This window comes from Salmo trutta, chromosome 24, assembly GCF_901001165.1.
Source record: "Salmo trutta chromosome 24, fSalTru1.1, whole genome shotgun sequence".
In the NCBI taxonomy this organism is placed as follows: Eukaryota; Metazoa; Chordata; class Actinopteri; order Salmoniformes; family Salmonidae; genus Salmo; species Salmo trutta.
The window spans coordinates 40,419,810-40,563,988 of NC_042980.1; the positions used below are offsets into that span (position 1 = coordinate 40,419,810).

Sequence of the window (144,179 nt, forward strand, 5' to 3'; positions counted from 1 at the left end):
CACACCACCATAGCATCTGGAGGGAGGTCAGTCTGACCTGTGAAATGTGACCTGTGCTTTTTCTATGTCCTGGTAACTTTGTCTTTGGGCCAGTGACTGTGTTACATAGTCCGATGGGAGGGGGAGGAGGGAAGGATGTGAGGGTTATTGTCCCTCCTCACACTCTGTTTCGGGATGCATAAAAGGCCAAGTATGCACTCAAGCCTCCCCTTCCTCCCCCTTCCTCCAGATGACGTCAGAGTTTTTTTTTAGCTTGTTTAAGCGGGTGGTGGTGGAGGCAGCGGGCAGGAGTGTGTGTGACTCGGGAGGGTAATATTTGAGTAGGTGTGAAAGCAGACAGTGAAGACCCAATAATGCCCTAGAGGTGATGTCATACACTCTTTCTGAGCTCCGAGTTGGGGGGGGATTGTGTGTGTGTGTGCTGCGCACGTGTGTGTGAGTGTGTTTGTGTTGATGGATTGGGATCTCTCTGTTCCCTGTTTAAGAGGCGGGGGATTGGATGGTTGATTAGCAAATGTTTGAGTTATCCCCTGGACCAGAGAAACATATCAGTGACATGGATGGAGGCTCTGATTTCAACCAACCTGCCGATCAACCGGTTACTTTTTATACCCCGACACCACACACACACACACACACACACACACACACACACACACACACACCCCAAGAATTTCATGATCATCATGGTACATAGAGGGTAGTCCACTGAAACTGAGAAGAGGATGAGAGGAGAAGACGAGAGGAGAGTAGTGGAAAGGAGAGAAGGGGAGGACAGAGGAGAGGATGAAAGGAGGTAAAAGGAGAGAAGGGGAGGACAGAGGAGACAACGAGAGGAGGTGAAAGGAGAGAAGAAGAGAGAAGATGAGGACAGAAAAGAGGATGAGAGGAGAGGAAAGAAGAAGGGGAGGAGCGAAGAGGACAGAGGAGAGAAGAAGACAGAGAAGAGAAGGACAGAGAAAGAAGGAGGACAGAGGAGAGGAGGGGAGAGAAGAACAGATGAGAGAAAAGGAGAGAGGAGAGAAGAGGAGGACAGAGGAGAGAAAAGAAGAGGAAAGGAGATGAGAGAAGAGGACAGAGGAGAGGACAGAGGAGAGAAGTGGAGGACAGAGGAAAGGAAAGAAGAGGAAAGGAGATGAGAGGAGAGGACAGAGGAGAGAATACGACAGAAGAGAAGAGGACAGAGGAGAGAAGAGGAGGGGACATGAGAGAAAGCAGAGGAAAGGAGAAGAGAAAATAGGAGAGGAGAACAGAGGACTGTGGCGATTGTCATAATGTCATACGTCACATAATCAAGTCTTGCCTGATTATTCAGGTCCTGACATTAACACCTGTTAATTTTTAGAAGCACATTTATTGTTGTGTGGATGTAGTGGAAGAATGAGAGAAGGTGATATACTCGCAACTAGCTAGCGTGGGAGCACAGTGTGATGACTCAATCACGATTTATGACATTGTTTGGATAGCAGACCATCTGTGGGCTATCACCGGGGGTCAAACACACCTTATCTGTGGCAATCTCAAGGAAGAGACATTCTCACGGAAGTCCTGGGGTCACTGACGCTAGGAGAGGTGTGAAGACTGATGAAAATGTGAAATAACAATAGCGACACAGGAGATACACTCCTATCATTTAAATTGAGTTGATTAGATTACAATCTGGGTGTGTTGTCCTGTCTTTTGATTTCACTAGCATGGTGCTAAGAAATGTTCATTCATGTTGGGGGTGCGTTCCTGCTTGTATTTGGTTAAAAGGGCAGTGGATTTGTTCATATTTAGGGATCTTGCTATCAAGCTCCTGTGTGTATCAGACACACATTGTTTTTTTCCTCTGAAGAGATTATTCTCGAATAAAGACACGTGGAAACCATGTTAAGTCTTAACCTATTGGTCATTTAACCTATTAACCTATTGGTCATTTAACCTATTGGTCATTTAACCTATTAACCTATTGGTCATTTAACCTATTGGTCATTTAACCTATTAACCTATTGGTCATTTAACCTATTGGTCATTTAACCTATTGGTCATTTAACCTAATGGCCATTTAACCTATTGGTCATTTAACCTATTGGTCATTTAACCTATTGGTCATTTAACCTATTGGTCATTTACTCTGAGTAGTCTGGAATGTATCATGTATTTCATGTAGACTGGAATTGTTTGAGTGTTCATTATTTTTGACTAATAAATGATATTAGTTGAATTGAGTAAATGCAGCCCTGGTTTTACAAAATAATTATTTGATTGACCATAACGCCTATAATTTGGCAGGTGTATTGATAGTTGTTATTTACACTATACATAGCACATGCTTGGGTTCCACCTTGACGTCTCTGATCTGCTTGCCTCAATAAAGTAATGCTAGAACATTGGTCGTCAGGATTAGCTATTTGTATCTATTCTCTTAATAACTTCATAAAGGTGTAAGATAGACACATGTTCATTATAATCATACTTAGAGGTGATGTAAGGCTATTTTTTACACTGCTGCTACTTAGTATGTACAAATGACCTTGACTAACCTGTACCCCCGCACACTGACTCTGTACAGGTACCCCCTGTATATATAGCCTCGTTATTGTTATTTTTTACTTTTTATTTTATTTCATTTTTTACTTTAGTTTATTTAGTAAATATTTTCTTAACTATTTCTTGAACTGCATTGTTGGTTAAGGGCTTGTAAGTAAGCATTTCACCGTAAGGTCTACACCTGTTGTATTCGGCGCATGTGACAAATACAATTTGATTTGATTTGATTGGTTAGGAACTATAAAACAGCAGCCATCCCCTCCGGTGCCATTATCCACGGCAGACAGGCACGCTTCTGATTACACTGGATCCCCTGTATTCCCTCTGCTGTGCCGAGTAGATAACTGGGGAAACGGCCTGATAAGGGATAAGCTTCTGACAAGGCAGAGGCATCCAAACTTAGCTTACAATCCAGAGAGCTATAACTACTGTCAGGCACAGGCTGCAGTCCCATTCTCTACCCTTCTCCCCTATTTTGTGTGTTTTGTCACGTTGTTGGTAACTTATTTTGTACATAATGTTTCTGCCACCGTCTATTATGACCGAAAAGAGCTTCTGGATATCAGAACAGCAATTATTTACCTCGAACTGAACCAAGATTTTTTCTTTAATGAGTCTGAAGCGAAGGATATACCGTTGCTACCGGACCAGGCCCATCCCCGTCATGAAGAAAAGATGGAGATACTGGGAGCGCAGATCCGGGTGCTTTGTGAGAATTCCTCAGCGAGTAGGTAACCCGCCTCTACCATACGTTTTATTGGCCAACATGCAATCACTGGAGAATAAACTGGATGAGCTCCGTTCGAGACTATCCTACCAATGGGACATTAAAAACTGTAATATCTTATGTTTCACACAGATAATATACAGTTGGCTGGGTTTTCCGTGCATCGGCAAGACAGAACAGCTATGTTCGGTAAGACGAGGGGTGGTGGTGTGTGTCTATTTGTCAATAACAGCTGGTGCGCAATGTCTAATATTAAGGAAGTCTCGAGGTATTGCTCACGTGAGGTAGAATACCTCATGATAAGCTGTAGACCACACTATCTACCAAGATAATTTTCACCTATATTGTTTCGTAGCTGACTATTTACCACCACAAACCAATGCTGGCACTAAGACCGCACTCAACGAGCTGAATAAGGCCATAAGCGAACAAGAAAATGCTCATCCAGAAGCGGCGCTCCAAGAGGTCGGGGACATTAATACAGACAAACTTAAATCCGTTTTACCTCATTTATACCAGCATGTCACATGTGCAATCAGAGAAAAAAAAACTCTAGACCACATTTACTCCAAACACAGAGACACATACAAAGCTCCCCCTTGCCCTCCATTTGGCAAATTGGACGAAAATTCTATACTCCTGATTCCTGCTTACAAGCAAAAACTAAAGCAGTACCAATGACTTGCTCAATAGGGAAGTGGTTAGATGACACGGATGCTACGCTACAAGACTGTTTTGCTAGTACAGACTGGAATATGTTCCCGTGACTCATCCGATGGCATTAAGAAGTATAGCACCTCAGTCACCAGCTTCATCAATAAGTGCATCGACGACGTCATCCCCACAGTGACCGTACGTACATTTCCCAAACAGAAACCATGGATTACAGGCAACATCCGCAATGAGTTAAAGACTAGAGCAGCCGCTTTTAAGGAGCAGGACACTAATCCGGACACTTATAAGAAATCTCGATATGCCCTCAGACGAACCATCAAACAGGCAAAGCGTCAATACAGAACTAAGATTTAATGCTACCACACCGGCTCTGATGCTCGTCAGATGTGGCAGGGCTTGCAAACTATTACGGACTACAAAGGAAAACCCAGCCGCGAGCTGCCCAGCAAGCTACCAGACAGGTTAAATGCCTTTCATGACTAACTGGGAAGTGTATTCACTGACATTTTCAATCTCTCCCTGACCGAGTCTGTAATAACTACATGTTTCAAGCAGACCACCATAGTCCCTGTACCCAAGAAAGCGAAGGTAACCTTCCAAAATGACTACCGCCCCGTAGCACTCACGTCAGTAGCCATGAAGTGCTTTGAAAGGCTGGTCATGGCTCACATCAACACCATCTTCCCTAGACCCACTCTAATTCGCATACCACCCCAACAGATCCACAGAATATGCGATCTCAATTGCACTACACACTGCCCTTTCTCACATTCACAAAAGGAACACCTATGTGAGAATGCTTTTTATTGACGCATTCAACACCATAGTGCCCACAAAGCTCATCACTAAGCTAAGGACCCTGGGACTAAACACCTCCCTCTGCAACTGGATCTTGGACTTCCTGACGGGCCACCCCCAGGTGGTAAGGGTAGGCAACAACACATCTGTCACGCTGATCCTCAACACGGGTGCCCCTCAGGGGTGCGTGCTCAGTCCCCTCCTGTACTCCCTGTTCACCCACGACTGCGTGGCCAAGCACGACTCCAACACCATCATTAAGGCTGACGACACAACAGTGGCAGGCCTGATCACCGTCAACGATGTGACAGCCTATACGGAGGACGTCAGAGACCTGGCAGTGTGGTGCCAGGACAACAACATCTCCCTCAACATGAGCAAGACTAAGTAGCTGATTGTGGACTACAGGAAAAGGAGGGCCGAACAGGCCCCAATTAACATCGACATAGCTGTAGTGGAGCGGGTTGAGAGCTTCAAGTTCCTTGGTGTCCACATCACCAACAAACTATCATGATCCAAACATACCAAGACAGTCGTGAAGAGGGCATGACAATGCCTATTCCCCCTCCCCTAACCCGGACGACCCTGGGACAATTGTGTGCCACACTATGGGACTCCCGATCACAGCCAATTGTGATACAACCCAGGATCGAACCCAGGCCTGTAGTGACACCTCTAGCACTGCGATGCAGTGCTTTAGAGCGCTGCACAACTAGGGAGGCCATAATCCATGTCTTTTATTGAAAGAGGATAATATATACAGCGAGCAGTGAGGTGATTGATTTCATTGGCTGATGATCTATCTGGTGGTTTCTTCTCCATATCTTTGTCTCTGTGTTGCCTGTGTTGGGCCGGTTAGAGTGTTGGGTCGATGTTGGTCTGGACACTACCGAACATATCTTCCAGGAGGACAGAGTAGTTAATGCTCTTCACCTCCAGTCCATGTCAAACTGTGGACCATCAATTAAGTCGATTCAATTCAACAATAGCAGAATAATGGGCTCAAGGCAACACACAATATAAGACTGAACTAGTCCCTCATTGAGGATGACAGTTGACCTGTTTGGTTAAATAAAGGTTCCCACTGGGCACAGATGTCAATTCAACGTCTACTCCACGTTGGTTCAATGTAATTTCATTGAAATGGCGTGGAAACAACTTTGATTCAACTAGTGTGTGCCCAGTGGGTTAGAAGTCCTAAATTAAATAATTGTCATACTAGTAACATCCCTGAACTTAAATAGATGCAGATCAAATACATTCACAAAACATAACAGCTTTGGCTTTGAAAAAGTGCAATGTTAGTGGTAATAAAACTATATCAAAACTGAAAAAATATGTTCAAACAGGTGTCCCAGGAAGACATAGGTACTGTAGATGCCAGGCATCAGCAGAAGTGGACAATCAGGAAAATAACAGAGCCTGGATGATGGGGCAAACAACCCAAAGCAAGTCCACAAGCAGAATCAGGCAACTCTTCTGATGTCATCACTGTGAGACAGAGATGTGAGGACGTGATGATGCAAAGTCACGGCAGCCATTGTTACTCTCTGGTGGGTCCGTGTAGCTGGTTTAGAAAGGCAGAGTAGCCCAGCAGAGCGTAAAAAAATCGCCTGTCCTTGGTTGCAACACTCACTACCGAGTTCCAAACTGCCTCTGGAAGCAATGTCAGCACAAGAACTGTTAGTCGGGGGCTTCATGGGTTTCCATGGCCGAGCAGCCAAGCGTCGGCTGGAGTGGTGTAAAGCTCGCCGCCATTGGACTCTGGAGCAGTGGAAACGCGTTCTCTGGAGTGATGAATCACACTTCACCATCTGGCAGTCTGACGAACAAATCTGGATTTGGCAGATGCCAGGAGAACGCTACCTGCCCCAATGCATAATGTCAACTGTAAAGTTTGGCGGAGGAGGAATCATGGTCTGAGGCTGTTTTTCATGGTTCGGACTAGGCCCCTTAGTTCCAGTGAAGGGAAATCTTAACGCTACAGCATACAATGACATTCTAGACTATTCTGTGTTTCCAACTTTGTGGTAGTAGTTTGTGGAAGGCCCTTTCCTGTTTCAGCATGTTTGTCGAGATCGGTGGGGCAAACAACCTCATGCACATTCAACCCCATCGAACACCTTTGGAATTAATTGGAACACCGACTGCGAGTCAGGCCTAATCGCCCAACATCAGTGCCCGACCTCACTAATACTCTTGTGGCTGAATGGAAGCAAGTCCCCGCAGCAATGTTCCAACATCTAGTGGAAAGCCTTCCCAGGAGAGTGGAGGCTGTTAAAGCAGCAAAGGAGGGACCAACACCATATTAATGCCCATAATTTTGTAATGAGATGTTCGACCAGCAGGTGTCCACATACCTTTGGTCATGTAGTGTACGCGTCTCTAATATGGTCATACATTTGGCAGGAGGTTAGAAAGTGCAGCTTGGATTCCACCTCATTTTGTGAGGTTACATAGCCTGTCATCTCTTAAGAGTCAAGTCTTGTTCACTGAGTCTGTACATAGTCAAAGCTTTTCTTAGGTTTGGGTCAGTCACAGTGGTCAGGTATTCTGCCACTGTGTACTCTCTGTTTAGGTCCAGATAGCATTATAGTTTTTGTTGATGCTTTCCAATGCTTCTCATGATTTGGCTGGGTCTAATTGTGTTGCTGTCCTGGGGCTCTACGGGCTCTGTTTGTGAACAGAGTATCTCCCCCCCTGACTCCATCTCTCCCCCCACCCCCCTCTCCCTCCCTCTTTCTACTTTTCCCTCCCTCTCTCCGTTCCCTTCCCTATCTCTCTCCCCCCTCTCACTCCCTCTTTCCCCCCTTCCCACTTTCCCTATCCACCTGTCCCTCCTCCCTCTCTCTCCCCCTTTCTCTCCATCTCTCTCCTGACCAGATGAGCGCAGAGATTAGACAAGGGAGACCAGACGAGCACAGATGAGAAATCATCATTGATGCCAAGCTTGAAAGAGGAGATGCAAGACTTGCGTGCACGTTTTTGTGTGAGGACACAGCTGTTTTCCGTGTGTTGTTGAGGAGTCTGGAGCCAGTCCTTGACATTATGACATACCATCTTCATTACAGCAGCATTGGATAGGGAGGAGGAGGAGGACATTTAAGACAAATCTGAAACTAACCCAGGGTAACCACATGGCCGCATAAACAAGCTGATTGACCCTGTGGCGTGGCTAGACATCCATTTCCTACATGCTATGATCTACTGTGTGTGTGTGTGTGGCTCCTGACATGCTGATCTGTGGGGATCTTCTGGTTCCAATGCTTCACTCACACACTGCTGGAACTAATGGCTGCTACTCAAGCAGCTAGGGATCTGGGGCCATTGGTCAGCTGATTGTTGGCAGGCCGTGTCACTGCCTGTCTGTGTGGGTCTGTCTGTTTGGGTTTGGGGTATATATAGTTTTTGGGGTCAAGGTATGTGTGTGTGTGTATGTGTGTGTGTGTGTGTGTGCGTGCGTGCGTGCGTGTGTGTGTGTATGGCTCCCTACCTGTGTTGGTCCTTGTGTGTGAAGGATCGGGTCATGTCGGAGAATCTCTCAAAGTGTTTCTTGTGGAGGTGGTCCTGAGCCACAGCCAGCGTGAGGCCCACCTCCGCCTCGGGCAGCTGGCGCTCACAGAAACTACGACTCGACATCATCACCTCGTGTTCTGACAGACCACACTGCAGACCCCCCAGCAAGCACCTGGCAAACATACAATAACCAACCAGTAAGGCCCTGGCAGGAGCACAGAGAGTCCTACTCAGAGACAAAACCATTGTAAGAAGGTACAGGCCAGGAGGGCTCAGGGGCAGGGGAGCCTTGTACTTTACTTGACTGAAGTCCTCTGAGAGAGGGGCAGAGAGAGATATAACAGAAAGAAATAGAGAGAGATCGATAGAATAAAAGATAAGGAGAGAGAGAGACAAAACATTTGGAATGAAGAGAGAGGAGAAAGTAGTAGAGAGTGAGAGAGAAGGCAACAGTGGGTTAGGTGATCCATCTCTAACAGACCTGAGCCTCAGACAAAAACCTATACAACATTTGACCCCCTGATGTCCCCATCAGGCCTCTCCATCATTGGGGGGGCCCTGGGATAGTCTGTGACTAATACAGGGAGCCCCCCCATAGTCAGTTTAACCTTGCCAAGAAACCTAGGAGGGGAAGCAGAGTGGGGTGGAGTGACCGACAGACAAGAGTTAGATTACTGCAGACTGGTTGAACCCCCCCCCCCCCCCCCCCCCCCTAAACCCTCCCGTCTACAGATCGTGGGCCCCATTTGGATGGTGCAATACGGCGGACGTTACCGAATAAACAAGCGCATGAATCATGATGATAGCGGATTAATTTCAAAGCTTCTCGCTCACAGTGGCGAATCATCAGGTGGCGGTGGGGTATCTACTGTCAGTCTGGGACAGGAGACTGACAGACCTGTCAGTTGGCGGTGGGGTATCTACTGTCAGTCTGGGACAGGAGACTGACAGACCTGTCAGGTGGCGGTGGGGTATCTACTGTCAGTCTGGGACAGGAGACTGACAGACCTGTCAGGTGGCGGTGGGGTATCTACTGTCAGTCTGGGACAGGAGACTGACAGACCTGTCAGGTGGCGGTGGGGTATCTACTGTCAGTCTGGGACAGGAGACTGACAGACCTGTCAGGTGGCGGTGGGGTATCTACTGTCAGTCTGGGACAGGAGACTGACAGACCTGTCAGGTGGCGGTGGGGTATCTACTGTCAGTCTGGGACAGGAGACTGACAGATCTGGAGCTGCTGCTTTGGCATTGGAAAAAGTTCTAAATGACATCTGGAATTCCACAGCCTCCAGGACTCCAACTATGGTTAAGACCATGTTCACACAGTGGATTTGAACTGCTGATATCCCCATGAGAGTCAAAGCTTTGTTTACTATGACGTCAGGTGTCTGGTTAGAATGTAAACTCTCCTTCCAGACTCACATTAAACATCTCCAATCCAAAATTAAATCTAGAATCGGCTTCCTATTTCGCAACAAAGCATCCTTCACTCATGCTGCCAAACATACCCTCGTAAAACGGACTATCTTACCGATCCTCGACTTCATCGATGTCATTTACAAAATAGCCTCCAACACTCTACTCAGCAAATTGGATGCAGTCTATCACAGTGCCATCCGTTTTGTCATCAAAGCCCCATATACTACCCACCACTAGGACCTGTATGCTCTTGTTGGCTGGCCCTCGCTTCATATTCGTCGCCAAACCCACTGGCTCCAGGTAATCTATAAGTCTTTGCTAGGTAAAGCCCCGCCTCATCTCAGCTCACTGGTCACCATAGCAGCACCCACCCGTAGCGCGCGCTCCCAGCAGGTATATTTCACTGGTCACCCCCAAAGCCAATTCCTCCTTCGTCCGCCTTTCCTTCCAGTTCTCTGCTGCCAATGACTGGAACGAACTGCAAAAATCCCTGAAGCTGGAGACTCATATCTCCCTCACTAGCTTTAAGCACCAGCTGTCAGAGCAGCTCACAGATCACTGCACCTGTACTTAGCCCATCTGTAAATAGCCCATCCAACATCCCCATATTAATTGTATTTATTTTGCTCCTTTGCACCCCAGTATCTCTACTTGCACACTCATCTTCTGCACATCTATCACTCCAATGTTTAATTTCTATATTGTAATTATTTTGCCACTATGGCCTATTTATTGCCTTACCTCCCTTAGCCTACCTCATTTGCACACACTGTATATAGACTTTTTTTCTATTGTATTATTGACTGTGTGTTTGTTTATTCCATGTGTAACTCCGTGTTGTTGTTTGTGTCGCACTGCTTTGCTTTATCTTGGCCAGGTCGCAGTTGTAAATGAGAACTTGTTCTCAACTAGCCTACCTGGTTAAATAAAGGTGAAATAAAAAGTGCTGTAAACGCCGCTCTATCACCCAAGCATCCAGGCCTGGTTAATGTTAACGCTGCTCTATCACCCAAGGTTCCAGGCCTGGTTACTGTTAACGCTGCTCTATCACCCAAGGTTCCAGGCCTGGTTAATGTTAACGCTGCTCTATCACCCAAGGTTCCAGGCCTGGTTAATGTTAACGCTGCTCTATCACCCAAGGTTCCAGGCCTGGTTAATGTTAATGCTGCTCTATCACCCAAGGTTCCAGGCCTGGTTACTGTTAACGCTGCTCTATCACCCAAGGTTCCAGGCCTGGTTAATGTTAACGCTGCTCTATCACCCAAGGTTCCAGGCCAGGTTAATGTTAACGCTGCTCTATCACCCAAGGTTCCAGGCCCGGTTACTGTTAACGCTGCTCTATCACCCAAGGTTCCAGGCCTGGTTACTGTTAACGCTGCTCTATCACCCAAGGTTCCAGGCCTGGTTACTGTTAACGCTGCTCTATCACCCAAGGTTCCAGGCCTGGTTACTGTTAACGCCGCTCTATCACCCAAGGTTCCAGGCCTGGTTAATGTTAACGCTGCTCTATCACCCAAGGTTCCAGGCCTGGTTAATGTTAAGCACTTTGTGACATATTTTGTTGTTATATACAGTATATATACACATTTTGATTTATTGACAGTGATTATTCTAAGTGTTGCATGGTTTTGATGCAGTGGAGAGATTTCCATAAAATGTATTATCATATTGATGGTAAAAATTATTATAATTATGTTATTCTAATCTCCAGCCGGTCACAAATCGAACCTTCACTAAATATGAATGACAAAATCTAAATTCAGATATGGAAAGCATCTTGGGGTCAATCTAAAACATTTAAAGATTATGGAAATACTTGACATTGAAAACAGCAAACATGGGTGCACTTGAGTTTGCCAGAGCAATGCAGTGAAGTTTATATTATACTTATACTGACACCCAGTGGTTATACACCAGAACTGCAGGCGATGGGCTAAGGTATTGGATAAAACAGATTACCAAAGTTAGTGTGTGTGTGTATTATGTGACTCAACCAACGCCGTATTTGGAGCAGTAGAACGCTTTGCTGAAGTTGTCACAGTCACAGATGACCACCCTGCATCCCCACACATTGACCACATGTCCCAGTGTCCCCCCTTCTTATAGAACTTCTCATGGACCGCACCCATCTAACAGGAGGTGAGGAGAGGAGAGGAGAGGAGAGAAAGAGAGAGAAAGAGAGAGAAAGAGAGAGAGAGAGAAAGAGCAGCGAGAGAGAGAGAAAGAGAGAGAGGGAGAGAGAGAGAGAGAAAGAGAGAGAGAGAGAGAGAGAGAGAGAAAGAGGAATACAACAGTAAAATATGATGGATCAAACTGACCTTGTACACTAAAGAACAGAACTGTGTTTCTACAACATCCCTTACAGGTCACCAAATAATAGGCTTCTTTTCTATTTCACATTCGAAATGGCCAAATATGACCATTTGACTGTGTAAAATCTCCCTAGCAACACCTAACTTTGAGGGTGTCCAGGATGTAGCATCCTGCCTGGCCCATAGGACCAAACATGTTGAGTACCCTTCGGTCTGTGATCTCTCCGGGCTGACGCTTGGGAATGGGAGCATGCTGCAGGAGAGAACAGAGGAGAAAACCCACAGATGGAGAAGAGTCAGAATTAAAAACACACACAAGCACACACACACACACTTATACACACACACAGACACGTGCCAAGCTGAAACCCTAGTCCTTGGGAATGGAAGCAACATAACAGGGAGAAAGAGAAAGAAGACAAACAGATCAAATCATTATAATTTGTCTTGAGGGACAGGCTTACTTTTTTATCTGGGGAAAATCCTTATGTGCCACTGGCTAGGAGGTTCAGATGCAACCTTTCAGGATGACATTTAGAGAAAGGCAATCGAAACAAACAGCATGACAATCTCTTGAGAAAAAAATAAGAAAAACAACTGAATGAGCAGTGGCCATTTTTTATGTTGAGTTAGTGTCTGAACAGTGACAGCTAGATGTTGTTGTTTTTTTACTTAACTAGGCAAGTCAGTTAAGAACAAACTCTTATTTTCAATGACAGCCTAGGAACAGTGGGCCTTGTCCAGGGGTAGAACTACAGATTTTTACCTTGTCAGCTCGGGGATTTGATCCAGCAACTTTTCAGTTATTAGTCCAACACTCGAACCACTAGGCTACCTGCCACCCCCATTACTGCAGACCTGTCAGGTTGGATGAGAGCTATGTGAGGGAAGGGAGGGAGGGGAGGAGGGATTGAGAGAGGGAGGGAGAGAGAAAGAAAGAGAGAGAGAGAGACCTGTCAGAGTGGATGAGAGATCTGTGAGGGAAGGAGTGAGGGAGAAGCCATCCAAGCAAAGAGAAAGAGGCACTTTTCCTCTTGACTACACATCTGTCATGATATGACGAAATCAAATGAAAATGTTGTGCATTCTACCAGGAAATGGCTTGATCTTACTCTTTTTACGTGTGTATTGTATGATTTCACTTATGTTTTGGAGTGTCACTAAGTGGATTCACAGGAGCATTGCCTATATTCACTGGAGATTAACAACGGGAGGAACGCAGAGGAACTCATGGACCTGTTGGCACACCAATCCCCTTGCGAGAATGCAGGTACAATCATTCAGATGTATTCCCATTGGTTCACTGCATATTGTAGCCTGTATTTAAACCCTTGCAGAAGCAGCATGGAGGCAAAACGGCTCAGGGCGCCGATGAGGAAGGATCACAAATGAACATGGAGAAACTGGAAAGGGGGTGGAGCTCTGGCTGCATCATTGATGGAAAACATGGACTGGGAAGTCCACTGTTTTTTTTCTTTTTTCCACTGGACAGGACTCAAGTTATTTTAAAGAATGGATTTTGTTTTTTAAGGAATAGACTGTGGTTTATTGTAAATATATACTCAAAGACAATTGTGTGGCATTGTACTGCTCAACATTTCTTTGTTCCTCGGGCCTAACCCAGGGGAGGTGGAGAGGACAGAGCAGATTGAAAACCATGATCGGACTTCCCCACCACTTAAACTGGAGAAAGACCTTTTCTCTTTTTGTGGAACGAAATTCCACTTTAGCCCATTAGTAGGTGGCTTACATTTTTACCTATTTATTTGTGTTCAAAATAAATGTCCATACTTTTTGCTGAAATCACGCCTCTTTGTGTTTTATGATTAGTGTGGTTCCCAACTGCTCACGACAACCTTATACATTTAAGAGTCCTGGTCTCCAAACCTCCATCAGGTGGTGTAGTGGCAGGATTGTGACTACTGTATTTGGAACCCATGACCGTAACAATTAGTGAAATTGCAGAAGAAGCCCCAGGTAAGGTATGGCTGCACCATTTTCTATTGGAAAATTTTCTATTTTCTATTTCTATCAAAATTCCAAGGCTCAGATGTGCGCTATGAAGACTGGAAAGATCAAATTCAAGCCATGTTGCATGCCAAAAGTGGTCGGAAGCTCAGCGATGTGATTTCATCATGAGTGCATTGGAAGGAGAGGCCCGTAGAGAAATCTTCATTCTTAAAGAGGACGAACGAGCTACCCCTATACTAATTTTCCAATATTTGATATATCTACTGGTGCTTTACGTGCTCTGTTTTTTGATTGGAGACAGAAGCCTGAGGAGTCTGCACATTCATATGCCCTGCGCCTACGTGAGCTGGCGCAGTGCTTTCAAAACTGAGACCTACAGGACCACCGCCAAGCAGACAGACACACATAACCAGTATATCCTCGGCCTGCGAGAAAGGGCAGAAACTATGACCCCGACCATAACTTCCATCAGCTGCGCCGGGAGGCCCTGTACCTTGAGGAAGATGGGTGTGGCCAACATGAAGATGAACCAACCTGCGCAGTGGTTAGGGATCTTCCAAATAACCAAAACCTTATTCATGGGAAGAAGAGCTAAAAAGATAACCGCTGGCTGAGATGAAGGAGCAAATGGCAGACCTCAGCTGAAACATCTGGGAAAAGCTTTGAGGAACCAGGGTGAACTCCTTTCCAGTCATATTGCCACGCTACCACAATACATGGCCATACCACCCACCATGTACCAGGAGGTTGATAGTCTCTTAGGGACCATGCTGAAAACAGGACTAGTAAGGGAAGCACAAGCCCCAGGGACGCACCAAATGTCTTAGTCAGAAAGAAGAATGGAGAACTTCGATTTTGTGTTGATTATCAGAAAATGGAAAATGTAAACTCATAAAAGATGCCCAGCCGTTGCCCAGATTTGAGGAAGCACTGAGCACACTCACAAAAGCCAGTTACTATTCCACCCTAGATTTGGCCAGGTGGAAGTGACAGACCAATACCGTGAGAAAATGTATTTCTGAACCCTGCTTGGCCTTTAGGAGTTTGAACGCATGCCCTTTGGGTCGTGCAATGCCCCCGCAACCTTCCAAAGACTAAGGCAAAGCTGTTTGGGTAACTTCGTAGCAGAGTCCACTTTGGTCTACCTTGACGGTTTCATTGTGTATTTAGCAGACCTCGAAACACTTGACCTGGATATAGTGTTTGAAAGGCTGAAGAAATTTGGCTTGAAATTGCACTCTGACAAATGTACTTTGTTTCACAAACAGGTCAAGATCCTGGGACAAATTGTCAGTGGAGATTGAGTTGCCCCCGATCCAGAGAAGATTGCCATTGTCCAGAGCTGGCTGGGCTATCCCTCAGACAGTAAAAGAAGTGCAGTCTTTCCTCGGATTCGCTGGTTATTACAGTAGGCTCATACCTGGTTTTGCAAGCTTGGTCCGGCCACTCAATTGTCTCCTAGTCCCACTGTTCTTGAATTCTGAGTCTACCACCTTGATGGCGTTGTCCTCCAGATAGAAACAGATCTTACACGCAGTCGGTAGACCATAAGACTCTTAATCTCAGGGTCGTGGGTTCGCGCCCCACATTGAGCGCTCTGTTTTTTGGGGGCCAGTAACTGAAATGTTGATTGATCGAATCCCGAGCTGACAAGGTAAAAATATGTCTTTCTGCCCCTGAACAAGGCCGTCATTGTAAATAAGAATTTGTTCTTAACTGACTTGCCTAGTTAATTAAATAAAGGTTAAATAAAAAATGACGTGATACTTCTCCTCTCGCTTTCTGAGGCACAGCCTCCCAAAAGTACGCCTCGAAGCTCAGCGCCTGAGGGAGAGATGGTGAAAATATAGCAGTCTGTTTGTAGTCATCCTTCTTGACAACAATTAACCACAATGTGTATGCACTCCACAAAGATTCTTTGGAAAGCCCAAAACAGTTCCATGACAGACCTGCTTGTCAAAAGCCACCCATGACAGAGTGTCACTGCCCTCTCCTTTGGGGGAGACAAGAGTAGTTTGGTTGCGCCTTCTTGCCCAGCAGCAACTCCCCTTCAATGCCTGGCTTCCCTGAACCCACCATCATAGGGACTCCCTTTGGAACAGTCAAATTACTGGGACTTGTGGAATTTGTCTTTCCCCAACTGTAGGATAAGGAAGTCACAAGTGAGTCAAGAACAGACAACAGAGCCAATTGCAGGGGAATATTATGGCTTGTGGTAAGAGGATAAAGTCAGACAAGCAGGAATTCATAACATGCAAATTGCTGCCCTAATTTCCTCGCAACAAAAAGGAATGCACTATATAAGGCAATGCACTTGCACAATCTGTGGACGCAGCAAGTCGATATATAACGTTAGTTAGCGTAAGCTGTTTTTTCCGTTCGCTTCAATTCGCCAAGCATAGAGTATATATGGTCATTCAATAAACAAAATACAGTCAAATATAACCACTACAAAACGTACGTTTTTGATAAGAGAATTGCCAGGCAGCATCGGCAGCTCCATAGTGGCAGTATTTGGAATATAAATGTACTTTATACTTCGTCCAACTCGTGAGAACTCCTTCCGTCCTTCACCAGTTTCAGGTTGCCATGGAGCGTGCCGGTTATCCTCCGTTGCCCGGCAACGGTGCAGCGTCAGAATCTAGGGTTTCAGTTAAATTTTTTGCGACATTCTTCTCTGAAAATGGTAACACTGCACAGGAACATTTTGCAATATTGCAACAACATTTGGAAATAATATACAATTTCAATGACATAGTAACGATGACTTGAAAGATAAATACTTGCTCATTGAAGTAATTTAACTCAAATTGGAGGGCAGGAAAATATCTGCGCCCTAAACTCAAAGCACCGTAGGAAGTTTAGTTTATTAGGATCCCTATTAGCTACTGCACTCTGCACATGCAGCACCTACTCTTCCTGGAGTCCACATAACACATTCAAATACATGACAAAGTACATAACAGTAATAGACAAGAACAATATAAGATATTACACTAAATTAAATACATTAAGTAAAAAATAAGTGATATATAGGAAAGACACCAAGAGACAACAAAAATAGAATTTACACACTATACATACATATTCATATTCTTATATACAGTACAGGTAAATTAGATCTTTAGAAATAGTAGAGGCACTGTGATACAATGTTTTTTATCTGTTTTTTAAAGTTAAACTTGACACAGACATAGGCCTATTCTTTCATTTGAAAACAAGAAAGAAAGCCATGATTGTTGGTTGCATTTGGTCTTTTATATTAAGAATATATACACAAACTACAACAGCACTGTAATTCAATAACAAAGGTAAATTGCTTTCCTGTGAAAGAGAAAACACAAAAGAGGCTATATTACCTCCAAGCAAATATTGCACTGCTCGTAAAGGCAAAACAAAGATAGTCATGGTAATCCTAAATCAATAAATATAATGTGATTGAAGTATTAACTCAAACAATGAATGAAAATGGCATATGTTGTGCAAACATGTAGCACTGCATGACTTGGGTATACTTGCGGTGTAGGACTATATTGACCAGAAAACACTCCAAAGAACTAGACCCAAATGTAATCAATAAGTTCCCGCATTGCAGCCCAATTAGGTGTGTATGTGTACCAAGTGCAACAGTACACTGTGCATATACTGTACACATGCATGAAGTTCTGATAAAGACCACACAGTTGATCTCAATAAATACAGCATCAATCGCAGTGTTTTACATCTTCCTATCCTTTTTACATATGTACATACGTCAATCTCCAGCACCAGCTCAAAGCCACTGGAAGTGAGTATGTATCTATCTTTTCATATGATGAATATATGAATCAGAGTGAGCCAGGAACACTGGATCCCATCTACAGGGTTGCAACACCTGTGTGCTCTTATCGCATTTTGATTAATAACTGTTTTATTGACCAGCGTTTCCCACAGGACCCACTGGCTAGTTCCTTTTGGGTTGTACCCAATTGCCTTGAGTTGGGGGCTAAAGCCTAGCTAGAAACACGGTTTTGTTTATATGGTGGAGCAGCAGGATATCTTGATTCCAGTTTCTACCAGGTGGTGCTAAAACCATGCAATTACATGGTAGATAGACAGGTAGGTATTGTGAAACAGTACAGTAAGTACACATTATAGAGTATTTACAACTGAGCTACCTGTTTGCGGGTTGTGTAATTGGCTCATTTTGATATATTGTGCTGTGCATCTGTTCTTGTTGTTCCCACCACCTTTTTAAAAGGGCACTTTATTTCACAGCCACACCGCTCAAGTGATTCCTATATAAAACTGCAGGCCCCTGTTGTGTTCTTAGGATGCCAGCCCAAGCAAGAAGCCTCCGAAGAATCCACTGGTGACGATAATGTTTGTCTTCACAAACTCTGTGGACTGGGAGAGAGATAGAGATAAATAACGGTATTAAAATATAAGAAAAGTGCAATATCCTTTTAAGACAAATAACAAATCTGAATGCATATGGATAATTGATCCTTTGACTTAGTAGCCTAGTCTGTACAAGTAGGCAGAATTTGTATTATGTCAGTATGAATGTAGTTCAATTCACACTGCTTTGTCATGCACAAATCAAATCAAATCAAATGTTATTTGTCACATGCGCCGAATACAACAGGTGTAGGGTTACCTGGTCGATAAAAGAGTTGAGCTCTGGTACAGCCCTGTCGGCTTTCTTCTTCAGGTGCCTCTTGGCTTTGTTGACATCCTTCTCCACTCTCTTCCAGTCCACCTGCACATAGCCACTGTGGTTGGCTATCTGGAGAATAGAATAGAGATTTTTTATTTTCGGGACTATTAAAAAAACTAAGCAAAAATGCTATGTAAAATAATCTATGACAATAAGGATTTTAGCTAATAGTATTGTAGCTAAAGAGCAAGCTTCTCTTCGCAGTGGGTGACCAGCATGTGAAATAACTCATTTAGACTTGTATACTGTACATTAAAAACTTGTGTTGATTTCCTACCTGTAATAACAGGAATCCTCCACCCACAGCGGTGGCTGCAATCTTCCCCACCTTCTGGAAAAGATATCCTGCACACCTGGCAGCGAGAGACAATACAAAACTCAAATTAAACCCTATCCTGCATGTAGTACACTAAACAGGGCAATAGAATCCTCTCCAGAGGAAGCCTGTATTTCGATCATACCATGCATTAAAGTACAGTAGCATTGACCACCATGTGAGAGAGATATCAAATGATAAAGAACAGTCCTGAGGATGCTCCGTTGTATAACCAATATAGGCTACCTTGGCCTGCAGGACTTACCAGCCGCTCACACCACCCAGTGCTATTTGTGTGGCCACCGAATACTTCTCAGCCATAGGACCCGAATTGTTCCCACCAAATAGGCAGCCCCACCATTGTTGACGCCTGGCATATTGTGTCAGGTCGACCACCTCATATGTGTCCTCATTCTCTGGGTCTTGGGACGGGAGACACAAAGTAGAGCACTTTATGTACAAGAGGCGAACAATTGGCAGTAGCACAAGTATTAATATCTGTGCCATATTCCATTGGCAAGTCTGTTTCGTTTTCGTGAGAAACAGTATAAATGAAGTAACGTAAAACCATGGTGGAAGGAGAGGATTATGAGTCTAATTTCTTACAGGCACATCTTGGCATAATAATCCATTCGCGTATGTGGGGAAATAAAACGTCAAATTGCACAGTGTTATAACGTGGTAACAATGTTGCAACTTTAGCCATTCCTACTTATCTTGATATAATCTATGACGTTGATACATTGACACACACCGAGTGAGTGCGATCAGACCGAGAGAGTAGACCTAACAGTTTTTTTAGCGAGTAGGTCGCCACATATTTGACATATGTGGATATGATTTAATGCTATATAGCGTACATCTAAGATGGAAATATGGGTCCAAATATGAAAACATAAAGGTCGTTTTTGGTTTGAGAGCGACACTTACCCTCTTCACGATCCGCCATTTTGGAGTGTCTTGACTTGAATGTTGTTGACAAATGCTGTCACAGGCGTGATGGGATACATGGTTTGCATAGTTTGTCACACAGTCAAACAGAATTTCATGCATTTAAAAAATATCCCTCTAATTATTGATCTTATTAGAATGTATCAATACAGTTTAGAATTTAATGCAGCTTTCATAAATGTAGGTTGCCTCACAAATAAATAAAACTGACATATTAACAAATAAAATGTTTTACCCCCCCAAAAATGTATAGCTTACAAAATATACAACTGTACACAGTAAATGCAACAGCACAGAATAGGCTACTTCAGTCTGTTATTTTGGAGCAGGATTATAGCTATAATAGAGTCGGGTCTGTAGCCTTTGCAATAAATGACTTATTAATGTTTTAATGTTTAATGTTTTTTGTGTATTTCATATTAACATTCATCAGAGTGATTTATGGATAATATACCCTGTGGTACTATTGTATGGTATGTAATATGACAACTGTACAGTATGGCACTATGACAACTGGACTGGTATTCTGGGAGATTTTTTAGGATTACACATAATCTAACTCAATATCTCCAATATCTAAGAGCTCTTGAGCTTTATGTAACTAAGCCTATTCTATGACTTCATGGTCGGTTATTATTTCCTTTATATTGAAAAGACACAATCTGGAGTCTGTGTTTCATCCCTTTGGCAGCCCACCCATTTAATGGACAGATTTTAATTAGATAACTTTTGCACCTGGAGTTTATCTGTGTTTCTACAGTATATCTACAATGCTAAATGTTGTACTGTTGAATCTTGGGTAAAATAATTAGCAGATTTGGTAGGCCTATGCATATTGGGCTTGCTGCCTATGTGTTTGATAACCATTATGCTTCATTGAAACCAGGAGCTTAATTTGATCCCTTTCTTTTCCCCTCAAACTTCACTGCTTCCTGTTACAAGACGGCGACAGGTGGCCATCTATCTCTGCCACCATGACAGGGATGACAGATATACAGCCCAGCCAATTTGTGGCAGGAGGAGGGGGTGGGGGCATTCCAATCGAACTGGAAAGTGACCTCTGCTCTGAGTTATCAAGTCTGATGGACGAAGCCACATCGTCTGCAGGAGACAACAACAACAGCCAGCAGGATCAAGGCTCCCCATATACTTCATCCAATACCCAAATCTTCACCTTATGTCATTATGAGTTGAACATTGGTAACAACCCCAACTCTCCAAGGCCTGTTGTGTTGTGATGGGCATGTTTAGTCAGCTCCCATATGAGTACTCCAGCATCAGACCATTTAGAGAAGCTTCAAGTTTTACTGTTACGTGCACACGTACAGTGAAATGCCTTTCCTGCAAGTTCTAGTTTGGCATATGTCTGAAGATACAGCATCTTGCCTACAATGGCATTGGCATCTTGCAAAAATAAACACATTTGTCTATGCTAACACTTGTAACACTTAGCACTTATATACAGTACAAGTCAAAAGTTTTGACACACCTACTCATTCAAGGGTTTTTCTTTATTTGTACTATTTTCTACATTGTAGAATAATAGTGAAGACATCAAACTATGAAATAACACATGTGGAATCATGTAGTAACCAAAAAAGTGTTACACAAATCAAAATATATTTTATATTCTTCAAAGTAGCCACCCTTTGCCTTGATGACAGATTTTCAAACTCTTGGCATTCTCTGAAGCATTACATACTATACTTTTGTAAATCACAGACAGCATTGTTATAGCAAACAGTGATAACAAAGCAATCACATCAGATAAAATAGTAATAGCAACACTGTAGCATTCATGCATAATCCTTGGCAACCAACTGACCTGTACCCCTTCCCATCCGTTCTCTCCGGGATCCTTGCGACGTCCATACCCCCCATGTAGTTTCGATTTCAAATGGTCAAGGTAAGGGTTAACGTTAGGGTTAGGTAACTAGACTTTCCTAGTTAAAAAAATAAAAATAAAGGTAAGGGTTATGTTAAAAGTTTATAGTAAAGGTTAGGATTAGGGTTTAGTGTAGGGACGCCCCAAGGATCCCAAATTATCACTAACCATACTGGCAACATTTGAAAAGGACAGTTACCTTAACCAATAAGATACCTCAAAGTAGACCTACAAAAAAACGTAATACTAATCACAATACAACATGGGAAACCAATCGAAAGAAGCTGTGGAACTGCGTAAAGTTCAGGGTTTGTTATTCATGTGTGTGTGTGAGGAACGACACCCAAGAAAAAATGAAGTCACATGATAACACACGGATACATTCGTTGGTCACAGTGAAGCGAGGGCGTTTCTACGGTGGCGGCGTGCATTTGCCTATGTGACACAATTACAACAACTTTGAGCTGGTGTGGGGGGAAGTTTACTATATTACCAAATAACGTCCTATCGTAAAAAACCGGCATCAACTCTACTTCATCCATTATTTGGCAATTACATACATTTAGTATTTTGTGTACAATCATGCGATAAGGCTTTTTTTTTTTTTTGGACGGGTCTTGTTTTCCTTCAGGATTTGTCAATCACTCGGCTGAGCTAGCTACGTTTTCAGTCCTACAATACGGTGGTGTACTTTCGTTCTTGTTATATTTTTTGGTGTCGCCCGCTTCCCTGTTCCTTTTCTATGAAATCGTGCGGTGTGTCGCTCGACGCCGCTGCCGCTGGTGATGAGCAAAAGAAAATGGCGGCGGGAAAAGCGAATGAAATCGAATTGGACTTTCCGAAGCTAACAGCTCAGGAGAGAGACAGCTTGGTCGACATTGACAGGTTAGCGAATGAACAATGCATTTGCTTTCTTTGTCTACGTTTTTTTTTTTGTGTATTGAGTTTTCGTACATTAAAAGTCTTTTAAAACGACGTATATGTCCCAAGTAATACGGAACCGCCTGTGTTGTCCTCTGCTTGCAGTTCACTATTTGGATTTCAGAGGCTTCATGAAGATGGCGCCAGAACGAAGGCCTTGCTGTTAAAGGTATGTCACAGATAGGACCAGAGTCGCCCCTCCGCTGTCACTCCTGATTTGTGCATATCTGGAATAAGTGTCAGGGACCTGCTGGATATTTAACCACAATCCCTTTCCATTAACTAGAAGCCCAGGCGCACAAGTGGGTGGATATTACGTTAATGAATTCTCTTTCCAGTCAGTGTGAATTATAGTTGTATCTTGACAAAATGTGGAAAAGTGGCACCGGACATTTGTCCTGCAGCATTTAAACTTAACTAACGTTACAGGACAGTTGAGAAATGCATTGGGTGCGTAAACCTGATTACGGCGTCCACCCACGGTTCTCATAATGACACAAGTCACATTTAGATTATCGTAATTAATTTTAAGAGGATGCAACTGTAGGATGCAACTGCATGGGTCCTTTCCAAATTCTGATGCGCATTTAAACATGTTAGAATAACTGCCACATTTACTTTTCCTCAGCCAACAAGACCAGTAATGAACAGCAACATCACTAACCTATGTCAATCTACTATCCCCCATAGTAGAAAAGTTTACATTCTATTGGTCAGTTTTTCGTTATGTGCGAGAAAGAAATGGCCTATTCCAAACCGACTCAGGGACAGTTGTGGGAAGATGGATCTTAAATTCATACTACCAGTAGGCCTAGGCTACATCTGACAAAAATGTGACTGCAATGATGCTGATGCAACAGAACAGAATGTTGATAAAACTATTTTTCTTCTCATTATAAGCGAAGCAATGTGCACAAGGCAGTAGGCTACATACTAATGTTCGTTCCTTAAAGTGGAACTGATGGAGTTTTAAGTACTTTGCAGATATGAAACAGACAATCATCAGTCAAAAATATAAATTTCCCAGTTTATGCGACAAAACCAACTTTATAAGAGGTTTTAGTAATAGGTTCTGTTCTCCTCAACCTTCCATGACATTCACTAAGGTATTGTTGGCAGAATAGATGGATTTTATATATATATATATATATATATAAATAAATAAATAAATAAATAAATAAATAAATAAATAAATAAATAAAATAGATGGAAGCATTTCAATGCTTGATTAATATAATTCACCAATACATTTAATTCACCCACACTCTCACTCCAGTGTTTAATTGCTAAATTGTAATGACTTCGCCACTACGGCCTATTTATTGCCTTAACACCCTAAACTTACCTCATTTGCACACACTGTATATAGATTTTTTCTATTGTATTATTGACTGTGCGTTTGTTTATTCCATGTGTAACTGTGTTGTTGTTTGTGTCGCACTGCTTTGCTTTATCTTGGCCAGGTTGCAGTTGAAAATGAGAACTTGTTCTCAACTGGCCTACCTGGTTAAATAAAGGTGAAAAAATATATTTAAAAAAATAACATTTCTTGGTATTCCAAAAATATTGCTATCCGGTTGTAAATCACAGATGATCTGGTACATTGTTTGCTGCCTCCATTGGGATGCACTGTTTTAGTTTCAATGGCTCAATATAAAAAATACAAAAAAATTGAATAATGTAACTAAGGCTGGGATTGTCAATACAATCAAACTAGCAAAGATCACACGTCTGTCATAACGTGACTAATAGGCTAGCACATCTGTTTATGTAGCAAGCTAAAAACACAGAGTCTAACATTAGCTACATGTCATTGGAGGAGTGGGTGAGTGACACTTTTTCCCCTCATATTGTTTTTTGGTGGCTTTACTATACTCAGCTAGAGATGCAGATGTCATTTGGTTAGCTAGCAAGAACTTGAACAACTGTTATCCAGTTAGCATATCGCTTGCTTTCGGAAATTCACTCTCACTATCCACTCCTATTTCAAAGCACTCTCGTCTGAGTGTGCAAGAGCGCAGAATGACTGATGAATTTACGAAAGCGCAACACCCACTAAATATGACCGTCCGGGGTCAGTAAACGTAGGCAAAGAAAGTAATAGTTAGTCAAGAACGCTCAAGATAACATGTAAACAGCCTAACTAGCTCTGCTAGGGTGAGTAAAATGGTCAGAGTAAGGTGTTGTCTCATTTGTGTTTGGAAATACTGTAGCAAGTTAGCGTTGGGTGCTTGTTTGGGACAAGCATGTATTGTTGTCAGCCAAGCTGCAGAAGGACGAGTAGGCTACAATTCCCCATCGTTTCAGTGCAATTTTGAGGGTTTATGTAATGTTCCTTCGTTATATTTTAGCTCTTCTTTCTCTGTGTAGCATTAGTTGTTGATCTTTTTGTTGATATGCATGACTGAGGGAGAGAGAGCCTACCTTTTTCATGGTTGTTTGATCAATAGGACTGTGAAGTTCCCAAATGTAAGAGGACTCCCAAGTGGTATTTACATATTTGCAGAAATCCATTCATGTGTATTTTGTGGCTTTTGGCAAATGTGTTCTAATGATGTAAAGTCATGCTGTTGTTACTGCCTGTAAACACACAGTCTAGTTCAAAGTGAATGATGGCAGGCCTGTGTGGCAAATAAAGGTCTACTGTTGCTCTGATTGGCTATGGCTTCTAGTCCTGGATGAAACGGATGGTTTTATTTGCTTCAGTGTCTATTAATTGTCCAAACGCACGTCCACTTTCCCACTCTGTATTCTATAGCATTTTCACAAATTCCTTATTATATGTTAGGGGTGCACGATATATCGATGAACATATTGGAATCGGACAATATTTGCTAAAAATGCCAACATCGACCCGATGTCTAGTTTAACGGCGATGTGCAAAACCGATGTCAAAGCTGACGTGCATACCTATATAACGTAGGCACATGACGTAATGGCACCATATAAAATTTTGCGCTACACGTGCAACACAGCATTCCTAACCTAGCCCACAATGTCTGCTGTGTGGATCGAGCAGTCAACAAGTCGAGCAGTCATTTGAAAGAGTAAGAACATTTCAGTGAGACAACTCAAAGGCGAAATCCATTAACGCCAAGATAAAGGAATTCATTGCCCTTGACAATCAACCGTTCTCTGTCGTGGGTGATGTTGGCTTTTGCAAAATGTTAGAGTACCGGTACACACTACCAAGTGCGCTATTTTTCAAATGTTGCCCTACCGGAGTTACATAGTAATAGCATCACTGCTATTAGCTTCACGACTGATATTTGGACCAGCGATATCAGCCCCTATCACAGTGCGTGGTCAAGGATTTTGTACTGAGGAAAGTCGTATTGCATGCTCATGAATGTGCTGGTTGTCATACCGCTGCTGCAACTTGGAAACATCAACACACTAGCTAGCGCCATTCGAACAACTGACTCGAGAAATAAGCTCATCAACTGTGTCTGCAGCAGACGTGATACCCTCTGTCATGACATTGAAACGCCTGCTCAACAAGACTGCCGACACAGACTGTGAACAAGTTATTCGGTTGCTGCGGGGGGGGTGCAGAGCTGTTGGCCAGGGTAGCCAGGTGGAAAGCATGGCCAGCCATAGAAAAATGTTTATTGAAATTCTCGATTTTCGTGGATTTATCGATGGTGACAGTGTTTCCTAGCCTCAGTGCAGTGGGCAGCTGGGAGGAGGTGCTCTTTTTGTCCATGGACTTTACTGTGTCCCAAAACCTTTTATAATTTGTGCTATAGGATGCAAATCTATATTTTAATAAGCTAGCCTTTGCTTTCCTAACTGACTGTGTATATTGGTCCCTAACTTCCCTGAAAGGTTGCATATCGCGGGGGCTATTCGATGCTAATGCAGTACGCCACTGGATGTTTTTGTGCTGGTCAAGGGAAGGGAAGTCAAGTCTGGGGTGAACCAAGGGCTATATCTGTTCTTAGTTCTACATTTTTGGAATGGGGCATGCTTATTTAAGATCGTGAGGAAAGCACTTTTAAGGAATAACCAGGCATCCTCTACTGATGGGATGAGGTCAATATCCTTCCAGGATACCTGGGCCAGGTTGATTAGACAGGCCTGCTCGCTGACGTGTTTTAGGGAGCGTTTGACCGCAGATCCATTATTGACGCAGGCAATGAGGCAGTGATCGCTGAGATCCTGGTTGAAGACAGCAGAGGTGTATTTAGAGGGCAGGTTGGTCAGGATGATATCTATGAGGGTGGCCGTGTTTATGGATTTGGGGTTGTACCTGGTAGTTACCTTGATCATTTGTGTGAGATTGAGGGCATCTAGCTTAGATTGTAGAATGGCCGGGGTGTTAAGCATATCCCATATTTAGGTCACCTAAAAGTACGAACTCTGAAGATAAATGGGGGTCAATCAATTCGTATATGGAGTCCAGGGCACAACTGGGGCTGAGGGGGGTCTATAGCAAGCGGAAACAGTTAGAGACTTATTTCTGGAAAGGTGGATTTTTAGAAGTAGAAGCTCGAACTGTTTGGGCACAGACCTGGATATCATGACAGAACTCTGCAGACAATCTCTGCCGTAGATTGCGACCCGCCCCCTTTGGCAGTTCTATCTTGGTGGAAAATGTTGTAGTTGGATGGAAATTTCAGAATTTTTGGTGAGCTTCCTAAGCCAGGATTCAGACATGGCTAGGACATCAGGGTTGGCGGAGTGTGCTAAAGCAGTGAATAAAACAAACTTAGGGAGGAGGCTTCTGATGTTAACATGCATGAAACCATGGCTTTTATGGTTACAGAAGTCAACAAATGATAGTTCCTGGGGAATAGGTGTGGAACTGGGGGCTACAGGGCCTGGGTTAACCTCTACATCACCAGAGTAGGATAAGGGTATAGCTAAAGGCTATAAGGACTGGTTGTCTAGTGCGTTGGGAACAGAGAATACAAGGAGCAGATTTCTGGGCGTAGTAGAATAGATTCAGGGCATAATGTACAGACAAGGGTATGGTAGGATGTGAGTACAGTGGAGGTAAACCTAGGTTTTGAGTGATGAGAGGTTTAGTCTCCCCATACATGAGGTCTCCACATGTATGGGGAGTGGGACAAAAGAGCCATCTAAGGCAAGGTGAACGGGACTGAGGGCTCTACAGTAAAATATAACAATACGGACTAGCCGAGACAGCAGTAGACAAGGCATATTGACATTAGCGAGAAGCATAAAGCAGGCACAAGTGTTGATCGGGAGATCTAAGACGACAACGGTTAAATGATGACGAATGGGCAGAGCGGGTCTGTTAGGTACATACAGGACCTGAGTTCGAGGTTGGGGCCAACAGATAAACAAAATGAGGTACCATGTTATTGAAATAGTCCAGGGGGCATCAGCTGTGTAGCCGAGTGATCATAGTGTCCAATGAACAGCAATAGGTGAGTCAGGGAGCCGTTCAGTAGTCAGTACTACGCTAGGCGAGTGGGAGACACGGCGCTTAGAAAGCTAGTGGGCCGGGGCAAGAAGATAGGTCTTCGGCGGCATCGCGGAAAAAGCCTGTTGAGACCACGTCGGCAGACCAGTCGTGATGGATCGGCGGGACTCCGCGTCGACAACAAAGGGTCCAGGCCAATTGGGAAAAGAGCTATTGTAGCCCTAGAATTAGCTGGTATATGGCCCTAGCTCGTGGCTAGCTCAAGGATAACTGGTGCTTGCTTCGGGACAGAGGCGTTAGCTAACAGTAGCCACTCGGTAGCCACTCAGCTAGCTAGCTGCGATGATCCTGTGTAATGATCCAGAGCGGCAACAATCCGGTGATGTGGTAGGGAGAAGCAGTCCGATATGCTCTGGGTTGATATCGCGCTGTGCAGACTGGCATGTATTGTCTGAGTTAAAGCTGGCGGTGTCCTAGGTAAAACGTGAAGACCGCAAGCCGTGGCTAACAAAGACTAGTAGCTAGTTAGCTGGCTAGCTGCTGACGGAGGTTCCTGTTATATGGAATAAAAATAGCAGATCCGTACCACATTGGGTGAGGTGGGTTGCAGGATATTTAGTTCGTAGATAGAAAGTGAGATTAAAATGTATACAAGAAAAAATATCACATGGAATCTTGTAGTAACCAAAAAAGTGTTAAACAAATCACAATATATTTTTATATTTGAGGTTCTTCAAATAGCTACCCTTTGCCAAGAGTGGGCAAAGCAGTCATCAAGGCATTCTCTCAACCAGCTTCACCTGGAATGCTTTTCCAACAGTCTTGAAGGAGTTCCCACAAATGCTGAGCACTTCTTGGCTGCTTTTCAATCACTCTGCTGTCCGACTCATCCCAAACCATCTCAATTGGGTTGAGGTCGGGTGATTGTGGAGGCCAGGTCATCTGATGCAGCATTCCATCACTCTCCTTCTTTGTCAAATAGCCCTTTCACAGCCTGGAGGTGTGTTGGGTCATTGTCCTGTTGAGTGCCTCCCGAGTGCCTTAGACCAATGCACCACTAGGGAGGCCCCACAAATGATTTCATTTAGAATTGTTGCACAATGATTGGGCTTATGAATGCACGTTTTACTGCAGCAGCAACAGGAGCTGTAGCAGCAGCTCTCGCACTCTGACAGATTCTCTGCTTAAGCTAGGCTCTGTCTGTATGCCCTGCATGTGATAAATAATCATAGCGACTAACAAAAATACACGTCCCAATTTAATTCCACAAAATAATGTAAATTAACCCGGCCAAATGTATTTAAATTGACTGGTATTTTCACAAATGAATAGGCTAAAAATCATATTTCTTTGGGGCTTAAAGCTGGCTATTACCGGCTAACGGAAACCTCGGTTGACTATCATCAGTAGTGTTGTCACGATACCAGAATTTTGACTTCGATACCAGATTTAGTATCACGATACCGAAACGATACCGCGGCAGAAGCGTATTAGCTAATGTCACAGAATAATCACTGGGCATACTGATTTCCTATACTGTGTATTTTGTAGGCTATTTAAACATGTCATATTATAACGCTCACATGAGTGTAATGCGTGGAGGTATGTTTTCGTTAGAAACCATGCTCTTGGCATTTTCTGTCCTCTCGTTTGTTTCTCAAAAGTGGCTGTGTCAGCTGCAAGCGCAAGTAGCCTGGGTAGCTTACTGCTGCCCCATTGAGAAGACTCGGACAAATTACTAGACAGACTTGATCCTCTCAATCCGTGTATGACAGGAGACAGATTTGACAGAAGTCCCGAAAGTAACAAAAATGTCGGGTTCTAGTATCGAAAAAGTACTGATGTTTCAGTATACCGTGCAACACTAATCACCAGTCACCATGCACTTATACTATAACACAATTACATGGTAGCTAGCTACTTCATATTAAAGGGGCAATCATCAGTTACTATATCCCTTTTTGGACTTATAAAATAATTATATGATTCTTGAAGAATATAACTTAGAAACACCCCATGAGCTTAGTTCAACTGTCGTATCCCACCAGAACCCAAAATATAAGCTTGTTTTACTCTGTAAACAAAGAAAATGTAATCAAACACTACATAGTTAAAACTATAATTTTGATATCATGGATGGTCAGTCCTTGCATCCATAGCTCTCTCTATGAATTTGAGTGGTTAAGAGTTCTCCAGCCCCATCACTCAGCTTTCTACCAAACCAGGGGCGGGAGACAGCTTTGTTATTGTTTTTACGTAATTTACGTACAGGAATGCTTGCTAATAAGCAACAACACATTTTTTTGCAGTGTTGTTTTTCTGTGTTGGTGACAGACTTCATAGCTCAAATGTCCCATTCATATTGGAACTGTCCCATCATATAACCGTGTCAAGCTCAAATAAACTGCTGTTTGATCAGAGCTAGTCGTGGGGGAGGCGAGGCTGGTGGACTCCACACTTACTACTAGGTTACCTACAGACGCATGGCTGATGAAGGGCAGGCCTGGTACTTAATGGTCTACTGCTCCTGTTTGTCTGTTCTTTATATATTGAGTTTTTGTTCAGTAAAAGAGTGGCCCAATCACTGGCCACTTTAGTAAATGGATCACTAGTCACTTTAAACAATGCCACTTTAAATAATGCCACTTTAAATAATATTTACATATCTTACATCACTCATATCATATGTATATACTGCATTTTATACCATCTACTGCGCCTTGCCTATGCCGCTCGGCCATCGCTCATCCATATATTTATTTGTACATATTCTCATTCACCCGTTTAGATTTTTGTGTATAAGGTAGTTGTTTGGGAATTGTTAGATTACTTGTTAGATATTACTGCACTGTCGGAACTAGAAGCACAAGCATTTTGCTAAACTTGCATTAACATCTGCTAACCATGTGTATGTGACCAATGAAATTTGTTTTGACATTGAGGATACAGGGTTACTGAAAATTGAGAATCTGTTGAGCTGCCTAGAACTTGCCACGGTGTCCCTATCAGATTTTGCACTGGGAGCCAAATCAAGTAATCATCAATCAAAGTTGTTGGTTTCTCAGGCGCGTAAACTATCAGATTTTGAAATATGACAACACCATACATGGTGCTGATTTCCTGTGCCGTGTATTTTGTAGGTTAGTTCACTCACAGCCTAGTGTAGGTTTTTAGTGTTTATTTTTTTAGAGAGTGTTTGCATGGTAACATTGTTGGTTTATAAATGTTTTGCTTTTATATGTAGGCCTAGCTAGTTAGCTGGGAGTTAGTAGTAAGGCTACCACTTTCCTCATGGTTAATGGCAATTCAGTGTGTAATGATGACCAATCTGAAGCATTGTGACGTCTTGTAACACATCAAACAAAGAAACCACTCCATAGCATGACCCAAGACAAACCCACCGTGGGGTTCTGAGTCTGACCCACTATGTTGAAAACCATTGACCTAACTTCATCAACTTCAGAATGCAACACTGTAACACTACGTTAATATTAGCCCTTTAATATATATTTGATTGATTGAGTAATGACCCACCCTGTGAGGAGATGAAGGCGGGCCCGGCACCATGCAGGGCAGAGAGAGCTCTGCTGCTGGAGCTAAAGACATGTCACTTCATTTTTTATTTAACCTTTATTTAACTTGGCAAGTCAGTTAAGAACAAATTCTTATTTACAATGACGGCCTACCAAAAGGCAACAGGACTCCTGCGGGGACAGGGTCCTGGGATTAAAATAAATAAATACAATATAAATAGGATAAAACACACATCATAACGAGAGAGACAACACAACACTACAAAAAGAGAAACCGAAGGCAGCAACACAACATCATAACATGGTAGCAACATAACATGGTAGCAGCACAAAACATGGTACAAACATTATTGGGCAGGGACTTCGGACCACTTGGCATCCAGCCAGTACGCCACTACACTTTCCTTTTTTAAACCCTCCTCTCTTGGCACTTGGCAGGCTTTCAGCTGATAATTAAGGCATGAAAACAGAGTGTTAGCCAGCTCTGGACCTGCTCCAGAAAGGGGGAGAGAGTGGGGATGTAAAAGTGTTGCCCTGGATTGGAAGGCTTTGTTTGGTTACTGTACTGTGTGCACTAGTTCCTATTATAGAGGGAAACTGTCAACTGTTGTTTTTTCATATCAATGGATGGACAAACAGGATGGGAAAGCTTGATGTAGGCTACCCTTTTATTAGAGCATGTTTGGAGATACTATAGTAGCTTGCTTTGCTCGGACATTTCACAGACATTTGATTAGTTAACTTGGCGTTGTTAGTTTGGATTGTATCCAGATGTTGATACCGTTTCTGTACCATGTAGAGGTCGACCGATTTGTGATTTTTTTTTTCAACGCCGATACCGATTATTGGAGGCCCAAAAAAGCTGATGCCCGATTAATCGGCCGGTTATTATTTTTTTTATAATGACAATTACAACAATACTGAATGAACACTTATTTTAACTTAATATAGTACATCAATAAAATAAATTTAGCCTCAAATAAATAATGAAACATGTTCAATTTGGTTTAAATAATGCAAAACAAAGTGTTGGAGAAGAAAGTAAAAGTGCAATATGTGCCATGTAAGAAAGCTAATGTTTAAGTGCCTAGCTCAGAACATGGGAACATATGAAAGCTAGTGGTTCCTTTTAACATGAGTCTTCAATATTCCCAGGTAAGAAGTTTTAGGTTCTAGTTATTATATTATTCTAGGAATTATAGGACTATTTCTCTCTATACGATTTGTATTTCATATACGTTTGACTATTGGATGTTCTTATAGGCACTTTAGTATTGCCAGTGTAACAGTACAGCTTCCGTCCCTCTCCTCGCTCCTACCTGGGCTCAAACCAGGAACACATCGACAACAGCCACCCTCGAAGCAGCGTTACCTATGCAGAGGAAGGGAAAAAAACTACTCCAAGTCTCAGAGCGAGTGACGTTTGAAACGCTGTTAGCGTGCACCCGGCTAACTAGCTAGCCATTTCACATCGGTTACACAAGCCTAATCTCGGGAGTTGATAGGCTTGATGTCATAAACAGCACAATGCTTGAAGCATTGCGAAGAGCTGCTGGCAAACGCACGAAATTGCTGTTTGAATGAATGCTTACGAGCCTGCTGGTGCCTACCATCGCTCAGTCAGACTGCTCTATCAAATCATAGACTTAATTATAACATAACACACAGAAATATGAGCCTTTGGTCATTAAAATGGTCGAATCCGGAAACTATAATTTCCAAAATAAAACGTTTATTCTTTCAGGGAAATACGGAACCGTTCCGTATTTTATCTAACGGATGGCATCCCGAAGTCTAAATATTGCTGTTACGTTGTACAACCTTCAATGTTATGTTATAATTAATTTGTTAGGAATACATGGACTTCACACAGTTCGCAATGAGCCAGGCGGCCCAAACTGCTGCATATACCCTGACTGCTTGCATGGAACGCAAGAGAAGTGACACAATTTCTCTAGTTATAAGAAATTCATGTTAGCAGGCAATATTAACTAAATATGCAGGTTTAAAAGGCATTGACGTTTATGGTTAGGTACATTGGTGCAACGACAGTGCTTTTTTCGTAAATGCGCTTGTTAAATCATCACCCGTTTGTCGAAGTAGGCTGTGATTCGATGAGAAATTAACAGGCACCGCATCGATTATATGCAACGCAGGACACGTTAGATAACTACACATGGTTGATGATATTACTAGTTTAACTAGTGATTATGTTAAGATTGATAGTTTTTTATAAGATAAGTTTAATGCTAGCTAGCAACTTACCTTGGCTTCTTGCTGCCCTCGCGTAACAGGTCGTCAACCTGCCACGCAGGCTCGTCGTGGAGTGCAATGTAAGGCAGGTGGTTAGAGCATTGGACAAATAACCGGAAGGTTGCAAAAATGAATCCCCGAGCTGACAAGGTAAAAATCTGTCGTTCTGCCCCTGAACAAGGCAGTTAACCCACCGTTCCTAGGCCGTCATTGAAAATAAGAATGTGTTCTTAACTGACTTGCCTAGTTAAATAAAGGTGTAGAAATGTAACATTTTTTTTAAAATCGGCAAATCGGTGTTCATTAATGCCGATTGTTATGAAAACTTGAAATCGGCCCTAATTAATCGGCCATTCCGATTAATCGTTCGACCTGTAGGACCATGGTAGGACCATGGTAGGACCATGTATATGGTAGTACTGAATGTGCGCGTGAGGTGCGATTTATAAAAAATAAAAAAGGCACAAAAAAAAACTTGTGTGTATGTACAGTTGAAGTCGGAAGTTTACATACACTTAGGTTGGAGTCATTAAAGCTTAAACTGTTCCACAAATTTCTTGTTAACAAATTTCTTGTTTCTTGTTAACAAACTATACTTTGTGCATGACAGAACACATTTTTCTAACAATTTCACTTATAATTCACTGTATCACAATTCCAGTGGGTCAGAAGTTTACATACACTAAGTTGACTGTGCCTTTAAACAGCTTGGAAAATTCCAGATGTCGGGGCTTTAGAAGCTTCGGATAGGCTAATTGACATAATTTGAGTCAATTGGATGTGTACCTGTGGATGTATTTCAAGGCCTACCTTCAAACTCAGTGCCACTTTGCTTGACATCATGGGAAATTCAAAAGAAATCAGCCAAGACCTCAGAAAAACAATGGTAAACCTCCACATGTCTGGTTCATCCTTGGGAGCAATTTCCAAACGCCTGAAGGTACCACGTTCATCTGTACAAACAATAGTACGCAAGTATAAACATCATGAGACCACGCAGCCATCATACCGCTCAGGAAGTAGACGCGTTCTGTCTCCTAGAGATGAACGTACTTTGGTGCGAAAAGTGCGAATCAATCCCAGAACAACAGCAAATGACATTGTGAAGATGCTGGAGGAAACGGGTACAAAAGTATCTATATCCACAGTAAAACGAGTCCTATATGGATATAACCTGAAAGGCCACTCAGCAAGGAAGAAGCCACTGCTCCAAAACCACCATAAAAATCCAGACTACGGGTTGCAACTGCACATGGGGACAAAGATTGTACTTTTTTGATAAATGTCCTCTGGTCTGATGAAAAAAATAAATAATTGGAACTGTTTGGCCATAATGACCATCATTATGTTTGGAGGAGAAAGGGGAAGGAATGCAAGCCAAAAAACACCATCCCAAACGTGAGGACGGGGGTGGCAGCATCATGTTGTGGGGGTGCTTTGCTGCAGGAGGGACTGGTGCACTTCACAAAATAGATGGCATTAAGAGGGAGGAAAATTATGTGGATATATTGAAGCAACATCTCAAGACCTCAGTCAGGAAGTTAAAGCTTGGTCGCGAATGGGTCTTCCAAATGGACAATGACCCCAAGCATACTTCCAAAGTTGTGGCAAATTGGCTTAAGAACAAGAAAGTCAAGGTATTGGAGTGGCCATCACAAAGCCCTGACCTCAATCCCATAGAAAATTTGTAGGCAGAACTGAAAAGCGTGTGCGAGTAAGGAGGCCTACAAACCTGACTCAGTTACACCAGCTCTGTCTGGAGGAATGGGCCAAAATTCACCCAACTTATTGTGGGAAGCTTGTGGAAGGCTACCCAAAACGTTTGACCCAAATTAAACAATTTTGAGGCAATGCTACCAAATACTAATTGAGTGTGTGTAAACTTCTGACCCACTGGGAATGTGATGAAAGAAATAAAAGCTGAAATAAATCATTCTCTTTACTCTTATTCTGACATTTCACATTGTTAAAATATTGCCAAGAATCTGAAGGTCTCGTACAATGCTGTGGACTACTCCCTTCACAGAACAGCGCACACTGTCGTAACCAGAATAGAAAGATGAGTGGGAGGCCCCGGTGCACAACTGAGCAAGAGGACAACTACATTAGAGTCTAGTTTGAGAAACGGATGCCTCACAAGTCCTCAACTGGCAGCTTCATTAAATAGTACCCGCAGAACACCAGCCTCAACGTTAACAGTGAGGAGGCGACTCCGGGATGCTGACCTTCTAGGCAGAGTTCCTCTGTCCAGTGTCTGTGTTCTTTTGCCCATCTTAATCTTTTTATTTTTATTGACTGGTCTGATATATGGCTTTTTCTTTGCAACTCTGCCTAGAAGGCCAGCATCCCGGGGTCATCTCTTCACTGTTGACGTTGAGACTGGGTTTTTGCGGGTCAGAATCAGAATCTCCACAAAAGGGCTTTATTACAGACAGAACTACCCCCCCTCAGATGATCCCGCAGGTGAAAAAGCCAGATGTGACAGTCCTGGGCTGGCGTGGTTACACGTGGTCTGTAGGCCTGTTGGATGTACTGCCAAATTCTCTAAAACGATGTTAGAGGCGGCTTATGGTAGAGAAATTAATATTCAATTTGCTGGCAACAGCTCTGTTGGACATAACTGCAGTTGTGTGGCAAAACTGCACATTTTAGTGGCCTTCTATTGTCCCCAGCACAAGTTGCACCAGTGTAGTGATCATGCTGTTTAATCAGCTTCCTGATATGCCACACTTGACCTGTCAGGTAGAGGGATTATCTTTGCGAAATGCTCACTAACAGAGACGTAAACAAATTTGTGCAAAAAAATTTAGATTAAAAAGCTTTTTGTGCATATGGACATTTCTGGGATCTTTTATTTCAGCTCATGTGACATGGGACCAACACTCGACTTGTAATGTTTATATTTTCGTTTCCTGAGTCATGTTTGTGCCTGTGAGATTAGAGTCCGACAAGTAGAATCTTCTCTTCCCTTGCAGTTGAAACTCAAACAGAAAATCAACGAAGGTTGTGATCAAAACATTGTAAATAACCAAGAAACACAAGGACAAAGTTTCACTTTGGTAGACTTTTGCTTCAAGTCAATTAGACTAACTTTTATAAAAGGGCTTATAAAAATGAATCTTTCACTCAGCTCTTTGTGTGCACAGCCCCCATCCAGGAAGTGTTGCAGCGCCAGGTGGAATAGACTATTTAGGATTCGTAGTTTCACTTTCATTTACCAGCTATAAAATAAAATGTCGGAAATACTTAAAACCGCCACTGCAGCTTTTATTTGACTATAAATGGGATCATACTTGACTTTTTTTTCATTCAGGAAATGCTCAGTGTGGAGCCCTGAACACCCGCCAACGTGGCTGGTGAATAGATATCTCACCCGCCAATGCCAAAATCAACCCGCAGGCTGATTAATTTTAGACCCTGCACATCGACTCTGTACTGGTTCACCGTGTATATAACCAAGTTATCACACACTGTGCATTTTATAAATTTTTATTATAACAGTACGTGTTTCACTGTTCTATTAAATAAATATATTTTAAGTATCATTTTCTCTCTTTTCTTTCTCTCTGCATTGTTGGGAAGGGCCTGTAAGTAAGCATTTCACTGTTAGTCCACACCTGCTTTCCGAAGTATGTAAAATTAGATTTAAGGTACCTTCGCCTGCTTGCCTGAAAGTATTTTTTTACCCTGCAATAGAATTCAAGCATGTCGAGGAAGTTTGAACGTTTCTGTGGGACCATACTTCATCCCATTGTTTCCCATTCTCTGTTCTTCATTAGGCTGGCTTCTCATGCTATGGAGCCTAGCTGCAGTGCCTGATTGGACAGCTGGCTCTCTTCCTCTGGCAGCTCAGGACAGAGCCCTGTACCCAGGGGTGTATGGGAAATATTGCCCACATAGGGTGGTGAAATAGTCCTCTGGAATGGTGTGTTATTTTGGGGGAAAGTGGTAACTCTGGAGTGGTGTGTTACTTTGGGGGAAATGGGGTGACTGGAATGCCGTGTTATTTGGAGGGGAAAAAGGGGTGACCTGAAATGGTGTGTTATTTGGGGGGGGTGACATTTGTCTGGTTCATATCAGCCACTGTCTGCTTCAGTCAGGTCTCGAGTGATCCTGTAGCACAGTGTCTGGGATGTCTGTGTCTGGCTGGCTACATCTCAATGGATGAGACAGCGCTGTGGAGTGACGATTGAGACTACGCTGTCTGTGTGTCTCTGTCTCCCCTCAGGACTGCACTGACCTCTCTCCTCTCTTTCACTTCTCTTTTTCTCTCTCCTCTTTCCACTCACTCACTCACTCACTCACTCACTCACTCACTCACTCACTCACTCTGTCTGTCTGTCTGAAACCTTTGGCTGCCTGACTGACTCAGATCCCCCTCCTAGTCAGTACAGCTCTACAGTGTCACCTGCTCTACATTGTGTGTCAAATGAAGACATGACCACCGCTTTACCCTGGTTCCTGGAATGCCATTGCTCCTGCACTGTGATAACAGGCCTAACAAATGCAAATGTCGTTTTGATATCAAGTTGGAGGATTTGAAGTTGCTCGACCGAACTGCCCCCTTTTCTCTCTCTGAGTGGCTAGACTATATCCCGGCCACTGGTCCTGGTGATATACAGCTGGGCTGCACATACTTTTAATTCAGCCAGTGAATCGCCATCCTCCAGCTCACTGCCTGTTTCCAGGTGCTGCTCTCTCATTTGGCCCTCAGCCAAACTGGGTAGTCACACCTCCCTCTTTGAAAGTCTGTGGTGGTGGTTTGTGTGGCTGTTATTTACATTTTGCCAGGCTATAACCCCAACTTTGGCATGGGAGCCTTGGCTTGTCACCTTGCCAAATGACTTGGGCGGTGAAAGCCTTGCAATGCACCCTCCCACTGAAAGGTCACCTGTGTGTCTGGGGCGACCTGCCATAAACCTGTATCTATTTTTATGAGAGGTACAGCGATATGGTTCAGTGATGATCAAGTTATTTGAGGGACTTGTAGTTGCTGTTTTGTAACACATTAGATGGCTGTTATTGATTTCATATGTTGGATATTTTTTGCCATTAGACAGACCGTAACCAACATGGATAGTTTTTAGGAAACATAGGCCTATAAGCTTTAACTGATTTAGTGTGGACTTCTAAAAGTTGGGGCCTTCTTTAGACCACCATTTTTAATACGGGGTGTTGAAATGATTTCCCTCTTTCCCCTCTCCCCCTCTCTCTGCAGGCTGTAAGCTGCTATGACTCTGCCATCCTGAAGTCAGAAGGGAAAGTAGAGCCAGAGATGTTCTGCCAGCTGGGCCACTTCAATCTTCTCCTGGAGGACTATCCAAAAGGTGATCAAACATATATGCGTGCGTGCGCACACACACAGTCTACACCAGATCACATCCTTCATTTAGTAATAACAATGCTTTTGAAATATGTTTGGCAGAATGTAGGATTTCGGTGTTGGGCTTTGTCCTTTAAAGTAGCAGCAGCTGCCAGACAGACTACACGTCATCCCTCTTATTCTTCCCAAACCCTGTAAAAGGTGTCTGGGAAATTACAAACAATAGTAGGCAGTTATGTTGGTGTGTGGAATGCTCTGCTGTCTCTGTTGTCACACGGATAGTCTGAGTTCCTTCACTTGTCTGCCGTTATGTAATTCCGCTGCCATTGTTTGCGGATGGCTCTGGGCTTTATATGACTACAAGTCTGGAGGAGTTTCTTGAAGAAATGCAGTTTGTGTGCGTTTTCATGCTTGAGTGTTTTTTAAGTTCGAAGAGCTGTTTGTTATACTTTGGGTTTTATTTGGCCTGTATTGCTGATGAGGTAGTGGATTGTGTGTTGAGTGGATGAAGATGATGTAATGTAGGCTAATTGTTACAGCATTGTTTTGATCTGTTCACTAACTGGTCTCTCCTCTCAGCATTATCTGCATATCAGAGGTACTACAGTTTACAGTCGGACTACTGGAAGGTGAGTGGCTACTTTCTGAAACACCATGTATCCAAGTAGGTCTAGCTGTCGACTTCTACTTTCCGAAACACCATGTATCCAAGTAGGTCTAGCTGTCGACTGATACTTTCTGAAACACCATGTATCCAAGTAGATCTAGCTGTCGAATGCTACTTTCTGAAACACCATGTATCCAAGTAGGTCTAGCTGTCGACTGCTACTTTCTGAAACACCATGTATCCAAGTAGGTCTAGCTGTCGAATGCTACTTTCTGAAACACCATGTATCCAAGTAGGTCTAGCTGTCGACTACTACTTTCTGAAACACCATGAATCCAAGTAGGTCTAGCTGTCGACTGATACTTTCTGAAACACCATGAATCCAAGTAGGTCTAGCTGTCGAATGCTACTTTCTGAAACACCATGAATCCAAGTAGGTCTAGCTGTCGACTGATACTTTCTGAAACACCATGAATCCAAGTAGGTCTAGCTGTCGACTGATACTTTCTGAAACACCATGAATCCAAGTAGGTCTAGCTGTCGACTGCTACTTTCTGAAACACCATGAATCCAAGTAGGTCTAGCTGTCGACTGCTACTTTCTGAAACACCATGAATCCAAGTAGGTCTAGCTGTCGACTGCTACTTTCTGAAACACCATGTATCCAAGTAGGTCTAGCTGTCGACTGCTACTTTCTGAAACACCATGTATCCAAGTAGGTCTAGCTGTCGACTGCTACTTTCTGAAACACCATGTATCCAAGTAGGTCTAGCTGTTGACCCCTTGTTGTCTTGGCATTTAACTGCATACAACCACCTTGACGATGACAGTCTGTTCATAAAGGAACGGTGTTAGACTAGGGAAGCTGTTCTCCAGTGTCTGGGTCATATTCAGTCGGCCGTTTGACCCGGCCAGGCCAGCCACCAGCTCTTATCATGCGGTGTGTCCTCTCCCTGCCCAGTGTGTGTGGATAAGAGGAGGATGGATGTTGGTTCCAGTCTGCCGTGGTGCCCATTGGCGTGTGAGTGGAGATAAGGTGTTGGGGATGTGACCATGATGGGGACAGACAGCGTTGTGTTTCTGCCCCTGTTCACTGCTGGGGAAGTGTTTGATGATCTCTCCCGGGCTGCGGTTCGTGCCTGGGAGAAAGGGCTATGGCTTTAGACTGGAGTAAGGAAGGGCTACCTGGGACTGGGCAGAGCGCTGAAGCTGGGGTGTAGGGTTGGAGATTGATTGAGGATCTCTAGACTGAGCATCAGGTTGGGCTTTGGACTAGGGGCTGGGTGTAGGGTTGGAGATTGATTGAGGATCTCTGGACTGAGCATCAGGTTGGGCTTTGGACTAGGGGCTGGGTGTAGGGTTGGAGATTGATTGAGGATCTCTGGACTGAGCATCAGGTTGGGCTTTGGACTAGGGGCTGGGTGTAGGGTTGGAGATTGAGTGTGAGACTGTTGGCGAGGAGCCAGGTCTGGGGTAGAGGACTTGACTGGGAGGAGCAGGGAGGTAGGCTATACTCCCTGAGTCTGTGGAAGAAATGGTCAAAACATTGACTGAACTTGACTGAGTCTGTCTGTCTCATGGGATACGTGAGGTGAATGTGAAGGGTAGGCTGCCAGGCTGTCAGAAACGTTCTTACTCAGACTCACGCATCCTCTCTCACATCGTCGAACTCTGGGGACCGATGCGTATCGATTAATTATTACTGGTGTTGCATGGTATACTGAAACTTCTGTACTTTTTCCCATATTAGAACCTGAAAAAACGGTTTGGTACTAAAATGTTTGTTGCTTTCGGTACTTCTCTCATGTGTCTCAAGTCGTCTACTGACTGAGAGAGTATCAAGTCTGTCAGTGCAGCCGATGTCCCCTTGTCGTCTGCTCCACTTACTCATTGCTAGTTGTAGCGGCTAGAGTCTGTCTGTCCTGAGGAACCACTGCACTCACTGGGAGTCTGGGCTGCATCAATTATGCTGCACAGAAGTTCAACTCTAATGCATGTAGAATTGTTGAAAATATTTAATTACTCTTCGCAAAACAATGTCCATTATATAACTTGATTCATTCACTTCATCTCCCCCGCTTCACCTCTTTCCCAGTCAAGATCATCTTAGCTCGAGCCTCGCTGTCTGTCTGTGTCTGTGTCTGAGATGTCATGGGTCTTAAAGAGACAGCACAGACTTTTATAAAATAACAGATTGCTTCTTCTATGCAGATGTTGTTGATCAATAAAATAAGTCCCAAATGGAAGGGAAACAGTTTGTCAAATTGACTGTGATTTATATAATTGATTCATTAATGCATACATTCAAATCTAAAAACGGCCATGCTGTCTGTCTGATCCGCTCTCCTCCTAACTCCTCAGCCATGCTGTCTGTTTCATCCTCTCTCCTCCTAACTCCTCAGCCATGCTGTCTGTCTGATCCTCTCTCCTTCTAACTCCTCAGTCATGCTGTCTGATCCTAACTCCTCAGCCATGCTGTCTGTCTGATCCGCTCTCCTCCTAACTCCTCAGCCATGCTGTCTGTCTGATCCTCTCCTCTCACCTCCAAAAAAATATAATTGTTATTAAGAACATTTATATCTGATTGGTGTTGAAAATTACATTTGTTTTCTGGTTGATTGGTATGTCTGTATGAGTAGGAGGTTCTGTGGTTAGAGGCTTTCGGTTGTGACTGATACCGGTACTATAGTGTCATGTGAAACTATGGCACAATGGTAACCTCTGAAAGGTGAATTACTGGGACACAATGGTAACCTCTGAAAGGTGAATTACTGGGACACAATGGTAACCTCTGAATTTCACTCTTTGGAAATGAACTGCAGTATGTATTTAGGCCTCTACTCTACCATTGCCTTTATGGGCATAGAATGCACTTTAATCCTGAGAGGGAGGAGGAGCTACTCTTTTTTGGCTAGGCCAACTAAACACTTTCCATTTAGATGACTCAGTCAGGACTGTATGTTAGTAATATCAATCCCTCCAGGATTGCATTATCATTTTTTGTGGGCAAAATCAACAATTCCCTTCATATTAGGCTATGCTAGGGCCTGCAAACTTCACTAATCACGACACTATTTCCTCATAAAACAGTCAAATCATCTCCAAGATCTTTGCATATTGTAATGCAAAAATGTCAGAATAGTGCACTGTGAAGTCAAGTGTCCCCCCCTCCCCTCCCCTGCAAATATCACACCAAAATCCCAGCTAAATCCTAGAGGGACTGTGAAGTGTCCTGTTTTGTTGAAACTTGACTGAGTAATCAGCGCTGTTCAGACATTTTATTTTTGTAATAATTTTTTTACCAATGCTGTTTGAGAAATAGACTAAATGTTCCTGCCACTAATGTTTTTTCTCCCTCTCTCAAGAATGCTGGCTTTTTATATGGCCTTGGTTTGGTCTACTTCCATTACAACACATTTCACTGGTAAGTACACATTCACAGTATATTCATTTGGACTGTAGTGCGTTTTTATTAGCTAGAGACCTGAGATCTGGATTTGCCTGGCCTTGTGGGCCTGTGTAGTGATACACAGGCTATATAGTACATTACATTTGTGTAGCTATTGTATGTTCCTTACTGTGTGTATGTTGTGTTTTCATTGAACCCTTACCTGACTGGTGGGATTGACTATTGAGTAGTCAATTATGCTTCTTTCATTCTATAAACTCATAGTTTAAATTCAAATAACATTTTATTGGTCATATACACGTGGTTAGCAGATGTTTAGCAAAATGCTTGTGCTTCTAGTTCTGACAGTAATATCTAACAAGTAATCTAACAATTCCCCAACAACTACCTAATACACACAAATCTAAAGGGGTGAATGAGAATATGTACATGTAAGTATATGGATGAGCGATGGCTGAGCGGCATAGGCAAGGTGCAGTAGATGGTATAAAATACAGTATATACATGTGATATGAGTAATGTAAACATTATTAAAGTGCCATTATTTAAAGTGACTAGTGATCCATTTATTAAAGTGTCCTGTGATTGGGTCTCAATGTAGGTAGCAGCCTCTGTGAGTTAGGCTGCTAAACAGCAATCACTAATGGCCTTGAGATAGAAGCTGTTTTTCAATCTCTCTGTAAATTCTGTTTATCAGTGCTGCCATTGGTTTGTATGACACTTGTTTTTCTAAGAATGTTGATATTTACTGCCACTGTCAATTGTAGGTCAGACAGCCCAGAATACTACTTACAGCAAATATAGAAGATTTGATATGCAGCAAGACTAGAGCCTGTGCGTTTCAGGAGGGGGGGGTTGGAATGAGGAAGTTAGGCAGCTGACAGTTCAGGGAAAGGAAATCCTTTTACGTTCATACACTCGAGCTTAAGTTACGGTCATGAAAAGGTTAAAGCGTGGGGAGAGGGCGTAGTGTAATATGCTGTCTTAAACTCTTGTCCGCAGTAATGCTAGTTATGTGTTGGGGGTGCGACCAGTCTCAACGTCAACAGTGAAGAGGCGATTCTGGGACGCTGGCCTTCTAGGCAGAGTTCCACTGTCCGGTGGCTGTGTTCTTTTGCCCGTCTTATTCTTTTATTGGCCAGTCTGAGATATTTCTTTTTCTTTGCAACTCTGCCTATAAGGCCAGCGTCCCGGAGTCGCCTCTTCACTGTTGACGTTGAGACTGGTCTTCTGCGGGTACTATTTAATGAAGCTGCCAGTTGAGGACTTGTGAGGCATCTGTTTCTCAAACTAGACACTCTAATGTACTTGTCCTGTAATCGAATCCACAAATGCTGATGCTCCAGATACTCAACTAGTCTAAAGAAGGCCAGTTTTATTGCTTCTTTAAATCAACACAACAGTGTTCAGCTGTGCTAACATAATTGCAAAAGGATTTTCTAATGATCAATTAGCCTTTTAAAATGATAAACTTGGATTAGCTAAAACAACGTGCCATTGGATCACAAGTGATGGATGCTGATAATGGGCCTTTGTACGCCTATGTAGATATTCCATTGAAAACCAGCCGTTTCCAGCTACAATAGTCATTTACAACATTAACAATGTTATTTTAATGGACAACATTTTTTGCTTTTCTTTCAAAAACAAGACTATTTCTAAGTGACCACAAACTTTTGAACAGTAGTTTGTATATAAGGCTTATGAGAAGGGGGGGAGACGAATAGAATATGACGTTAATCTAAACTGGAGGGGGAAATGATTGTCTAAACAAACACCCAACAATGATAGTGAATATGCACAGTGCCTCACTCACCGGGAATATGGCCGATGCTTTCCACTGGCGCCAATAAGATAGGCTATAGGCCTACTGTTGTTAGCTCAATTAAGTTGAGAATTTTGATAATTAAAAAGCGGATTTGTTTTAAAAAAAATTGTGTTCTCTTTACAGCAAGAGCCATTTGCTTTCCAAACGTATGTTTTCCCGCAATTACATGTTTTAAATATTGCAGTATGCCTGGCTGGGCCTCTACTTTTCGCTGACAGTTGCAACTCAACAATCGTCTATTTGGTATAACTCACGCGCGTTGCCCAAATTACATGCGCTGCCTGCCTTTCCTTCCAACTGTAGGCAATGCGGTTTAAAACAAGCTAACGATCCTCTGTGTTCAAATCATGCTTTAGTGGCCTATTTTGAATGATTGTATTTATTTCTGTATAGACAGAAGTAGGCTATATAATTACTAGGGGAAAGCTTCCCCTAACCTTATGGACACGCCGCCTATGAGCCTATGTCAATCTACTATTCCCCCATAGTAGAAAAGTTGACCTATTCAATTGGTCAACTTGTCGAGAAAGAAATAACCCAAACAGACTCTAGGACAGTTGTGTGGCGATAGATCCCAAATTCATACAACCAGTAGGTCTAGACGACATAAAAAAATAAAATACTTAAAAAGCAATGAATCTGATCAGAACATTTAGCTTAAAATGTTGATAAACTATAATTTCTTAAAATGATTAGCGCACAAGGCTGTAGGCTAGGCACAAATGTGCCTTTGGCTACTGGACGATGAAAGGAAGTTGAAAACCAATAGAAATAGGCTACTGGTTTCAAAGGCTTTTGGAAGTCTTTATAAAATAATTGCCTCCGGATATGGTCACATTTTTGCCTAAGCTACTTTGAAGCGAGGTAAAAAATGCCTCGTAGTGAAACGTTCAAGTAAAAATAAAATGAAGTAGCTATACGTTTTAAAAATGCCTACAGCCTCCAGCTCCTAAGCATTTGAATGGCGAATGAGAAGCACAATTTTTAATCATGGCCCCAAAACTTTTTTTAACACACGATTGCATTTAGAATTGTTGCGCTATGATTGGGCTTATAAAAGCGTTGTCTGGCGGTTTTTCCGTTCTGTCTGTATGCTGTGTGCATGTGATAAATAAGATGCATAACGAATACACATCAATTCAGTTCCTTTAAATTATGCAAATGAAGCCATAGACCGATTTACATCAACTGGTATTTCCGTCGATGAATAGGCTAAAAAGCATTATTTCGCAATGGGATATTATTTTTCTCCCGGACAATTTTATTTACACACAGAGCACTCTGCATTGAGGTGCTCTGTGTGTGGAATCCAGTGTTCAGTCTTCGTTGTCTGTCTCAGCCAGGTAACCAGTTACCAGACCCTGCTGTGTTGTTAACAGTACTGTCTCTCGGTCTCTTCACATGCTTACCTCACTGTTTTCTACCACTACCCAAGCCTGTAAAGTGTATGGGACGAGTGACTACCACAGATGCCACTATAACCAAATAAGCCTAACTAAATATTTTTAAATCACAAAATAAAAATTACACCAGAAGCTTACGAACTAAATACTCTCCCTCCCCATATACCTATTATATGGAATATATTACTGTACTTTAGAGTTGAAGTTGGGACCTTGTTGAGTAAGAACTTTGCTGTGGCTGTGTAGTGGTGTTAGGCGTCTGTGGCATTGCCTGATATTGACTACTGTAGGTCCCCTTTCTCCCTGTCTAGGTCAGTGCAGCCCTCCTCCTCAGAGGCCCAGGCAGGACAGAGAAGGTAGGCCCACTATGTTGGTTTCCATATGGAGAAATTCTGCTAGAATGTGTCTTTGATGCAACTTGATGCCATCTTGAATCTACATGTTGTCTAGGCAGTCATTATACATTTTAGTAATTCCATAGAGAATAATGCAGCTAGGAAGTGTTACTGCCCTGACTAGGAGCCATCTTGAATCTACGTGTTGTAAAGCCAACAGTCACGGTAGACAACTCTAGTGTCGCCCTCCCAGAGTGCAAAGAAACTTGGCGTGACCCTGGAGAACACCCTGTCGTTCACTGCAAACATCAAAGCAGTGACCTGCTCCTGCAGGTTTATGCTCTACAACATCCTACCTCACACAGGAAGTGGCGCAGGTCCTAATCCAGGCACTTGTCCTCTCCCGTCTGGACTACTGCAACTCACTGTTGGCTGGGCTCCCTGCTTGTGCCATCAAACCCCTGCAACTTATCCAGAACACTGGAGCTCGCCTGGTCTTTAACCTTCCTAAGTTCTCTCATGTAACCCTGCTCCTACGTACACTCCACTGGGTTCCAGTCGAAGCACGCATCCACTACAAGACCATGGTTCTTACCTACGGAACTGGAAGAAGAACTGCCCCTCCAACCTTCAGGCTATGCTCAAACCCTACACCCCAATCCGAGCACTCTGTTCTGCCACCTCAGGTCTCTTGGCCCTCCCACCCCTACGGGAGGGCAGCTCCCACTCCGGTAGGACAGCAGAGCCCTGGCCATCTTCCGAAAACATCTGAAACCCTAACCTTCAAACAGTATCTTTTAAATAATTCTCACCTCAACCTGGATTATATATCTATTGTTGGATTTTTTTAAATCTAGGTCTGACTGCCCTGTTGGAGCTAGAAACACAAACATTTCTGCAAATCTGTGTATGCAAACAAACTTTGATTAGGGGGCTACAGGGAAGCATGTAATCTGGGTTCCCTCTATGTACTACAAGTTACTTTCAAATGCTAGAGGCTACAGAGGAATGCAGCACTATCAGATGTAATGTTACCAGATTTCTCCAACCAACCCTGGTCCTAGAGAGCTACAGGGCTAGAGCTGTGGTCTCCAACCAACCCTGGTCCTAGAGAGCTACAGGGTTAGAGCTGTGGTCTCCAACCAACCCTGGTCCTAGAGAGCTACAGGGCTAGAGCTGTGGTCTCCAACCAACCCTGGTCCTAGAGAGCTACAGGGTTAGAGCTGTGGTCTCCAACCAACCCTGGTCCCAGAGAGCTACAGGGCTGGACTAGTAGAGCAGTGGTCTGGTCCCAGAGAGCTACAGGGCTGGACTAGTAGAGCAGTGGTCTGGTCCCAGAGAGCTACAGGGCTGGACTAGTAGAACAGTGGTCTGGTCCCAGAGAGCTACAGGGCTGGACTAGTAGAGCAGTGGTCTGGTCCCAGAGAGCTACAGGGCTGGACTAGTAGAGCAGTGGTCTGGTCCCAGAGAGCTACAGGGCTGGACTAGTAGAGCAGTGGGACATATTCCCTACATTCGATAATACAACAGGATTTTGTCAGTAATAGCATAATTCTGGTATTATTGGGGTTCAGTCAGAGAACTTGGCATTGTGTGGTGTTGTCCCTCTGTCTCTACCAGTCTGTCTGGCCTGGGGACTGTTTAATGTTATTCTTCTGTCTCTACCAGTCTGTCTGGCCTGGGGACTGTTTATTGTTATGCTTCTGTCTCTACCAGTCTGGTTTTCTGTTAGCTTGTCTGCTGTACACTCAGTTTCACTGCCAGTCTGTTCCAGCCTAGAGAAGCTAATGTGCCTACCACTCTGGAAGGAACGTATGAATAAGAGAGTGGGAGGGAGGGAGGGAGAGTGGGAGGGAGGGATGAAGGATTGGAACAGGGAAAGGAGGGGGAGTGAGGCCAATGGGTTCAGAATGCTTATCCTGTGTGTTTGTGTGTAGTGAGATCAGTGTTTCTACAGTAGTCTCTCGTGCTGTGGCAGTCCCCTGTCATGCGATAGCCTTTGTTTTCACAACTGCACTGTGAGTGGATTTTTGTTTGTTTGTATAGGTTCTTGTAATTGTTTGTTTATGTGTTGAATATGGGTATTTGTATATCAGAGGGGTGAAGCAGTAGAGTGGGTCAGGTTTATTTTGCAGCCTATATAGTTTATGTGGTTTACATCAGTGTTATGGGTGGGGGTTATGTTGCCAAGGTAACAGCAGTGCTTGCTCTCTTGCTTCTGTTCATTCTCGCTCTCTCTGAATCCAGAGATGCTCTAGCAGGGTAAAGAACCGGAGGACTCTACAATGCCTCTGAATGTGAAATAGAAATGTATTTTACAACAGTAGGAGCGTGTCAAGGTTTTTCTTACTCACTCGATTTTTATCCCAGAAAAAAAAAGCAGCCTCATTTAACATATGTGGTCATTTCTACACATTTGGCTTTTTTTTGTGTGTGTTTTGTTCCATCCTATGTTTAACGCTCTCCTCCTGTTTCTCTCTGTATGCAGGGCCATAAAAGCATTTCAGGATGGGCTCTATATTGACCCCAGTTTCTCCCGAGCCACAGAGATCCACATGAGGCTAGGCCTCATGTTTAAAGGCAACACTGATTACGAGTCCAGTCTGAAGGTATGTACTGCTACTATTAAAGGGCTGATCCCAATTAGTCGTCTGCATTTGATTTTTAGTCTATATCACTTCCCCATTACATGTATCACCAGTGATACATTTTCTGTAATTCCTATCATTTCTAATCTACGTTTGTTAGATTATGGTAATTTATGTTAATGCATTCAATTTATTATAATTATTCCAGTCTTACCGTTCACATTGTTGGAGTGGACACATTGTTTGCAGAGCGCACAACCTATGCTACGCTTGCAAGAAACAAGTTTTTTTGTTTATTTCATTCCATTTACAAGTTTTGTCAATTCAATTTGGTCATTATCTTTAGTTTGGATTGATTCAGTCAGTGTTGAGTAAGGACGCGCACCTGATTACGCATAGACGTATATAGGCCTATAGGCAACCTGGGCTGTGAGAAAATGCATACGGGGATGTGATAGTATTTCTGATTGGCTTAACACACAACCACTAATGACCTGTGGAGCTTCTCAGAGTAATGTTCTCTTCACCTCAAACATCAAGCAAACAAAGTCTGTTTATACATCCATTGAGAATGACATCAGTTCCTCAATGTATTTGAAACATCTTTCCAGGGCTCTCCGTTTTCGATAACCTCTCAGCATGAAAGAGAAAAATGTCATGTTCTGATCCAGTGGAAACATCATAGAACAGGCCTACCTGATTATTACTTATTAGTGCTTGACTTGGACTGAAATAGGTTCCGGTACTCATTTTGGTTAGTGATGCACCGATATGACATTTTTGGCCGATTCCGATATTTTCCTTGCCAAAAAAAAGATACCGATAACTGATATTTAAAAATGTTGTATAGTTAACACACACACACACACGGACACACACACGGACACAGTGGTCTAAGGCACTGCATCTCAGTGCAAGAGGCATCACTACAGTCTCTGGTTTGAATCCAGACTGTATCACATCCGGCTGTGATTGGGAGTCCCATAGGGCGGTGCGCAATTGGCCCAGCATCGTCCAGGTTTGGCCGTCATTGTAAATAAGAATTTATTCCTAACTGACTTGCCTAGTTAAATAAAGGTTACACACACCACACTGACCAAAAAGTTATTTTCTTGGCATTTACGTATGTCCCCATTACCAGTAAAACATAATCAAAACCTATTTCTTTCACTTCCTGTGCTGTTTCGTTGTTCATTCGTTTCATTCAAAACCAGGATTTCTATGGAACGCCGTTTGGGTCTCTGCTATGGAACGCCGTTTGGGTCTCTGCTATGGAACGCCTTGTGGGTCTTTGCTATGGAACGCCTTGTGGGTCTCTGCTATGGAACGCCGTTTGGGTCTCTGCTATGGAACGCCGTTTGGGTCTCTGCTATGGAACGCCGTTTGGGTCTCTGCTATGGAACGCCGTTTGGGTCTCTGCTATGGAACGCCTTGTGGGTCTCTGCTATGGAACGCCGTTTGGGTCTCTGCTATGGAACGCCGTTTGGGTCTTTGCTATGGAACGCCGTTTGGGTCTTTGCTATGGAACGCCGTTTGGGTTTTGCGTGCCAAATAAGCTTGTTGACCAATCAGGACCTGAATATGACTGCACGTCACATAAATTTAACGCGTTTTGTACATTTTTTACATAGTTATTACACATTGATTACACTATTACTCGTATTTCATGTCACAACGATTCATTGATACGTATGCTATGATGCTGGTAAAGTTGTCTCGTGTACCTACAGTGCTGGTCATAAAAAAAAAAGCTAGCTCATGGATGCAAACAATTTTCTTCCCCAAAAACATAGCAAAACGACAGTCTAGGTGTTATCATCTAAAATAACCCTAATTTATAAGACGGTTCTAATTTTATTAATGGTGGCCAGACCCATCTATGTGAAGCTAGCCACAGTAAGGATTAGTCACATAGTGGAGTTTGCAGTTAGCCTTCAAAATAAAAGTATGACATAATTCTACTTTTTGTATTAATTTGCATCACTGTCAATGACTTACTTTTATTTTGAAGGCAAACCACAAATTCCTCTTGCGCCTAATCCTTATTGTGAGCAAATCAAGTGCCCTATAAATCTACCGCTGGCCAATCGGATGGCTGAGATGACCCTGTCTTCAGTAACATAGCAAGCATAAAGAAAAGCTACAGCAAAGTTGATACTGTGAGATTTCAAAACGTCTAAAACCATGACTAGAGAGAGACTGTCAACGAATACAGCAAAGAGATGCTGTTTTTGAGTGAATTCATGTTTAAGTTCTTACTCAGCACTTTCAACACTTTTTTTTTTTTTATAAGACAGGAAATGTTCTTCCTATTTCCGCTCAGCGCTACATCACACACTGCAGCAGTAATGAATGATTGGAGAAGTGTATCATTAGGCATGTGTTGTTATTATTGGCGTGGGTCTTTTTTTTTTTTTAGAATATCAACAATATCGAGTGTCAACATATCTAGATCTCTCTCTTGTCATTTTGTCTTATTTCATCAAACCGTAAGCGTAAAGCTTCAGACCAGCTCAATGCATATAGTTGATTTTATTAAAACACATAGGGTGTGTCTATATATGTAAAAATACACTTTTAAAAATGTAAACCAATCGATTGGTTAAAAGAACAGACAACTTTTGATCGACCAAGATTTCCTTTAGTCGGGGACAGCCTGCTGCTGTGTAAGCCTAGGTATGTAGCCTATCTAGTACTGTACACGATACACACCCCTCTTAGCCAGCACACAGCAGCCCTCCAGAACTAGGAGTGAGACCCACTGCCCTAGTACCCTCTAGGGGTCAACAGGTCCCTCCCCAGTCTAACACTAGCATGGTCTTACCAGCCTCTCTAATGAGCGATTAAATCAGTGCTCTCCTTTATGACAGTCTATGTCTCCTATTTCACAGAACGACCTTCCCTACTGGATTATGTGTAGAAAAGAATGGCCTGTCTGGTGCCATTGACATTGACACTATAAGCCAGGGTGGATTTTTGTCCTCTGTGAAAGTGATACATCTGAATGTATACATTGTTCTGCTTTGTTTTGCCCAGACCAGACACCTGAGGGCTTCTGAACCAGACAGGGTTAGAGCTGCCATGCATTGGATAGGGCTAGGGGTTGAATGGTGCTATTATTCCCAGCAGAGCTCACAGAGGAGTAGCATGTAGTAGACTGTCTGAGTCTAACGGTGGGTTTACATGCTATATGAATCTATGGGTTTACATGCTATATGGAGCGGTGGGTTTACATGCTATATGGAGCGGTGGGTTTACATGCTAAATGGAGCGGTGGGTTTACATGCTAAATGGAGCGGTGGGTTTACATGCTAAATGGAGCGGTGGGTTTACATGCTATATGGAGCGGTGGGTTTACATGCTATATGGAACGGTGGGTTTACATGCTATATGGAGCGGTGGGTTTACATGCTATATGGAGCGGTGGGTTTACATGCTATATGGAGCGGTGGGTTTACATGCTATATGGAGCGGTGGGTTTACATGCTATATGGAGCGGTGGGTTTACATGCTATATGGAGCGGTGGGTTTACATGCTATATGGAGCGGTGGGTTTACATGCTATATGGAGCGGTGGGTTTATATAGAATATGGAGCGGTGGGTTTACATGCTATATGAAACGGTGGGTTTACATGCTATATGGAGCGGTGGGTTTACATGCTATATGGAACAGTGGGTTTACATGCTATATGAAACGGTGGGTTTACATGCTATATGAAACGGTGGGTTTACATGCTATATGAAACGGTGGGTTTACATGCTATATGGAGCGGTGGGTTTACATGCTATATGGAACGGTGGGTTTACATGCTATATGGAACGGTGGGTTTATATAGAATATGGAGCGGTGGGTTTACATGCTATATGGAGCGGTGGGTTTACATGCTATATGGAGCGGTGGGTTTACATGCTATATGGAATATGGAACGGTGGGTTTATATAGAATATGGAGCGGTGGGTTTACATGCTATATGAAACGGTGGGTTTACATGCTATATGAAACGGTGGGTTTACATGCTATATGAAACGGTGGGTTTACATGCTATATGGAGCGGTGGGTTTACATGCTATATGGAACGGTGGGTTTACATGCTATATGGAACGGTGGGTTTATATAGAATATGGAACGGTGGGTATACATGCTATATGGAGCGGTGGGTTTACATGCTATATGGAGCGGTGGGTTTATATAGAATATGAAACGGTGGGTATACATGCTATATGGAGCGGTGGGTTTACATGCTATATGGAGCGGTGGGTTTATATAGAATATGAAACGGTGGGTATACATGCTATATGGAGCGGTGGGTTTATATGCTATATGGAACGGTGGGTTTACATGCTATATGGAACGGTGGGTTTATATAGAATATGGAACGGTGGGTTTATATAGAATATGAAACGGTGGGTTTACATGCTATATGGAGCGGTGGGTTTACATGCTATATGGAGCGGTGGGTTTACATGCTATATGGAACGGTGGGTTTACATGCTATATGGAGCGGTGGGTTTATATAGAATATGGAGCGGTGGGTTTACATGCTATATGGAACGGTGGGTTTATATAGAATATGGAGCGGTGGGTTTACATGCTATATGGAGCGGTGGGTTTACATGCTATATGGAACGGTGGGTTTACATGCTATATGGAGCGGTGGGTTTACATGCTATATGAAACGGTGGGTTTACATGCTATATGGAGCGGTGGGTTTACATGCTATATGGAGCGGTGGGTTTACATGCTATATGGAGCGGTGGGTTTACATGCTATATGGAGCGGTGGGTTTACATGCTATATGGAACGGTGGGTTTACATGCTATATGGAGCGGTGGGTTTACATGCTATATGGAGCGGTGGGTTTACATGCTATATGGAGCGGTGGGTTTATATAGAATATGGAGCGGTGGGTTTATATAGAATTTGGAACGGTGGGTTTACATGCTATATGAAACGGTGGGTTTACATGCTATATGGAGCGGTGGGTTTATATAGAATATGGAGCGGTGGGTTTATATAGAATTTGGAACGGTGGGTTTACATGCTAAATGGAACGGTGGGTTTACATGCTATATGGAGCGGTGGGTTTACATGCTATATGGAACGGTGGGTTTATATAGAATATGGAGCGGTGGGTTTACATGCTATATGGAGCGGTGGGTTTACATGCTATATGGAACGGTGGGTTTACATGCTATATGGAACGGTGGGTTTATATAGAATATGGAACGGTGGGTTTACATGCTATATGGAGCGGTGGGTTTACATGCTATATGGAGCGGTGGGTTTACATGCTATATGGAACGGTGGGTTTACATGCTATATGGAACGGTGGGTTTACATGCTATATGGAACTAAGTGTAAACTCTGACAGTCTATTAGCTAGAAAGGTATCTTGGCGGTGTAGAGAACATGTTGCTGTTGTAAAGCACATTTTCTGCCATTCTAGAAATGTTTCCATTGAGCTAAGAGAACATTTGCAGTTTTTAAGCAAACTTTTGGAAATTATACACGTTTTGGCATGGAGATGAGGAAGAATTTTGCAGTTAATGGCTAATGTTGTTCCTCTGTTCATTAACATGAACTAAATCAATGTGCATGTTCCCTGAATGTTTTATTCTCCCTGACTGTCTAGATTTTATTTGATTGTTAGTTCTCAGAGATAGTATTATAAAATATATGTACTTTTTATCTGGTTTTGGTCGTTTAAGTTGACGCAAACTGTTTGTACATTCCGAAAATTACCACTAAGTCGGCCCGCCTAAGAATTATCTATACAGAAAAAACCCTGTAATTAGCTCCATATTAAAGGGATAGTTTGAGATTTTGTCAATGAATCCCTTTATCTACTTCCCCAGAGTCGGATGAACAGGAACAGCTAGCATGATAACTTCCTTCATTCTGGACGCAGAGACATATAAATGGTATCCACGATGGTATTCTGTTGCAGCTAGCGATATTTATAAAATAATGATTTTTACATGGACAAATCCCTACAAATATTTTTTTCAATAGTGGACACAGTTTGAAAACCCTATGCGCTAGGCTACTTACTATGTATTTGCATGCTATATGTAACTGGATTTGCATGCAGTATATTGGATTAGGGGAGTAGTCCTCAGGGATCTGTCCAAATAAGGCTGCTACAGCTCTCCCTCTCAGCATGTTGAATTCCATCACTCTCGGCCTAGAAAGTGACCTCATCTAAATGACTGGCTGTGTTGGCTGTGGATGGATACACATGTTGTTATGGAGACTCTGGGTTCTCTCAGGACTGGGGAGATGGCCAGCGAGGGACATCCTACCCTGGGAGAGGAAAGGAACAGGCCATTTGTCTGTCTCTGGTTCTGCACTGGCTTCCCGTTGATTGGCTTCTGACGGCCTATCAGCTCTGTGGAACACTGTGTGTGTGTGTGTGTGTGTGTGTGTGTGTGTGTGTGCAGCACTGGGTTCATGAGGCTGCCGTGTGTGTGTGCAAGCAGCAGTATTGAGCTGTACAGGCTACACATGCTGCACGTCCTCTCTCTTCCTTAGTCACACACACACTGGCCCAGTTATCTACACAGAGAGAGAGATGGAGAGGTGTGAGCAGAGAGAAAATAATAGGAGGGGAGGTGGAGAGAGTACGAGCAGACGCAATGGGAGGCTGAGTGATGAGAGGGTACGAGCAGATGCAATGGAAGGGAGGCTGAGTGATGAGAGGGTATGAGCAGATGCAATGGAAGGGAGGCTGAGTGATGAGAGGGTGCGAGCAGACGGAATGGAAGGAAGGCTGAGTGATGAGAGGGTACGAGCAGATGCAATGGAAGGGAGGCTGAGTGATGAGCGGGAACAAGCAGACAGAATGGAAGGGAGGCTGAGGGATGAGAGGGTACGAGCAGACTGAATGGAAGGGAGGCTGAGTGATGAGAGGGTACTAGCAGATGCAATGGAAGGGAGGCTGAGTGATGAGAGGGTACGAGCAGATGCAATGGAAGGGAGGCTGAGTGATGAGAGGGTATGAGCAGATGCAATGGAAGGGAGGCTGAGTGATGAGAGGGTACGAGCAGATGCAATGGAAGGGAGGCTGAGTGATGAGAGGGTACGAGCAGATGCAATGGAAGGGAGGCTGAGTGATGAGAGGGTACGAGCAGACAGAATGGGCGGGAGGCTGAGTGATGAGAGGGTATGAGCAGACGGAATGGAAGGGAGGCTGAGTGATGAGGGTACGAGCAGACAGAATGGGAGGGAGGCTGAGTGATGAGAGGGTACGAGCAGACAGAATGGAAGGGAGGCTGAGTGATGAGAGGGTACGAGCAGACTGAATGGAAGGGAGGCTGAGTGATGAGAGGGTAAAGGAGGGGAGAGAAATAGAGAAGGGAGGGGTGGAGCATACGGCCTAGTGGAAGTGGTTTCCATCCCTCCTGAAAGAGGGAGGGGGGGGAGAGGCAGTGGTAAGTTGGCTGGATGGAGAAAAGGCATAGAGACGGTTTGTATTTTCATGTAAAAGGAATCAATGAGCCAACTTATGGAAATAACCAGCCATTTTGCATAAATTGATGTGCTTTTGACAACACATGCTACTGTATTTACAACAAACACACCCACTCAGTCACTCTCAGCAGGTGTTAATGTAGGCAGTGAGAGAGACAGATGGAGAAGGTAAGAGATCACTAGAGTAACTGACTGGTACATATTAGTCAGCTGATGAGAATCCTTCCTGGGGAGGGAGGGAGAGGGAGATCCTCTACTGCAGCCATCTGCAGTAGAGGATCTATATATTTATTTTAGACAGGCGGCTCTCTGTTATTTTTGATGAGGTGTTATGCCTTATCTATTTGATGTGGGTTACATTCCTTTGCTTCCTGTTTTCAGTGTTGCATTAACAGTACAGTGTGCTTCCAGTTTCCAGTGTTGCGTTACCAGTACAGTATGTGCATATGTTACAGTATGTATTTTATTATAAACTGGGTGGTTTGAGCCCTGAATGCTGATTGGCTGACAGCCATGGTATATCAGACCGTATACCACATTTATGACAAAACATGTATTTTTACTGCTCTAATTATGTTGGTAGCCAGTTTATAATAGCAATAAGGCACCTCGGGAGTTTGTGTCGTGTCTAACAGCCCTTAGTCGTGATATATTGGCCATATACCACAGCCCCTCGTGCCTGTTTGCTTAATTATACTATGTTCTGTTGGTATGTCACAGGCTGGTGATGGTGATAAGATGTTGTCTAAATAAGGCGTGTTGCAGAACCTGTGATATGAATGTTTTTTTAAGCATTATTGTCATGGTGTATTTGTGTAGGGGTCAGAGTATGTGAGCTGAGCGGTCAGAAATCCCGCTCATAGCTCATGGAGTGGTGCTTGTGCATGTCCTTTCCAACCGCTCCGCTAAAAACTGCTCCTCAAAAAAATCTGACGCTCCAAATTCGCTCCATTCATTAAAATCACTCATCATTTGAAATAGGCTACATGTCGTTTTTAAAAAGCATATAAACACTAAATATTTCAGGATTCAGACAGGTTGCCTAAAAACGAACTAAAATGTATTATTTAGGCTATTTTATTTCAATTATTTTTAGGCCATAGCCTACAAAGAACTACATTGTGAAGCATTTGTGAGAGTGACACTCTAGGCTGGCAGTGACATTAAGCGCTCAGCATTTAAACAACATTTCGAAACATGAGTTTGGCCAGAGTTTGTGGCTTCAGGCTCATGCGATGGTGTCTGGAGAGCAGGCCAGCAGTAGTAGAGACTACCCTCTCAGCGCTTGGAGAGCAGGCCAGCAGTAGTAGAGACTACCCTCTCAACGCTTGGAGAGCAGGCCAGCAGTAGTAGAGACTACCCTCTCAGCGCTTGGAGAGCAGGCCAGCAGTGGAGACTACCCTCTCAGCGCTTGGAGAGCAGGCCAGCAGTGGAGACTACCCTCTCAGCGCTTGGAGAGCAGGCCAGCAGTAGAGACTACCCTCTCAGCGCTTGGAGAGCAGGCCAGCAGTAGAGACTACCCTCTCAGCGCTTGGAGAGCAGGCCAGCAGTAGAGACTACCCTCTCAACGCTTGGAGAGCAGGCCAGCAGTAGTAGAGACTACCCTCTCAGCGCTTGGAGAGCAGGCCAGCAGTAGTAGAGACTACCCTCTCAGCGCTTGGAGAGCAGGCCAGCAGTAGTAGAGACTACCCTCTCAGCGCTTGGAGAGCAGGCCAGCAGTAGAGACTACCCTCTCAACGCTTGGAGAGCAGGCCAGCAGTAGAGACTACCCTCTCAACGCTTGGAGAGCAGGCCAGCAGTGGAGACTACCCTCTCAACGCTTGGAGAGCAGGCCAGCAGTAGAGACTACCCTCTCAGCGCTTGGAGAGCAGGCCAGCAGTAGTAGAGACTACCCTCTCAGCGCTTGGAGAGCAGGCCAGCAGTAGTAGAGACTACCCTCTCAGCGCTTGGAGAGCAGGCCAGCAGTAGAGACTACCCTCTCAGCGCTTGGAGAGCAGGCCAGCAGTAGAGACTACCCTCTCAACGCTTGGAGAGCAGGCCAGCAGTGGAGACTACCCTCTCAACGCTTGGAGAGCAGGCCAGCAGTAGAGACTACCCTCTCAGCGCTTGGAGAGCAGGCCAGCAGTAGTAGAGACTACCCTCTCAGCGCTTGGAGAGCAGGCCAGCAGTAGTAGAGACTACCCTCTCAACGCTTGGAGAGCAGGCCAGCAGTAGAGACTACCCTCTCAGCGCTTGGAGAGCAGGCCAGCAGTAGAGACTACCCTCTCAGCGCTTGGAGAGAAGGCCAGCAGTAGTAGAGACTACCCTCTCAGCGCTTGGAGAGCAGGCCAGCAGTAGAGACTACCCTCTCAGCGCTTGGAGAGAAGGCCAGCAGTAGTAGAGACTACCCTCTCAGCGCTTGGAGAGCAGGCCAGTAGTAGAGACTACCCTCTCAGCGCTTGGAGAGAAGGCCAGCAGTAGTAGAGACTACCCTCTCAGCGCTTGGAGAGCAGGCCAGCAGTAGAGACTACCCTCTCAGCGCTTGGAGAGCAGGCCAGCAGTGGAGACTACCCTCTCAGCGCTTGGAGAGCAGGCCAGCAGTAGTAGAGACTACCCTCTCAGCGCTTGGAGAGCAGGCCAGCAGTAGAGACTACCCTCTCAGCGCTTGGAGAGCAGGCCAGCAGTAGAGACTACCCTCTCAACGCTTGGAGAGCAGGCCAGCAGTGGAGACTACCCTCTCAACGCTTGGAGAGCAGGCCAGCAGTAGAGACTACCCTCTCAGCGCTTGGAGAGCAGGCCAGCAGTAGTAGAGACTACCCTCTCAGCGCTTGGAGAGCAGGCCAGCAGTAGTAGAGACTACCCTCTCAGCGCTTGGAGAGCAGGCCAGCAGTAGAGACTACCCTCTCAGCGCTTGGAGAGCAGGCCAGCAGCAGTAGAGACTACCGTCTCAGCGCTTGGAGAGCAGGCCAGCAGTAGAGACTACCCTCTCAGCGCTTGGAGAGCAGGCCAGCAGTAGTAGAGACTACCCTCTCAGCGCTTGGAGAGCAGGCCAGCAGTAGTAGAGACTACCCTCTCAGCGCTTGGAGAGCAGGCCAGCAGTAGAGACTACCCTCTCAGCGCTTGGAGAGCAGGCCAGCAGCAGTAGAGACTACCGTCTCAGCGCTTGGAGAGCAGGCCAGCAGTGGAGACTACCCTCTCAGCGCTTGGAGAGCAGGCCAGCAGTAGAGACTACCCTCTCAGCGCTTGGAGAGCAGGCCAGCAGTAGAGACTACCCTCTCAGCGCTTGGAGAGCAGGCCAGCAGTGGAGACTACCCTCTCAGCGCTTGGAGAGCAGGCCAGCAGTGGAGACTACCCTCTCAGCGCTTGGAGAGCAGGCCAGCAGTGGAGACTACCCTCTCAGCGCTTGGAGAGCAGGCCAGCAGTGGAGACTACCCTCTCAGCGCTTGGAGAGCAGGCCAGCAGTGGAGACTACCCTCTCAGCGCTTGGAGAGCAGGCCAGCAGTAGAGACTACCCTCTCAGCGCTTGGAGAGCAGGCCAGCAGTAGAGACTACCCTCAGCGCTTGCAGAGCCACTGGGGATGCTAAACACCCATCGGGCCACTCTTACCAGGCTGGGCAGGGATATGTTTTATAATTTTTTTCTGTTGGTAGGCCTACGGGTTATTTTACCTAATATCCTTATCCAAACGGAAAGCTCCTTGAAAGAGGTAAAATACCAGGCATATTGGGCCAAAATCAATGATGGCCTATTGTATAGATAATAGAACAAATGAACAAAACTTTTAAGAGATCTGGTTTTTAGTTTAGAAATACTTTGCTACAGTGACACACTTAGCTAGCTACCCACCTGGTTCCTTTGTGTTTTAGCATGTGCACGTACTAAGTACACCATCATGCTTTTGGGATACCTATCTTTTCAGATTTCACAAGGATTCTTTATTTGTGGACACTACATTTCCTCCTCATCTTTGACTACCAATGCATGCTGCGTAAGGCATGCCCTGAGCTCGTGAAGTGAGCATTACTGGAGCGAAATTGGACCAGGCAAGAAGGCCAACACTCCAGCCTTTGGGGAAATTGGCGCCACGCTCCAGTCAAATTGAGCACGATCCATTGCTCGCTCCACTCCAGCTTTGCTCTGCTTGTAATATTCTGATAGGGGTATAGCATGTGCAGGCTTTCGCTCCAGCCCAACACTTACCACAACCTACATTTAGGCACCAAGTGTTATCAGGTGTGGTATAGCTCAGCTGGAACAAAAGCCGGCAGCTCTCCAGGATTACCGGATCATGACCAGAACATGACACTGAAACCAATAGAGGCCTAAACTACATGTTGAGACTGGGGCCTGCCGCCTACCTCGGGTACAGGAGAGGGAGATACTGCTAGGCCCGGGTGGCTGAGCTGGCTGACTAGTTGGCTGCACTGTCTGCAGCGGATGGCTTTCTGCTTGGCTGATTGGCAGGGATTATTAATGGGATTGGGACGTTTGTTGCTAAAGTGTCAGACAGGGCAGGATTAAAGTAACTGGAATCTCCAACCTATTCTAAAGCAATGAGCGGATTCTTGGCCTTTGTACTGTGAAGCTTGGTGGTGCTGACCTGACTGACAATCTGGCTCTGGGTTAATATCTGTGAGCCATGGGTGGTGTTAGCGCTTAGCGTTTAGCCAAATGTTAACATTTGCACCAGCTTCCAGGCTAATTAAGCTCCTAACCCTCTGCCAAGCGTCAGCATAAGCATCCAAGCTACTCTTGAGCCCTGTCATCTGCCCATTGCCCCCCCCCCCCCCCCCCATTGGGGTTTGTGACGGTACCAAACAGCAGAAGAATGGTGTGTGTGAGTGTAGAAGAGAGAAATGGGGGTGTAATGGTTCTTACTTTCAGCTTTGGACAAAGTGCAGGGGTTGGAGACAATCAAAGCCAGCTGAAAATGCTGCAGAGAGAGAATGCATGTCATTAAGGAGGGTTTCTATGCAGCGTTGGTTAGCATTTCACATGAAGTATACAAACATGTCTGGTCCCGCCAGGCTTACAAACAAGAGCTAAAGTATGACAGTGCAACGGACAGAGAGGACGTTCAAAGACGGGGTTGACCATGTGACTAGCCTCCACAACCCTGCTGCAGCGTCCGCCCCCCCGACAGACGGTTACTAGGAATAAGATGAATGGACATATGATGTGGTGAGATGGATGGATCGGAAAAGAATGAGGATATCCTGCAGGAATTCTGTGACAAAAATCTAGCAAGCGATGAGTGTCGATTAGGCTTGGGCAGTATCCTGTGTATTCCGGGGGTTTGGATATGGCAATGAGATGGTTTTTCAGTACCGTTGAAACCATTTCCTTTAAGTTTTTTTTTTTATATGTTTGAATATTTATAGTTACTTTTAAAGTAAATACATGCGGTCAACATGTGCAATTTGTTAGGAAATAAAGAAGATCTATGAAAAAAAGAAGATTGTGTTCTTAATTTCACGTCACAATTTTTCATTATGAAGCTTACCGGTAGTTCCCAGTGGTGGTGTATGTTTACAAGCACACCACAACGAGAGACCGGAGCCTTGCTAGTCACTCACTGTTGTGGTGTTTGTTTACAAGCACACCACAACGAGAGACCGGAGCCTTGCTAGTCACTCACTGTTGTGCAGCACTCGGCATGTGATCTAGTTACAGTATAGAGTTCACAACTAAATGTTTGCCAGTTAGATATCATAACTATCAAGATAACTGTCTAAAATGTGATAAATGCTCTGCAGTTGTGCATCTGGTTTGCTAATTTAGTAGCTAGTTAGATATCTAGCTAAGTGGTTAGCTTTTTTTCCAAATCAAGCTTCACTTGGTAACAGCAGAGAACCCCCTCCTAGATCAAGAGCCCTGTTTTCTGATATTTGTTTTGCGCAGCAAACTTTCAGTAGCATTTTTTTGTAACTTGTATAACTTTAAGAGCGGGGATGTCTATCCTACAAATAATTTAGGTCAGATACTTAAATGTTCAATGCGCTTGTTAGAATTTCAGTAGCATTACATGTACTTGTTGGCATTGCTAACCTTCGTTTGCAGATGTTCAGTGGTGTTTGACAATATCTCCCCTTGTGTTCAGTGCAGGTATTATGGAATATCCCGATATGGCATGAGGTCGGTATGAAGGTTTGACAATCTGTATGCTGCCCAAGCCTAATGTGGAGCAGAGTATGTGAGCAAAGCGTGGCCAATTTGACTGGAGTTTGGAGCGAGTTTCCGAAAGGCTGGAGCGTATGACTTCTCGCCCGCTACAATTTCCCTCCAGTATCACTCACTTCACGAGCTCAGGGCATGCCTAGCCCAGCATGCATTGGTGGTCTACTTGTGTACTGCTAAAGATTAAGAGGACCAAGAGCAAGAGAGGGAGTGTGGTGATGTAGTGTCCACAATTAAAGAATCATTGTGAAATCTGAAAAGACAAGTATCCCAAAAGCATGATGGTGTACTTAGTACATGCACATGCTATAATATAAAGGAATGAGGTGGGGAGCTAGCTAAGTGTGTCATTGTAGCAAAACAAAAAAATCAGATCTCTTAAAAGTTTCATTAGTTTTCGTTATATTATCTATACAATAGGCCGTCATTGATTTTGGCCCAATAGTTACCTCTCAAGGAGCTTTCTGTTTTGATAGGGTTATTTTACCTAAAGTCCTTTAAGCCCACCTACAGGAGAAAAAAAAACAAAAAAAAAACTACTAATCATCCCTGCCCAACCTGGAAAGAGTGACCAGAAGTGTGTTTAGCATTCTCAGTGGCTCTGCAAGCTCTGCTATTCTCCGCTGCTGGTCTGCTATTCAGGCACCATCGCATGAGCCTGAAGCCACAGACTCTGGCCACACTCATGTTTGTGAAAAATGATTCAAAGGCACTGTAGATAGAGCATAATAAGGCATTTTTCATTTCATTTGCAATTCATTCTAAGTCACAGTTTAGACTATAATGATTTAATACAACAAAATGTTGAAATACTGTAGCCTTGAGAAGGTAGAACCTTCCAGATGGAAGATCAACAATCTCCACAGAGGAGCTCTGGAGCTCTGTCAGTGACCATCGGGTTCTTGGTCACCTCCCTGACCAAGGCCCTTCTCCCGTGATTGCTCAGTTTGGCCGGGCGGCCAGCTCTAGGAAGAGTCTTGGTGGTTCCAAACTTCTTCCATTTAAGAATGATGGCCACTGTTTTCTTGAGGACCTTCAATGCTGCAGACGTTTTTTGGTACCCTTCCCCAGATCTGTGCCTCGATACAATCCTATCTTGGAGATCTACGGACAATTCATTCGACCTCATGGCTTGGTTTTTGCTCTGACATGCACTGTCAACTGTGGGACCTTTATATAGACAGGTTTGTGCCTTTCCAAATCATGTCCATTCAATTGAATTTACCACAGGTGGACTCCATTCATATTGTAGAAACATCTCAAGGATTATCAATGAAAACAGGATGCACCTGAGCTCAATTTTGAGTCTCATAGCAAAGGGTCTGAATGGTTATGTAAATAAGGTATTTGTTTCTTATTTTAAATACATTTCCAAAGAATGTCTAAAACCTGTTTTTGCTTTGTCATGATGGTGTATTGTGTGTAGATTAATGAGGAAAACAATGAATTTAATCCATTTTAGGACAAGGCTGTAACTTAACAAAAGGGGGAAAAAGTCAAGTGGTCTGAATACTTTCGAATGTATTATATGTAGAGCAGACAATTGACTACTCATATTCCACATCAATCTGAACTTGCAATATTGGGTTACATTACCTTATGTGCCCCTCCCCCCATAATTACTATTCACTGTTTGAGATCAGGGTGTGTCAAAATATCTATAGATTTAACAACTTTTGCAGTAAAATATTTTTACACAACCATCCATTTCATATATGGGTGACCTTGGTGGTGTTTTGTTATACAGTGGGGGGAAAAAAGGATTTGATCCCCTGCTGATTTTGTGTGTTTGCCCACTGACAAAGAAATGATCAGTGTATAATTTTAATGGTAGGTTTATTTGAACAGTGAGAGACAGAATAACAACAAAAATATCCAGAAAAACTCATGTCAAAAATGTTATAAAACTATTTGCATTTTAATGAGGGAAATAAGTATTTGACCCCTCTGCAAAACATGACTTAGTACTTGGTGGCAAAACCCTTGTTGGCAATCATAGAGGTCAGACGTTTCTTGTAGTTGGCCACCAGGTTTGCACACATCTCAGGAGGGATTTTGTCCCACTCCTCTTTGCAGATCTCCAAGTCATTAAGGTTTCGAGGCTGACGTTTGGCAACTCGAACCTTCAGCTCCCTCCACAGATTTTCTATGGGATTAAGGTCTGGAGACTGGCTAGGCCCCTCCAGGACCTTAATGTGCTTCTTCTTGAGCCACTCCTTTGTTGCCTTGGCCGTGTGTTTTGGGTCATTGTCATGCTGGAATACCCATCCACGACCCATTTTCAATGCCCTGGCTGAGGGAAGGAGGTTCTCACCCAAGATTTGATAGTACATGGCCCCGTCAAATGACGCGGTGAAGTTGTCCTGTCCCCTTAGCAGAAAAACACCCCCAAAGCGTAATGTTTCCACCTCCATGTTTGACGGTGGAGGTGTGTAAACATTATTCAAGTTGCCAGTGATTCCATGTCTATGTACATAGGGCAGCAGCCTCTAGGTGCAGGGTTGAGTTGCCGGGTGGAAGCCGGCTAGTGATTGCTATTTAAGTCTGATGCCCATGAGATAGAAGCTGTTTTTCAGTCCCTTGGTCCCAGCTTTGATGCACCTGTACTGACCTCGCCTTCTGGATGATAGTGGGGTGAACAGGCCGTGGCTGCCTCTGCTGTTTCCTGAAGTCCACTATCAGCTCCTTTGTTTTGTTGACGTCTAGAGAGAGGTTATTTTCCTGGCCTCACTCTGTCAAGGCCCTCACCTTTTTCCTGTTGGCTGTCTCGTCGTTGTTGGTAATCAGGCCTACTAACGTTCTCATTTGCAAACTTGATGGTTGATTTGGAAGTGTGCGTGGAAGTGTTCAGTCATGGGTGAACAGGGAGTACAGGAGGGGGCTAAGCACGCAACTTTGTGGGTCCCCTGTGTTGAGGATCAGCGAAGTGGAGATGTTGTTCCCTACCTTCACCACCTGGGGGGCGGCCCGTCAGGAGTCCAGGACCCAGTTGCACAGGGCTGGGTTCAGACCCAGTGCCCCGAGCTTAATGATGTGCTTGGTGGGTACTATGGTGTTGAAGGCTGAGCTGCAGTCAATGAACAGCATTTTGATGTAGGTATTCGTCTTGTCCAGATGGGATAGGGCAGTCTGCAGTGCAATGGCGTTGTCTGTGGATCTTTTGGGGCGTTAAGCAAATTGAAGTGGGTCTATTGTGTCATGTAAGGTGGCGTTGATATGATCCAAACCAGCCTCTCAAAGCACTTCGTGATGACAGAAGTGAGTGCTACAGGGCGATAGTTCAGTTACCTTTGATTTCTTGGGTACAGGAACAATGATGGACATCTTGAAGCATGTGGGGACAGCAGACTGGGATAGGGAGAGATTGAATATGTTTGTAAACACTCCAGCCAGCTGGTCTGCGCATGCTCTGAGGACTCTAGGTTTTGAGTAGGTTTTAATAGTCACCATGGGAACAACATACCCTATACACACATCCAGTCCCATTCAGGTCTACACACACTAGACTAGGGGAGTTGGGAAAATGACATGTTCTAAGTCAGGGCTCTCCAACCCTTTCCCTGGAGAGCTACCCTCCTGTATATTTTCACTCCAACCCTTTCCCTGGAGAGCTACCCTCCTGTATATTTTCACTCCAACACTTTCCCTGGAGAGCTACCCTCCTGTATATTTTCACTCCAACCCTTTCCCTGGAGAGCTACCCTCCTGTATATTTTCACTCCAACCCTTTCCCTGGAGAGCTACCCTCCTGTATATTTTCACTCCAACACTTTCCCTGGAGAGCTACCCTCCTGTATATTTTCACTCCAACCCTTTCCCTGGAGAGAGACCCTGCTGTAGGTTTTCACTCCAACCCCAGTTGTAACTGACCTGATTCAGCTTATCAACTAGCTAATTATTAGATTTGGGTGTGCTATATTCGGGTTGGAAAACCCCCCTGCAGGACGGTAGCTCTCCAGGAACAGGGTTGGAGAGCCTGGTTGTAAGGCCGTGTGCATCCGCAGAGAGTTGGGTCTGCTGTTGAGGAGACACTGCAGCAGAGTTGTGGAGGCTAGTCACATGGTCAACCCCGTCTTTGAACGTCCTCTCTGTCCGTTGCACTGTCATACTTTAGCTCTTGTTTGTAAGCCTGGCGGGACCAGACATGTTTGTATACTTCATGTGAAATGCTAACCAACGCTGCATAGAAACCCTCCTTAATGACATGCATTCTCTCTCTGCAGCATTTTCAGCTGGCTTTGATTGGCTCCAACCCCTGCACTTTGTCCAAAGCTGAAAGTAAGAACCATTACACCCCCATGTCGCTCTTCTACACTCACACACACCATTCTTCTGCTGTTTGGTACTGTCACTGAAACCCCAATGAATTCCCCTTCCTGTTTTTTCCCCAGCATGTGGAGTTGTGTACTCACTAGCTATGTGAGATGATGCATTATCCATAATGACAGTGTCAGGTTGACTTGGTCATTTGTCAGTATTAACCACGTAAAGGAAAGGGCACAGAACGCTGTCTGGATATTTTTATCATTTCATTATTTACTCCCGGTTGCCGTGCAATTTCCCCATGGTCTGTACGCCTGACCCTGGGGTTTTCAAGGCGACACACACACTCATTCCGACCACCTTCCTGAGATTGAGTTGCCTAGGAGACCATATTAGAAGGGATCGGCAGAGCTCAGACTAGAGCTCAGACTCTGCCACACGTACACTTACATGTGAGCAGTTTTATGCACACACACACACACACACACACACATTGGAGACCTAACCTCTCTCCCATCTGTAGCCACACACCATGCAGACCCCTTCCTTCTGCACCCAGGGGAGTCAGAGGCAGTGCCACAGGGGAGTCAGAGGCAGTGCCACAGGGGAGTCAGAGGCAGTGCCACAGGGGAGTCAGAGGCAGTGCCACAGGGGAGTCAGAGGCAGTGCCACAGGGGAGTCAGAGGCAGTGCCACAGGGGAGTCAGAGGCAGTGCCACAGGGGAGTCAGAGGCAGTGCCACAGGGGAGTCAGAGGCAGTGCATGGATTTATTTGCCATAGCCCTCTCTGTAAAAACACGTTTTTCTCCATTTCATGAATTTCTACCAGCTGGAGCTTCTGTTTGGTTTCATCACTAAGGGGAAATGTGAGAGCACACTATGTAAGTAATCTCCAGTCCTTTGTGTCAGTTTGTAACTCTCTCTTTCTATTTACAGTCCAGTTCCACATCGCTCATTTATATGAGATTCAGGTAAGAAATCCTTCCTTATTTCCCCTTTTTCTCTGGTGCTGGTAGTGAAGTCTGCGGTGAAGTCTGCTGTACATATTTCTTGGTGGATAGGTTGAGTTGACCTCATAGAATATAGATCTTCTCATGACCTAGTATCACTATATACCTTATCATATAGCCTATCTTGTAATCCATTATCAGTTGTTGTCATTACTCCTAAAAGGGAAGTTAGCTGTGGTCTGTTTACCTTGTGGTCTGCACAAACCGTTATTTCTTTGTCCTCTGTGACAGCAGGAAGTAGGCATATACAAACTGAAACAAGGCAACAGTAAACATGAATGATGCAGCCCTCCCCTCCCTTGGGCCTGTTAGTGACAACTAGAAACATGAACAACATTTATTGTCAACTGTATCTGTATGGAATTAAAGTACCTATACATAGTCTAGTAGATATACATAGTTCAACAACAAATAGTTTCAAATGTCCATGGTTAATGAGGTGTTTTAGGGGCGAACATGGTTATTTTCTGAATAGTAGACATGTTCAATTGGTTAAGACAGCTACTGCTTGTCAACACCTTGCTGTTGGTCCCTGAAACACACTGTGGTGACAGCAAGCCATAGGACGGCTACCTGCCCTGCTGCTTTTAGCCGTTCGTGGTGTGTCCAAAGCTTTAGAATGAGTTGAATTTCAGATGTACAGTTGGTAGGACTAGTTTTAATCAGCCTTTGAAACATATATTGACTCCTCATGGCTGTTGTCCCTCTGCAGCAGACATATGGTGAGCAATATGTTTGGAATATCGAATCGCAGTAAAATCTCAGTATTGAATCGCAATACATATAAACTCAGCAAAAAAAGAAATGTCCGTTTTTCAGGACCCTGTCTTTGAAATATAATTCGTAAAAATCCAAATAACTTCACAGATCTTCATTGTAAAGGGTTTAAGCACTTTCCCATGCTTGTTCAATGAACCATAAACAATTAATGAACATGTAACTGTGGAACGGTCGTTAAGACAAGAACAGCTTACAGACGGTAGGCAATTAAGGTCACAGTTATGAAAACTTAGGACGCTAAAGAGGCCTTTCTACTGACTCTGGAAAAACACCAAAAGGAAGATGCCCAGGGTCCCTGCCCATCTGTGTGAACGTTCCTTAGGCATGCTGCAAGGAGGCATGAGGACTGCAGAGGTGGCCAGGACAATAAATTGCAATGTCCGTACTGTGAGACGCCTAAGACAGCGTTACAGGGAGACAGGACGGACAGCTGATCATCCCTGCAGTAGCAGACCACGTGTAACAACACCTGTACAGGGTCGGTACATCCGAACATCACACCTGCGGGACAGGTACAGGATGGCAGCAACAAATGCCCGAGTTACTCCAGGAACGCACAATCCCTCCATCAGTGCTCAGACTGTCCGCAATAGACTGAGAGAGGCTGGACTGAGGGCTTGTAGGCCTGTTGTAAGGCAGGTCTTCATCAAACGTCACCGGCAACAACGTCGCCTATGGGCACAAACCCACCGTCGCTGAACCAGATAGGACTGGCAAAAAGTGCTCTTCACTGACGAGTCGCGGTTTTGTCTCACCAGGGGTGATGGTCGGATTCTCATTTATCATCGATGGAATGAGCGTTACACCGAGGCCTGTACTCTGGAGCGGGATCGATTTGGAGGTCCGTCATGGTCTGGGGTGACTGTGTCACAGCATCATCGGACTGAGCTTGTTGTCATTGCAGGCAATCTCAATGCTGTGCGTTACAGGGAAGACATCCTCCTCCCTCATATGGTACCCTTCCTGCAGGCTCATCCTGACATGACCCTCCAGCATGACAATGCCACCACGCACAGAACGAGCAGTATGGCTGATTTCCTGCAAGACAGGAATTTCAGTGTTCTGCCATGGCCAGCGAAGAGCCCGGATCTCAATCCCATTGAGCATGTCTGGGACCTATTGGATCGGAGGTTGAGGGCTAGGGCCATTCCCCCCAGAAATGTCCGGGAACTTGCAGGTGACTTGGTGGAAGAGTGGGGTAACATCTCACAGCAAGAACCTTCAAATCGGGTGCAGTCCATGAGGAGGAGATGCACTGCAGTATTTAATGCAGCTGTTGGCCACACCAGATACTGACTTTCTTTTGGTTTGACACCACCCTTTGTTAACCTGTTGGGGATAGGGGGCAGTATTTGCACGGCCGGATAAAAAACGTACCCGATTTAATCTGGTTACTACTCCTGCCCAGTAATATATGCATATAATTGGCTTTGGATAGAAAACACCCTAAAGTTTCTAAAACTGTTTGAATGGTGTCTGTGAGTATAACAGAACTCATATGGCAGGCCAAAACCTGAGAAGATTCTGAACAGGAAGTGGCCTGTCTGACAAGTTCTTGTTCATCTTGGCTCTTTTTATTGAAGACTGAGGATCTTTGCTGTAACGTGACACTTCCTACGGCTCCCATAAGCTCTCAGAGCCCGGGAAAAGCTGAATGACGTAATTCAATGCCCAGGCTGAAACACACTAGCTCGTTTGGCAAGTGCTCTATCAGACGGCCATTAGACGAGGCTCGTGCATGAGGGGATAGCATGCTTTTACTTTTTCTCTCGTTGAATGTAAACAGGCTTTGCCGGTCGGAATATTATCGCTTTTTTATGAGAAAAGTGGCATAAAAATTGATTTTAAACAGCGGTTGACATGCTTCGAAGTACGGTAATGGAATATTTAGAAATGTTTTGTCACGAAATGCGCAATGCTCGTAACCCTTATTTACCCTTCGGATAGTGTCTTGAACGCACGAACAAAACGCCGCTGTTGGAACATAACTATGGATTATTTGGGACCAAACCAACATTTGTTATAGAAGTAGAAGTCCTGGGAGTGCATTCTGACGAAGACAGCAAAGGTAATAACATTTTTCTTATAGTAAATCTGACTTTGGTGAATGCTAAACTTGCTGGGTGTCTAAATAGCTAGCCCTGTGATGCCGGACTATCTACTTAGAATATTGCAAAATGTGCTTTCACCGAAAAGCTATTTTAAAATCGGACATTTCGAGTGCATAGAGGAGTTCTGTATCTATAATTCTTAAAATAATTATGTTTTTTGTGAACGTTTATCGTGAGTAATTTAGTAAATTCACCGGAAGTGTTCGGTGGGAATGCTAGTCACCTGCTAATGTAAAAAGCTGGTTTTTGATATAAATATGAACTTGATTAAACAGACATGCATGTATTGTATAACATAATGTCCTAAGATTGTCATCTGATGAAGATCATCAAAGGTTAGTGCTGCATTTAGCTGTGGTTTGGGTTTATGTGACATTATATGCTAGCTTGAAAAATGGGTGTCTGATTATTTCTGGCTGTGTACTCTGCTGACATAATCTAATGTTTTGCTTTCGTTGTAAAGCCTTTTTGAAATCGGACAGTGTGGTTAGATTAACGAGACTCTTGTCTTTAAAATGCTGTAAAATAGTCATATGTTTGAGAAATTGAAGTAATAGCATTTCTAAGGTATTTGAATATCGCGCCACGGGATTCAACTGGCTGCGTCCCACCTAGCCCAGAGAGGTTAAGGGGCACATTATTTCATTTCTGTTAGTCACATGTCTGTGGAACATGTCCAGTTTATAGCTTAGTTGTTGAATCTTATGTTCATACCAATATTTACACATGTTAAGTTTGCTGAAAATAAACGTAGTTGACAGTGAGAGGATGTTTCTTTTTTTGCTGCGTTTAGAATTGTGAGAATCGCAATGCGTATCTTATCGTGATAATATCGTATTGTAAGGTCCCTGGCAAATCCCAGGCCTATTAATACACTTATTTTCCAATGGGATGTATTGGAAAGGTAAACACCACCTCACGTTGAGATGTAGTGACTGGTAATGGTTGGTGCATTAGATCCTGGTGGTTGGGGGGCTGTGTGTACAACTGGGTTTGATTACCCTGGTTTTTATAACCAGACAGGAAGAGCCCAAAGCCAGACTGCTTTATGGCAGTGTGTGTGTGTGTGTGTGTGTGTGTGTGTGTGTGTGTGTGTGTGTGTGTGTGTGTGTGTGTGTGTGTATCAGGGCCTTTACGGCTACAGACATGGAGGTGCTTCGACTTGGTGATGGCTGAGTAAGAGCAGATGAGAACAGAGACCTCCAGACTACACACAACCGGATCAGACCCAATATCAATGAGAATAATTAACAAGTCTCAGAGTGTGCTTTTCAGGGTTACCCAGATACAAAACAGCACTGAAGGTGGGATAATACACACACACACACACACACACACTTTTCCACAAGCACATGGAGTAGCTAGCCAAATACAAAAAGTAGCCAGCCAGGCTCCCCGGACAAGCTCTATTTTGGTGTCCTCTGGTACATTCTAATGTATTTTTAACCAGCAACTGGTTTAAAAAAAAAAAAAGGTGTCCTCTGGTACATTCTAATGTATTTTTAACCAGCAACTATCAGGAAATAACACTGAATTTTTAAAAAGTCACACTTTTACAGTGTTAGTTTCATTAACTGTTGTACAATATGATATAAAACCCCAGACAAACATCATTTCTACTGCCGACTTCCACAGGATTCAAGCTTCCTTTTTAAGAGGCACTTTCTCAGCTTCCTGCAATACAGGTATGATTGAAGAATGAAGCAGGTCTTAACTTTTTTTAAACAATTCAATCTGTTTTCTTTTATCATATTTCAAATCAAAATCCAATAACATTTTATTTTGTCACATGCTTTGTTAACAACATGTATAGAGTAACAGTGAAATGCTTACGATCCCTTCCCAACAAAGAAACATTTTATAGAAAAATGATAACACAAGAAATAAATGGAAAAATGATAACACAAGAATTAAATACAAAATTAGTAACAATAACTTGGCTATATACACGGGGTACCAGTACCGAGTCGATGTGCAGGTGTACAAGGTAATTGAGGTAGATATGTACATAGACAGTGTCTTCAGAAAGTATTCACTCCCCTTGACTTTTTCCAAATTTTCTTGTGTTACAGTACGTGTCAAACTCTGTCTGTTACAACAAAAGTGTCTGTGGGTTTTCGCTCCTCCCTTGTTCTTGATTGATGAAATGAGGTCACTAATTAGTAAGGAACTCCCCTCACCTGGTTGTCTGTCTTAATTAAAAGGAAAAAAACTAACCCCGCAGACACTAGACCCTCCATGGAATGAGTTTGTCGTCCCTGTGTTACAGCCTGAATTTAAAATGTATTAAATTGATGTTGCGGGAGAGGTTGTTGTCCTGGCACCACACTGCCAGGTCTCTGACTTCCCTGTATGCTCTCTCATCGTCTTCAGTAATCAGGCCTACTACCGTTGTCGTCTGCCAACTTAATGATGTTGTGGGTGTACAGGAGGGGGACTAAGCACCCACCCCTGAGGGGCCCCCGTGGCAATCTCAATGCTTAATGGGTCAGCGTGGTGGATGTGTTGTTGCCTATTGTCACCAACCTGGGGGGCCTTTAGGAAGTCCAGGATTCAGTTGCAGAGGGAGGTGTTTTTTTTTCTCCCCCACGGTCCTTAGCTTAGTAATGAGCTTGGAGGGCATGTAGGTGTTCCTTTCGTCCAGGTGAGAAAGGGCATTGTGGAGTGCAATAGAGATTGTGTCATCTGTGGATCTGTTGGGGCGGTAAGCAAATTGTTGTGTGTCTGGGATGATGGTGTAGAAGATGTGAGCCATGATCAGCCTTTCAAAGCATGTCATGGCTACAGATGTGAGTGCTACAGGGCGATAGTCATTTAGACAGGTTACCTTGGCATTCTTGAGCACAGAGACAATGGTGGTCTGCTTAAAACATGTAGGTATTACAGACTGGGTCAGGGAGAGGTTGAAAAAGTCATTGTAGATACTTGCCAGCTGGTCAGCGCATGCGCTGAGTACGAGTCCTGGTATCCCCTTCTGCCTTGTGAATGTTGACCTGTTTAAAGGTCTTACTCACATCGGCTACAGAGAGTTTGATCACACAGTCATCCGGAACAGCTGGTGCATAGTTCAATGTTGCTTGCCTTGAAGCCAACATAGAAGGTATTTAGCTTGTCTTGTAGGCTCACATCACTGGACTACTTGTGGCTGGGTTTCCCTTTGTAATCCATGATAGTTTGCAAGCCCTGCCACATCAGTGTCCCGCTCATTGAAAGCACCAGCTCTAGCCTTTAGTGCTCCCGAGTGGCACAGCGATCTAAGGCACTGCATCTCAATGCAAGAGGCGTCACCACAGTCCCTGGTTTGAATCCAGGCTGTATCACATCCGGCCGTGATTGGGAGTCCCATAGGGCGGCACACAATTGGCCCAGCATTGTCCGGGGTAAGCACTTATTAATGAAGCCGGTGACTGATGTGATTAACTCCTCAATGCCATCGAATCAATCCCGGAACATATTTCAGTCTGCTACTTCCTGTTTGAGTTTTTGCTTGTAAGCAGGAATCAGGAGGATGGAGTTATGGTCAGATTTGCCAAATGGAGGGTGAGGGAGAGCTTTGAATGCGTCTGATTGATAGTGCCGTAAAGGTGATCTAGAGTTTTTTTTCGCATCTAGTTGGACAGGTGACGTTGGTAGAAATTGGGTAAAGCGGATTTCAGTTTTCCTGCATTAAAGCCGCCGGCCACTAGGAGTGCCTCCTCTGGGTGAGTATTTTCTTGTTTGCTTATGGCCCTATACATCTCATTGAGTGTCACCTTAGTGCCAGCATCGGTTTTTGGCAGTAAAACGGCTACAAACAATAGATTAAATTATCTTTCTAGATAGTGAGGTCTACAGCTTATCATGAGGTATTCTGTCTCAGGTGAGCAGAACCTCGAGACTTCCTTAATATTAGAGATGGTGCACCAGCTGTTGTTAACAAAGAGACACACCCCTTCTGAGCTTCCCTGATGCAGCTGTTCTGTCCTGCTGATGTATAGAAAAACCAGCTAGATTTTTTAAAAATCTTTTATACTATGTCCTTGTTCAGCCACGACCTGGAGAAACCTAGGATATTACAGCTCTTCAGATCACGTTGATAGGATGGACTCGAACGGAGCTGATCCAGTTTACTCTCCAGTGATTGCATGTTCGCCAATAGTAGAGGCGAATTATCCACACTGCGACATTGTCTCGTTAGTTATCCCGCTCGGTGGTCTCTATAGCGATGTCTCCTCCTTTGAGTGTCAGTGTTTTGGGCCTGGTCTGCGATAATCAATGTCCTTTGCCTCCAACTCATCGAAGTAGAAGTTCTTGTCTAAATGGAGGTCTGGTGATAACTGTCCTGATGTCCAGAAGCTCTTTTCAGTCATAGAAACAAGTTACCATCAGCGCCGAAAATACACAAAATGGCACAATTGGTCAGGACCCCGTAAAATGGTCGCCATTCCCTCCTGCGCCATTATCCCATTTTGGACCACAGTGAGGCTCTCTCCACTACCCTACCTATTGTTCTTGCAGTAAGGAGTATCCACCATCTTTATTGAATGTTTTCATAATTTAGCTGCAGATAATTGCCAAAAAGCCTACCAGTATGAAAATTAGGGAGCCAAATGAACAGCTCTCTAACCGAGACAATTCAGTAGGCTACTGACGAGTCACTCACTTCAATGTCACTTTCTGGCAAGTCCGGATGGACTTCATATCGATAAATGCAAACAAGATCTTTACAGTACTTGTCTGAATGCGATACCATGGACATATAACTAGGTTGTATGATTTATGAATGGAAATGATATGAGATCGACTTTATTCAGTCAGTTCGACAACTTATAAACTAGTCAAGCTTGCTGTTTTGTCAATCAAAGCACAGTAAATAGTATGGGTGTGCCGACATGGCCTACTCGTAATCGTATCCATAAATTGACAGTTGATAATGGGATGGAATAATACTTTTTGAATGAAAATAACAGAAGTGTTTTAATATGCTTAAGTAGATGTTGGCAAAAATAACTACGTGCCCATTTTAACTGCTACAGATTTTGAGCAGGGTGCGCGTGTGTGTGCGCGTGTGTGTGCGCGTGTGTGTGTGTGCGCGTGTGTGTGTGCGCGTGTGTGTGCGCGCGCGTGTGTGTGTGTGCGCGCGCGTGTGTGTGTGTGTGTGTGTCCTCAACTTGCAGCCGGGAGCCAAGTTTGCTGTCACTCAGTCAGAATGTGCATCACTTTTTCATATTTTTCCCTACCCATGCCTCGCTTGTTAGATATTATGCAAAATGACGGCTTGATAGCAAACGTCCTTCGGCATGTGATTTACTATGGGAACAGGCAGCGGCAATCTAAATGATCAAACCGAAAACATGCAAGGGAAAACTGATTGGGTGAAATTATGAAGCGAGCGGATGGAGAAATACAACTTCACTCTATCCAATCAGAGCAGCAGGATCAACATACAGCCCGTCCTTCTCTTTACAGACAGCCACATGACTGACTGACATGAGAAAGATGTGTGCTGGCACCCGAAAATGTATTTCTTTTTAAAAATAATCACATCCTAGTCGTATACAGTAAATTGCCCACATCCGTTAAGATGCTTGTTTTGTCCGACTATTTGGCACACCGTTAGTAAATAACCTATACACCACCACGTGGCATTCAGAAAGTATTCACACCCCTCGACTTTTGTTACTTTACAGCCATATTCTAAAATGGAAGAAATAGTTTGTTTTCCCTCATCAATCTACACAAAATAACTCATAATGACAAAGCAATTTTTTAAACGAAATCAGATTAACATAAGTATTCAGACCCTTTACACAGTACTTCATTGAAGCACCTTTGGCAGCGATTACAGCCTTGAGTCTTATTATGACGCTACAAGCTTGGTACACCTGTATTTGTGGAGTTTCTCCCATTCTTCTCTGCAGATCCTCTCAAGCTCTGTCAGGTTGGATGGGGAGCATCGCTACACAGCTATTTTCAGGTCTCTCTAGAGATGTTAGATCAGGTTCAAGTCCGGGCTCTGGCTATTATGTACCCTACTCAGGGGGAGTGGTCAAGTTAAACCCAGCCTCACTGTGTATCAATGCTACAGTAGGTGTCTTTCTAGCTTTCTATCAACCGTAGCTAGCATATTTTATGTTCACTATTAAAGGTTTACTTTTGTAAATTACTTTTTCTAAAATAAGCTCAGCAAGTAGATTGATGGGCACCTGTTTTTGCTCTGAACAGCTGACGTGTGCTGTGTGAAGGCATCAACTCATGTACTGCTCCAGATGTTGTGACTAGTGATGCTAGCGCGTGCTGTGTGAAGGCATCAACTCATGTACTGCTCCAGATGTTGTGACTAGTGGCAGCGTGGTGGTGCTTGAATGAACGGCCAGTCATGTTGCTTAAATTCAAATGGCATGAAATTTACACATGTAGTCTTAAATGTTTCTTCAATGTTTTTAATGATAGACTGTGACAGAGCAGGTAAATGTTGAACTGGAATGCAAAAACACTTCTGCACTTGGCGGTCCCGTTCTGTGGGCTTGTGTGGCCTACCATTCCGTGGCTGAGACGTTGTTGCTCCTAGACGTTCCCACTTCACAATAACAGTACTTACAGTTGACCGGGCAGCTCTAGCAGGGCAGAAATTTGATGAACTGACTTGTTGGAAAGGTGGCATCCTATGACGTTGTTACGTTCTACTGCCAATGTTTGTATATGGAGATGGCATGGCTTTGTGCTCGATTTTTATACACCTGTCAGCAATGGGTGTGGCTGAAATAGCCGAATCCACTAATTTGAAGGGGTGTCCACATACTTTTAGCCTGTAGTGTATCTGGGAGTGGTCTGAGGTGTCCAAACTTCTTAGTTACTGACCAGTGAGACCATAAAACACACTGACTCTTCGGTCTGGCTTAAACATCCTTCCTCTCTCTCTTTTCCTTCCCCTCTCTATCACTCTCTTTCCCCCACTGTCATTCGGCAGAAGAAATTCAGAGCAGCAAAAGAAGCGTATGAGAGTTTACTACAGACAGAGAATCTACCTGCACAGGTGAAGGCTGCTACACTGCAGCAACTAGGTAAGTCCTCCTCTCTCCTATGTACCACTGCATCAAAGACGATACATTTGGGCCTACTTGTTACAAGCAATATGTCACTTGTTGACATGTCCTTTTGGTAACGTTAACCTATCATTTTCTTTGCGTCTTGTTGAAAATATATCCTAGTTTGTTCTTGAAGGTTCTATTTGAAAAGTGCAGTCTTTTACATGTTATGTATAAAAAGTGTTGAACTTTCTAGAGCAGTGTCTATAGGTGTGGTGTTTTAGTCGTCAGTTACTTTACCACATGCCTCTAGTACTTTGTATTTTATTTTTTATGATTTATAAAATATATTTTTATTTTATAAACAATAGAAAACATACACACAAACATTACTGCATCACACCTGCCCATATCCACTAGCCCTATCTCCAGCACCCTAATACATTTCTTCCACATGTCCTCAAACTGCACCATTTGTTGCTGATGGTACTAATATGTATAAGGCTGATAACACAGGATTGCATTGTGTTCTGGGAGAAGTTGTGCTCCTTGTTGTTTACCATATTCCCAACTGGACAGTATTCCCAGATCCCCACCTCTTCTCCCTGCTCCCATCGCAGTTTTCCCAAGTCTCTCCCAAGCCTCCAGTCTCTCTCTGCCCTGGACTGACTGACTGCACACACATACCTTCCCCGACGTAGTCCTCTCTGAACACAGACAGCTCTTGTCTTGTTTCTTGCCGTCCTCCCCCAATTTGGGATGTTCCCTAGGGTCTGAAAAACATTCTCTCTTTCTGCCCTGCCAGCCACCCTGCTGGGGAACACAAGTGTTTCGCTACACCCGCAACAACATCTGATATTAATATGTGTATGTGACCGATAAAATGTTATTTGGTGGTGGCCTTCCAGCAAGGCTCGCCACAGCTGTTGTGTGGAGAGATGGGGAGGTGTGTGTGTACAGAGAGAGAGGTGGGAGCGACCCCAGGGGTGAGTTGTTTAGACCTTTGAAGACACGGCTGATGTGTGGACAATGAATCCCCCGCTCTCCTTCCCTCCCTCCCTCTTTCTCCTCCCTCTTCTTCAGAAAGCTCTAGATAGATGTGCCTTTTGGTCCTTTTATGAGACTGGTGCTTTTACACACCAGACAGACAGCAGTGTTCCCCTCTGTGACTGACTGTCTAGTGTAGTTTTAATATGTACTGTATATTAGTGTAGTACTAGACCTTCTAATGGACTAGCAGAAGCACCTGCAGGATCAGTTGTGTTGACTTACTATTGGAGACAGTAAAGTGTAGTGGTTCTGTTGACCAGCTAGCAGAAGGCTAGCCCTGGACCCAGACTAGCAGTGGCGTAAAGTGTAGTGGTTCTGTTGACCAGCTAGCAGAAGGGTAGCCCTGGACCCAGACTAGCAGTGGCGTAAAGTGTAGTGTTTCTGTTGACCGGCTAGCCCTGGACCCAGACTAGCAGTGGCGGAAAGTGTAGTGGTTCTGTTGACCGGCTAGCCCTGGACCCAGACTAGCAGTGGCATAAAGTGTAGTGGTTCTGTTGACCGGCTAGCAGAAGGCTAGCCCTGGACCCAGACTAGCAGTGGCGTAAAGTGTAGTGGTTCTGTTGACCGGCTAGCAGAAGGCTAGCCCTGGACCCAGACGAGCAGTGGCGTAAAGTGTAGTGGTTCTGTTGACCGGCTAGCAGAAGGCTAGCCCTGGACCCAGACTAGCAGTGGCGTAAAGTGTAGTGGTTCTGTTGACCGGCTAGCAGAAGGCTAGCCCTGGACCCAGACTAGCAGTGGTGTAAAGTGTAGTGGTTCTGTTGACTGGCTAGCAGAAGGCTAGCCCTGGACCCAGACTAGCGGTGGTGGTTGTTGCATCCTTCAGCCTGCTAACTCCCCTGGTCTCCTCCAGGCTGGATGCATCACACAGTGGAGCAGTTAGGGGACCAAGGCTCCAAGGACAGCTATGCCATCCAGTGTCTGCAGAAGTCACTAGAAGCAGACCCCAACTCTGGACAGTCCTGGTACTTCCTCGGCAGGTAAACGTATTTTCTTTCGTAAACATTTTGGCATTTTCTTTCGTAGTGAATTCCTGCTGGCTATTGTTTCCCTTTTAGCAAGTGTGTAAAACGTTAAACCGCTGTGTGTAGAATAAGACTCTGCCCTGAAGGTCTTTTCTCTCTTCAGCTCCTGTCTCACCTGTTTCTCTACAATCTATAGAGCTGTTTCAGAGCTGCTCCTCTGATCACGCTGATTTTTATTGATTCAAGTCTGTACTCTCTGGGAAGACAGCGTGTTACACAGAGACCTAATGATTAATAGCTCTGTAAATCTGACCTATTAATTAGATGGAATTTTTCCTTTCTGTTATTCCACACGCTTTTATAAAGGCTTTTATATAGTGCTTACTTATTGAATCCACTTATTTTAGTATAGATCATTAGACCACAGTTGACCTGGTTTGGCTAGTGTAGCAGACAGTGTTGCAGTGGATAGATGGCCTCCTGTCTGTAGTACAACTAAGGGCTGCAGCAGTATGTTGTTGTGTTAGCGGCTGTGAGAGAAGTTAATGGCTAGCAAGCAGGGTTTGGTAGGTTACTTTATAAATGTAATATGTTAGTTACTAGTTACCTGTCCAAAATTGTAATCGGTAACGAAACATTTGGATTACCCAAACTCAGTAATGATTACATTCCGTTACTTTTAGATTAATTTCCCCTTAAGAGGCATTAGAAGAAGACAAAATGTATGTTACCAATTGAACCACATCTATTGCAGGATAAATCAATGTTAAAGTTTACATAGCTGGTCATATATGGATGTTATATTTTACTATATGGGTTGGTTATGTAGGCTTCTTCTAACCCATCACTTTCTACTACATATAATAATATGATTAAATTACATCTTTACGTTAAAAACCAAAATCTATCAGAATTCCAGTCATTCCAATAAATGTTATACCCCTTGATCTTCAAGAATAGGACTTGGAAATATGGAAGTATAGATTAGCCAAATGGTTTTACCTGAGCATGACCCAAAACTAAGGATTTATTAGCCAGCCCTACTCTGTTGTTTATGATCGTGTTGTCATGGAGGACTGATTGGGCTCATTGATTCCAGTTGATAAATAAATGCTGCGCTCATGGAATGGCTTTGAGCACTACTGAAAAGTGTTTCGGAAGCCGTGTGGCTCAGTTGGTAGAGCATGGTGTTTGCAACGCCAGGGTTGTGGGTTCGATTCCCACGGGGGACCAGTACGGGGGAATGTTTTTAATCAAATGTATGCATTCACTACTGTAAGTCGCTCTGGATAAGAGCGTCTGCTAAATGACTAAAATGTAAATGTAAAATGTTATTTATATGTGAAAAATGAATGCCATATGCTGCATTTGCTATAGGCCTGTTGCTTACCTTTTCGTTGGGGACACTTTGATATCTTGATAATATGCAGCTGTTTAAAGGGCAAATCAACAAATCTGTTTTGGTAAAAAGCTGAGGGATGGGCCTGGAGAAATGTAACCACTCAGATTAATAGACAGAGCTATTAATTCAAGGACTGACCATACATGATATGAAGATTATTGTTTTAACCATGTTATGAGGCTGTACAGCGTTTATTTACACTACCGGTCCAAAGTTTTAGAACACCTACTTCAAGGGTTTTTCTTTATTTTCTACTATTTTCTACATTGTAGAATAGTAGTGAAGACATAAACTATGAAATAACACATATGGAATCATGTGTTAAATAGGGTTAAGTGTTAAACAAATCAAAATATATTTTATATTTAAGATTCTTCAAATAGCCACCCTTTGCCATGATGACAGCTTTCCACACTCTTGGCATTCTCTCAACCAGCTTCTCCTGGAATGCATTTCCAACAGTCTTGAAGGAGTTCCCACATATGCTGAGCACTTGTTGACTGTGTCGTGTCTTTGGGGTACCATTAAACTGAAGACATGTTTATCAATTAACTCCCTGTAATTATTATCACGCGATTAAACTAATTAATCGTTTAATTGTAATTAACTAGGAGATCGGGGTACCAAGGAAAATACTCAGATTACAAAGTTATAATTTTCCTAATATAACTTTCCTATATTATAGTATAGGCCGATTATCTTCTGGTTTAAATGGTGTATTTTACCTCGAGTCCAGTCTCATTCCAAATGTCGTAAATTGTTGTATCTGCACGAACCCAGTCTTTACTAAAATCATCCATACATCAATTGTCTTAAAATCATTTATTTACTACACTAAGTAATTAACAGAAAACATACAAACAGTAATTATCGTCACAAAGGATTGGTATAGTAATGTGCCCTAATGGCTAACAGGCATGGCTGGTCTGTTAGACAATGGGTCATAAACGGTCAGCTGAGAAGGTACACAGAGTTCATTAATATTAACAATTGACAATTGAAGGCTCACTCATTCGGGAACAATTGCAATCAATATATATTTACGCTCATGTGCCGTCGGGATCCTTGTTCGAGCGTCGTTCTGATGGAGAGTTCTCTCTCTCTCTCGGTTAGAATGGATATTTCAAAGCGACATTCATTAATGTCGTTATAGAATGGATGTTTCGTTGGTCTTCGCGTTCGATGATATAATTTACTTAGCTGCAGACTAATAATTAATATCAAAGACTTGTTCTTATTCTGTCGGTCTCGATAGTCTAAAAGTTAACCACGTGGTATAGTTCACTTTCAGTAGAGGAATTGGATGGTAAAACCTATTGGCCATGGAGTGGAGGCCTGTTCTGGAGAAATGTAGCTCAGGGTATAGTTTTATAGTGACCCTTGAACAGGCTTGTCAAATGACGCCTGGTCCTGTCTGTGTCCCTTGGGGGGCGTGCCGATGGCTGAGTGAAGCTTGGTACAGAAATCCAATTCTATCACATTAACATCAGTACATAGCATCTCAATGTATTACAAATAGCTTTATCCTTATTAATACATTTTATACAACCATTATGATGCAATTCTCATCGCTGAGGCTATTATATAAACAGTTTTATGGTAATATGGCTATATTGTCTCTTCTGAGTATCACAAAATTGTACCAAGCGGACCAGTTCGTAGCTGGATTCTTCACCAATCTTCCATACCTTCTCCAGAACACACATGTCGCTCGGTTCTCCAATTCTATGAGTTGGAAGAATTTCCTTTGTCTCTCTATGAAACATGTGGTAGGAGATTCTCCTCTTAGAGTTTTTACAACCCTTTCACACAGGGCCTGGGTTGGGGGGAAGGTAGGTTGGGGGATGGTACAAAGGGGAGGGATTCAACTGTCCTCCCTGTACCCAAAGAGGCCAACGTCATGACAACTGCTTTTCCTTCACTCTGCGGTCCAGCTCACCCCAAACCATGTTATATTTGTGGTTCTGATGGAGTATGACAGTTGAACTAAGCTTATGAAGCGTTTGTAGGTTATATTATTCAAGAATGAGTGGGTATATATATCCAGTGCCTTCAGCAGGGTTGCACATTTTGGGGAGTATTGAGGTGGAAACTTTCCAGGGGAATTAACGGGAATATATGGGAATTAACGGAAAAAGATGCAAATTAATATTAATACCATTTAAATGTAATTTGCATTGGATATATTTACCATATCATATGGAGACAGAAACATAAACCTTTTACCTTATCAAAATTGAATCATTTGCAATTGTCTAATCTTTCCTGTAGAAATAAATAAAAAACAATTTAGTTACGATTTTAACTTTAATTAAATGATTCGACTCTTCTCATGGGATGATTTCACTGAACAACAAAAGAAAGTGAATATTGAAGGATCCAAATGATCCAGGAGTTTTAGGTTGCTTACCACTCTCTCCCAAAATACATCATCCAGGAGGATCCTCTTGATGGGGCTGTCCATATTGGCAGACTGTGATATGGCCATTTCTTGGAGAGACTCCTTCCCCTCCAGGAGACTGTCAAACATGATGACAACACCACCCCAATGGGTGTTGCTGGGCAGCTTCAATGTGGTGCTCTTATTCTTCTCACTTTGCTTGGTGAGGTAGATTGCTGCTATAACTTGATGACTCTTCACATACCTAACCATTTCCTTGGCTCTCTTGTAGAGTGTATCCATTGTTTTCAGTGCCATGATGTCCTTGAGGAGCAGATTCAATGCATGAGCAGCACAGCCAATGGGTGTGATCTGAGGGTAGGACTCCTCCACTTTAGACCAAGCAGCCTTCATGTTTGCAGCATTGTCTGTCACCAGTGCAAATACCTTCTGCGTTCCAAGGTCATTGATGACTGCCTTCAGCTCATCTGTAATGTAGAGACCGGTGTGTCTGTCCCTTGTGTCTGTGCTCTTGTAGAATACTGGTTGAGGGGTGGAGATGATGTAGTTAATTCTTCCTTTCCCACGAACATTCAACCACCCATCAGAGATGATTGCAATACAGTCTGCTTTCTCTATGATTTGCTTGACCTTCACTTGAACTCCGTGGAACTCTGCATCTAGCAAATGAGTAGATAAAGCATGTCTGGGTGGAAGGGTGTATGCTGGGTTAAGAACATTCAGAAATCTCTTCCAATATATATTGCCTGTGAGCATCAGAGGTGAACCAGTTGCATACGCAGCTCGAGCAAGACATTCATCAGCATTTCTCTGTTTCTCCATTGAGTCAAAAAAACTTCTGATTCCAGGAGGACCATGAGCTGTTGCTATCGATAAGGTGTCTGATTCATCATTTTCACCTTGTATAGAAGTAGAGTGACTTTTGTCAGAGGTTGCATGTTGTGAGCGCTGAGGGAACTTTATGCACTTGGCCAGATGATTCTGCATCTTTGTTGCATTCTTCACATATGATTTGGCACAGTATTTGCAAATGTACACAGCATGTCCTTCTATATTATCTGCAATGAAATGTCTCCACACATCAGATAGTGCCCGTGGCATTTTGCTGTAAAGATTAGAAAAAAACAAAATACAATTCCATGTACAGATAAATAGATAAGCAGTTAGATTAAACAACTCCTTTGTAAGATAATGTTTTCAAATGACACATGTATTGAAACAGGTGAATTAACACTCCTCAGTTAGCAGGCTCAAGCAAGCTAAAACTAACTAACAGAAATTGTTATGATTTAAAATGATTTAGAAATTATTTAAACACACTTTGCTGTAGGCTACTATTTACTAATTAACAAAAACAAAATATGTCATATAAAATATATTCACCCCACCCAGTATTGTAATCAAAACTTACCAGAAAGCATGAAGTCCTTGGCTCAGACAGTGTAGTAGTGTGGGCTCAATAGCATCTCATTAGTGTACAAGATCTTGAGAATCAGCTGTACATGTGATGAAGAATGCACTGTGCACGCAGAGGGTTGCATTTCCATTGAATTGGGGATAGTTTAACCAAAATATGCCACAAGACCAAGAATTGCCTTATGTGTATCCCACAAAAAAAGGTTCAACGTTATACGCTAACATTTTTGATGAATTTTAAGCAAAATTCCCAGGCTTAACTTACCATGGAAAATTTCCGCAACCCTAGCCTTGAGACAGCATTCACACCCCTTGACTTATTCCACATTTGGTTGTTATAGCCTGAATTTAAAATGGATTAAATTGATATATTTATTTTGTCACTGGTGTCGATACAATACCCCATAATGTCAAAGTGGAATTATGTTTTACTAAATGTTTACAATTTAATAACAAATGAAAAGCTGAAATGTCTTGTCAATAAGTATTAAACCCCTTTGTTATGGCAAGCCTAAATAAGTTCAGTAGTAAAAATAAGCTTAACAAGTCAAATAATTAGTTGCATTGATTCACTCTGTGTGCAATAAGTGTTTAACATGATGTTTGAATGACTACCTCATCTCTGTACCCTACACATATAATTATTTGTAAGGTCCCTCAGTCCAGCAGTGAATTTCAAACACAGATTAAACTGTGAGGTTTAAACAGGGAGGTTTTCCAATGCCTCGCAAAGAAGGGCACCTATTGGTAGATGAGTAAAAATAATAAAAGCAGACATTGAATATCCCTTTGAGCATAGTGAAGTTATTAATTACTCTTTGGATGGTGTATCAATACATCCAGTCACTACAACGATACAGGTGTCCTTCCTAACTCAGTTGCCAGAGAGGAAGGAAACCGCTCAGGGATTTTACCATGAGGCCAATGGTGACTTTAAAACAGTTACGGAGTTTAATGGCTGTGATAGGAGAACTGAGGATGGATCAACAACATTGTAGTTACTCCACAATACTAACCTAATTGACAGTGAAATGAAGGAAGCCTGTACAGACAAAAAAATATCGCCAAAACATGCATCCCGGTATCAACAAGGCACTGAAGTAATACTGCAAAAAATGTGACGACAGCAATTCACTTTTTGTCCTGACTGCAAAGTGTTATGTTTGGGGCAAATCCAATATAACACTGAGTACCACCCTCATCATGTTATGGGTATCGTTGTAATTGTTAAAGACTGGGAAGTTTTTTCAAGATTAAAAAAAGGAATAGAATGGCGGTCAGCACAGGCAAAATCCTAGAGGGGAAACCTGGTTGTCTGCTTTCCACCAGACACTGGGAGATGAATTCTCCTTTCAGCAGGACAATAACATAAAACAAAAGGCCAAATCTACACTAGAGTTGTTTACCAAGAAGACAGTGAATGTTCCTGAGTGGCCCAGTTACCGTTTTGACTTAAATAACTTGAAAATCTATGGCAAGACCTGAAAATGGTTGTCTAGCAATGACCAACAACCAATTTGGCAGAGCTTGAAGAATGTTGAAAAGAATAATGGGCAAATGTTGCAAAATCCAGGTGTGGAAAGCTCTTGGAGACTTACCCAGAAACACTCGCAGCTGCAATCGCTGCCAAAGGTGCTATTACAAAGTATTGACTCGAGGGGGGGTGAATACTTATGGAAATGAGATTTCTGTATTTCATTTTCAATAAATGTGCAAACATTTCTAAAATCATGTTTTCACTTTATCATTATGGGGTATTTTGTGTAGATGAGTTCAGGCTGTAACACAACAAAATGTGCAATAAGTCAAAGGGTATAAATACTTTCTGAAGGCACTACAGATTGTCCCTTTATTGTTTTTATTTCATTTAACATTTAGCTAGGCAAGTCCGTTAAGAACAAATTCTTATTTACAACGACGGCCTAGCCCGGCCAAACCCTAAGGCAGATGACGTTGGGCCAGTTGTGCGCCACCCTATGGGACTCCCAATCACTGCCGGTTGTGATTCAGCCTGGATTCCAACCAGTGCCTTAGACCGCTGCGCCACTCAGGAGCCTGAGCTAGGTGAGGTCGCTAGGTGAGACAACCTAGCGACCGTAGGTCGTAGCAAGTACATTTTCGCTCAATAAAGTAGTTATCGTCAAAGTTGGTGCAAGTAGGAAAAGTCAAGTGCAGGCCGTGGGATTTTTGCTATTGGTTGTTGTGTGATAGAACCACTGAATGCATGGTTCTGCATGAGCTGTAGTCACCCTTTGAGCTTGTAGATGTGCAGTTGCATAACTGTGTGTAGAGTGTTAGCTTTAGGGCTGACCCCATTTAGTCAACCGGTCAATTGTTTGGTTGATAGGCTGTTGGTCGGCCAAGATTTCTTTAATGGAGCACTAGCAGCAACAACAATAAATGGTGTACAAGACACCTGTCTCATTGGCTCCTGTTTGAGTGGACTGATCCATTGTGGAGGCTGTTGTAATGAGCTTTATTGGCATGGGAAGCATATGTTCACATTGCTAAAGCAAGTGGAATAGATAATAAACAAAAGTGAAATAAAAAATACGAAATGGACAGTAAACATTACACTTACAAAAATTCCAAAGGAATAGAGACATCTTATGTCAATATACAGTGTTGTAACGATGTGCAAATAGTTAAAGTTCAAAAGGGAAAATAAATAAACATACATGTGGGTTGTATTTAAAATTGTGTTTGTTCTTCACTGGTTGCCCTTTTCTTGTGGCAACAGGTCACACATCTTGCTGCTGTGATGGCACACTGTGGTATTTCACCCAGTAGATAAGGGAGTTTATCAAAATTGGATTTGTTTTGGAATTCTTTGTGCGTCTGTCTAATCTGAGGGAAATACGTGTCTCTAATATGGTCATACATTTGGCAGGAGGTTAGGAAGTGAAGCTCCGTTTCCACCTCATTTTGTGGGTAGTGTGCATATAGCCTGTCTTCTCTTGAGAGCCAGGTCGACCTACGGCGGCCTTTCTCAATAGCAAGTCTATGCTCACTGAGTCTGTACATACCGTAAATTCCGGACTATAAGCCGCAACTTTTTTCCCAGGCTTTGAACCTCGCGGCTTAAACAATGACGCGGCTAATATATGGATTTTACCCGCTTTCAAAATGTTTTTCTCCAAAAAAACACATTCTGTGACGTGCTCAGTTTTTTGGCAGCATGAAGCTTTCATTAGACCAATGAAATTGCCGAACGGGTTAAGGTCAAACAACTTTTTTGTTTACTGTTTAGATTAAATCGAGCGCTCTCAAACTTCCCATCATTCTGATTACGGTAGTCATTTTGTCACCCTCATCATGGCAAAGACACGGAGAAATGCATATGATACAGCTTTCAAGTTGAAGGCGATTGATCTGGCTGTTGGAAAAGGAAATGGAGCTGCTGCACGGGAGCTTGGTCTTAATGAGTCGATGATAAGACGTTGGAAACAGCAGCGTGAGGAATTGACTCAGTGCAAAAAGACAAAGCTTACTGCTAATTAAAACATTTTGTTACAAGCTGTGTTTCGTTAAAGGCTTTTTTATTTTTGTTACAAGCCGTGTTTCGTTAAAGCCTGTGTAAAGTTAATTTGTTTCAATGTACCGGTAGGCACCTGCGGCTTATAGACATGTGCAACTTATTTATGTTCAAAATAAAAAAAAAAATGTAATTCAGTGGGTGCGGCTTATATTCAGGTGCACTTAATAGTCCGGAGATTACGGTAGTCAAAGCTTTCCTTCATTTTGGGTCAGTCACAGTGGTCAGGTATTCTGCCACTGTGTAATCTCTGTTTAGGGCCAAATAGCATTCTAGTTTTCAGTTTTTTGTTAATTCTGTCTCTCGTTCTTGCAACCTCGCTCCCTCTGTTTCACTCTCGCTCCCTCTGTTTCGCTCCCGCTCTCGCTCCCCCTCTCTCGCTCCCCCTCTCTGTCTCGCTCCCCCTCTCTCTCTCGCGCCCTCTAAGTCTCGCGCCCTCTCGGTCTCTGACAGTCTGACAGTATCTCTCTCTTCATACTCATATTGATAGTACTAAGCATAATGTGTGTTCTCTCCAGGTGCTACTCCAGTATTGGGAAAGTCCAGGATGCCTTCATCTCCTACAGACAGTCCATTGACAAGTCTGAGGCCAGCGCTGACACCTGGTGCTCCATAGGGTAAGACCTGACACACTGCAGCCAGCGTGTACTCACCTATCATCTGTCTGTAGGAACCTTGGAGAAGTCTTAAAGGATTACTCAATCTGAAGGCTTATAGGTGTTGGCCATGGCAACAGGAGGGAGGTAGTGGTCCCTAGAGTTAAATATGGATAGACTTGGCGTGTGGCCACCCGAGGGAGGGAGGACACTAAAAACTCCATGCACTCCCCCTCTCCCATCACTTGCTCTTTCTCTCTTCCTTCTTCCCTCCCTCCCCTCTCTCTCCTTTCCCTCCCCTCTCTCTCCTTTCCCTCCCCTCTCTCTCCTTTCCCTCCCCTCTCTCTCTTTTCCCTCCCCTCTCTCTCCCTCCTCTCTTTCTTCCCTTCCCTTCCTACCTTCCTTCCCCTCTCTCTCTCTCTCCTTCCCTCCCTCCCTTCGCACCCTCCTGCCCTCCCTCCCCTCTCTCTCCTCCCCCCCTCCCTCCCCCAGTGTTCTGTACCAGCAGCAGAACCAGCCTATGGACGCTCTGCAGGCGTACATCTGTGCAGTGCAGCTGGACCACAGTCATGCGGCTGCCTGGATGGACCTGGGCACGCTCTACGAGTCCTGCGGGCAGCCGCACGACGCCATCAAGTGTTACATCAACGCCACGCGCAGCAAGGCCTGCACCAACACCGCTGTCCTCACACACCGCATTAAGCTGCTGCAGGTAGGCATGGATGCAGAGAGGGAGGGATACACACACACACACACATGCAGAGATATGAAAACCCTCACACACACACACACCAAGCAGAAGCAAATGATTTGACTGTCTGTTTTCTGTTAAACGTAGTGCTGTGAGTTGTGTTGCAGTGTTTGTATGTGTTTTAAAGCCAATGACATTATTCACTCTCTGAAAGAGTTGTATTTTATACATGTGTGTATCCTTGTTTATTGTACAGGATGTGATTATTCAGCTTTTTTATTTGAATCATTGAGATATGAACACTTGATTCATATTGATGCGATACTACACATTCTCACCAGTAATCGTAAGACATAATCTCATGGCATTGACCATTCTTTAAGTGATTATTTTCATTTGACTTCATCTCATCTCTGGAGAGGCTGTATTTCATGTGCAATTACCTATAGTGAAACAAGGTGCTCAGTCAGTGGGTTGTCCTACCATAACGTAGAGCAGTACTGAAATGTGTCTTTATGCCATTCCCCCTCCTATAGGCTCGGTTGTGTAACCCTCAGACAGGTAGTGTTGCGGGGGGGGAGGGTGGTAAAATGCTTCCTAGTATTGAGGAGGCGTGGAGCCTGCCCATCCCCGCTGAGCTCACCTCCAGACAGGGGGGCCTGAACACTGCAGCAGGCAGCCCAGGGCCACAGGCACAGCAGCAGGTGAGACCTCTAGAGACACACACACCCCCCCCCCCCCCCCCCAGCTAACAAACCCCTGTTTCTACCTAAACTAACCTGTCCTGGTGCATCTTAATAGCTTTCATCTTTCCTCGTCTTCCTCCTCTCATTGGCACTGATCTGCAAACTCAGGATAGTTGAATACAGTGGATGCCCTCTAGCAATATATACATTCACCTGACCGGTCTAGAAACGTTTTGCATCAGTGCAGACCAACCAAAGGAGTTGAGTTGAGAGAATCCCCCTCACAAACACTAAGCTCACATACAGTAGATTTACTAGGTGTAATTCTCTGGTTCATAATACAGTAGATTTACTAGGTGTAATTCTCTGGTTCATAATACAGTAGATTTACTAGGTGTAATTCTCTGGTTCATAATACAGTAGATTTACTAGGTGTAATTCTCTGGTTCATAATACAGTAGATTTACTAGGTGTAATTCTCTGGTTCATAATACAGTAGATTTACTAGGTGTAATTCTCTGTGTGGTTCATAATACAGCAGATTTACTAGGTGTAATTCTCTGTCTGGTCCATAATACAGCAGATTTACTAGGTGTAATTCTCTGGTTCATAATACAGTAGATTTACTAGGTGTAATTCTCTGGTTCATAATACAGTAGATTTACTAGGTGTAATTCTCTGTGTGGTTCATAATACAGCAGATTTACTAGGTGTAATTCTCTGTCTGGTCCATAATACAGCAGATTTACTAGGTGTAATTCTCTGTGTGCTTCATAATACAGTAGATTTACTAGGTGTAATTCTCTGTGTGGTTCATAATACAGTAGATTTACTAGGTGTAATTCTCTGTGTGGTTCATAATACAGTAGATTTACTAGGTGTAATTCTCTGTCTGGTCCATAATACAGTAGATTTACTAGGTGTAATTCTCTGTGTGGTTCATAATACAGTAGATTTACTAGGTGTAATTCTCTGTGTGGTTCATAATACAGTAGATTTACTAGGTGTAATTCTCTGGTCCATAATACAGTAGATTTACTAGGTGTAATTCTCTGTGTGGTCCATAATACAGTAGATTTACTAGGTGTAATTCTCTGGTTCATAATACAGTATATTTACTAGGTGTAATTCTCTGTGTGGTTCATAATACAGTAGATTTACTAGGTGTAATTCTCTGGTCCATAATACAGTAGATTTACTAGGTGTAATTCTCTGGTTCATAATACAGTAGATTTACTAGGTGTAATTCTCTGGTTCATAATACAGTAGATTTACTAGGTGTAATTCTCTGGTTCATAATACAGTAGATTTACTCGGTGTAATTCTCTGTGTGGTTCATAATACAGCAGATTTACTAGGTGTAATTCTCTGTGTGGTTCATAATACAGCAGTACAGGTCATAAGTCAAGTCCTTTTCTCACTCACCCCATCTCCTCACCCTGACTAGCTGTTTGACATGACATGACAGAATGAATGTAAACTACTGATATGCTGTTGATATCTGTTAGTGACTATGAATATTTAATTCCTTGTCAACTTGCATGTCTTGTCTTTTTTTCTTGGATGACCGTTTGACATTAAAACTACCATGGCACCAAAGGTTTGATGGTAAACGGTGGTAACCCAGATATTTTTGTTCCTTAAGTTTCTCACATTAAAATTCATCTCATTCCTCTTGCCAAGAAAAATACTTTCACACAGTTTGTTGGCTATGAGATTCCTGATTAGAAGTATCACTTAGGTTGTTGTCAGGATTGTGGCATCTGCTCTGACCCCCTCCTCTCTTCCTTCCCCCCATAACCCCCACACTCCTCTCCTGCCTCCCCTTATAACCATCCCACTCCTCTCCTGCCTCCCACATACCCTCCTCTCCTTCCTTCCTGCCTCCCCCCTATAACCTTCCTCTCCACTCCTGCCCCCCCCCTCCCTCCTCTCCTGCCTCCCCCTATAACCTTCCTCTCCACTCCTGCCCCCCCCATACCCTCCTCTCCTTCCTTCCTGCCTCCCCCCTATAACCTTCCTCTCCACTCCTGCCCCCCCTCCCTCCTCTCCTGCCTCCCCCCTATAACCTTCCTCTCCACTCCTGCCCCCCCTCCCTCCTCTCCTGCCTCCCCCCTATAACCTTCCTCTCCACTCCTGCCCCCCCTCCCTCCTCTCCTGCCTCCCCCCTATAACCTTCCTCTCCACTCCTGCCCCCCCTCCCTCCTCTCCTGCCTCCCCCCTATAACCTTCCTCTCCACTCCTGCCCCCCCCCCTCCTCTCCTGCCTCCCCCCTATAACCTTCCTCTCCACTCCTGCCCCCCCTCCTCTCCTGCCTCCCCCCTATAACCTTCCTCTCCACTCCTGCCCCCCCTCCTCTCCTGCCTCCCCCCTATAACCTTCCTCTCCACTCCTGCCCCCCCCCCCCTCCCTCCTCTCCTGCCCTTCCAGGCATGTAAGCCCCACCAGGTAGGTGAGGTAGGCCAGGTACAGACACAGGTCTCTCCCCATCCCTGCCACACTGACAGTCAGGCCAGCCCTGCCAAGAGGAAACGCACCACCAGCCCAGCTAAGGTAGGGTTCAGTCTTTTACCCAGCCCAACTGATATATTTACAGTGTAAAGATGGTTAAAACTGCTGATTTTAGTGACAATGCTTTGATTTATAAAATCGCTTTTATAAATCAAAGCATTGTCACTAAATCAGCAGTTTTAACCATCTTTACACTGTAAATATCTTGTCTCCAAGTCCAGCATTTACATGTCAATTAAAACAGGTTTGAAAAGGAGGATTGTGGGAAAGCAGAACACAAAACTGCATTAAGGAGAGGGTACTCCTGCCCCTGGTTCAGTGGCGATGAATAACCCTAAACCAGGGTTATATTCATTAAGGCATTCATTCATTAAGGAGAGGGGACTCCTGCCCCTGGTTCAGCGGCGATGAATAACCCTAAACCAGGGTTATATTCATTAAGGCATTCATTCAAATGTCTTTCACCGGATAACTAAAGTGAGTGTTTCTTATTGGACATAGTCCCGCCCTTTTTCAGTAAGTTTTCATCCATTTGGTGCCTAATGACAACAATCCAGCTCGGGTACTAAAGCCTGGGAACTATCCACTCCATCACACAACTGGTGAACGCAAAAAGGAATGACGCTGAAACGTTTACAAGGTATATTGACGAGCATCTCTCTCTTCTTTCTCTCTCTCTCTCTTCTCTGAGCACAGAGTGATGTACAACAGCAGATCCCCAGCTGGTACCTAACAGCACAGAGACTACAGGTGGGTTCTTCTCTGTCAGAGTCAGACCTGAACTGTATTTGTTAACCCCTGTAGGTCTAAGCCCTTAAATTGCAATATCTACTAAGTTAACATATGGAATTTTTAAGATGATGAAGCCATTTGATTGTAAATTTTAGGACCCCTGTAGGTATAAAAATAAGACATAAATATATCTAAACTCAGCAAACTGTTTATTTTCAGCAAACTTAACATGTTATGTTCATACAAATATTTACACAAGATTCAACAACTGAGACATAAACTGAACACGTTCCACAGACATGTGACTAACAGAAATGGAATCATGTGTCCTTGAACAAAGGGGGGGGGGGGGTCAAAATCATAAGTAACAGTCAGTATCTGATGTGGCCACCATCTCCTCCTCATGGACTGCACCAGATTTGCCAGTTCTTGCTGTGAGATGTTACCGCACTCTTCCACCAAGTCACCTGCAAGTTCCCGGACATTTCTGGGGGTATTGGCCCTAGCCCTCACCCTCCGATCCAACAGGTCCCAGACGTGCTCAATGGGATTGAGATCCGGGCTCTTCGCTGGCTATGGCAGAACACTGACATTCCTGTCTTGATGTCTGTGAATTGAACCATTTTCCTGTCCTGCTAAGCATTCGAAATGTAACGAGTACTTTTAGTTGGCAGAGAAAATGTATGGATTAAAAAGTACATTTTCTTTATGAATGTAGTGAAGTAGAAGTTGTAAAAAATAGTAAATTAAAGTACAGATATCCCAAAAAACTACTTAAGTAGTACTTTAAAGTATTTTTACGTAAGTACTTTACACCACTGGTTCTGGGTTACCTTCAGACAACGCCCCCTGAAGCTCGTGTGCGCCGTAGAGCAGATCAAACGACACCTTTGTGTTTGAGAGTGTCCCTATTAGATATTGGTGACATTTGTTTGTAGCGCCAACGGTTTGGTCTGGACAGTTGGTTTTGTGAGAAGACTTCTTCAAAGTCAGAATCTGTAAAATGTGTGGGTGTCGTAGAGCCAAACACCTGACACTATCGTGTTTGTGAGAGTCTCCCCTTTCCATAATGGTGACATAATACACTGAAATTATTGCATGTTGCGTTTATATATATTTTTTCAAAGATTTTACTGAGTTACAGTTCATATAAGGAAATCAGTCAATTGAAATAAATTCATTAGGCCCTAATCTATGTATTTTACGACTGGGAATACAGCTATGCATCTGTTGGTCACAGATATGGATCAGAAAACCAGTCAGTATCTAGTGTGACCACCATTTGCCTCATGCAGGGCGACACATCTCCTTCGCATACAGTTGATCAGGCTGTTGATTGTGGCCTGTGGAATGTTGTCCCACTCCTCTTCAATGGCTGCGCGAAGTTGATGGGTATTGGCAGGAAGTGGAACACGCTGTCAGACATGTTGATCCAGAGCATCCCAAACGTGCTCAATGGGTGGCATGTCTGAGTTTGCAGGCCATGGGAGAACTGGGACATTTTCAGCATCCAAGAATTGTGTGCAGATCCTTGCGACATGGGGCCGTGCATTATCATGCTGAAACATGACGTGATGAATGGCACGACAATGGGCCTCAGGATCTCGTCACGGTATCTCTGTGCATTCAAATTGTCATCAATAAAATGTAATTGTGTTCGTTGTCCTTAGCTTATGCCTGCCCGTACCATAACCCCACCTCCACCATGGGGCACTCTGTTCACATTGTTGACATCAGCAAACCGCTTGCCCACATGATGCCCGCCATCTGCCTGGTACAGTTGAAACCAGGATTCATCCATGAAGAGCACACTTCTCCAGTGTGCCAGTGGCCATCGAAGGTGAGCATTTGCCCACTGAAGTTGGTTATGACCCTGGTACCCTGGTAAGGACGAAGAGCACGCAAATTAGCTTCTCTGAGACTTTCTGACAGTTTGGGAAGAAATTATTTGGTTGTGCTAAACCACACTTTCACCCTGTCCGGGTGGCTGGTCTCAGATGATCCCGCAGGTGAAGAAATCGGATGTGGAGGTCCTGGGCTGGCGTGGTTACACGTGGTCTTCAGTTGTGAGGCTGGTTGGATGTGCTGCCAAATTCTCTAAAATGACGTTGGAGGTGGCTTATAGTAGATAAATTGACATTCAATTCTCTGGCAACAGCTCTGGAGAGCATTCCTGCAGTCTGCATGCCAATTGCACGCTCCCTCAAAACTTGAGTGTATGCATCTGGAGTATGACAAAACTGCACATTTTAGTGGCCTTTTATTGTCCCAGCACAAGGTGTACCTGTGTAATGATCATGCTGTTTAATAAACTTCTTGACATGCCACATCTGTCAGGTGGACGAATTATCTTGGCAAAGGAGAAATGCTCACTACCAGGGATGTAAACACATTTTCACAACATTTGAAAGAAATTAGCTTCTTGTATGTATGGAACATTTCTGTAATCTTTTGTTTCAGCTTGAGAAACATGGGACCGACACTGTACATGTTGCGTTTATATTTTTGTTCAGTGTAGTTTGTAGCTTACATGGTTCAGGTTTTAGACGATATCATGACGATTCTCTTGTCTGGATCCGTGTAGAAAAAGTCAGCTTTCACAAGCCCAATGTTATGGAATAGGCGCACATTTTATAACAGGGGAAAGAAAGCGGGCCATGAGCTGCAGCTCAACGGTATGTCTCTAGTATAAACACACAGGGGGAGCTGCGGCTCAACGGTATGTCTCTAGTATAAACACACAGGGAGAGCTGCGGCTCAACGGTATGTCTATAGTATAAACACACAGGGGGAGCTGCAGCTCAACGGTATGTCTCTAGTATAAACACACAGGGGGAGCTGCAGCTCAACGGTATGTCTCTAGTATAAACACACGGGGAGCTGCGGCTCAACGGTATGTCTCTAGTATAAACACACAGGGGGAGCTGCAGCTCAACGGTATGTCTCTAGAATAAACACACAGGGGGAGCTGCGGCTCAACGGTATGTCTCTAGTATAAACACACAGGGGGAGCTGCAGCTCAACGGTATGTCTCTAGTATAAACACACAGGGGGAGCTGCAGCTCAACGGTATGTCTCTAGTATAAACACACAGGGGGAGCTGCAGCTCAACGGTATGTCTCTAGTATAAACACACGGGGAGCTGCAGCTCAACGGTATGTCTCTAGTATAAACACACGGGGAGCTGCGGCTCAACGGTATGTCTCTAGTATAAACACACGGGGAGAGATTCAGGATTCAAAATGCCGTCAGTGTTTGATGCTGTGGAGCATCAATCAGCTTTGCAGGGTTTTAATGCGAGTAATTTTAGACCCTACAGCCCTTTTCCGAAGCATCTTGAGGACTGAATAGTAAGAATAAAAGTCGTAAGCGAAACAATTCAGAATGTAAATGGTTAAGGATGGTTCTAAATGCCTTTCCCTCCACCTCTAGCTCCTGGATCAGCTCCGGGCCAACCGGACCAGTCTGAAACCACCACAGGTACAGATGCTGGATCAGCTGGAAAACCAGTTCTCTCTCATGCAGCAGCATCAACAGCAGGTACACACAGTCACACACACACACTCAAACAAACCTGTGGCTTTATGTATGAATAACTTCAGCCATCATTCTCTTCCAGTGTTTAAAGACATTTGGAGTGCTATATATAAGAAAAATACCTGTTAGTATAGACAGTAGTTTTATTTAAATTTCCAATAACGATACTTTTCTGTTTCTCTCCCTTTTAATTGGCTAGGTGAAACAGCAGGCAGCAGGCCAGTTGTGGCCCACCCTACCCAACGGCCCCTCGCTATCCCCAAACTCCCTCCCCTCGCCTCACCCCCTCTCCCGGACTTCACCTGTCAGTCACACCACAGCCCACCCTCCCTGCACTCTTCAGCCAATGGCCAACGGACCTTTATCTTTAAGTCACCTGGGACAGCTGGATAATCAGGAGGCGGGGACCATGGGCAATAATCACACTCCCGGTTTACCGGGTGCAGGGACTTTACCGGGAGGTCTAACAGGAGGTGGCAGGAGTAACAGAAACGTGCCTTACCTGCAGCAGAACTGTCTACCTCACAACTGCACAGCCACTAGTGATACCAGTACCCCTACCAGCAACAACACGAGTCACCGCAGTAACAGTACCAGTAATGCAGAGGAGGCCTGGAAGAGCCAGCAACACACCAACTCCACTCAGGTACCTATTGATGGTACTGTCTCTGTTGAGCTGCTCTTGTCTGTCTTGTCTATCTCCTTCGTTCTAGCTCTCTTTCACTCTGACTTGGTCTCACACTCACTCTTTCTTGTTTTGTCTCACCCTCTAATGTTCGTTGCTGTTTTGTTTCTCCGTCAGGGGCTTCACAAAGGTCCAGGTTCATATTCGGCAGGTCCCAATGGAGAACACCCTTCCTCCCCCTCCCATCCCACCCAGGCTGCTGGCCTTGGTGCTCAAAGTCTAAATCAGGTCGGACATTCCACCGGGCCCTGCCCTGCCTCCTCTTCCTCCTCCTGTTCCTCCCTCTCCTCCTTCTCCTCTTCGCCACAGAGGGGCGGTGCCCCCAACCATCTCCCCTCCTCTCCTCTCCCCTCCGCCACCACTACCTCAGGGGCCCAAACCAAAGAGACCACGCCTTTAGGAAGCAGCAGCGGATTGGCTACCCCTGCAGGGACATTGCTCAGTCCCAGTCCCAGTCTCACCGCCCTTACACATGGATTGGCTAATCACATCCAGCAGGGAGCGGTGACCACCACGTACAGCACGGGGAGCCAATCCCAGCCCGGCTCTCCTCCTCCGGGCGCGCAGAGTTCAGACAATCCTCAGCTCTCAGCCTTGCTCAGAGGAAAGGACAATAATAAGGATGATGAAAACCACAATAGTAATAATAATCATCATCGTGGCGTTAATCAAGGAGCCACCATGGACGATAACATCAAGGTCAACAACATCCACCCGGGTGTCCACCATGGAGGTCCCAAACCCCTGTCGGAACACTCTGTGGCCTCCTCGCCCCTCTCAGCCATGTCCGTCACCACCACCTCCCCCCCTCGCTCCACTAACCCCCACTCCCCCACAGCCATCAACCTCGCCAGCCTTAACAGCAGCCCGTCCAACAGCGGAACCAGCGGTACCACCATTACCCCACAGGTCAATGGTAAGGGGCTAGAGGACTCTCGCAGCCCAGTCAAGGCGGATCTCACTGAGCTGGCTCACAGAAGGCCAGCCCTGGCCTCATGGTCCTCAGTATCAATCTACCCCAGCTCCAACCAGGTGCTCAAAGCATGCAGGTAGGACATCATATCCTTCTGTCACATCAGTCACACTTCAATTGTAGCCAATCTGCGTTTTGATCGGAGTGTATGCCCATTAGATGGATGTGGTAAAGGCTATGTGTTGTTATGCAGTGTTTCATTGTAAATGTCATACTAACTAGAGTTCACTGTCTGAGTCACATGGAGCTGACTGTGGTGGCTGACTGTGGTGGCTGACTGTGGTGGCTTGCAGAGTCGCTGATGACTTGTTTATTTTGGTGAGAAAGACGACTGTGGTTTGAGTTGCCTCTTGAAGGTCTTTGTGTTGTAGCCAACCTGGCCTTAAGGGCCTGTAGCCCTTAGTTAGCCTTTAGCTGGCAGCAGGTAGCCTAGTGGTTAGAGTGTTGGACATGTAACCGGAAGGTTGCTGGATCGAATCCCCGAGCTGACAAGGTAAAAATATGTCGTTCTGCCCCTGAACAAGGCAGTTAACCTACTGTTCCTAGGCCGTCATTGAAAATAAGAATTTTTTCTTAACTGACTCGCCAAGTTAAATAAAAAATTTAATAAATAAAAAGTGTAGATGTGAAGGACTTGGGCATGATGAACATGGCAGTATCTCCGCTAGCTTTCTTCTCTGATAGGCTAAGGGGATGTCCTCAGATGTACACCAGTGACTAGGCCGGGCCCTAGTGGATGTTTCTGGGTGCGATGGGTTATTAGTTTTACCACATCTGGAGTCCCCATTCTGTTTAGTGTGTCTACAGGGAGTGGCCAGTAACGGACAGGGCTGTAGAGTTCCTGAGCAGTAAGCCCTGTGTGTACACAACCTGAGACATAGCTGTTATTCTACTGTACATCTACAGCTCTGTATATGACTGGAGCTTCGGTTAACCTCTTCTACAGGCTTCTTTTTCTTACTGAAGCACTTCATAGGCTGTTTACACAGGCAGCCCAGTTATAATATTTTTTCCACTATTTGGTCTTTAGACCAATCACATTTTCATATCAGATTTTTTTTTCCAAAGCTAATCTGATTTGTCAAAAGTAAAAAATAAAATAAAAAATGAATTAAAAAAATGTTTATCTGAATTGGACTGCCTGTGTAAAAACAACCATAGTACCAGTTAATCTGTAATCTGTTTTAACGGTGATCTGTTTTAAGTGTTTTCCGCTCCACAATGCATGTCTAGACTCCAGATTCATTGTGTTGGTTTGTGCTGCTGCTATTAGCTGAAAAGTGATCTGTGCTGTCTCACCTAGCCAATTAAAGAGGAGAGATGAGAGAGATACAACAAAAAGCATCGTTATTGGAACAGTTTAAAAATACTGTTTATACTAAGACCTGGTGTTTTCTCTATATCACCCCCCCCGTGTCTTTAGGAACCTGGGGAAGAACGGCCTGTCCAGCCGCAGTATCCTCCTTGATCAGTGTCCCCCGCCCCGGCCCCCCCTGCCCCCCTCACCCTCGCTGCCGAAGGACAAACTCAACCCCTCCACACCCAGTATCTACGTGAGTAAATCGCTGTGAGGGTTTTTAGTCATGTCTGTATGTTGGGATTAGGGTTTCCGTTAGCCTGTAATAGCCGGCTTTTGGACAATACATTTTTTATTTTTAGAAAACCAGATGAATGAAATTGGCGCTGGCCAATTGTCCGGAAGAAGAAGAAAAAATCCCATTGTGAAATAAGGCTTTTTAGCCTCTTGAATGATGGAAATTACCAGTCGATGGAAATACATTTGACTGCTCATGCTTATCGGTCTATAGGTAAATTAGCAACATTTTATGGAATTAAATTGATGTGTGTGTAGGCTACAGTATATTCATTATATATCTTATTTATCACACGCATACAACATACAGATACAGAGCCTTTGAGTGTAAAATGCTGCAGCATCTCAAACATTCATCAGAAGGCAGGCTTCATCAGCGTGTCACACGCCACATTGCAATAAGCTGAAGGCAGTAGACTATGCCTACTTAATTGTTTGAAACCTGAACATTTTAAATCATATGAGGCATGTCTTATCTTGCTTCAAAGTAGCCTATTAGATCTCCTCTCGTTCTATATTTCGAACAGATTTTGGAATCTCTGTCACATGAAACCGTTTGTGTGAGAGTCACCCTTTTGACACTGTGGTTTCCTGCTAATTGCATTATGGAACAAACATTCACTTGTAGCCTACTGCCTTGTGCGCATTGCTGCGCTTATAATGTGAAGAAATAATAGCTTATTAACATTTTAAGATAAATGTTCTGATCTGTTGCATCAGACTTTTTAAGGTTGCATCCTCTACTTGCATGTTCTGTTAATATGAATTACCATATTCTAAATGTGATGTCATTCTGAGCACTTGTGGGTGGACGCCCTAATCAGGTTACGCATATGGGTCCGGCAGATTTCTCGAATGTCCGGTAAATTTAAAATGTTTCCGGTCAAATATCCGGCGCCACATTTTCCTAACAGAAACCCTGGTTGGGATTTCATTCCTCTGTGCTTTTTACTCTCTCAGGTAAATGTAGTTGTCATCCCCCCGGAGTTCCTACTGGCCTGGGCTCTATGACTGGCCTGGGCTCTATGACTGGCCTGGGCTCTATGGCTGGCCTGGGCTCTATGGCTGGCCGGCCGGCCTGGGCTCTATGGCTGGCCGGCCGGCCGGCCTGGGCTCTATGGCTGGGCTCAATGGCTGGGCTCTATGGCTGGGCTCTATGGCTGGCTGACCTGGGCTCTATGGCTGGGCTCTATGGCTGGGCAGGCTCTATGGCTGGCTGGCCTGGGCTCTATGGCTGGCTGACCTGGGCTCTATGGCTGGCTGGCCTGGGCTCTATGGCTGGCTGACCTGGGCTCTATGGCTGGCTGGCCTGGGCTCTGTGGCTGGCCGACCTGGGCTCTGTGGCTGGCTGACCTGGGCTCTATGGCTGGGCTAGTGGTTGGAGGTGGGCTAGTGGTTGGAGGTGGGCTAGTGGTTGGAGGTGGGCTAGTGGTTGGAGGTGGGCTAGTGGTTGGAGGTGGGCTAGTGGTTGGAGGTGGGCTAGTGGTTGGAGGTGGGCTAGTGGTTGGAGGTGGGCAGGTGGGCTAGTGGTTGGAGGTGGGCAGGTGGGCTAGTGGTTGGAGGTGGGCAGGTGGGCTAGAGGTGGGCAGGTGGGCTAGTGGTAAGAGGTGGGCAGGTGGGCTAGTGGTTGGAGGTGGGCAGGTGGGCTAGTGGTTGGAGGTGGGCTAGTGGTTGGAGGTGGGCAGGTGGGCTAGTGGTTGGAGGTGGGCAGGTGGGCTAGTGGTTGGAGGTGGGCTAGTGGTTGGAGGTGGGCAGGTGGGCTAGTGGTTGGAGGTGGGCAGGTGGGTTAGAGGTGGGCAGGTGGGTTAGAGGTGGGCTAGTGGTAAGAGGTGGGCAGGTGGGCTAGTGGTAAGAGCGTTTGGCCTGTAACTGAAATGTTGCTGGTTCAAATGCCCGGGCTGACAAGGCTCTGTCGATGTGCCCTTGAGCAAGGCACTTAACCCCAATTGCTCCTGTAAGTCGCTCTGAATAAGAGCATCTGCTAAATGACTTAAATGTAAATCATTTGGTATTCAGTTGGTTACAGTTTTGTAGTGTGGTTTGGCTATACTCGACATTAGAGCGTGTGTGTGTGTGTGTGTGTGTGTGTGTGGTCTCTGATCTGTCTGTTTCTCCCATGGTGTGTAGCTGGAGAATAAGAGAGACGCCTTCTTCCCTCCACTTCATCAGTTCTGTACCAACCCCTCCAACCCTGTCACTGTCATCAGAGGGCTGGCCGGGGCGCTCAAACTGGGTGAGTTACACACACTGCTGGCAGTCATATACCGTCATTACATACAGTACTGCTGCTGGAGGCATTCCACTCCAGCAAAATCAATAATAGTCTTCCTTCTAGTCCTGTTTGGGAAATCATTACAATTTTGTTTAATGTAGTAAAAGGTGTGTGTGTGTGTGTGTGTGTGTGTGTGTGTTTGCACTCTTTTCTTTGTGTGTGTGTGTGTGTGTGTGTGTGTGTGTGTTTGCACTCATTCACTGGCTTGGGGGGTGTGTGTGTGTGTGTCTGTTTAACAACTTTACATGTATGAGAACAGCACCACCTGCAAGCAGAGAGTGTCATTACATTCAATGTAGCATGTGGAGTAAAGTATTTGCTGCAAAGAAAATATATTGGCTCCATCAGTTCTCTACTGTTGCATGCCACATCAACACACAATGGATAGGTGCAATGAAATGTGTTGTTTTACAGGGTCAGCCATAGTAGTATGATAGGTGCAATGAAATGTGTTGTTTTACAGGGTCAGCCATAGTAGTATGATAGGTGCAGTGTAATGTGTTGTTTTACAGGGTCAGCCATAGTAGTACGATAGGTGCAGTGTAATGTTGTTTTACAGGGTCAGCCATAGTAGTACGGCGCCCCTGGAGCAAATTAGCCGCTAGTGCACCTGCTAGAAACTCACTCAAAATATCTGGATGGATAAATAGTTTGTATTTCATTAAGCTAGAGTGCTTCTGAACTCTGTGTTTTACTACACTGGGAAATACTTTCCAGCCATGCTGTTACTACACTGGGAAATACTTTCCAGCCATGCTGTCACTACACTGGGAAATACTTTCCAGCCATGCTGTTACTACACTGGGAAATACTTTCCAGCCATGCTGTTACTACACTGGGAAATACTTTCCAGCCATGCTGTTACTACACTGGGAAATACTTTCCAGCCATGCTGTCACTACACTGGGAAATACTTTCCAGCCATGCTGTCACTACACTGGGAAATACTTTCCAGCCATGCTGTCACTACACTGGGAAATACTTTCCAGCCATGCTGTTACTACACTGGGAAATACTTTCCAGCCATGCTGTTACTACACTGGGAAATACTTTCCAGCCATGCTGTTACTACACTGGGAAATACTTTCCAGCCATGCTGTTACTACACTGGGAAATACTTTCCAGCCATGCTGTCACTACACTGGGAAATACTTTCCAGCCATGCTGTTACTACACTGGGAAATACTTTCCAGCCATGCTGTCACTACACTGGGAAATACTTTCCAGCCATGCTGTCACTACACTGGGAAATACTTTCCAGCCATGCTGTCACTACACTGGGAAATACTTTCCAGCCATGCTGTTACTACACTGGGAAATACTTTCCAGCCATGCTGTTACTACACTGGGAAATACTTTCCAGCCATGCTGTTACTACACTGGGAAATACTTTCCAGCCATGCTGTTACTACACTGGGAAATACTTTCCAGCCATGCTGTCACTACACTGGGAAATACTTTCCAGCCATGCTGTTACTACACTGGGAAATACTTTCCAGCCATGCTGTTACTACACTGGGAAATACTTTCCAGCCATGCTGTTACTACACTGGGAAATACTTTCCAGCCATGCTGTTACTACACTGGGAAATACTTTCCAGCCATGCTGTTACTACACTGGGAAATACTTTCCAGCCATGCTGTTACTACACTGGGAAATACTTTCCAGCCATGCTGTTACTACACTGGGAAATACTTTCCAGCCATGCTGTTACTACACTGGGAAATACTTTCCAGCCATGCTGTTACTACACTGGGAAATACTTTCCAGCCATGCTGTCACTACACTGGGAAATACTTTCCAGCCATGCTGTCACTACACTGGGAAATACTTTCCATGCCATGCTGTTACTACACTGGGAAATACTTTCCAGCCATGCTGTTACTACACTGGGAAATACTTTCCAGCCATGCTGTTACTACACTGGGAAATACTTTCCAGCCATGCTGTTACTACACTGGGAAATACTTTCCAGCCATGCTGTTACTACACTGGGAAATACTTTCCAGCCATGCTGTTACTACACTGGGAAATACTTTCCAGCCATGCTGTTACTACACTGGGAAATACTTTCCAGCCATGCTGTTACTACACTGGGAAATACTTTCCAGCCATGCTGTTACTACACTGGGAAATACTTTCCAGCCATGCTGTTACTACACTGGGAAATACTTTCCAGCCATGCTGTACTACACTGGGAAATACTTTCCAGCCATGCTGTCACTACACTGGGAAATACTTTCCAGCCATGCTGTCACTACACTGGGAAATACTTTCCAGCCATGCTGTACTACACTGGGAAATACTTTCCAGCCATGCTGTTACTACACTGGGAAATACTTTCCAGCCATGCTGTTACTACACTGGGAAATACTTTCCAGCCATGCTGTTACTACACTGGGAAATACTTTCCAGCCATGCTGTTACTACACTGGGAAATACTTTCCAGCCATGCTGTTACTACACTGGGAAATACTTTCCAGCCATGCTGTTACTACACTGGGAAATACTTTCCAGCCATGCTGTTACTACACTGGGAAATACTTTCCAGCCATGCTGTTACTACACTGGGAAATACTTTCCAGCCATGCTGTTACTACACTGGGAAATACTTTCCAGCCATGCTGTTACTACACTGGGAATACTTTCCAGCCATGCTGTTACTACACTGGGAAATACTTTCCAGCCATGCTGTTACTACACTGGGAAATACTTTCCAGCCATGCTGTTACTACACTGGGAAATACTTTCCAGCCATGCTGTTACTACACTGGGAAATACTTTCCAGCCATGCTGTTACTACACTGGGAAATACTTTCCAGCCATGCTGTTACTACACTGGGAAATACTTTCCAGCCATGCTGTTACTACACTGGGAAATACTTTCCAGCCATGCTGTTACTACACTGGGAAATACTTTCCAGCCATGCTGTTACTACACTGGGAAATACTTTCCAGCCATGCTGTCACTACACTGGGAAATACTTTCCAGCTGTCAGAAATGAGCTGTTTTTCAGTGACATATTTTTGTAGATGCAGGTTGTGAGTTTTACTAAACATCACATTTCTCTTTTGTTTCTCCACTTTTCCTCATTTCCCATCCCTTTCTCTGTCTCCCACTTCTTTCCTCTCCTTCGCTATCTTCTCTCCCTCCACCCTTCTCTCTCTCTCCCTCTCTCCCTCCACCCTTCTCTCTCTCCCTCTCTCCCTCCACCCTTCTCTCTCTCCCTCTCTCCCTCCACCCTTCTCTCTCTCCCTCTCTCCCTCCACCCTTCTCTCTCTCCCTCTCTCCCTCCACCCTTCTCTCTCTCCCTCTCTCCCTCCACCCTTCTCTCTCTCCTCTCTCCCTCCACCCTTCTCTCTCTCCCTCTCTCCCTCCACCCTTCTCTCTCTCCCTCTCTCCCTCCACCCTTCTCTCTCTCTCCCTCTCTCCCCTCCACCCTTCTCTCTCTCCCTCTCTCCCTCCACCCTTCTCTCTCTCCCTCTCTCCCTCCACCCTTCTCTCTCCTCTCCCTCTTCTCCCTCCACCCTTCTCTCTCTCCCTTTCTCCCTCCACCCTTCTCTCTCTCCCTCTCTCCCTCCACCCTTCTCTCTCTCCCTCTCTCCTCCACCCTTCTCTCTCTCCCTCTCTCCCTCCACCCTGCTCTCTCTCCCTCTCTCCCTCCACCCTTCTCTCTCTCCCTCTCTCCCTCCACCCTTCTCTCTCTCCCTCTCTCCCTCCACCCTTCTCTCTCTCCCTCTCTCCCTCCACCCTTCTCTCTCTCCCTCTCTCCCTCCACCCTTCTCTCTCTCCCTCTCTCCCTCCACCCTTCTCTCTCTCCCTCTCTCCCTCCACCCTTCTCTCTCTCCCTCTCTCCCTCCACCCTTCTCTCTCTCCCTCTCTCCCTCCACCCTTCTCTCTCTCCCTCTCTCCCTCCACCCTTCTCTCTCTCCCTCTCTCCCCTCCACCCTTCTCTCTCTCCCTCTCTCCCTCCACCCTTCTCTCTCTCCCTCTCTCCCTCCACCCTTCTCTCTCTCCCTCTCTCCCTCCACCCTTCTCTCTCTCCCTCCACCCTTCTCTCTCTCCCTCCACCCTTCTCTCTCTCCCTCTCTCCTTCCACCCTTCTCTCCCACCCCCGTCCACTCTCTCAGACCTGGGTCTGTTCTCTACTAAGACCCTGGTGGAGGCTAACCCAGACCACCTGGTGGAGGTCCGGACCCAGCTGTCTCAGCCCACCGATGAGAACTGGGACCTGAGCGGCAGCAGGAAGATGTGGCGCTGCCAGAGCAGCCAGTCACACACCACCATCGCCAAGTACGCCCAATACCAGGCGTCGTCCTTCCAGGAATCACTACGGGTTAGTAGAGGGAGCGGGTGAAGGATACAGACACAGACCAACACAGAGAACCATCACCATTGCAAATGCTCTCAATACAAGGCCTTGTTGATTAGAGACACAAGGAGTTTTAAGCGGGGTCCTGTTCTCTGAAGGCCGTGTGCTCACTGTGCTGAGACCTGCCCCTGTCAGGCACTGAATATTCACATGTTCTCTCCTGACTCTGTCACTCAAACTAGACAACCTAAATCTATATTGGATGTATTTCCCAGGAGGAAAAGAAGATGGAGCTGGAAGCAGAGGCAGCCAACGCAGAGAGGTAAGACGTCTCTGTCTGGCCGTCTGTCTGTCTGGCCGTCTGTCTGTCTGGCCGTCTGTCTTTCTGGCCGTCTGTCTTTCTGGCCGTCTGTCTTTCTGGCCGTCTGTCTTTCTGGCCGTCTGTCTTTCTGGCCGTCTGTCTGTCTGGCCGTCTGTCTGTCTGTCTGGCCGTCTGTCTGTCTGGCCGTCTGTCTGTCTGGCCGTCTGTCTGTCTGGCCGTCTGTCTGTCTGGCCGTCTGTCTGTCTGGCCGTCTGTCTGTCTGGCCGTCTGTCTGTCTGGCCGTCTGTCTGTCTGGCCGTCTGTCTGTCTGTCTGTCTGGCCGTCTGTCTGTCTGTCTGTCTGGCCGTCTGTCCGTCTGTCTGGCCCTCTGGCTGTCTGTCTGGCCGTCTGTCTGGCCGTCTGTCTGGCCGTCTGGCTGTCTGTCTGGCCGTCTGGCTGTCTGTCTGGCTGTCTGGCTGGCCGTCTGGCTGTCTGGCTGGCCGTCTGGCTGTCTGGCCGTCTGTCTGGCTGGCCGTCTGTCTGGCTGGCCGTCTGTCTGGCTGGCCGTCTGTCTGGCTGGCCGTCTGTCTGTCTGGCCGTCTCTGTCTGTCTGGCCGTCCGTCTGGCCGTCTCTGTCTGTCTAGCCGTCTGTCTGTCTGTCTGTCTGTCTGGCCGTCTGTCCCTCCCTCCCTCCCTCCCTCCCTGGCCGTCTGTCTGTCTGTCTGTCTGGCCGTCTGTCCCTCCCTCCCTCCCTCCCTGGCCGTCTGTCTCTCTCTCAGTCTGTGTGTCATATCGCTCTGCTCTATCTAAACTACATATGCCATGATCCCGTAGTGCGGCGTGGCGGAAGAAAGGGCCCTTCAAACACATCAAGTTTGGCACCAACATCGACCTCTCTGACGATAGGAAGTAAGTGTTCCACACAACTCTCACTGACAACATTATGTAGTTCTGTTAACGAGAGACTTTAGTTTGACCATTTTAATGTGAGTCGATTTTACCTTTTCATATAAACCAGATTATATCATGGTCCAAAAACAGACTGGTTAGGGTCTACAGGTGGAGCTGCCTCCAGACCGTTTGGTTGTGGAAACAGACACGGGGTATGGCCTAGGGAGAAGGGACAAGGGCTGGTTTTGGATTAGGCATTGTTATCATCATGAGGATCTCAGCGGTTGGGTGCGGTGTGTGTCTGTGCAGTAGAGTTTACTGCTGACCCTTGCCCTCTGACCTCATCCAAGGTGGAAACTGCATCTGCAGGAGCTCAGTAAACTGCCAGCCTTTGCCAGGGTGGTGTCTGCTGGAAACCTGCTCAGCCACGTAGGACACACCATCCTGGGCATGAACACTGTCCAGCTTTACATGAAGGTCCCTGGGAGTAGGACGCCAGGTACACACACACACACACACAGATGCGCTCATACACACTGTACACACACACACACACACACACACACACACACACACACACACACACACACACACACTTTATGAACACCTAAATGCAACACAAACACCAGACCTGGGTTCAAATACTATTTCAAATATCTACGTTACTTTCACATACATTTACAAGTAAATATTGAAATTTACATTTTTTATTTTTTTTTAAGAGGAGGAGTTGAGTATTGGAATGTATTTAGAAATACTCAAATACACTGACTCAAATTAAGTCCCATGCATTTAACCCAGGTATTTGAGCGTTGGGCCAGTAACAGAAAGGTCGCTGGTTTGTATACCTGAGCCGACAAGGTGAAAAACCTGTCAACTTGCACTTGAGCAAGGCACTTAACCCTCATTTTCTCCAGGGGCGCTGTACTACTATGGCTGACCCTGTAAAACAACACATTTCACTGCACCTATCATACTACTATGGCTGACCCTGTAAAACAACACATTACACTGCACCTATCGTACTACTATGGCTGACCCTGTAAAACAACACATTTCACTGCACCTATCATACTACTATGGCTGACCCTGTAAAACAACACATTTCACTGCACCTATCATACTACTATGGCTGACCCTGTAAAACAACACATTACACTGCACCTATCATACTACTATGGCTGACCCTGTAAAACAACACATTACACTGCACCTATCGTACTACTATGGCTGACCCTGTAAAACAACACATTTCACTGCACCTATCATACTACTATGGCTGACCCTGTAAAACAACACATTTCACTGCACCTATCATACTACTATGGCTGACCCTGTAAAACAACACATTTCACTGCACCTATCATACTACTATGGCTGACCCTGTAAAACAACACATTTCACTGCACCTATCATACTACTATGGCTGACCCTGTAAAACAACACATTACACTGCACCTATCATACTACTATGGCTGACCCTGTAAAACAACACATTTCACTGCACCTATCATACTACTATGGCTGACCCTGTAAAACAACACATTACACTGCACCTATCATACTACTATGGCTGACCCTGTAAAACAACACATTACACTGCACCTATCGTACTACTATGGCTGACCCTGTAAAACAACACATTACACTGCACCTATCATACTACTATGACTGACCCTGTAAAACAACACATTACACTGCACCTATCGTACTACTATGGCTGACCCTGTAAAACAACACATTACACTGCACCTATCGTACTACTATGGCTGGCCCTGTAAAACAACACATTACACTGCACCTATCATACTACTATGGCTGACCCTGTAAAACAACACATTTCACTGCACCTATCATACTACTATGGCTGACCCTGTAAAACAACACATTACACTGCACCTATCGTACTACTATGGCTGACCCTGTAAAACAACACATTACACTGCACCTATTGTACTACTATGGCTGACCCTGTAAAACAACACATTACACTGCACCTATCGTACTACTATGGCTGACCCTGTAAAACAACACATTACACTGCACCTATCATACTACTATGGCTGACCCTGTAAAACAACACATTACACTGCACCTATCATGCTACTATGGCTGACCCTGTAAAACAACACATTACACTGCACCTATCATACTACTATGGCTGACCCTGTAAAACAACACATTACACTGCACCTATCATACTACTATGGCTGACCCTGTAAAACAACACATTACACTGCACCTATCATACTACTATGGCTGACCCTGTAAAACAACACATTACACTGCACCTATCATACTACTATGGCTGACCCTGTAAAACAACACATTACACTGCACCTATCGTACTACTATGGCTGACCCTGTAAAACAACACATTACACTGCACCTATCATACTACTATGGCTGACCCTGTAAAACAACACATTACACTGCACCTATCGTACTAATATGGCTGACCCTGTAAAACAACACATTACACTGCACCTATCATACTAATATGGCTGACCCTGTAAAACAACACATTACACTGCGCCTATCTGTTGTATGTGACAATAAAACATAATAAAATACTTAGTGGTTGATTCAGGCCACATTATTTGAAAGTACTCAAATACACAGAAAATATGTATTTAAATAACAAATAATCATATATTTGATTCCAGGTCTGACACACAATTTGTTTTTTGTAGTCATTTTGTTTTATGAGGTATTTGTCTCGTCTTTTAGGTCACCAAGAGAACAACAACTTCTGTTCAGTGAACATCAACATCGGCCCGGGGGACTGTGAGTGGTTCTCTGTGCCCCAGCCTTACTGGGGAATCATCAATGACTTCTGTGAAAAGTACGTCAACAAAAATCTCCTGCTTCTAACTCAACACCGTGGATCTCCTACCTCTGTTTACAGCCAATACAATCTGAAGTCACAGACAAGTCGAACTCTGCTTTGACTATAGTGTACCTAATGCTAATAAAAGTAGAATTCATTTTTTCATATTTTCATTCACTGTAGAAATTATGTAACAATGTATTTGATTTGATCAACTGCAAGGAGTCGGCAGTATTTGTATTTCTAACATCCTGTGTGTCTCTCTCCTCCAGGAACAACATCAACTTCCTGATGGGTTCATGGTGGCCCAACCTGGAGGACCTGTACGAGGCAGATGTCCCTGTGTACCGCTTCATCCAGCGCCCCGGAGACCTGGTGTGGCTCAACACGGGCACCGTCCACTGGGTCCAGGCCATCGGCTGGTGCAACAACATCGCCTGGAACGTAGGACCCCTCACTGGTAAGACGGGGAGAACAAGGGGATATGCTTAATATGAACATGCACTGTTGTTTTATGGGTTTTAATGCTGAATTTGTTGGAGCATCATTTAAATATGATAGATGGATTCTGATAAGCCTTGACATTGTGAAATTGAAATGATATTGTCATTAATATCCCCTTCTACCTTCTCCTCTCCCCCTCTGTCTCCCTCACTTTTGCTTTATCTTCCTCCCCCGCTCTCTTTCTCTCTCTCTCTCTTTCTCTCTCTCTTTCTCCCCTCCCTCCTCAGCGTACCAGTATAAGCTGGCAGCAGAGCGATATGAATGGAATAAGCTGCAGAGCGTCAAGTCCATCGTCCCCATGATACACCTCTCCTGGAACATGGCCAGGAATATCAAAGTCTCCGACAGCAAGCTCTTCCAGATGATCAAGTGAGTCTCTCTCTCTCACACACACACACACACACACACACACACACAATTCCCTTTCGCTCGCCCTCTCACTCATACACACTTGCGCTCGTGCACGCACACACACACCTAACCCCTGTGTCTCTGCTAGGTACTGTCTGCTGCGGACATTGAAGCAGTGTCAGATGCTGCGGGAGCTACTGCAGGCGTCAGGCAAGGAGCTGGTGTGGCACGGCAGGACCAGGGACGAGCCCGCACACTACTGCAGCATCTGTGAGGTACACACACACACTGTCCTTATGGGGCCCAAACAATTGATTCCCATTCAAAATCCTATTTTCCCTAAGCAGGGTTTGCGTTAGCCGGTGATGATTTAAAAAAAAGGCGGTAAAGCCGATTATGTAAAACTGTTGCCGACCAAAACGACCGGGAGAAACAATTATCCCATTGCAGAATAATGCTTTTTATTAATTGATAGTAATACCACTTCATAGAAATACAGTTGACCGTCATGCTTATCAGTCTATTGGTTAATTTGCCTAATTTACTGGAATTAAATTGGCCTTTTTTTATTTTTTTTTCATTAGTCACCATGCATCTTATTTGTCCAACACAACTATCACATGCGCACAGCATACAGAGTCTATTCTGAGCTCGATTTCTCCTGCTGCTCCTCAGCTGGTTGCTGCTGGAGTAAAACATGTGGTTCTCCTCAGCTGGTTGCTGCTGGAGTAAAACATGTGGTTCTCCTGCTGCTCCTCAGCTGGTTGCTGCTGGAGTAAAACATGTGGTTCTCCTGCAGCTCCTCAGCTGGTTGCTGCTGGAGTAAAACATGTGGTTCTCCTGCTGCTCCTCAGCTGGTTGCTGCTGGAGTAAAACATGTGGTTCTCCTGCTGCTCCTCAGCTGGTTGCTGCTGGAGTAAAACATGTGGTTCTCCTGCTGCTCCTCAGCTGGTTGCAGCTGGAGTAAAACATGTGGTTCTCCTGCTGCTCCTCAGCTGGTTGCTGCTGGAGTAAAACATGTGGTTCTCCTGCTGCTCCTCAGCTGGTTGCTGCTGGAGTAAAACTTGTAGTGCATGATTTAAAAAGAGCTATATTTTTATTTCTCAACTGGTAGTTGAAGCACGCCTCCAATTCACCATTCAGGTGGAGCCAACAGGATATCAGCGTTTCACCCACCACTTAACAATGTGAGCTGGACGCAGTATGCATTTTAAAACATACTTTATTGTTTGTATCCTGACTCTTTTATTTCATGTTATGAGGCATGTCCTACCTTGCTTGAAATCCAACCATGGAAACGAGGCAATTATTTTATAAAGATTTATAAGAGGTGCGTGAGTTTCAAGTTTGGGGAAGCTTACCATTGGTTTTCATATAAACTTTATTTTGTTATCCAGAAGCCAAAGGTACAATCCTAGTCATATTGCAACCCATCCTAGTTGTTACAGCATCAGATTACCACTCTAAGTTTCTAACTGTTCCGATGTGGAACCACTAGCAGGCGCGCTGTTCAGAATGGTGGGTTGTTTTTACCGCAAGTTACATTTTGGCAAATGTTTGACGTTTTCTTGGCTGCTTCATTACATGTGTTGCATGTTCTTTTAAGATGCATTATCATATTATAAATGTGATTTCTGTCATTCTGAGCACTATGGGTGGACACCGTAATGGGTTTATGCACCCAATGCATATGGTTCAGTAAAGTTCCTCAAATGGACAGTAAATTAAAATCTTCCCGGTCGCATTGTCTGGCATCACATTTCCCAAATGGGAACTCTGCCCCTAATTAGCGTTAGCGTAATGACTGGAAGCCTATGGGTATCTGCTAGAATGCTTGTCAATGCTAGTCAATGCTAGCAGATACCATAGACTTCCAGTCATTGCGCTAACACTAGTTAGCATTTGCTAGCGAAACTACCTTCATACTGGACACAGGGGCATGCAAATTGTGGGGAAGACTCTGGGAAGTAACTAAAGGGCCTCGTTGCAACAATCCCAAAGTATCCATTTAACCCCTAATTCTAACCCTAAACCTAACCCTTAAACCTAAAATAACCTTTTTCCTTGTGGGGACTGGCGAAATGTCCCCTCTTGTCTGAATTTTCCTTGTTTTACTCTCCTTGTGAGGACTTCTGGTCCCCACAAGGATAGTAAAAGCAAAAAATACACATGTACCTCTCCTCACTCTCTCCCTATTTCCAGGTGGAGGTGTTTGCCCTGCTCTTTGTAACCAGTGAGAGTAACAGCAGGAAGACGTACGTGGTGCACTGTCAGGACTGTGCCCGTAGGGGGAGCTCTAACCTGGACAACTTTGTGGTGCTGGAGCAGTACAAGATGGACGACCTAACACATGCCTACGACCAGTTCATACTCGTAAGTCAACAAGGACACTAGTGACGATGGCCAGTAGGTTAACACTAGAACAGCTAAAGCAGCCATTTTGACTGCTCGTGAATTTAAAACCATTTGTTACTCTGCCATGCCCCCCCGTCTTTGACTTTTTCTATAATCCACACTGTCGTTGTTAGAATCTTAATTTCACAAACAGAACTGGAGTTCTAACCAGCATGCCATTTTATGAATGGTTTTCCTCCTCCTTCCTGACAGTAGAGCATGCTCTGCTCCTTCTCACAAAAGTGGAAGGTACTGTGCCCAGTTCATACCCTGGGCTCCCGAGTGGCGCAGCGGTCTAAGGCAATGCATCTCCGTGCTAGAGGCGTCACTACAGACCCTGATTCGATTCCAGGCTCTATCACAACCGGCCGTGATTAGGAGTCCCAAGGGGCGAACCTAAATTGTACCGAAACTAATTTCACACATATAACAGATGAAATAAATGAAGAAAAAGTATGATTGGGGGAGAATGGATGAGTTGATGAGCGAGGGGACACAAACAATGCATTATTGTAATCACCAATTGTGACCGACCATCTCGATTAGTTCGGTCTTATGTAGCAAAATTTGAAATTGTGTTTTTTACATTGGATAAAAGTAGAGACTCGGAGCTCTAAAATGGTATTTCAAACACTACAGTTGAGGAACGATAGGAAAGTAATTCTGCTTTGAAAGTTGATAAACTTCTAACCTCACTTTTGAGAAAATGGCCCTTGAATGTTTTGGCGCCTACTGGAGAGCTCTTCTTTGTCAAGACCCATTCAGCATCGTTTACCCCCTTTTAATCTTTAGCCCCTCCCATCTCTTTAAGGATTCACATGTGAGGAGGCTATGTACTAAACAATCAAAGATTTCAAGACTAAAGGCTGGTGTATACTACGGTGTGTTCGTAAATTTAATCTGGAGTAACAGAGTGTGATTTGGGCGTTGTAAACTCACAGCGTTGTCAGATTGGCCGTATGTAAAATTCAGAGTATTTCGCTCTCACAGCGCACAATGGACGCTCTGGCCAAAAAGTAGCATTTGAAAGTTGATACACTTGTAAAATCACTTTTGAGAAAATGGCCTTTGAATGTTTTGGTACTATTACTGGAGAGCTCTTCTTTGTCTACAACCATTCAGCATCGTTCACACCATCTTAAGCTTTAGCCCCACCCACCATCTCTTTAAGAATTCACACGTGAGGCCATGTACTAAACAACCAAAGATTTAAAGACTAAAGGTTGATTTATACTACAGGTGTGTTCGTAAATTTAATCTGGAGTGCCAGAGTGTTTTCTGGGCGTTCGTAAAACTGAGTGTTCTAACAGAGCTCGGTAGGCTGTTTTTATGTTATCCAGAGCTTTGGTGACTGCAACTGTGCTGCTGGCAACAATTGAATTATGCTTTTTTGCCAATGTTCACTGACACCGGCCATATTCAACAGGTGTTGAGCATTCGTAAATCTGTCAGTTATTCTGTGCTCTAGCTAGCTAGGTAAACAATGAACCATAATCACAACTCAAAACATTACTAACCTGAATCGATGTGCAGGTAGATAACCAACCAGGTTCAATGTTAGCTAGCTAATATTAGGCTATAATTAGCAATGCAAATGTCTCTGAGATACAAATTATATTACTACACAGATCATACATGTAACGTTAGCTAGCAAGCCAGACAGCTTTAACAGTACACTTAAACTTGAAATGAAAGCGACAAAATTAGAAACGTGTAATATCTGAAAATGTAGCTAGCTAAACTATCTTACCTGTATACATGGATGGACACTTCTCCCTCTCTGTCACCGATTCCACTTAGTTTGAATATGTAATCCGGAGACGGGTGATTTATACAACAGCCTTCTGTGTGTTCTCTTTTCGACTCCATCTGCATATTTGCAATCAAACGGCAGACTTTTCTGTATTTCCTTAGCTGTCATACTCTAATTCCACTGTTTTCAAAACTCGGTCCACCAGACAGTGGAGAGCAACACTTATGCAGTTCTACTTCATGATATCTTTCAAAAAAAGCCCCACTAGAAAGGATTACCTACGCACACTGACCAACTCATATTATAGACCGAAGCGTGCTACATGGCAGACCAATCCGAACTCATCTCTCGGCATGTCCAGCCCACTCATTATCTCAGCCAATCATGGCTAGCGGGAAAGTTGTCGACTTTTTCCATGACGAATACAACTAGGTTCATAATTTTAACAATTTTATTTGTATTTACAGATGGCATACAAGTTTGTTAATAAGGCACATCAAAGTTCACATATTCCAGAAGGTAATTCTGCCCAAAAACGGAATTTTAATTCTTAAAAAAAAGTTTAAGTTCAAATGGCTCTCCTGTGAAGTGAAGGCTCTCCTGTGAAGTGAAGGCTCTCCTGTGAAGTGAAGGCTCTCCTGTGAAGTGAAGGCTCTCCTGTGAAGTGAAGGCTCTCCTGTGAAGTGAAGGCTCTCCTGTGAAGTGAAGGCTCTCCTGTGAAGTGAAGGCTCTCCTGTGACACGCGACATACGCTTAGTTTCCTGAAACTAGTCATATTTGTGAATGAAGAACAGGGAGGGCCATTCTTTTGTATTGGTATATTCTAATTATAATCTCAAAATGTTATCTACACAATATCAGTAGTTTTCAGTCTACTCTGACTTACTTGGAGTACACAGTGAGAGTGTGTGCATAATTTGCAATGGCAAGAAGACCAGGATGCTGCTACAAGATATGAATAAAAATGCCAATAGTATACAAAGCTGTCATCAAGGCAAAGGGTGGCTACTTTGAAGAATCTAAAATCAAAAATATATTTTTGATTTCATGTTATTTCATAGTTTTGATGTATTCACTATTATTCTACATTGTAGAAAATAGTAAAAACAAATCAAGAAAAACACTTGAATGAGTGGGTGTCCACATTTTTGACTGGTACTGTACATACAGTTAATTCGGATAGTTTTCAGACCGCTTCCCTTTTTCACATTTTGTTACGTTACAACCTTATTCTAAAATTAATTTATTTAATGTTTTCCTTCAACATACACAATACCCCATAATCACGAAGCGAAAACAGGTTTTTAGAATTATTTAGCAAATTTATTACAAATAAAAAACAGACCTTTACTTAAGTACTCAACCCTTTGCTATGAGACTCAAATTTGAGCTTAGGTGCATTTTAGGTGCATCCTTTATATTTCTACAACTTGACTCTTCCTAGAGCTTGCCGCCTGGCTAAACCGAGTAATCGTGGGAGAAGGGCCTTGGTCAGGAAGGTGGCCAAGAACCTGACGATCACTCTGACAGAGCTCCAGAGTTCCTCTGTGGAGATGGGAGAACCTTCCAGAAGGATAACCGTCTCTGCAACACTCCACCAATCAGGCCTTTATGGTAGAGTGGCCAAACGGAAGCCACTCCTCAGGCACATGACAGCCCACTTGGAGTTTGCCAAAAGGCACCTAAAGGACTCTTAGACAATGAGAAACAAGATTCTCTGGTCTGATGAAATCAAGATTGATTGCCAAGTGTCACATCTGGAGGAAACCTTGCACCATCCCTACGGTGAAGCATGGTGGTGGCAGCATCATTCTGTGGGGATGTTCTTTGGGGGCAGGTACTGGGATACTAATCGGGGTGAGGGAAAGATGAACACAGCAAAGTACATAGATCCTTGATGAAAACCAGCTCCAGAGCACTCAGGACCTCAGGTCATACATCATTTAAAAGCTTAACTTCTTGTTAATCCAGCCGCTCTATCATATTTCAAAAAGGCTTTACGGCGAAAGCACACCATGCGATTATCTAGTGGACAGCGCCTCGCACACAAAAGCATTACATACATTTTCCAACCAAGCAGATGCGTCACGAAAGAAATAGCGATAAAATAAATCACTTACCTTTGAAGATCTTCATCTGGTTGCAATCACAAGGGTCCCAGCTACATAACAAATGGTCCTTTTGTTCGATAAAGTTCCTAATCAATCCTCAAGTACGTAAATAAACAATAACATTTAAGACGGAGAATACCGCAGACCATTACCGGAGATAAATGACAAAGTACGGGCACTCACCAGAACGCGTTACAAACACTACAGCCAAAATGAGAGCCACTTAGAAAAACTACAAGTTCTAGCTAATTTTTCAAAAAACAAGCCTGAAATTCTTTCTAAAGACTGTTGACATCTAGTGGAAGCCCTAGGAACTGCAATCTGGGATGACTTCCTTTTATATTCCCATTCCCAGCCATTGTAATGAGGTGAGCTGAAAAAAAATAATTCTGGATGGATTGTCCTCGGGTTTTCGCCTGCCATATCAGTTCTGTTATACTCACAGACATTATTTTGGAAACTTTTCTATCCAATACTACCAATTATATGCATAGCTTTGGGCCTGAGTAACGGGCAGTTTACTTTGGGCACCTCATTCATCCAAACTTCTGAATACTGCCCCCTAGCCCAAAGACGTTAATGCTGCTGGTGGCCACACCAGATACTGACTGTTACTTTTTTGATTTTGCCCCCCCCCCCCCCAGGGACACATTATTCAATTTCTGTGGAACTTGTTCAATTTACGTCTGTTGTTGAATCTTGTTATGTTCATACAAATATTTACACGTTCAGTTTGCTGAAAATAAACGCAGTTGACACAGTACTTTTCTTTTTTTAGTTTAGTTACTGTCCCAAGGATGGAGGTTTAAACAAGTGGAAAAAGGGACACTGAAACAGGATATTGACAAGCCAGAAGGAAATTTGCATTATGCAAGGAGCTAACATTCACTTCACTAAGCTTTCATTCTTCCTTGCATAATTACTGCAGTCACTTCTACATGGTGTCAATAAGTGGGCACCCCTTAAAAAGCATTACCCTACACATGGTGGCATTCACAGTAGTAAGTCTACACACTAGTGAGTCAAAATTCATTAGTTCAAGTAAGAGTCTGAGCATGCACACTTTTTTTTCTCGAAAAAAGGTACTAGCTTGTTCATTAGTAAGTCTTCAACCAGTTTACATGAATCTCATCTCTCTCTCTCTCTCTCTCTCATCCCTATCTCGTTCTCCCTCCACAGGCTCCTCCTCTACCATCATCCTCTTGACGGTTCTGAGGATAACAATCCATGCTGGACTCCCAAAACCCACCGGAAGCCCCTTTTCTGATATTCAGGAAGTGAGCCAGCAGTCCTCTTCTGCTTTCTGTAGATATTCCACAAGGCAGCTGGGTGAAAAGCTGTGTGTCTATGCAACCTGCCCAGAGTGGAGGTGAGGTGTCTCCTCTTAGAGGACTGGAGGGGGAGAGCATTACTCCTGCCTCCGCCACCAGCCGTGGTGGAAAAAGTACCCCATTGTCATACTTGAGTAGAAGTAAAGATACCTTAATAGAAAATAACTCAAGTGAAAGTCACCCAGTAAAATACTACTTGAGTAAAAGTCTAAAACTATATGGTTTTTAATATACTTCAGTATCAAAAGTAAATGTAATTGCTAAAATATACTTAATCAAAAGTAAAAGTACAAGTTTTAACATTTACACATTTCTTATATTAGGCAAAGCAGATGGACACATTTTATAATTTTTTTCATTTACAGATAGCCAGGGGCACACTCCAACATTCAGATATCATTAACAAATGAAGAATTTGTGATTAGTGAGTCTGCCAGATCAGAGGCAGTAGGGATGACCAGGGATGTTCTCTTGATAAGTGTGTGAATAAGACCATTTTCCTGTCCTTCTAAGCATTTCAAGTGTAACGAGTACTTTTGGGTGTCAGGAAAAATGTATGGAGTAAAAAGTACAGTTTATTTAGAAATGTAGTGAAGTAAAAGTTGTGAACTATAAATAGTAAAGTACAGATACCCCAAAAAAACTACTTAATTGCTGTCTGGCACAATAACTGACAAAAATTATGACTGCATTTCTTTTGTATATATTTTGTTAAAACTGGTAACAACATCACACAAAGACTACTGACTTGATACACGTTTCCCTTTTTTAATTCTGTTTGTGGGCTGATACAAACGTTCTCTGAGTTGGTGTCCCCCCCTTGAGTCTACGTCCTAGAATCGCTGGTCTTTTGTATGTTAGTAAATAGAAGTCGTCTTTGGGCAAGAAAATAAGAAAAAAAACATTTTGTAAAGTAATATATATATTTTTTTTACTGCTTTTGTTATTTTGGAACCATATGGTTTGGTTCTGTAGGTAAAATAGTAATCTAATGAGAGAAGACTTAACAACCAAGTCACCAAGAGACTTATGGAATAAACATTTTTTTTTCTAATCTTGTTGTAAATTTCCACTATTTATAAAATGTATATTTATTGCTTGAAAATATTTGTTGATCGAATGCTGTAATTTTTTCCCCCAGATTACCTGCCATTAAAGGAGTTGTCATTTTATACACAACCCTTCCTACGTTTTCTATATGAATAAAACTGCTTTAGCAAAGCATTTTCCCAGAGACTCCTTGAAATGGTTTTATTGTTTGAAGGATGTTTAAGTCATTAAACAGAAGTTGTCTTTATTTACATCTGGAACTTCTCTCGTGTTTCTCCTCTAGTTTCATCTCTCTGATGCACAGAGATGCTGACCGCTTCACTACCTGATACTAGCTAGCCAAGGTCAACTGCTGACCATTTCACTACCTGAAAGTAGCTATTGGAGGTCAGCTGCTGACCATTTCACTTCCGGATAGTAGCTAGCCAAGGTCCAGTTGTGCAGTGGTAGGTATACCCGCTCGTTTTGTCGGCATTGAGTATACTCCTTAATCCCCACGATGCGTATCAAAGTAGTGTAGTGGAGGTATACGCCATATCAATTAATAAGGCTGATGGAACAGATCAGAACGTTTAGCTTATAGTGTTGATAAACTACTTCTTCGCATTTTAAGCACAGCAATGTGCACATGGTGGTAGGCCTACTCGCAAATGTTCCAAAATGCAATTTGCGGGAAGACACGGTTATAAAATGCACACCACACATAAGAGCAGTTTCATGGACAGAGATGGAAATATCCCATTAGAAATTTAGAAAGAGGGGAGATCTAAAGATGCAAAAACTACATTTGGGTTGCTAATATAACTAGGATAATGCCTTTGGCTGCTAGACTATGAAAGAAAGTTGATTTGAAAACCAAAAGAACAGGAGAGCGCATATGAGGAAGTCTATTAAATAATTGCCTCCACGTTTCTATGGTGGGATTTTGGCTATATGCTGCTTTGAAGCAAGGTAAGACATAGCGATGCTAATGATAGGCCTTATGTCTTCTGGTAGATGGAATGGCTTTCCCGAAATCTTCCATTCAACGTTAACTGCTGTATCTCCAAAGTAGCATATGCTTACGTGGCACAATGATATCGTGATTATTTGCATCAATAATCCATCTCATGTCTTCCCTGTGGCTCAGTTGGTAGAGCATGGTGTTTGCAACGCCAGCATGGTGTTTGCAACGCCAGGGTTGTGGGTTCGATTCCCACGGGGGGCCAGTACAAAAAAAAAAAAAGGAAATGAAATGTATGCATTCACTACTGTAAGTCGCTTTGGATAAGAGCGTCTGCTAAATGACTAAAATGTAAATGTAAAATGTGTGCCCTACAGAAACCAAACAGTACTAGGTGCCTGCACAGTGAAATAAAGGGTTACTACACTCAAATCTACATTTCTAAGATTTTCCCCAGATGTCAAAGGTGGTGTCCTGATGTGGTTTAAGGATTGTTGTGGACTTAGAACATCCTATGTTGTTTTTCTAGAAAAAGAAGTGGGACTTTGAGAGAGAGAACCTGAAGAAAAGTAAACCTCTGAAGCCTGTGAATTTCTGACTCGGTTGATAGCCTCATGTTTCAATAGTAGGTCTACTATTAGCCTACTTGGGTTGGCCTGACTGTGAAAGACCAATATGGGATAGATAATTTTAGGTCATTCAGCGTGTATGTCACTTTTTTGTGAGATTTGGGGAAAAATTAAGAGTATACCCACTTCTCCAGGCATCAATACACCACAGCTGAGGTCTGAAGCAGGCAAGCGGCAGGCAAGCATTACTACTAGGGCTATCAAACGGTCAATTTTTTTTAATTGAGTTAATGGTTGGATTCACATACTGACACCACACCATACTTTCCCACTCATAAACGCTGCTGCTACTGTTCCTTTTTTTCCCTCATGTTATTTATACTCAGCCATACTCTGCCTACAGTGCCTTTTTAGAAAGTATTTACACCCCTCGACTTTTGTTTGTGGTTTTCCAATGTCTTGCAAAGAATGGCACCTATTGGTAGATGGGTATAGAAAAAAGCAGACGTTGAATATATGTTTGAGCACGGTGAAGTTATTATTTACACTTTGGGTGGTGTATCAATACACCCAGTCAATACAAAGATACAGGAGTCCTTCCTAACTCCGTTTCCGTAGAGGAAGGAAACCTTTCAGGGATTTCACCTTAGTATTGCGGAGTAACTACAATGTTGTTGATCCATCCTCCGTTGACTCATTCCTCATTAAACTCTGTAACGGTTTTAAAGTCACCATTGGCCTCGTAAATGACATAGTGAACAGAAGGAAGTCTTTCCATTCCAAAACAATAAGGCACTAAAGTAAAACTGCAGAAAAATGTGGCAAAGAAATAAACTTTGTCTTGAATACGAAGCATTTTGTTGGGGGCAAACCCAACCCAACACATCACCACACTTCATACACTAAACAAAAATATAAATGCAACATGTAACGTGTTGGTCCCATGTTTCATGAGCTGAAAAAAGATCCCAGAAATTTTCCTATGCAAAAAAAAGCTTATTTCTCTCAAATGTTGTGCACAAATTTGTTTCCATCCCTGTTAGTGAGCATTTCTCCTATGCCAAGATAATCCATCCACCTGACGGGTGTGGCATATCAAGAAGTTGATTTAACAGCATGATCATTACACAGGTGCACCTTGTGCTTGGAACAATGAAAGGCTACTCTAAAATGTCACATATATCTCAAGTTTTGAGGAAGTGTGCCATTGACATGCTGACTGCAGGAATGTCCACCAGAGCTTTTGCCAGATAATGTAATGTTAATTTCTCTACCATAAGCTGCCTCCAAATGTCATTTTAGAGAATTTGGCAGTACGTCCAACCAGCCTCACAACCGTAGACCACGTGTAACCACGCCGGCCCAGAACTCCCCACCACGTTTCTTCACCTGTGGGATCGTCTGAAACCAGCCACCCGGACAGCTGATGAAACTGGGGGTTTGCACAACCAAATAATTTCTGCACAAACTGTCTGAAACCGTCTCGGGGAAGCTCGTCGTCCTCACCAGGGTCTTGACCTGACTGCAGTTTGGTGTCGTAACCAACTTCAGAGACGTGTGCTCTTCATGGGCAGATGGCAGAAAGTGTGTATGGCGTCGTGTGTGCGAGCGGTTTGCTGATGTCAATGTTGTGAACAGAGTGCCCCATGGTGGAGTTATGGTATGGGCAGGCATAAACTACGGACAACGATCACTTATCATTTTATTGATGGCAATTTGAATGCACAGAGATACTGTGACGAGAACCTGAGGCCCATGGTCGTGCCATTCATCCGCCGCCATCACCTCATGTTTCAGCATGATAATGCACAGCCCCATGTCAAAAGGTCTGTACACAATTCCTCGAAGCTGAACATTTTCCAGTTCTTCCATGGCTTGCATACTCAGACATGTCACCCATTGAGAATTTTTGGGATGCTCTGGATCGACATGGATGACAGTGTGTTCCAGTTCCTGCCAATATCTAGCAACTTCACACAGCCATTGAAGAGGAGTGGGACAACATTCCACAGGCCACAATCAACCAATTGAAAATCTATGGCAAGACTTAAAAATGGCTTTCTAGCAATGATCAACAACCAACTTGACAGACCATGAAGAATTTTAAAAGAATGTGCAAATATTGTACAATCCAGGTGTGCAATGCTATTAGAGACTAACCCAAAAAGGTAATTCTAACATGTATTGACTCAGGGGTATGAATTCTTATGTAAATGAGATATTTCTGTATCTCATTTTCAATAAATTTGCAAACATTTCTTAAGATGTTTTCACTTTGTCATTATGGGGTATTGTGGAGGGCAGCCTGCCTGCAGAGTGCTCTAAATATACCAGAATATTACATCTTCATCCTATAAGGTTTAAGGCAGTGCGATGTTACAGCTGCTTCTCTTTAGACATGTAGGGCGGATTGGCCATCTGGCAATATGCATCCAACAAATTTGTAGAGTCACAAGCTTGATGTAGTTATTGCGTGCTATGAATGAGACCAAATACTTTACTTTTTACTACACAGGTTAACTTTTTACTGCTTTAATGCATATATGTGAATTTGTCCCAATACTTTTGGTCCCCTAAAATGGGGTGGGCTATGTATAAGAAGTGTGGTAATTTCTAAATTGTTCACCTGATATGGATGAAAATAACCTCAAATTAAAGCTGACAGTTGCACTTTAACCTTACAGTCATTGTATAATTTCAAGTCCTAAGTGCTGGAGTACAGAGCCAAAACAACAAAATGTATCACTGTCCCAATACTTTTGGACCTCACAGTAGCTAATGTGTTGCTTCCACTTCCTTAGGTGTTATTAAACCCCAAATTGATGTGATATTACTTAGTGCACATAAATATGTATGTAATTAATCTCTATTGAACAAAAATAAATCTGGAAAGGAGTCCTATTTTGACAGTAAAATAAGAGTAACTATAGTCTAATTGTCTACCCCAAATTCTTGACAATCACTGGATGCAGAAAATATCTTGAGTCATGCATTCCTGCTTGGACGTGTTAGATGAAATAACGTATTTCTTGAATAGCTCAGTATTTCTTGAATAGCTCAGTAGTCTATTTATTACATTCTATGAATTACTTTGTAAGATGACTACTCATGATTTGGTCAGGGGCCAAGGGAAAATGTTAGTCTGGAGGCCTGTAATAATAATTAACACATAGGGTAGGTGTTGATTCAGGGGAACACATATGACAGGCACTCATTTGCAATATAACCTAAGCCGTTATCTTAGCCTTTATAGCGTATAAGGCATAAGCAGGCAGATAGACAGAGAACAAGAAGAAGCACAGAGTGACAGCAGAGAAGATCCTGAGACAGCTAGACAGCACAACAGGGAGGCAAACCAAATGGCTACAGAAGAGGAACAGTTATAGAGGTGAGTTGTATCTCCAGAGGAACAGTTATAGTGGTGAGTTGTATCTCCAGGGGAACAGTTATAGTGGTGAGATGTATCTCCAGAGGAACAGTTATAGTGGTGAGTTGTATCTCCAGAGGAACAGTTATAGTGGTGAGTTGTATCTCCAGACAGAGGAACAGTTATAGGGGTGAGTTGTATTTCCAGACAGAGGAACAGTTATCATTCACGATTAAATGCGGTGGTGCTTTTGTCTTACAGTAAAGCTATGCTGTTATACTTGGATCTGTTATGTCGAATATTGTGATCATTATATGAGATCTTGCAGACATCGATTCAGCTTGATCTAACTTTATGAAACTGGCACCTTTCACCAGAGTAGCGGGTTCTCTGCACGTGGAAAATATCTGCATGCACAGAATCTTCAGGAAGCTCCTGATCTTTTAGTCAGGGACAAAAAAATCCAGAAAAAGTTGGATCTGCAGCCATGGCATGAGCTGGTTAAAAAAGAGGAGGACCATGTCTCAACAATCACTGGTACGGGAAATGGTTGACAAACAATCTATTGCCATTGTTGTGTCAGCACTACTGCCTGTGTCTAAGTCGGGCATGTGTGTATGATCTGCCCCTAGCCACCCGAACTGCACCTACATTATCTGAAATATGAAAATGATCAATCAGATCGCCAGGTAGCCTTTTGTTCTAGATGAGTCGCTAGTAGATCGCCAGGTAGACTTTTGTTCTAGATGAGTCGCTAGTAGATCGCCAAGTAGCCTTTTGTTCTAGATGAGTTGCTAGTAGATCGCCAGGTAGCCTTTTGTTCTAGATGAGTCGCTAGTAGGTCGATCGCCAGGTAGACTTTTGTTCTAGATGAATCACTAGTAGATCGCCAGGTAGCCTTTTGTTCTAGATGAGTCGCTAGTAGATCACCAGGTAGCCTTTTGTTCTAGTGAAGATGAGTCACTAGTAGATTTTGCTAAACTGAATTTTCTATGGATGATAAATGTAGGCCAACTCTGTTTTTGCAAAACTTGAGTAAATAAAAAAAAAAGTTACTTGTGGTCACTCTGGATGTGCATGACCACTTTGCAAACCAAGGCTGATGACTGGTCAAGAATCAAGACGTGCAACTTTTTGATTCTGAAGTATACAGTGCCTTGCGAAAGTATTCGGCCCCCTTGAACTTTGACCTTTTGCCACATTTCAGGCTTCAAACATAAAGATATAAAACTGTATTTTTTTGCGAAGAATCAACAACAAGTGGGACACAATTATGAAGTGGAACAAAATTTATTGGATATTTCAAACTTTTTTAACAAATAAAAAACTGAAAAATTGGCCGTGCAAAATTATTCAGCCCCTTTACTTTCAGTGCAGCAAACTCTCTCCAGAAGTTCAGTGAGGATCTCTGAATGATCCAATGTTGACCTAAATGACTAATGATGATAAATAGAATCCACCTGTGTGTAATCAAGTCTCCGTATAAATGCACCTGCTCTGTGATAGTCTCAGAGGTCTGTTTAAAGCGCAGAGAGCATCATGAAGAACAAGGAACACACCAGGCAGGTCCGAGATACTGTTGTGGAGAAGTTTAAAGCCGGATTTGGATACATAAAGATTTCCCAAGCTTTAAACATCCCAAGGAGCACTGTGCAAGCGATAATATTGAAATGGAAGGAGTATCAGACCACTGCAAATCTACGAAGACCCGGCCGTCCCTCTAAACTTTCAGCTCATACAAAGAGAATACTGATCAGAGATGCAGCCAAGAGGCCCATGATCACTCTGGATGAACTGCAGAGATCTACAGCTGAGGTGGGAGACTCTGTCCATAGGACAACAATCAGTCGTATACTGCACAAATCTGGCCTTTATGGAAGAGTGGCAAGAAGAAAGCCATTTCTTAAAGATATCCATAAAAAGTGTTGTTTAAAGTTTGCCACTAGCCACCTGGGAGACACACCAAACATGTGGAAGAAGGTGCTCTGGTCAGATGAAACCAAAATCGAACTTTTTGGCAACAATGCAAAACGTTATGTTTGGCGTAAAAGCAACACAGCCCATCACCCTGAACACACCATCCCCACTGTCCAACATGGTGGTGGCAGCATCATGGTTTGGGCCTGCTTTTCTTCAGCAGGGGCAGGGAAGATGGTTAAAATTGATGGGAAGATGGATGGAGCCAAATACAGGACCATTCTGGAAGAAAACCTGATGGAGTCTGCAAAAGACCTGAGACTGGGACGGAGATTTGTCTTCCAACAAGACAGTGATCCAAAACATAAAGCAAAATCTACAATGGAATGGTTCACAAATAAACATATCCAGGTGTTAGAATGGCCAAGTCAAAGTCCAGACCTGAATCCAATCAAGAATCTGTGGAAAGAACTGAAAACTGCTGTTCACAAATGCTCTCCATCCAACCTCACTGAGCTCGAGCTGTTTCGCAAGGAGGAATGGGCAAAAATGTCAGTCTCTCGATGTGCAAAACTGATAGAGACATACCCCAAGTGACTTACAGCTGTAATCGCAGCAAAAGGTGGCGCTACAAAGTATTAACTTAAGGGGGCTGAATAATTTTGCACGGCCAATTTTTCAGTTTTTTATTTGTTAAAAAGGTTTGAAATATCCAATAAATTTCGTTCCACTTCATGATTGTGTCCCACTTGTTGTTGATTCTTCAAACAATTACAGTTTTATATCTTTATGTTTGAAGCCTGAAATGTGGCAAAAGGTCGAAAAGTTCAAGGGGGCCGAATACTTTCGCAAGGCACTGTAGATGAAAATTTAAAGAGCAACTGACCAAAAATGTATAGGAAAAAAAACTACTTTTGGGGGAAATTATACCACCACAAAAAGGGCACAAGTCTCTGGACTTGAACCCTATTGAAAACCTGTGGTTTGAATTGAAGAGGACAATCCATAAACTCAGTCGAATGATGTCAAGGATCTGGAAATATTCTGTATGGAGGAATGGTCCAATATCCATTCCAATGTGCTCTCCAATAAAACATTTTAGAAAAAGGCTCAGTGTTATTATCCTCACAAGGATAGAACTAAAAACGGGTGCCAAAACAGGGGTGCCAATAATCTTGACCCCTATTATAATTTGTGTTACTTGTTAAACAAAATCTCTTTCTGTGAGCAATTCTATTAGTATAAATAACATTTGCAAAAGAAAATGTAGCATACAATATAGCTCAGTATTTGTATAATTTTTTGTTCATCTTTATCAAGGGTGCCAATAATTATGGATCTGAGTGTACATTTTTGATACATATACGTATATAATTTCTCTGCATCCATTCCCTAGTTTGTAATATCAACAAGCAAGTTTAGCCATTGCGTCGTCTTTCACAGCTGAGATGGCGGTCATTATAGGGATATACAGTGCTTTCGGAAAGTGCTCAGACCCTATGACTTTTTACACATTTTGTTACGTTACAGCCTTATTCTAAAATGGATTGAAAAAATATATATATATTCTCATCAACCTACACACAATAACCCATCATGACAAAGCAAAAACAGGGTTTTAGAAATACTGAAATATCACATTTACGTAAGTATTTAGACCCTTTACTCAGTACTTTGTTGACGCACATTTGGCAGCGATTACAGCCTTGAGTCTTATTATGACTCTACAAGCTTGGTACACCTGTATTTGGGGAGTTTCTCCCATTCTTCTCTGCAGATTCTCTCAAGCTGTCAGGTTGGATGGGGAGCGTCGCTGCACAGCTATTTTCAGGTCTCTCCAGAGATGTTAGATCGAGTTCAAGTCCGTCTCTGGCTGGGTCACTCAAGGCTAGAGCTGTTGCGGTGACCATACTGTATTACCGGCGCCACACCGGCGGTCAAGAGTCTTGAAGCCAGTCAAATTCCACATTACCTTTTAGTCACGGTAAATAGGCTTCTCCAAGCTCTGATGCTGCTGATGGTCAGTAGTAGCCTATCAAACTTGCTAACTGCCTGGTAATCAGCACTCTATTGTTCCTCTAATCACTCTGACATCAATGCAAATGTTTTAGAAAATCCAATCAAACACTTCATGAGAGCGCATGAGCTCATGTTGCACAACATTTCTATAGGCTATGTAATTACGGGAGAAAACAGAGTGATAGTCGCTAATTAAAAGAGGAGGATCCCATCAGCTTTCTATAGGCTAGACCTACTATATTTATTTCTCAACTTTCCTAATATTAAGCACATTGCTTATATCCACAACAGGAGTATAACCTACCTGGCCGGCATGAAAATAAACCACGGGGAAAAGCGTCGTCCATTCACTATTTAAGTGAATAGATTACATGCATTTTCAATACAGGTGCATGATAATGGTCCATTCTAAATCAAATCAAATGTCACACATATATGATTTAGAATATGTAAAGACAAGATTAAATCAAGAATAGTCTGATGGGTGACAGTCTATTAGTCTATCACCTGTGAATTATATATTTTCACTTGAGAATGATGCCCAGCATAAGAAACATGGCTTTTTTTAGCGATTTTTTTTTTTTTCTCCCCAAATCATAGTCGCACACTTCATGTAGCCTAGCCCATAGGCCTATAACTAAAGTGGCCAAATAACTTCTTAAAATAAAGCACATTAATCCACTTTACAAGGGGTGTAGAGCCTAACTGGCATATATAAGCAGTGCGTGAGTTTCAAGTTTGGGGAAAATCATTTTCACCATAAAAATGCACCTTTATAATAAAAGCATTACATGCATAATTGCATTTGCGGTCACTTTTGATAAGGGTGAATTCTGCTAATGGAACATTCACGCTTGTAGCCTACTGCCACGTGCACATTGCTGCACTTACAATGTGAAGAAATAAACTATTAGGCTATCAACAGTTTAAGCTAAACGTAAGCTAAAACAGTTTTTGGGATGCTAAAGGTTGTATGAATTTGGGATCTATCGCATCCCACAACTATCCCAGACTCTGTTTGGAATATTTATTTCTCGCACAGAATCGAATAGGTCGACTTTGGTACTATGGGGGATAGTAGATTGACATAGGCTAGTGCTTTAAGGACGCAGCCAGTTGCTGATGTTTCGCAGCACTTCGGGCCGCAAAAAAGCATGCTTTTTTTAGGGTGCATTACGGCCACAAATGGGATGTCGCCGTGAAATTGGAGGCATTAGTGCTTGTCAAATTGTGAATGAGAGACTATTGGAGTGTGTACAGCCTGCAAAAATCTAAGCAGAGCTCATGCCTTTCACACACCTTTTTTCAAATCATATTTCTAATCTCATCACAATGTATTACAAATCTAAACATATAGCCCAACATTTGTACAACAACTAAAGTTACATTAATAACTGTATATTAAGCATATAGGAGTACCTGTTTCTTTGTTATCTGCTCAACACAGAATAGCCGCATGTGCACACTACCTCAAATCGTTTAGGAGATAATATTTAATTCAGCTTTATTCAATTGTATTCTTCATACTATAAAATAATATAAAATAGTGCCATGGAATTATAAGCAAATATTGTCTGCCAAATGAACTAGTGTAGCCCACAGCCATTTGGCATAGCCACATCAGGACCTAACACAAGGACAACTCAGAGTATGCTACTCTGTTCTTCTGAAATAGACTACATTTTCTTCATATCATGCTTCTTTTCGACCTGTCTAAAACAAATCATGGATTTATTGTGAAGGTGTAGGCTATATTTCATGGATTATTAGACTTTTTAAATGGGTTGTAGGTTATGTGTGGAAGCCAGGAGATGCTAAATGTGTTTGTTAATTATCGGTCAATTACCTTAAGACTGACAGTTCATCACCGGCTGATGAAATTTCCTGACTGCCATAGCCCTACTCAAGGACATTCAGAGACTTGTCCCGAAGCCACTCCTGTTTTCTTGGCTGTTTCTTTAGGATCGTTGTCCTGTTGGAAGGTGAACCTTCACCCCGGTCTGAGGTCCTGAGCACTCTGGAGCAGGTTTTAATCAAGGATCTCCTTGTACTTTGCTACCTTCATCTTTGCCTTGATCCTGACTAGTCTCCCAATTCATGCCACTGAAATACATCCCCACAGCATGATGCTGCCACCACCATGCTTCATCGTAGGGATGGTACCAGGTTTCCTCCAGACATGACACTTGGCATTCAGGCCAAAGAGTTCAATTTAGGTTTCCTCAGACCAGAAAATCTTGTTTCTCATTGTCTGAGAGTCTTTAGGTACCTTTTGGCAAACTCCAAGCGGGCTGTCATGTGCCTTTTACTGAGGATTGGCTTCCGTCTGGCCACTCTACCATAAAGGCCTAATTTGTGGAATGCTGCAGAGATGGTTGTCATTTCGGAAGGTTCTCCCATCTCCACAGATGAACTCTAGAGCTCTGTCAGAGAGACCATCAGGTTCTTGGCCACCTCCCTGACCAAGGCCTTTCTCCCCCGATTGCTCAGTTTGGCCGGGCGGCCCGGCTCTAGGAATTGTCTTGGTGGTTCCAAACTTCTTCCATTTAAGAATGATGGAGGCCACTGTGTTCTTGGGGACCTTCAATGCTACAGAAATGTTTTAGTACCCTTCCCCAGATCTGTTTCTCGACACAATCCTGTCTCGGAGCTCTACGGACAATTCGTTTGATCTCATGGCTTGGTTTTTCCTGTGACTTGCACTGTCAACTGTGTGACCTTATATAGACAGGTGTGTGCCTTTCCAAATCATGTCCATTCAATTGAATTTACCACAGGTGGACTCCAATCAAGTTGTAGAAACATCTCAAGGATGATCAATGGAAACAGAATGCACCTGAGCTCAATTTCAAATCTCATAGCAAAGTGTCTTAATATTTATGTAAATAAGGTATTTCTGTTTTTTACTTTTAATAAATGTGCAAAAATGTCTAAACCTATTTTTGGTTTGTCATTATTGGGTATTGTGATGTCATTATGGAGTATTCTGTGTAGATTGCTGAGGATTTGTATTATTATTTTTAATCCATTTTAGAATAAGGCTGTAACATAACAACATTTAGAAAAAGTCAAGGGTCTGAATATTTTCCGAAGGCACTGTATACTCTGTGTTTATATCAATCAACCAGACAGGTCCTACAGGCTCTAGTTTTGTTGCACCTGGACTACTGCCCAGTTGTGTGGTCATGTGCGGCAAAGAAGGACATTGTTGTTGGTCCAGAACAGAGCAGCACGTATTGCACTTAGATGTACACTGAGGGCGAATGTCAATGATATGCATGTCAATCTCTCCTGGCTCAAAGTTGAGGAGAGATTGACTGCATCATTATTTGTCTTTGTGCGAGGCATTGATGTGTTGAAGGTACTGAACTGTCTGTTCAAGCAGTTGACACACAGTTCGGACAAGACATTTACAGTCCCCAGGTCCAGAACAGAGGCTGGGAAATAAACAGTATTAAATAGAGCCATGACTACATGGAGCTTTCTACCATCCCAAGTAACTCAATCTAGCAATAAAACCAGATTCAAAAACCGGATAAAGAACACCTTACGGCACAACGGGGACTGTGAAGAGACATGGAGATATATTTTGTATTGCATTTTGCATTGTACTATGCAGTGTGCTATGTATAGTATGTATTTTAGTTGTTTTGTTTCCTGTTTGAACCCCAGGAAGAGTAGCCGATGCCTTGGCAGCATCTAATTGGGGATCCTAATAAAATACTAAATTCTAAAATACTGTCAGAAATCAGCTTCTCTCCCCTAGTCTGTGTGTGGGCCTATTTCCCCCGCAATTCCAACCCAATCTTCCATATGATGCCACCATACACAAAGACAGCAGACATCATTAAATATCCCCACTGAGCTTCTGTAGATCTGATAGAATAGTGGAACATATTGTTTTTGTTTCATAAGGAAAAGGAACTTCGCAGTTACTTCAGACAACTACTGTTTGACCTTAGGACTCTGATTATTAGAACTATTTATCTGACTGTTTTTAGATGTTCTGTTTGTACACTCACTGCTCGCGGGGTAGCATTTTCATCTCTTGAATCCAATTACAGCATCTCAGTAAATTGTCCCTCTAATACAGAGTTACAGTCATGCTTAAAGGGACACAATTGCCACTGAATTACGAGCACACAAAAGGAACCTGGGTTGTGTTCAACAGGGAAAGAACGTTTTGAAACAACTAACACTGAACAAAAATATAAACGCAATATGTAAAGTGTTAGTCCTATGTTTAATGAGCTAAAATTTAGATTTTTGTTCAGTGTAATTTCAGGTTGCACCTCCTTGTTTCAAAACTTTATTTCCCTATCGGACCCAACCCAGGTTTCTATTGTGTGCTCTAATTCAGAGGCAATTGTGTTCCTTTAATACACATAAAAAATGTTGTGCACAAATTTGTTTACAACCCTGTTAGTGAGCATTTCTCCTTTGTCAAGATAATCCATCCACCTGACAGGTGTGTCATATCAAGAAGCTGATTAAACAGCATGGTCATTACACAGGTGCAGCTTGTGCTGTGGACAATAAAAGCCCACTTTAATGAAGCATACATGACACGCACACTCACACACTTAGTTTGCTTACACCACTCACACCTTACCATCTACATTATTTTATTTGGGTTTCTATGCAAAGTATATTATTTAATGTTTCTTTAAGCCTGCTACTAATTACTTGAAATGAGACATACACTCAGTTTATTAGGTACACCACCTAATAAAGCGCGTGACCTAAGCGACTTTGAGCATGGTATGATCGTCGGTGCCAGATTCCAGTATCTCAGAAACGGCTGGGCTTTTCACGCATGACGGTGTCTAGGTTTTACCGAGAATGGTGCGACAAACAAAAAACATAGAGTCAGTGTCAGTCCTGTGGGTGAAAACAGCTTGTTGATGAGAGAATGGCAAGAATCTTGCAAGCGAACAGGCGGGCCTCAAGCAGACCAATAAGGGCGCAGTACAACAGTGTTGTGCAGAACAGCGTCTCGGAATGTACAACTCATCGGTCTGTGTCACGGATGGGCTACTGCAGCACACGACCACAGCGGGTTCCACTCCTATCAGCTAAGAACAAGAAGAAGCGACTCCAGCGGGCACATGATCACCAACACTGGACAATTGAGGAGTGGAAAAACATTGCCTGGTCAGGATTTGGCGTAAGCAGCATGAGTCCATGGCCCCATCCTGTCTGGTGTCAACAGTACAGGCTGGTGGAGGTGGTGTGATGGTGTGGGAATGTTTTTCCAGGCACACGTTAGGTCCCTTGATACCAATTGAGCAATGTTTCCATACCCCAAAGAATTCAGTCTGTTCTGGAGGGAAAGGGGGGGTCTGACTCTACTAGATGGGTGTGCCTAATAAACTGGCCACTGAGTGTATAATCATGCCAAAATATAATTCAAAAATTGAATTCACTGACAGAGAGAGAAGTAATGAAACACAAATAGACATTTACAGTAGCTGGCTAGGCTAGTCAAATTAGCAGTGGCTAGCTTTCAATAAATTGGTTAAATGGTCAACAAAAACAGATATTTAAAATGCACTCGAAAACAGATATTTATCTTATTTCAGTCTTTGGGAGCTAGCTACACTACATGACCAAAAGCATGTGAACACCTGTTTGTCGAATATCTCATTCCAAAATCATGGGCATTAAAATGGAGTTGGTCCCCTCTTTGCTGCCTCCACTCTTCTGGGAATGAAGGCACTGATGTTGGAACATTGCTGCGGGAACTTGCTTCCATTCAGCCACAAGAACATTAGTGAGGTCGAGCACTGATGTTGGGCGAGGTCAGGGCTCTGTGCAGGCCAGTCAAGTTCTTCCACACCGATCTCGACAAAACATTTCTGTATGGACCTTGCTTTGTGCACAGGGGAATTGTCATGCTGAAACAGGAAAGGGCCTTCCCCAGACTGTTGCCACAAAGTTGGAAGCACAGAATCGTCTAGAATGTCATTGTATGCTGTAGCGTTAAGATTTCCCTTCACTGGGACTAAGGGGCCTAGCCCGGACAATGAAAAACACCCCCAGACCATTATTCCTCCTACACCAAACTTTACAGTTGGTACTATGCATTGGGGCAGGTAGCGTTCTCCTGGCATCCACCAAACCCAGATTCGTCCTTTGGACTGCCAGATGGTGAAGCGTGATTCATCACTCCAGAGAACGCGTTTCCACTGCTTAAGAGTCCAATGGCAGTGAGTTTTACACCACTCCAGCTGACGCTTGGCAATGCTCGGCCATGAAAACCTATTTTATGAAGCTCCCGACGAACAGTTATTGTGCTGACTTGCTTCCAGAGGCAGTTTGGAACTCGGTAGTAAGTGTTGCAGCCGAGAACAGACAATTTTTATGTGCTACACTCTTCAGCACTCAGCGGTCCTGTTCTGTGAGCTTGTGTGGCCTACCTAGACGTTTCCACTTCACAATAACAGCACTTACAGTTGACCAGGGCAGCTCTAGCAGGGCAGAAAATTGATGAACTGCCTTGTTGGAAAGGTGGCATCCTATGACAGTGCTATGTTGAAAGTCACTGAGCTCTTCAGTAAGGCCATTTTACTGCCAATGTTCGTCTATGGAGATTTCATGGCTGTGTGCTCGATTTTATACACCTCAGCAATGGGTGTGGCTGAAATAGCCGAATCCACAACTTTGAAGGGGTGTCCACATACTTTTGTATATATAGTGTATATCTGTTCCTCTTCATTAGACAGCAGCTCACATTTTCACGAGGCTTTGTTTACATCATAGATAGCAGGCCAATGGCTGCCTTCATTACGAAGGGAATGTACAGGAGTTCTCATTGCTTCTACATTTAGCAGTTCAGCAAATTTGCCTGAGCAGACAGTGTTGAAATATTCTTTATGAGAAAATGGGCAAGAATTGAAGGTGTCAACTAATTTTATAGTCATCATAAGAATGTTTTAATGTCATAAACAAAAATTCTGCTCCTCCCTCGAAGGGGATGGATCAACTTCACGTTTTTTGGCTTCGGCCCACCACCTACATGTAAAATAGCTTTGAGTACTTTGGGAAAGTGCAACCCCTTATCATCATCGGTCTCCCCATCCCCCGGTAACGTCAGCGCTGGTAGTCATTCATTCCACCCACCCTGCTCCAGGTCGATGACTCCTATGCTGCTGGCATCTGTGATGAACACTCTGGTTGACTAGCAAGCCGAACACGTCCTCCCCTAGCCGGGTATGGTAGAGCAGGAAGCCCAGGCTGTTGTGGCCCAGGTCCTGGGTGATCTGGAGCAGCTGGTAGGCCTAATCAATCCTCTAGAGGAACTCCCTGGAGGAACCAAAAAAGGCCCCACAGAGGTCTGGAGCTCGCCCACACCATCAGCCTGCCACACGAGCCCTGGTGGCGGGGGAACGGCCAGCCCTCTGCGCCCGGGAGCATCTGGGAAAGGGGAGTGGAGGAGGTGAGAGAAGACGAGGAGAAGAACATTTTTATAAAGAGAGAAGGAAACAGGATACAGAGAAGAGCAGCGGAGGAGAGGAGGAGGGTAAGATGGTGAACAAACATCAGAGGGCTTGCCACTCGGTTGTTCCATGACTCTGTCTCCAGAACAGTAGGAACCCCTTTGATCCACGTACGGGGGGAATGAAGGCAGCAGCTGCATCAAAGGGGTTCCTTCTGTTCTGGACAGAGAGTCACCTGAGGTCTCTGCTGCTTTTATTGTGATCTCCATGGTCAGTGTATTTATTTCTTAAAATATTGAATTTGGCCTTTACTACTATAGCCCAAAGAAACGAATTGAATAACACATTCATGAAAGGCAGAAAAGAGAGTCAAAAAATAAATCATAAGGATGAAAGTTTTGAAGTGTCTGTCCTCTGTCTAGGAGATATAACATACAGTTGAAGTCAGAAGTTTACATACACCATAGCCAAATACATTTAAACTCAGTTATTCACAATTCCTGACATTTAATCCTAGTAAAAATTCCCTTTTAGGTCAATTAGGATCACCACTTTATTTTAAGAATGTGAAATGTCAGAATATTAGTAGAGAGTGATTTATTTCAGCTTTTATTTCTTTCATCACATTCCCCTTGGGTCAGAAGTTTACACACACTGAATTAGTATTTGGTAGCATTGCCTTTAAATTGTTTAACTTGGGTCAAATGTTTCGGGTAGCCTTCCACAAGCTTCCCACAATATGTTGGTTGAATTTTGGCCCATTCCTCCTGACAGAGCTGGTGTAACTGAGTCAAGTTTGTTGGCCTCCTTGCTCGCACATGCTTTTTCAGTTCTGCCCACAAATGTTCTATAGGATGAGGTCAGTGCTTTGTGATGGCCACTCCAATACCTTGACTTTGTTGTCCTTAAACCATTTTGCCACAACTTTGGAAGTATGCTTGGGGTCATTGTCCATTTGGAAGACCCATTTGTGACCAAGCTTTAACTTCCTGACCGATGTCTTGAGATGTTGCTTCAATATATCCACATAATTTTCCGTTCTCATGATGCCATCTACTTTGTGAAGTGCACCAGTCCCTCCTGCAGAAAAGCATCCCCACAACATGATGCTGCCACCCCCGTGCCTCACGGTTAGGATGGTGTTCTTCGGCTTGCACGCCTACCCCTTTTTCCTCCAAACATAACGATGGTTATTATGGCCAAACAGTTCTATTTTTGTTTCATCAGACCAGAGGACATTTCTCCTAAAAATACGATCTTTGTCCCAATGTGCAGTTGCAAACCGTAGTCTGGCTTTTTATGGCGGTTTTGGAGCAGTGGCTTCTTCCTTGCGAGTGTCCTTTCAGGTTATGTCGATATAGGACTCGTTTTACTGTGGATATAGATACTTTTGTACCTGTTTCCTCCAGCATCTTCACAAGGTCTTTTGCTGTTGTTCTGGGATTGATTTGCACTTTTCACACCAAAGTACGTTCATCTCTAGGAGACAGAACACATCTCCTTCCTGAGCGATGTGACGGCTTCGTGGTCCCATGATGTTTATACTTGGGTACTACTGTTTGTACAGATGAACGTGGTACCTTCAGGCGTTTGGAAATTGCTCCCAAGGATGAACCAGACTTGTGGAGGTCTACAATTGTTTTTCTGAGGTCTTGGCTGATTTCTTTTGATTTTCCCATGATGTCAAGCAAAGAGGCACTGAGTTTGAAGATAGGCCTTGAAATACATCCACTGGTACACCTCCAATTGACAAAAATTATGTCAATTAGCCTATCAGAAGCTTCTAAAGCCATAACATCCTTTTCTGGAATTTTCCAAGCTGTTTAAAGGCACAGTCAACTTAGTGTATGTAAACTTCTGACCCACTGGAATTGTGATACAGTGAATTATAAGTTAAAAAACTATCTGACTTGTGTCATGCACAAAGTAGATGTCCTAACCGACTTGGCAAAACTATAGTTTGTTATTAACAAGAAATTTGTGGAGTGGTTGAAAAGCGAGTTTTAATGACTCCAACCTATGTGTATGTAAACTTCCGACTTCAAATGTATATGTAGTTTATTTTACACATATAACCCCTTATTTTGTTGGCACAAAAATACTTCAATTAATTTGTATGGGTCCTGTGACACTTGTGGGGGTCGTAGAGCAAAACGGAGAACACTATTGTATAGAGTGGTCCTATTAGGAAGTAGGCCGTTTTCGTCAGAAGACCCGATTTTTCATGATGTCTCCTGGTCTGACAAACGGTTCTGTAGCTCTGCCACTTTCCACAGCAGATGTTTTTTTTTGTATTGGCTGCATCCCAATCCACCGCAGATGCGGAAGGCCAACATAGATGGATGTGGTGGATTGAGATGCAGCCCATGCAACAACAAAAAGTATCTTTAGCTTTAACTGACGGATTTTGATGGGGATTTTTTTAATTATGTTACTTAGATTGATGCACCGTCAATAGACTCTAGGGGATTAAAGTATACCAGTAGCTATAACTTTCACTGTCACTATTGTTCTAATATAGATATATAACTGGTAAGGAAAGGAAATTAGTCTTGGAACAGAATTGAGGCTCACTTGATCTTTCCTGGCCATTGGACAACATCCGTTGGAAACAATGGAAATATAACAATTTTCTCTGGCAGAAGTTTAACAGGTGTCTTGGGACATGTATTTTAGATGTATCACCATTATCTACTGTACTTGTGTCATAATATTCCTTAAGACTTTACACATTCTGACTCTTGGCACACATTACTGTAACATTGAGGTATGTGAGGAACATACAGTACTATAATGCACAGGAAATATACAGTAGAGATCTTTGTGGGCTTTACTCAGCCTTGACTAAGGGTTGTAAGTTGGTGGTCTGTTGATATCCCTCTAGTGGTGTGGGGGCTGTGCTTTTGCAAAGTGGGTGGGGTTATATCCTGCCTGATTGGCCCTGTCCAGGGTTATTGTCAGACAGGGCCACAGTGTCCCCTGTCCATCAGTCCGTCCGTTTCAGCATCCAGTATCTATGCTGCGATAGTCAATGTGCCGGGGGCCTAGGGTCAGTCTGCCCTATCTGGAGTAATTTTTCTGTCTTATCTGGTGTCCTGTGTGATCTTAAGTATTCTCCCTCTAATTCTCCCATCTCTCTCCCCCCTCCCGGAGGACCCGAGCCCTAGGACCATGCCTCAGGACTGCCTGGCCTGATGACTCCTGGCTGTCCCAGTCCCTAGTCCACCTGGTCGTGATACTGATCCAGTTTCTGCGGTTTTGCCTGTGGCTATGGAACCTTGACGTGTTACCAGACCAGACTAGTTTTCAGTTTTCCCTCCCCACTCAGACCACTCCCAGCGAGTCCTAGCTAAATTCTTGTTTGAGAAATGTCTTTTTTTTTATTTTTTACAATTTTAATTGAAAACAGTCACAGTAAGGTACTTCATGATTTGATATTGAGATAAAAATGGCTGCATTAGGCCTTTAAGTATGAGCATTCTGGTCTAATTGTAGTGTGCAGAGCTAATGCATAACCAGTAGGTGTCACTCTAGGTAAACTTGAGAGAGGTCGTCCAGTGGTAAGTCTGATGTAGTGACACCAATAATAATACAGTACCTTCAGAAAGTATTCACAACCCCTCCACATTTTACACATTTTGTTGTGTTACAGCCTGAACTTAACATTGATTACATAGAGATCTCATGTAACTGGCTTACACACAATACCCCATAATATTCACAGTGGAATTATGATTTTAGAAATGTTTAGAAATGAATTACAAATGAAAAGCAGAAGTGTCTTAAGTCAATAAGTATTCAACCACGTTTGCCACGGCAAGCCTAAATACATTCAGGGATAAAAATGTGCCCATACACACCTGTACCCATACACACCTGTACCCATAGACACATGTACCCGTCACACAAGTGTGAATAAAAATGTGCTTCACAAATCATATAATAAGTTGCATGTGTTTAACATGATTTTTTAATGACTACTTCATCTCTGTACCCCACACATACAATTATCTGTAAGGTCCCTCAGTCAGGTAGTGAATTTCAAACACTGATTTTACCACAAAGACCAGGGAGGTTTTCCAATCCCTCGCAAAGAAGGGCACCTATTGGCAGATTTAAAAAAAAACAGACATTGAATAACCATTTGAGCATGGTTATTAATTATTTATTAATTACACTTTGGATGGTGTATCAATACACCCAGTCACTACAAAGATACAGGCGTCCTTCCTAACTCAGTTGCCGGAGAGGATGGAAACCGCTCAGGGATTTCACCATGAGGCCAATGATGACTTTAAAACAGCTACAGATTTTAATGGCTGTGATAGGAGAAAACTGAGGATGGATCAACAACATTGTAATTACTCCACACATCAGACATATTCAAATGGAACGAAGTCAAACATGTTTCATTTGTTACACGTGTTTGATACCGTTCCATTAATTCCATTCCAGACAATACAATGAGCCCATCCTCCTATAGCGCCTCCCACCAGCCTCCTCTGACACCCACCCATACAAGAAAGAACAGGTTCTTAGTTCAAAGCAGTTGTTAATTGCTGAAGGTGTATTTTAAGTGTGTGAGTCACAGAGTGACTCAGCTGGAGTGCGTTCCATTCCAGTTTGTTTTTACTCTTATATCCCGTGAGTCACACACACTTCAGCACATAACACACATGTCAATGTTTTGGGAGAGGAAACTGGATGTACAGCAGGGGAGAGTAATATTTCACCAGCCCAGAGGGAAGCACAGTCAGTTGTGGAAGTGGTGGGCTGTTGAGAAATGTGACGGACAAGGTTCATTGGGTTAGAAGCATGTTCACGGGATAGAGAGAGAGAGAGAGATCAAGGATTGGAAAGACTCAACCAGAATATGCTAATACATGGAATTTATATTTTATGATTTTAAATACAGTTAATGCAGTTACATTTGAAGGTGCCTTTTACGATTATTCAGCCAATGCAGAGGCTGTATCTTTGGTTGAAGATGGACAGTCTTTATCACTTCTGCTCTGAAACATCAGGACCATCACAGTGCAATCTGGTCATGATGTAGTTTATTCCCATTCTGGTCATGATGTAGTTTATTCCCATTCTGGTCATGCTGTAGTTTATTCCCATTCTGGTCATGCTGTAGTTTATTCCCATTCTGGTCATGATGTAGTTTATTCCCATTCTGGTCATGATGTAGTTTATTCCCATTCTGGTCATGATGTAGTTTATTCCCATTCTGGTCATGCTTAGAAAACATGTCTACTACTTGTAAATTCATGTTTCCCACATTTGAAAGACTCTCTTTTAGTTTAATGAAATATTTAGCTATGTTTTTTTCCCCATTTGAATTCCTGGCAGCTTTCTTAGTTGCGTTATCCAACTTTCACTAGGACTATAGGGCAAGCATATTGTATCTTAGTCCCATAGTTAAGGTATTACAATGACACGATCTCACATTGCCATTCAGTTGTTCAACAGTCAACAGGAATGAACAAGGACAGTGCAATGAAGAACACGCACATGAAAAAAACCCTGCGTTCCAAAATCTGACCACACTGCTCTGTCTGTCCTTTAGATTCAGTCTTTTGTCTCCTGTCTGTCAAACTACTGTAGTAGAACTTTGTCTCCACATGTGCGCATGGCTCTATATATACGGCCCAGAAATAGGTTCCTCGCGCGCCCTGTGAGTCACCAAGCGCTCATGCCCTTTGCGGTTGCGGTCCCATGTCTCTCCGGATATGAAGAGAACTGGGTAGCTGCAGCCCAATATGGTGAGGTGGTGTCTAAATGAAAGTAGTAGGCGTGTGGACAGGAGTGGGTGTGTCTAAAGGAAAGTAGTAGGCGTGTGGACAGGAGTGGGTGTGTCTAAAGGAAAGTAGTAGGCGTGTGGACAGGAGTGGGTGTGTCTAAAGGAAAGTAGTAGGCGTGTGGACAGGAGTGGGTGTGTCTAAATGAAAGTAGTAGGCGTGTGGACAGGAGTGGGTGTGTCTAAATGAAAGTAGTAGGCGTGTGGACAGGAGTGGGTGTGTCTAAATGAAAGTAGTAGGCGTGTGGACAGGAGTGGGTGTGTCTAAATGAAAGTAGTAGGCGTGTGGACAGGAGTGGGTGTGTCTAAATGAAAGTAGTAGGCGTGTGGACAGGAGTGGGTGTGTCTAAATGAAAGTAGTAGGCGTGTGGACAGGAGTGGGTGTGTCTAAATGAAAGTAGTAGGCGTGTGAACAGGAGTGGGTGTGTCTAAATGAAAGTAGTAGGCGTGTGGACAGGAGTGGGTGTGTCTAAAGGAAAGTAGTAGGCGTGTGGACAGGAGTGGGTGTGTCTAAAGGAAAGTAGTAGGCGTGTGGACAGGAGTGGGTGTGTCTAAAGCACTCTGTTTTGATTGAGAGGTTAACACACCATTTTGTCTTTGTGTTTTACCACATAGCTATGGTACATTGAACTACCTTAAAGGCACTGCACGTTCATGCTGACTTCTGCATAGGTCGTGTATCATTTACAGTGAAATGGCCTCTGCAGAAGTCAGGGCATTTATACTTCTTGCACTTCCCGAGCAGTGGTAGAGCTGATGTGAAGGAAGTTGTCAAGGAAGTGAGTTCGTGTTTATACAGTACCTCCTGCCCTCACCTACCATCAACCAATCATGTCAATGCAGAGCTATACGAAGCCCTCCCCATTGTTGAACAGTTTGAGAGGTGCACAGCGACGCGGTACGGAGCTCAATTTGGCCTCTGTGTGCCTCCAGAGGCTCCGCAATTGCATCACACCCTCCATATGGCGCATCAGACCCCTAAACCTGTCCGCCCTGCAGATATAACCACGGGGACTGCGGGTTATGAGTCAACCAGTGCATCACTAATGCCTATAAAGCC

At 43.7% G+C, this 144,179-nt stretch overlaps 2 protein-coding genes and 1 long non-coding RNA gene across 10 annotated transcripts; 2 read left to right on the forward strand and 1 right to left on the reverse strand.

Moving 5' to 3' along the window:
• Window positions 1-16,798: 16,798 nt before the first annotated feature.
• On the reverse strand, window positions 16,799-19,966 carry LOC115161310 (FUN14 domain-containing protein 1). Its single transcript, XM_029712197.1, has 5 exons — window positions 19,896-19,966; window positions 19,231-19,387; window positions 18,927-19,002; window positions 18,590-18,718; window positions 16,799-18,336 (listed from the first exon to the last, which is right to left on the reverse strand). The coding sequence occupies exons 1-5, from the start codon at window positions 19,912-19,914 to the stop codon at window positions 18,259-18,261; spliced, it is 459 nt and encodes a 152-aa protein (XP_029568057.1). The 5' UTR covers window positions 19,915-19,966; the 3' UTR covers window positions 16,799-18,258.
• Window positions 19,967-21,784: 1,818 nt separating this feature from the next.
• Window positions 21,785-121,251, forward strand: LOC115161303 (lysine-specific demethylase 6A). Of its 8 annotated transcripts, none has more exons than XM_029712173.1 (31): window positions 21,785-22,686; window positions 22,828-22,891; window positions 39,119-39,227; window positions 39,803-39,852; window positions 43,196-43,254; window positions 46,761-46,826; window positions 49,294-49,414; window positions 67,246-67,300; window positions 68,221-68,255; window positions 78,135-78,228; window positions 80,093-80,219; window positions 89,477-89,575; window positions 90,047-90,266; window positions 90,782-90,949; window positions 93,362-93,484; window positions 94,139-94,192; window positions 97,607-97,714; window positions 97,911-98,357; window positions 98,514-99,445; window positions 100,793-100,922; window positions 103,091-103,196; window positions 107,368-107,573; window positions 107,825-107,871; window positions 108,685-108,759; window positions 109,092-109,240; window positions 111,472-111,586; window positions 111,844-112,031; window positions 112,303-112,444; window positions 112,575-112,701; window positions 114,629-114,799; window positions 119,864-121,251. In XM_029712173.1, the coding sequence occupies exons 1-31, from the start codon at window positions 22,544-22,546 to the stop codon at window positions 119,888-119,890; spliced, it is 4,557 nt and encodes a 1,518-aa protein (XP_029568033.1). In that variant the 5' UTR covers window positions 21,785-22,543; the 3' UTR covers window positions 119,891-121,251. The 8 variants fall into 8 exon arrangements, with proteins under 8 accessions (XP_029568033.1, XP_029568035.1, XP_029568034.1 ...); XM_029712175.1 differs by having other exon boundaries at window positions 97,607-97,654; XM_029712174.1 differs by having other exon boundaries at window positions 46,782-46,826.
• Window positions 39,861-42,383, forward strand: LOC115161312 (uncharacterized). Its single transcript, XR_003869232.1, has 2 exons — window positions 39,861-40,549; window positions 40,597-42,383. It is a non-coding gene; the product is annotated as an uncharacterized LOC115161312 (long non-coding RNA).
• Window positions 121,252-144,179: the final 22,928 nt, after the last annotated feature.

Bases quoted from the DNA above. Each gene is read 5' to 3' on its own strand.
- LOC115161310 (XM_029712197.1), bottom strand. The intron at 18,719-18,926 runs GTAGGAAATCAA...TCTATTCTCCAG, and splicing joins GAGGATTCCTGTTATTACAG to ATAGCCAACCACAGTGGCTA. The intron at 18,337-18,589 runs GTAACCCTACAC...TCTCTCTCCCAG, and splicing joins TCAACTCTTTTATCGACCAG to TCCACAGAGTTTGTGAAGAC.
- LOC115161303 (XM_029712173.1), top strand. From the start codon at position 22,544: ATGAAATCGTGCGGTGTGTCGCTCGACGCCGCTGCCGCTGGTGATGAG. The intron at 39,228-39,802 runs GTGATCAAACAT...CTCTCCTCTCAG, and splicing joins CCTGGAGGACTATCCAAAAG to CATTATCTGCATATCAGAGG. The intron at 100,923-103,090 runs GTGAGTAAATCG...CATGGTGTGTAG, and splicing joins CCTCCACACCCAGTATCTAC to CTGGAGAATAAGAGAGACGC.